The sequence below is a fragment of the Dendrobates tinctorius genome, unplaced genomic scaffold (assembly GCF_039654945.1).
Source record: "Dendrobates tinctorius isolate UK_male_01 unplaced genomic scaffold, ASM3965494v1 ptg000138l, whole genome shotgun sequence".
NCBI classification, from domain to species: domain Eukaryota; kingdom Metazoa; phylum Chordata; class Amphibia; order Anura; family Dendrobatidae; genus Dendrobates; species Dendrobates tinctorius.
In genome coordinates, this window is record NW_027361806.1 from 13,855,790 (window position 1) to 13,999,968 (window position 144,179).

General features: G+C 47.1%; 3 protein-coding genes across 19 annotated transcripts; 2 read left to right on the forward strand and 1 right to left on the reverse strand.

Annotated features, from left to right (window-relative positions):
* Positions 1-1,572: 1,572 nt before the first annotated feature.
* DOCK7 (dedicator of cytokinesis 7) lies at positions 1,573-110,867 on the reverse strand. 14 transcript variants are annotated; one of them, XM_073544652.1, is made up of 51 exons: positions 110,546-110,866; positions 97,361-97,457; positions 97,085-97,260; positions 96,932-97,000; positions 96,652-96,781; positions 95,259-95,471; positions 94,707-94,792; positions 91,788-91,854; positions 91,420-91,569; positions 90,596-90,676; positions 89,461-89,626; positions 87,688-87,830; positions 85,654-85,747; positions 83,840-84,002; positions 63,758-63,875; positions 56,253-56,323; positions 55,828-55,966; positions 55,638-55,739; positions 55,342-55,428; positions 53,832-54,063; positions 53,530-53,694; positions 52,463-52,632; positions 44,249-44,341; positions 41,926-42,012; positions 39,284-39,379; positions 36,192-36,332; positions 35,887-36,000; positions 35,632-35,802; positions 33,717-33,856; positions 32,718-32,887; positions 30,710-30,864; positions 30,460-30,642; positions 27,405-27,540; positions 25,993-26,089; positions 25,753-25,770; positions 23,763-23,859; positions 23,493-23,627; positions 23,123-23,275; positions 22,350-22,508; positions 21,898-21,998; positions 21,332-21,524; positions 20,852-20,995; positions 19,337-19,468; positions 18,616-18,630; positions 13,062-13,187; positions 6,252-6,341; positions 5,871-6,107; positions 4,603-4,746; positions 4,239-4,345; positions 3,347-3,514; positions 1,573-3,183 (listed from the first exon to the last, which is right to left on the reverse strand). In XM_073544652.1, the coding sequence occupies exons 1-51, from the start codon at positions 110,581-110,583 to the stop codon at positions 3,141-3,143; spliced, it is 6,402 nt and encodes a 2,133-aa protein (XP_073400753.1). In that variant the 5' UTR covers positions 110,584-110,866; the 3' UTR covers positions 1,573-3,140. The 14 variants fall into 14 exon arrangements, with proteins under 14 accessions (XP_073400753.1, XP_073400743.1, XP_073400742.1 ...); XM_073544642.1 differs by lacking the exon at positions 41,926-42,012 and having other exon boundaries at positions 27,414-27,540; positions 110,546-110,867; XM_073544641.1 differs by lacking the exon at positions 44,249-44,341 and having other exon boundaries at positions 110,546-110,865.
* On the forward strand, positions 67,254-79,847 carry ANGPTL3 (angiopoietin like 3). The gene is made up of 8 exons (XM_073544654.1): positions 67,254-67,314; positions 69,608-70,289; positions 71,511-71,621; positions 71,962-72,079; positions 72,848-72,967; positions 74,653-74,748; positions 76,900-77,166; positions 78,267-79,847. The coding sequence occupies exons 2-8, from the start codon at positions 69,798-69,800 to the stop codon at positions 78,443-78,445; spliced, it is 1,383 nt and encodes a 460-aa protein (XP_073400755.1). The 5' UTR covers positions 67,254-67,314; positions 69,608-69,797; the 3' UTR covers positions 78,446-79,847.
* A 4,438-nt stretch (positions 110,868-115,305) lies between the features above and the next one.
* On the forward strand, positions 115,306-132,388 carry ATG4C (autophagy related 4C cysteine peptidase). Of its 4 annotated transcripts, none has more exons than XM_073544655.1 (11): positions 115,306-115,463; positions 119,069-119,191; positions 119,797-119,880; positions 120,132-120,365; positions 121,303-121,618; positions 121,940-122,010; positions 122,212-122,333; positions 123,327-123,405; positions 124,934-125,010; positions 127,728-127,847; positions 131,947-132,388. In XM_073544655.1, the coding sequence occupies exons 2-11, from the start codon at positions 119,122-119,124 to the stop codon at positions 132,115-132,117; spliced, it is 1,344 nt and encodes a 447-aa protein (XP_073400756.1). In that variant the 5' UTR covers positions 115,306-115,463; positions 119,069-119,121; the 3' UTR covers positions 132,118-132,388. The 4 variants fall into 4 exon arrangements, with proteins under 4 accessions (XP_073400756.1, XP_073400759.1, XP_073400757.1 ...); XM_073544656.1 differs by lacking the exon at positions 115,306-115,463 and adding an exon at positions 115,580-115,704; XM_073544657.1 differs by lacking the exon at positions 115,306-115,463 and adding an exon at positions 115,738-115,851.
* Positions 132,389-144,179: the final 11,791 nt, after the last annotated feature.

The following is a 144,179-nucleotide window of genomic DNA, read 5'->3' on the forward strand; positions in this document are numbered from 1 at the left end:
GGACACAGGGCCCTCTATAGAGCAGATTGGTCTCTGTCTAGCAGTAGAGGTTCCCCTTTATCAATGGGTAGAGGTGACCACTAGTGGATCTAGGGTATACCAGGGCCCCTAGGGACAGCCTTCGTTGAGCGGGGGCGCCACAACGTTCCCCCCTAGGGTGCCAACCTCCGCAGACAGGCAGACCTCAGCTCAGGGTTATATCAGGGACTCTTAGGTGTCACCTTAGAGTGGTTTCATGTTTGAACACTTTTCCGTTTTTTTCTATTTTTGTCACTTTGTTGGTGTTTACCACATTTGTGGTTTTTAATGAATAAAGTATCTTTTTTAAGGGATATATATACATGAGATAACGTTAACATCAGCCAGAAGAGTCCATGATATTCAGACTCTATTGCTCCACCATTTATCCAAATTCTATATGACAGGGTAATCCAAAGACATACTGATAGGGAATATAGATTGTGAGCCCCATCGGGGACAGTGACGAAAATGTGTGCAAACTGTAAAGTGCTGCGGAATATGTTAGCGCTATATAAAAATAAAGATTATTATTATTATTAATCTTTAAGCCAGATCCAGCCTACCTTCCTAAAGTAGCGTCTTGATCCATAGATTACAAGAAGTCGCCCTTCCCTCCTGTGCTAATCCAAAAAAAACAAAAGGAGGAAAAACTTCATACTCTGGATGTTATAAGATGCATAATCAGATACCTGTACGCGACAGAAAGCTGGAGAAAGGATAGATCATTGTTCGTGTCCTTCCAGGATTCTTGAAAAGGGTTTAAAGCCTCAAAACCCACAATTGCTAAGTGGATTAGGGAGGCCATTTCTTTAGCCTACTCATCAAGTGGCAAGGGTGTCTCGGAAGATTTAAAGGCTCATTCCACTCTGGCCACGGCATCCTTCTGGGTGAAGAGATCAGATTTCTCGATAGAAGAAATTTGTAAGGCAGTAACCAGGTCTTCTCCCATTTTCTATAGGCATTATAGATTGGATGTGGGTGCATCTTCCTCACCTTTGGGAGAAGGATGCTCCAGGCTGTGATCCCTCCCTGAATTCTTCTTTCCATGTAATTCTCTCCGTGGTACTATCATGGGTGATCGATAAAGTCTTGGTTACTTTCCGGTAACGGGATTTTTCAGAACCCATGACAGCACCCTTATAGTCCCTCCTGTCACATGTGGGCAAGTACTTCTTTCGCTACGGTTGTGATTCCACACCTTAAAGTTTGTTATGTGCTGTTGGTTGTCCTTTGTGAGGGAGAGGTGCTGCCCTTTTTAGCCTCTAGTTTTCCTGTCCTTGGTGGGCAGATCCCTTCTCTTGTGGTGCTGTCATGGATTCCGAAAGATACTGATACCGGTAAGTAACCAAGACTCACATACAGAACTTAAAAGCTCACCCAAGCCTGGAATTTTCCACATACGGGAGAAGACATGTTATACACCCCTCCAGCCCCATCCTTAGTGATGGGCATTTTATTGTTCGTGTGTGGGAGGGGAATTGGAGCTTAGTACCATTAGTATTGTTATTTACTCATCTGTTATGCAATATAAATGACTCAAGATTTCACAAGTAAAAATATTTCATAGTTTAATGAGTCCAAATAATACAATACAAAATATACACGGAATATAATCTGAGCACAAAGGCTGAAGAGCAATAAATAGCCACAATTTAGTAACCCATCAGCAACTCGGAAATGTTTACCTGCCAACTGAATGCTTGTAATATTACTAAGTGTGGGTGGCTGGAAAGTAACTTGTGCTGTGTAAAGAACACCTACCTACGAGGAATTAGAGTTGAGCAAAAAGTTGCAGAACCTGGCAGGACCAGAGTTCTGAGAACCTCCCAATACCGGTCGGAATCCCGGCGCTTATTCTGATATTCCGAATGTGATGCCATGCCGGAATGATGAGGTCACCCCGGAACTGATAATCTGAGGAAGTGCCAGTTCGCAATACGAAAGCTCTCATCGGGTGGCCACGGACTACAATCCTGCAACTGTTTCCTGAACTCTAGATCCGGACCTCGAAATCTACCTACATCGCCCCAAGTTGTGTGGAGATGTTCTGCATCTTCTCCATGCTAATAGGAACAGAGAAGCGGTCCTGGACCCCCCTCCAAACTGGCAGCAAACACTACAACTCCCAGTGTGAGCCAACAGACGTAGAGGACGGACACAAAATGCTGAATAAGAAAATAGAAATGGCTTCTTCCAGAGTGGAAAAGAAATGCGGAACATTTCTTCAAGGTGCTTCTACTCTAATCTCACGAGACGTGTATACAACAGTGGAAGATCGTAGCGTTTGGCAATTGTATGTAGTGACGTTAATTTTAACGCTATATTATACCTTAAAAGCGTTCTGGATCTTAAAGGATAAGTACCGTCATTAGAGACTGCAATAAATAAAGTAATAACCTCCTTCCCATGTTTGGTGTAGATGGCCCTGAGTAATCGACCAATGCAAGATAATAACGGGAAAAAAATGGCTGAGATGATGCCACCACCAATAATGGGAATGTTTTCATGCCGAGAGTTGCATCTCCATGGTGGAGGTTATAATTGGCCGCCATTAAAAAAAAAAAAAAAAGAAAATTAAGATAAAAGAAAGTTGTTTCTCTTGTCGGAGCATTCAGATCTGAATCTAGAAACTGTGTAAGGAAAGAAAAAGGCCTAAAAAAAAAAATTGGAGCGCTCAGTACCGGGGGACTCTGTCTCCTCCTATATACCATTCACAATTTTATGACTGTGGTTCAATTTGCGATAAAAAAAAAAAAAAAATTCATTGGTAATGAAGACAAAGGATGAAAGTACCTTAAAATAATATTAAAATGACAAAGTGGAATATAAATTAATAGAAATGTAATACAAGTAAATGCAAATTGCATAAATAGTGATAAAAAATGGATCGTTGTACCACAGGAAATGAATAATAGTGAAATGATGGAATCCAAAGTAACGCCGAGCGTTGCCATAGCGGACCTTCCTTTAACAGTCTGACGGTGAATTTCCCCACTCTGAGGGTCACGGTGCAGGACGAGGGTCTGTTCTCAGTGTAACGGGCGCCTGCGTCCTGTGCCCCCATTGCTTTCCGCCAGGTATCGGTTCCATAGGGAGGAGCGATCCCAACTTTCTTCACATCACAAGTCGATTTTTCTTAGACTCATTCTACTGAACGAATCCCTACAGAGCACAGAAAGCAGTGATGTAAAGAACGCGGGGGGTCAGACCACAATCGTGGACGAGGGATGTGAAAACTACTGGAAAAATACAGAAAGTGACACCCCCCCAACTAGAATGAAGGCCTAGGACAGCAGTTGACCTCCACATGGTGGCTGCAGATTACCTGTGACAGGTGATGGGGACCACATTCTTGTACAGCTGTGGGATCTTCCTGTTGATGAGCGGCTGCAGCGCCTCCTTCAGGCGGTGATAGTTACGCTCCAGCTCCCGCTGATATTCCTTCTGGTCCGGACCGATGAGACTCTTATTCTTTCGCAGAGCGTCCTCGCACCTATTAAAGAATAGACAGGTGAAACGGCTACGACATTCACCTCCGCAATGTCTCCTGAGCACGGGAAGGAACTACTCCCATCATCCATCCACAATCACCATCAGATCTTCAGTCTGCGTAGAACGTGGTGCTTACAGGACATTGCAGAAGACGTAGTGCAGAAAATGTCTAATCTGGCATCAATGGGACCTGATCAGTGCTGGATATTCTGGATTATCAGACGGATGTGGCCATAGCACGTAAAAGCAGAGAATTCCCAAATAAAATGTATTGCGTCTCCTCTCCATTAAAGTGAACGAGGCCGAGCTGCAATACCTGAAGATAGGTTGTTTGTGAATGAAAAGGCGCTATGGATGCTTTCGGGGTTATTTATGTATTTGGGGCTAAAAAATAATTTTAAAAAAATTGCAGTTAGGCTTTTTGTCTCCCTGTATATTGCTGGCTGTTGAATGATTTAACTGAGAATCTATCGGTGAGCTTGATTTAAGAGAGTTTGTAACTTTTCTGAGCTCTTAAGTTTTGACTTGACTTATGACCACAGATCACATCAGAGGAGCTGAGAAAAAGAGAAGTGATACAAACTGTGCCAAAACGAGCTCACTGATGGATTCTTGGTTAACTCCTGCGGAAAGGAATGTATTGACATCAATGGATATAAAAGCATTGCATTCATGACCCATAATTTACCCTATGGAGAGTGGTTATCCTTAAAAGGGAAACACACCTTTTTGTGAAATCTTTAAAACAGAGTCTCAGTTTGTTATGATGGCGGAATAATTTGGGATCGTTTGGAATCTCCGACAAAAACACCTGAGCGACCTCCAGCGGACCCTGCAAAAGAAACGACCATGAAACGTTAATGTATCCCCCCAATATGTGCCACCACTCTGAACGCCACTAAGGAACAAAGTATCTGTCAGCCATTATTAGGGTAGAAGCCAATACCCGAATACCCAGGGGCAGTTTGACATCACTACCAGAAAAAGTCTGTGGCCTCTGCTTCATAAAAATGGATGAATAGTCATCGCCATCTCTATGTGATGTCACCGCTGTGCTACAGACAGCAGCAGCCGGAGATCAGTGCTCACCTGATTCACAGTTGTCCCCACGGAGCCCTGTAAGACCATCTGCAGCATCTTTGGATCGGCCGGATCCTGGTGGGTGGCAAAGGCCAACTCCTGGGTCTTCTTCTGCATGTCCTCGATGGCGACTTCAATAGGAGTCAAAATGATCTGCAACGTACACAGGAATGATTACTGACGAGCCCGTAACAGTCACCCCAAGATTCTCTCACTTATAAAGGGGTGTTCTCATATTTCTTTAATTAGTTAGCATGAAAATAAGCAAGTTTGCAATTGACTTGCTTGTTCTATCTGCTGTCACTCTGAGAACTTTCACAGTGTACAGCTCGTTTCCATGGAGCTTGACTTTTAGAGGCAAAGTTTGCAGTAGTTACATTGCAGGAAAGGAGTTAACTCTTAACATCTCAGTCACATCTCTCCAGTTTCTTGATTTATATACAAGAGTAAGCCTCCTGCTTTCCCCTCAGCTTCTAAAGAGATGCTTTTATAAATCTTGTAAAATCACCAGACCGAGCATTGGCATCTTTCAGATCTACTAAATCAGGGCTCTCACTGTCCTGAGGGGTGTGCTTGTTCAAATGCCTGAAGATCTTACAGCAGAACATGTGCTGAGTTCAACATGAGTGGACCCGTGAAAGTTTGGGTTTTGGTAGCCTACCCGAACTTTATTCCAAAGTTTAGTTTGGGTACCAGAACTTTACCCAAACTTGAACCAGAACCCCATTGAAAATAATGAGGACCCAAACTTTGGAGCTAGAAAATTCTCTCTCCGAGACTGCAGAGTTCTAAGCTGCTCAAGAGACAACTTGGCAATACCCATTTAAGTTAGGAAAAAAACACAAAAACCTTCTGCTTCTGGAAAGTTGTTTCCTAATTTCCCCAGACACTGAATTAGCATCTGAGAGCAAAATAAAATACAGGAATTACTACTTCCAATGTAAATTTCTGGAAACCGGGGGGAACAATGGAGACTATACAGATCGCCGTAACGGATTGTGCCAAATCTTCAGAACTCGGGAGCTTTTATGGAAACTGAAGTTTCAAAAAAGAAAGTTCTGCAACTTTTGAAAATACAATAATGCGAGTGCAAAGCACAAAGTAAGATCTCTGCTCGCTTAAAGTAATGTCAGAGCGTCTTTGGCCGCGAGACTAGTTGTGCAACCAGAGATCGCTGTATGTTACTGCTACATCGCAGGACAGTGCAAGCGAAAAGGGTCACGTGGAGACCTGCAAAGTAGCACGACAAGCAAAACCTGATGCTGTGCGCCCCTCACCTCCTCCTTGTGAATGACGTTTATCCGGGTTTTGATGTAAGGGAACGCGTGCGATGTGGTCAGGATCGTCTTCCTCTTGAACTGCTCGTGCAATTCCCCGTGTGCCCTTCCATCCAAGGTGAAGGGCGTGCAGTACATGAAGCGCCGCAGGTTGTAGTTCTTGTCGAAGTAGGTGATCCGATCCTTCATTTCATAGGTGTCGAAGTACGGCTCCACGTAGGTGATCTGGATGAACGCCTGCGGACGGACGACACAACGGATATGCTCAGGTCTACACCTCCAAAGGCTCCACATAGAGGAGATCGATCCCACTGATGCAGCTGCTATAGATCAGTACCAGACAAGAAAAAAAAAACAAAAAACTGGAATCCTCTCCGTTACCTTATTAGAATCTAATTTACATTTGTCAACCGGGTTGGAATCCTTAATGACCTCAACAACGTCCTCCCCGAACCGCTCACCGTAGAACCCCTACAGAAAGAGAAGGGTGCGGATTACACAGAGTCCTGCATTCACCGGTCGATAAAGACACAAAAAACAGGATTTTTGGGTTGCTTACCGTAAAATCTGTTTCTCGGAGCCTTCATTGGGGGACACAGAGACCATGGGTGTATGCTGCTGCCACTAGGAGGCTGACACTATGCACAAAAAAAGGTTAGCTCCTCCTCTGCAGTGTACACCCCACCGACTGGCAGGGAATTCCTCAGTTAGTGAGAAAGCAGTAGGAGAAGTAACAGAATAGATTGAAAACAGAACAAACAACTCAACTGTAACCAATCAACCAAAGTAAGAACAGGAGTTGTAGAACATGGGAGGGTGCTGTGTCCCCCAATGAAGGCTCCGAGAAACAGATTTTACGGTAAGCAACCCAAAAATCCTGTTTTCTCGTTCACCTTATTGGGGGACACAGAGACCATGGGACGTCCCAAAGCAGTCCCTGGGGTGGGAAACAAACTTCCATCAGGCCAGTGGACTCACCACCGCTGCCTGCAGGATCCTTCTACCTAGGCTGGCGTCCGCCGAAGCGTAGGCGTGGACCTTGTAGAATTTCACAAACATGTGAACCGAAGACCAGGTTGCAGCATTGCAAAGCTGCAGCGCGGAGGCTCTGTGGCGTACCGCCCAGGAGGCACCCACTGCCCGGGTAGTGCGCGCTCTGATCCCCGGAGGGGCCACTCGATGCTTAACCCGGTAGGCCTCCAAAATTGCTGATCTGATCCAGCGAGCAATAGTAGCTTTGGAAGCCGGGTGACCTTTCCGCGCCCCATCTGGAATGACGAAAAGAGAGTCTGTCTTTCGCAAGGAAGTCGTCCTAGACAGACAGACTCTCATTGCCCTGACCAGATCCAGCTTGTTCAGGGACCGCTCCCGAGGGTGAGTTGGACTCGGACAGAAGGACGGCAGAACAATATCCTCATTGAGGTGAAAGGAGGACACCACCTTTGGAAGAAAAGAGGGCGGAGGCCGCAGAACTACCTTGTCCTGGTGAAGTACCAAGAAAGGAGAGAACGGGAAACATCCCTGAGAGGTTCAAAAGGAGAACCTTGCAGAACCTCAAGAACCAGATTAAGATCCCATGGATCCACGGGCGCTCGATACGGAGGAGCCGTGTGAGCCATGCCCTGAAGAAAGGTTTGACCTGAGGGCGGGAGGCCAACGTCTTCTGAAACAAAATGGACAGCGCCGAAACTTGACCCTTCAAGGAACTGAGAGCAAGCCCCGCATCCAGCCCTGCCTGAAGAAACGCCAGAACGGAAGGGAGCGAAAAGCACATGTTATTGGCCTCACACCAAGTGAAATAGGCCTTCCAAGTACGGTAGTAAATTTTGGAAGATGATGGCTTCCTGGCTCGGATCATGGTATGAATTACTCGACCGGAGAATCCTGCTCGTTTCAAAACCTCGGTCTCAACAGCCACGCCGTTAAATTGAGCGGCCGAGAATTGGGGTGGCAAATCGGGCCTTGAGACAGCAGATCTGCCCTGTCTGGAAGCTTCCAGGGGGCGTCCGCGAGAAGATTGACAATGTCCGCGAACCAAGACCTTCTGGGCCAATTCGGGGAGATAAGAATGACTGGAATTCCTTCAGCTTTGATCTTCTTCAACAGCTTGGGAAGAAGAGGCAGGGGAGGAAACAGGTAGGGGAGCTCGAACTGCGACCAAGGAATGGCCTGGGCGTCGGCGCCCACTGCGAGAGGATCTCGAGCCCTGGATACAAACTGTGGGACTTTCCTGTTGAGGCGAGAAGCTAGCAGATCTACGTCCGGGGCTCCCCAACAACGGCAGAGCTGAAGAAATACCTCCGGATGTAGGGACCACTCTCCTGCCGCGAGACCCTGGCGGCTGAGAAAATCGGCGGCCCAGTTGTCTACGCTGGGAATGTGTACCGCGGAGATTGTCGGTATCGAAATCTCTGCCTACTGAAGGATCTTTGACACTTCTGTCAGGGCTGAGACACTCCGTGTCCCTCCTTGACGGTTGACATATGCCACCGCTGTGGCATTGTCTGTCCGAATCCGGACAGGCAGGCCCCTGAGGAGCCTCTCCCAGTGGACGAGAGCCATATGGATCGCTCGTATCTCTAGGACGTTGATCGGCAGAGCAGATTCTTGAGTCGACCAATGATCCTGAACAGTGTGATTGCGGAACACTGCACCCCAGCTGAGGAGGCTGGCATCCGTTGTTACAATCTACCAGTGAACAGGAAAAGACCGCTCCAAGAGGATAAGAGGTGACGTCAACCACCAGTTGAGTGACCGCTTGATCCGGCATGAAAGGCGAACAGGGCGATCCAGGGACAGAGCCGACCTGTTCCACCTCGACAGAATGGCCCGTTGGAGAGGCCTGGCGTGAAATTGGGCAAAGGAAACTGCCTCTATCGCCGCCACCATCTTTCCCAGGACCCGCATAGCTGTACGGAGGGACGGAAATCGTGTGGTCTGCAGCGATCGTACATGCTGCTGCAGGGAGAGAATCTTCTCTTGTGGGAGAAAGACCCTTGACCGACGAGTGTCGAACAGTAGGCCCAGAAACACAAGACGTTGAGTAGGGACCAGACAGGACTTTTTCCTGTTGACGATCCACCCGAAATTGGAAAGAGTGTCTAGGACGATCGCCAAACTGAGACGTGCCTGTTGGAAAGCGGGAGCTTTGATCAGAATATCGTCGAGGTATGGAAAAAGAACGAGACCTCTGATCCTCAACAAGGCCATCAACGCAGCCACGATCTTCATGAAGACTCTGGGAGCGGTGGCGAGACCAAAGGGCAGCGCGACGAACTGGTAATGTTCCTGGCGAACCGCAAAACGCAGGAACTTCTGATGTCCGGAGAATATGGGAACATGTAGATAGGCATCTTGGATGTCTATCGAACACATGAATTCCTGCTCCTCCATGGAAGCGATTACCGAACAAACCGACTCCATCCGGAAGTGGCGAAGGCCGCCCCGTCTTTTTTCGGCACGACAAACAGGTTTGAATAAAACCCTGTAAACCGCTCCGATTCGGGAACGGGCACAAACACCCCGGAACTGAGGAGAGAGTCGATGGCCGTAAAGAACACCGGGATCAAAGCTGGATCTTTTGGAGGACGGGATTCGAAGAAACGATCCCGTGGAAGAGAGACGAACTCCATCTTGTATCCTGACGATACAACCTCCCTGACCCAAGCGTCCTCTACTGAGGCCAGCCAGACGTCCTTGAAGAACAGGAGTCGACCTCCCAATTGGAAGGGACCCTCGGGAGTCCGAGGATAGTCATGCTGATGGGGACCGTCCAGATCCGGATCTGGATGGTCTGCCCTGCGAAGAGTGGGAGCGCCAGGAGGGAGTGGGTCTGAAGGAAACTTTCTTCCTATCTTGGCGTGCCTGCGGTCTTTGTTGGTTGGAGGTCTCCGCCGTATTGAAACGGCGGTAAGCCCGAAAGGGTCGAAACTGATGCCTTATTGGGGGTCTGCGAGGCTTGGACTGAGGCAGGAGAGAACTCGTGCCTCCGGTGGCGTCCTTAATAATCTGGTCCAATTGGGATCCAAAGAGGCGCCCTCCCTGAAAAGGGAGATTAGTAAGAGACTTTTTAGAAGACAGGTCCGCATGCCAGGCCTTGAGCCAAATTGTACGTCGGATTGCCACAACGTTACTTGACGCCTGAACTGCGCAGGATGCGGCATCCAAAGAAGCAGAAAGCAGATAATCCCCCGCATGGGAAATCTGATTGGCGAGATCGGCCAATCGATCTGGTTGTGCTTTCTCTATGATGCCCTGACGAAGATCCTCTGCCCAAGTGGCTATGGCCTTTGCTGCCCAAGATGAGGCAAAAATTGGGCATACCGCCGTCGAAGCCGCTTCGAAGGCAGACTTCGCCAGGGATTCTATAATCCTATCATTAGAATCCTTCAGAGACGCCACGCCTGACAGCGGGAGAACCGTGTTATTAGAAAGCCTGGACACGGGCGGATCGATTGAGGGGGAAGCAGACCAGTTGTCCGTGAGCTCTTTAGCAAACGGGTACAGAACGCCGAGACGCTTTCCTCGTTGAAAGCGTCTGGTCGGATCTCCTCTTTCCCTGGTAAAAATCTTTCCAAACTCGGAATGTAAAGGGAATACCCTGGAGGGTGTTTCCTCCCGTCTGAACGAAACCTCCTGATCTGAGGATTTCGCAGGGGGTCAGCAATGTCGAAGGTCTGATGGATCGCTGCAATGAGGTTCTGCACAGTAACCCTCATGTTCGCATCCTGGTCCGAATCCAGCTCTAAGGTCCCCTCAGATGACCTGTCCGAGAGCGCTTCACCTGACCCGGGTGAGGAGGCCCGGGAGGGAGGCTGCCGAGGACTATGTGGAGACATGGGGCGAGGAGAGGATTCCGGCTGGAGATCCTGCCTGGGTCTTTTGCGACTAACGCTGGCCGACTCAGATGGAACCTCTTGAGGCCTGCTGGACCCTGTAGAGATGTCATGGGGCAACTTATCCAGGACGGCTACTAGGGACTGAGACACCCTGGTGAGGTCTGCCACTGACTGTGATAGAGACGAGGCCCAGCCGGGCATAGGGGGTTCACTCTCGCCTGGGGCCCTAGATGGCTCCTGGGCGGCGTCAGGTTGAATAGGATTGCTACAATCCAGGCAGAGGGAAGTGGACTGACCTGAGGGAAGTTTGCGATTGCAGGAAGAGCATGCAAAGAACTTGACTAGAGTGCAGGGGGGAGCCGCAGGGCGGTTACGGTCAGATTTGGAGTTAGACATAATGAAAATCTGAGGGAGAGCCGGAAGGTTGGGGGACAGGGTGCAGAGAAGGGTGTCTGCAGATGCAGAGCTACTCACGGTCCGGTGACCCCAGAGACGAAGGTATCCACCACTCTGCAGATGCAGGTCAGAGGAATGTCTGGCTGACAGGGGCGTCCGGCTGTGCGGCTGCAAAGATGGCGACCGCCTGAAGGAATCATGGAAAACGCACTCCCAGGGGAAGGAGGGCGGAGCTAACCGCCTGCTGAATCAGGAACCGCCCCTGGCCAGGAACAGGCTAAGAAGGGCGGTGGGAGGGCCTGGAACGGGCGGGAGAGAAGCCCGCTTAGTAGAAAGGGGCGGGGGGCGTGGCCGCGATACCGGAGTAGGCCCGAACTGAAGCCGGGGCCTAAATTACTAGCGGCGGCTGCCTGTCAGCACGGGGTCGGCGCGGAGGTGCCGCAATGCGAGCGCCGCCGCGAGAGGACCCTGGGATACCCGATCGAAGTGTCGGGGGAGAAGAAGAGGACGGTGAAGGGGCTGGCTGTAGGAGCAAGATGGGCGCAGGAGATCGCAGCGCCACCGCATCCCTGCTCCAGGGAAGATGCTGTGAACGCGCCCTCGGGGAGGAATGCTGCTGGCCAAAGGGTCCCCATACTTACCCGTCCCGGGAGAGTACCTGAAGAGTCTGCGTCTCAACCAACCGACAGGCTCTGGTAGGCGAGTGGGTGGGAGACTGGCGACGAGGACCCTCTGGATCGCTGACACATCTTCGTGTTGGCGTCCGCCTGGAAGGCTGGTGGTCCTGCTACGGAGAACTGTGAGGATACGGGGTGGCAGTACACGCCGTACTCACAGACTCCTTGTGGGAGTAAAGATGTGACCATACACACTGTATCCCTCCGGGAAAACCTGAAAAGAAACGACGCACATCGAGGTAGATATGGGTCTAATTAAAGACCCGTGTCCACCTCCTACTGACACTAAGCTAAACTGAGGAATTCCCTGCCGGTCGGTGGGGTGTACACTGCGGAGGAGGAGCTATCCTTTTTTTGTGCATAGTGTCAGCCTCCCAGTGGCAGCAGCATACACCCATGGTCTCTGTGTCCCCCAATAAGGCGAACGAGAAATACCCAATAATATTAATTGATCTAGGCACAGATAGTGCTGCATATCTGCCCCCATGTCTCTATACAAATGATGCATGCAGTGATAATACTATATTCCTGTTTCTATATATAAATTATGTAGGTACAGATAGTACAACCTCACTGTCTAAATAAATGATATAGGTGCTGATTGTACTGCCTTCTTGCCTCTCTATATAAAAATACAGGTAGGCCCAGATATTACGGCCTCGCTCTCTAAAAATTATGTAGGAGCAGCTAGTACTGCCTCATTTTTTCTTTACTATTTAGGCACAGACAGTACTGCTTTCTTGTCTCTATATAACGTAAGCACAGATAGTACTGCCTTCTTGTCTCCTATATAAATAACTTGGGCACATATAGTACTGCCTTCCTGACTCCCTATCTAATTGACTCCGGCACAGATAGCACTGCCTTCCGGACTCCCTATCTAATTGACTCCGGCACAGATAGCACTGCCTTCCGGACTCCCTATCTAATTGACTCCGGCACAGATAGTACTGCCTTCCGGACTCCCTATCTAATTGACTCCGGCACAGATCGTACTGCCTTCCGGACTCCCTATATAAATAACTTGGGCACAGGTAGTACTGCCTTCCTGACTCACCAAATAAATAACTTGGGCACAGATAGTACTGCCTTCCTGACTCCCTATATAAATAACATAGGCACAGATAGTACTGCCTTCCTGACTCCCTATATAAATGACATAGGCACAGATCGTACTGCACTCCTGTCTCTATAAAGATAAGATGGTCATTAAAGGGAAATACTATCTGTGCTCATACTCCAGACACGGTCTCTACAGACATCGGACGGTGGTGTTTTACCTCCAGCCGGTGGGAGATTTCCGCCAGTTTGGTTATTGCTGGTTCTTTGTAAACAAACTCTTGTTCATCTAAGTCTCCAAATCTGGTTCCATAAAAACCCACACGGAAATACGTCCCAAACATTCTCTTCCCGTCCTGAGGACAAGAGGAGGCTAAATTATCACAAGGGTAATGACAGGAGGAAAGAATCACATCGAATACTCTGGACATCGATACAAAACATGAAGACTCTGCTGTCCTCATCTTGCACAGATCTTCAGGTATAGCTTCTCCTAAGCTTCAAAGCTGCACTCAGAATTCTCCTGCCGCATAATTTCAGTCAGGCAGACAAACCCTGATAGTATTGTGATGTATTGTGAGAGCTGCAGTGGTTTCAGCATCAGACTGCAGTACAGCAGAGCACGATCGGTGCAGACACTGAAGCAGCAGGAGGCGGACAGGATGTGAAGGCAGCTCTAAATGTGGAAAGTAATATGAAATTACTCAAGGTCGATGCGAGGTGAGTAAAGCCCGGCATCAATAAGACCACTGATTACATTAGGAAATGTAGGCGGCGATCACTGGTTGAGGTCAGACCACCGGATTTTTATGCAAAATTCAAGCAAAATTATGCAGTTTTGCCACAATTTAGCAAGAAATATTTCGCTCTGCTGCACTCTGGCAGCAAAAATGGAGCCATGATTCAAGTGACCTCACTAACTATAAATGCTGCGTCCCCTGCACTCAAATCAGCTGAACCAATGCTAACTTTTATTTAAAGGGTATGAATACTTTAGCAAACTTTTTTTTTTTAACAGATCCAATGGACCGAAGATACTCTATACATATCATATATGCAAAAAAAAAAAAAAAAAAGAAAATTCACTTTGCAAATATCCTGAAATCTTACCGTTTTGTGTACACAGCCTTTATATGTCTCCATGGTTACAGACTACAAAGCAGCTCTGTGCCGTCTGATCCTAGAATCACTACCTCTGAGACAGACTGCAAGATCAGGCTACACGCGGGGTTTGTTTGTAGCTTGCAACCATGGAGACACATAGGTTTGCATAGAAGCTGTGTACACGGAACGGTAATATATATATATTTTTTTCTAAAGCATTAAAATGCTGGTTGCAAAAGTTTTCACATCCTTTAGTACATATAATTGCTCATCATCCATGTTAGACTAGGCGGCTGCAGAAAGGGTCAAGTAATGATGACAGCCTCCATTCTGCAAAGTCAACTAGAAGTGTTGAAGAACTACAACTCTCAGCATGCTCTGACAGACTGGAGCCTGATGTGAAGGCCTTGACCCGGGAATGACGAATATCTCTACAGCATGTGTGTGTGGCAATGTGATGACTATAGGGGACCACTGTGGACGACGGGCGCGCACAGCAGCACAGAGGATTACAGGAAACTAAAGCGCTGATTAACCTATTATTTTCCAAAGGGAAAAAAAAAATAATAGGGCAGCATGAGAGAGGAGATTACACCGCAGAGCCGTTAACAGAGCCGAGAGGTAGCGCACAGCCACCATATGGTTTTATAACGCACGGTGAACCCCTCTCGTCTGCTGCGGGGGGCTGGAGGGGAAAGGGGGTCATCCACATCATCACAAAGGGAGAGGCAGCGCCGGCGGCCGGGTCATTCCTTACACCCAACATAGAAAACTGTAAGTGGGAAAAGTTACAGTTCACTAAAGTGGGATTTTTTTTTTAAATATATATTTTTTTTTTTTAAGTTACATCCAAATTCAAAATCTCCCACAAACCTTCCGGCAAATTAAGGGTCAATCGTTAATTATCGTTTTTTTTTTTCCTCTTGGCTGAAGTTAAATGAGACATAAAACTAAATTATCCAGGAGATAGAACTTACCACAACAGACAAGAGTAAAAAGTGGGGACAGAAGGGTCAGCAACCGGGGGGGAAGACAGTGGGTGAAGGGCGGGAAAAAAAACAAAAACAGAAATTATTTTAATTAGGGTTCGTCCAAAAACTAAAATGGAGAAAAACAAAATATTCAACTGGAAAACGTACAAGTGCAATGATGGGGATGCGGTGCCGGGAGGGGAAGGCGATGCAGAGGCCACAGGGGTTAGGATGGAGAGGAAAGTGTTAAGTACAAGCGACATGCATGAAAAGCGAAGGTAAACGATCGGTGGCTGACCAGAGGCTGTCGAACTGCAAGTGCCAGCAAGTACTTGGTGCCCACAACTGCTAAGCAGGCCACAGATCCCGTACCTCTCAGATAAAGCAACGTAAGATGATGATGGATGTTGGCATGCAGGAGGAACTAAACATGGGAGGACATAAAGTTCAGGGGTCGATTTAGCTAAACTTAGGTCATGCCTAAATAATCTGCCTGAAACAAATTAATAGACCAAAGCTTAAAAAAAGTTACAAATTGTGTGGAAACAGTCTGTAAATGCCAATATCTGATATCATTCACTAAACTTTCTTCTCAGACTGTAAAGACTTTACTTATCCTGTATTATACTCCAGAGCTGCACTCACTATTCTGCTGGTGCAGTCACTGTGTACATACATTACATTACTGATCCTGAGTTACATCCTGTATTATACCCCAGAGCTGCACTCACTATTCTGCTGGTGCAGTCACTGTGTACATACATTATATTACTGATCCTGAGTAACATCCTGTATTATACCCCAGAGCTGCACTCACTATTCTGCTGGTGCAGTCACTGTGTACATAAATTACATTACTGATCCGGAGTTACATCCTGTATTATACTCCAGAGCTGCACTCACTATTCTGCTGGTGCAGTCACTGTGTACATACATTATATTACTGATCCTGAGTAACATCCTGTATTATACATGTATACATACATGTATACATATGTATACATGTATACATATTATATATGTAATATATTATATATATTTAAGTTTATGCTTAGAACATACAACACTGCCCTTCACCTCTCCAAACAAACCTATTTCAACACCCTCATCACCTCACTGTCCAACAACCCGAAACGTCTCTTTGACACTTTTCATTCTCTACTCAATCCAAGAGTACAGGCCCCAACCACGGAGCTCCGAGCTGACGATCTGGCCAATTACTTCAAAGAAAAAATTGACCAGATCCGACAGGAAATTATCTCCAAATCCCCTCATACCATGCACTGTCCTCCCTCCCCCACTGCATCTAACTCACTCTCTGATTTTGAACCAGTCACAGAAGAAGAAGTAAGCAGGCTCCTTGCATCTTCTCGCCCAACTACTTGCACCAGTGACCCATTTCCGTCACATCTCCTCCAGTCCCTTTCCCCTGCTGTCACCCCTCACCTAACTAAAATATTTAACCTCTCTCTCTCTTCTGGTATTTTTCCCTCCTCATTTAAGCATGCCATCATACATCCACTACTTAAAAAACCATCCCTCGACCAAAACTGTGCCGCTAACTATAGACCTGTCTCTAATCTTCCCTTCATCTCTAAACTCCTGGAACGCCTGGTCCACTCCCGTCTTATCTGCTATCTCTCAGAAAACTCTGTTCTCGACCCTCTCCAATCCGGTTTCCGCTCTTTACACTCCACCGAAACTGCCCTCACTAAAGTCTCTAATGATCTACTAACAGCTAAATCAAATGGTCATTACTCCATGCTAATTCTCTTGGATCTCTCTGCAGCATTCGACACTGTGGATCATCAGCTCCTCCTCACTATGCTCCATTCCATTGGCCTCAAGGACACCGTTCTCTCCTGGTTCTCCTCCTATCTCTCCGACCGCTCCTTTACTGTATCTTTTGCCGGTTCCTCCTCCTCTCACCTTCCCCTTACTGTTGGGGTTCCTCAAGGATCGGTTCTAGGCCCCCTCCACTTCTCCTTGTACACTGCCCCTATTGGTCAAACAATCAGTAGATTTGGTTTCCAGTACCATCTCTATGCTGATGACACCCAATTATACGCTTCTTCTCCTGACATCACGCCAGCCTTTCTAGAAAACACTGGCGATTGTCTAAACGCTGTGTCTAATATCATGTCCTCACTATATCTGAAACTGAACCAGTCAAAGACTGAACTCCTGGTGTTTCCTCCCGCTACTAATGTACCTATACCCGACATTGCTATTTCTGTGTGTGGTTCCACAATTACTCCCCAGCAACATGCCCGCTGTCTTGGGGTCATACTTGATTCCGAGCTTTCCTTTGCCCCCCACATTCGATCACTGGCTCGCTCTTGTCATCTGCACCTCAAAAACATTTCTAGAATTCGACCTTTTCTTACTTTTGACTCTGCAGAAACTCTGACTGTTTCTCTTATTCATTCTCGTCTCGACTATTGTAACTCTCTTCTAATCGGTCTCCCTCTTACCAAACTCTCCCCTCTCCAATCTGTCTTGAATGCTGCAGCCAGGATCATATTCCTCACCAATCGTTACACCGATGCCTCTACCTTGTGCCAGTCATTACACTGGCTACCCATCCACTCCAGAATTCAGTATAAACTTATTACCCTCACCCACAAAGCCCTCCATGGCTCAGCACCACCCTACATCTCCTCCCTTGTTTCAGTATACCACCCTACCCGCGCCCTCCGTTCTGCTGATGACCTGAGGTTAGCATCCTCAATAGTCAGAACCTCCCACTCCCGTCTCCAAGACTTTACACGTGCCGCGCCAATTCTTTGGAATGCACTTCCCAGGTCAATACGATTAGTCCCCAATCCCCACAATTTTAAGCGTGTCCTGAAAACGCATTTATTCAGACTGGCCTATCGCCTCAACACATTAACCTAATCTATCCCTGGGTGGCACAGCCAAAAGTTTTACCATAACCAGGTTCCCAGCATCATGTTCCCACATGCTTTATGCATCCATTAGCCCTCTGTGTCTGTACTGTTACACACTTAACATCATGGCTGGTCCATACAATCAGGGTAACTGTTACCACCCACCTTTCGTGTCTCCCTCTTTCCTCATAGACTGTAAGCTTGCGAGCAGGGCCCTCACTCCTCTTGTTATTTGTTATAATCTACTGTATGTGATTATTGTTATGCTGTAATGTCTATTGTCTGTACAAATCCCCTCTGAAATGTAAAGTGCTGCGGAATATGTCGGCGCTATAAAAATAAAATTTATTATTATTATTATTATTATTATACCCCAGAGCTGCACTCACTATTCTGCTGGTGCAGTCACTGTGTACATACATTACATTACTGATCCTGAGTTACATCCTGTATTATACCCCAGAGCTGCACTCACTATTCTGCTGGTGCAGTCACTAGATAGAAAATAAAAAAAGGGCTGAATCGACCCCTTGATTTTGGAGGTGCAGGGGGGAGGGGTTGAGACAGGTGTTGATGGAGAGAGCGCTACTTTTGGAGGAGGATGATGAGAGTGACATGATGGTCACTTATTAGTGTCACGGTGTGAACGTCATGCACTAGGTCTAGCTGGACTTTACCATGACCAGAGGGTGCAATGTGTCTGGTTAATGGATCAGGTCACGGCACACAGCCCACCGCTAGCACATGTGGGTCAAGCATTGCAGGGGGCTCAGACTATTAGTGGTCTTTACTGACTGCACGTTACCTACCTCCCAGCCAGTACTCTGTGTAACAAGGAGATAAAAAACAGCGTCAACAGTGCAAACTCAGAGGCGGAGGCACCCGCGGCAGGACTACAACTCCCAGCATACAGCGTCTGATCCTCTAAATACAGCCAAAGTGAAAAAGGCTCAGGCAATGCATTCTGGGAATTGTAGTGCACTGGATGCCTCCTTTTACCCTGCGCCAAAAGCAAGAAAAACATTACATGACAGGTCAGTGCAAAAAGGAAATGTTTTCTTTATAGAAAGTCTGTCCCACATGCGGTGTTGCAGAGTGTCAAGCGGTGGGGCAGACTATCTGGACTTTTCTCGGATCATTCATCTATTACAGTACATGAGGCTCCGCTTATGTAAGAGCTGGGAGATGATGGTGAGCGGCTCCGCGGGGGGCATTGCTTCTTCTGCTGGAGAAGGTCAGCACTGCAGGGAGGCAGTAACCACGCGCTCCTCATCTAAGACCTGCGCTGTCTTACTGTAAATGTCAGTGTGGATGTACGAGACGCCTTCATTTTCGGCAGATTATATATATATATATATATATATATATATATAGGAAATCAGAATAAATATGTGCCCTGCAATACATGTAGCATGCACTAGGGGGCGCTATGTGGCAATTACAAATGTCTTATTAGTATTGAGGTCACATGATTACTGGGGGGGGCATTATCGGGTGCACAGCCACTGAATCGGACAGTTCTCTTGTTACCTGGTGGACGATCTTGCTGAACGCTTCCTGCAGTTTACCGTGAATTGCACACAGCTTCTTGGCGTCCCTGTTGGCTTCATGGATGGGGATTAGGACTTTGTAGACGTCGTTCACGGCCTCATACATTCCAGCCTGAAAGAAAGTCATTAACCAGCGAGAATGAGAGAGGGGGAAGAGCAGTGGTGTATGGTCACGACTGCTGTGATGTCATCTCTGGGCTGTGTGCTCTGAGCCAATCAAATGAGCTCCCTCCTTCTCTGTGAGGGGATGAGCAGATGTCTTCCTAATAAGCTCCTCCTCTCAGCTCCTCCAGCTGAAGTTCCTCCTCTCAGCTCCTCCAGCTGAAGCTCCTCCTCTCAGCTCCTCCAGCTGAAGCTCCTCCTCTCAGCTCCTCCAGCTGAAGCTCCTCCTCTCAGCTCCTCCAGCTGAAGCTCCTCCTCTCAGCTCCGCCAGCTGAAGCTCCTCCTCTCAGCTCCGCCAGCTGAAGCTCCTCCTCTCAGCTCCGCCAGCTGAAGCTCCTCCTCTCAGCTCCGCCAGCTGAAGCTCCTCCTCTCAGCTCCGCCAGCTGAAGCTCCTCCTCTCAGCTCCGCCAGCTGAAGCTCCTCCTCTCAGCTCCGCCAGCTGAAGCTCCTCCTCTCAGCTCCTCCAGCTGAAGCTCCTCCTCTCAGCTCCTCCAGCTGAAGCTCCTCCTCTCAGCTTCTCCAGCTGAAGCTCCTCCTCTCAGCTTCTCCAGCTGAAACTCCTCTCAGCTCCTACAGCTGAAGCTCCTCCTCTCAGCTCCTACAGCTGAAGCTCCTCCTCTCAGCTCCTACAGCTGCAGGTTCCCTCTTTCTCTGTGAGAGAGATAAAGGAGCAGCAGCATGTGAAGACATCTGCTCCGACTCATCCCGTTTCACAGAAAAGAGGGAAACTGCAGCTGTAAGAACAAATAAGGAGGAGCTCAGGAAGACATCTGGTCTCTGTTCTCTACTCTCACAGTTGTAGATTCCCTCTTTCCCTGTGAGATAACTTGCTCTGCGAGGGGATAAGCGGATGTCTCCACCCTGTTGATCCTCCACCGCTTTCACAGCCAGTCATCTCAAAGGAAAAGAAGGAAGCTGCAGCTCCATCCCCCCTCCTTCTAGTCCTGATTTACAGTTTTGCACTACATTTTTTTTGTGATTGAGGTTTCTTCCATTTGCTGTAACACTCAACTATGAACTCTGCATTTATCTGATATCTACAAATGTAATTTCTCCTTTAAGAAGAGTGGATACATTATGTGCACAGGACAGCGCCGGGTAATTTACGAGGCAGTCACTTTCCTCCCTGCTGTGATCAGATAAGAGCAGCGCCTCTTTTCCTGCATTTAGAGTGAATTAACATTTCCCAGGAAGCAGAGGCCGGAGAGACGTATCTGATACTACGACGCGCGCTTCTCCTACTCAGCACGTTTTGTGATAATGTTACTTGCGGTGTGGAAGACGCGTGAAAAACTCGTTGGCAATTAACTATCATTAAATGAAACTTCGTTACCATTGAGAATGATGCCGCCGCCTGTTCCAGGAGTCCGACTAGTCCGGCCTCTGTGAAGTATTTCCCAGAGCAAATCCCTTCTTCGTCTGGAGACACCACATCATCCGACACTGCTGACTCTTCCAAGACGTTGGAGGAAATATTCTGCGGAGGACGATCACATCTTTACAACTCGTCATCAAAAACAAAAGGTAGAGGGGTCTGTTTGGTTTTTATTAAAACTTAAAGGGGTTGTCCCCCATAAAGTACACAAATCACTGACCCACAGGAAAGGAGATAAATGTATGATCACCGGGGGTCTGACACCCACTAATCACAAGAACAGGGTGCTAAAGTCCTCTGCATGACTGGAGCGATAGTGAGCATGTGCGACCACTGTTCCATTCCCATCTATAGGACAGGTGGTCGCACATGCTCACTACTGCTTCACTCCCCAACAGGGGGGGTTTCTGGTCTGCCCTTGTTTTCGTCTGTATTCACCTGGAACGTGACGCAGCCAACAGGGAGATACTTGCGGTCTTCTAGCATGCTGAGATACTCGGCGACCAGCGCAGCGGAGTGCACCAGGCACTGTGCCGATTCGGCGTGGTTACTTCGTTCTGAGTGTTTTCCTGCCATGTTTTGCAGCCATGTTAACCGCAGATCCGGGGACGTCTGATAACCTTTGGCAATTCTAAAACAATGATAGTAAGAAAATAATAAATAAATAAATATATATATATATATATATCTCCAACAATGTGCTGCAAAAAATGTAACAAATGTAACAGATTCCTTTGTGTCTCCATGGTTACAGACTACAAACAAACCGTGTGTAGTCAGATTCTGCAGTCCTGCGTTACTCGCTTCCCCTGTCTTTGGGCAAGAAAAAAGGAACAGAGAGCGAATGCTGTGTGCAAGTTCGGACTACACAAACGGATTGTATGTAACCGTCCGGAGGCATTAGCATCCTTAGGGGTTGCGGACACATAACAGAGGGTTTCCAATTTGCTCAATTAGTATTTCTCAACAAATGCAAATGACAGCGGTGGTAAATCCTTTCCCACCTATACATGAGGTCAATCAGCATCTCGGGGTCCTCCTGATGTTCCTTCATCTTTACCGTGTCTGAGAGTATCATATGGAGATTAAATACCAGATCCTGAACCTGAACACAAAAACTTCACATTAGTTAAATAAAACTTTACAATAAAAAAAAAAAAAACTAAAATAAAAATGCCAGAAATAACTTCTCCACTCAGAAGTCTCTATATCTGGAGGCCGTGGTGCTGCGCAACGAGAAAAACAAGAGCCACAATGTGCAAAGTGTGGACATGCCCCCCCCAAAAAAATCAATTCTCAGCTGAGACATTTATATCAAATCAGAAATGCAGGTCCGATAAATGTCACAGAACGGCAGAGCCGACTGCAGCTGCCGGCAATGGAGAGATAATGCCACATTCACTTCTATGGGAAGTTAGGTTTGCATCACTGTTCACTTCCACGGCTGTGAACGCACCTGATCCGGGAACGTTGTCTCGCGTAGCTCCAGATCCTCCTCGGCGTAAGTCAATATGGTCTTCAAGGAGCGTCTTAAAAACTCCTCGTTGAAATTCTGTGATGTTCCCACCAGGGATGATAGAGACATGGTCACCTGCATCTTCACCCGAGCAAAATTCTGCAAAATTCAAGAACAATTAATCATAAACGATGACGTGAAAACAAGTAGCAAATCCTGGATACATTAAAGATCCAAGATACGACATTCATGCTTCATTCTTGCACTTCAGGCTGGTCCTATATGAACACAGCTGAGCTGTTTGTTACAATGTATCGGACAAAGTAAATATTTAAGCAGCAAAAGAACATATGTGTACACTGCTCCAGGATCTTATCTGCACTGATACATTGTAACAAACTACAGCTGTGTGAGCAGGACTTGGTCAGGATGGGTTTCCAGCCTCTTAGAAACAATGAAAAATAGGATAGGATGTATAAATCTAGTTTTTTTTTTTTTTTTTTAGTAAAGTGGGTGTCGTCTTCAAGAAGACACACCCATTTGGCTAACAAGGCTAGATTTATAAACCGGGAAAAGAGGGTTGTATCTCAGAATGGAGAGGCCCAGGATCAAAATAAAAACATGGCCAGATTGAGGAGAATGGCGCCATTTACACCAGGTGATAACATTACACATTTATGGCACATGACTGGTGATCTTATACAGAGGCTCCGAAAGAAAAACTACCATAGAGCCTGCTCCAGATAAAATCAGGACAAGATGGCCAAACTTACATTGCCGATTTCAAAGTTCTGCCTCATGAGAAGGTAAAGCGAAGCGCTGGCGTGTGACCGGATGGTACCGATGCTGCTGCTGCAGTGTCTGAGCAGCCGGAGGCACAGGTCGGCGCACTGCTCCGTCTCCTCCTCAAACAGCAGCTCCGGAAACTGGACGGTGAAAAAGCACAAAAATCAAAAAGGAGAGAAGGGATCAGGATATTTCAGAAAACAGAATCTGACGCTGCAGAAGAGAGCCCAGCCTGAAAGACATCAAAGCCTGGTACACTGAGGTCAGTCTGTGGCACGTAAAGCCGGACAAAGATGTAATGGCCTCTCCCCTTACAAATGGAAAACAAGAAAAGTCTATTCTGGATATATTCCTTACCTTAGAAACCAATGCCCTCTGTGTGGCAAAGCAGTGCTGCAGATAGAGGGCGCTCTGGTTGCAGGCCATACTATGCAGGAGAGTCTTCAATACCCCTCCCAGGATACTCTCCTTGGACTCTGTTAAAGACACAGTCTAGGGACGTGGAGGGGACACAAAAAAAACAAACAAAAAAAACACACAAGAAAAAAAAGTTACGCGAGTAATTTACTAACTTTCCAACAAGGACCAAACACTTTTCCAATCCACCCTCCATAGAGGTCATCTCACCTGGACGACAATCTCCAGAGTGTCCAGGATGATCAGGTTGGCCTCGGTGGCCAGGTTGCCATCTATGAGGGCCTCGTGCTCCAGTTCTGCTCTGGACCTAAATGTGGGAGACAAGAGATTTTTTTTTTATACAAAAGGAAGAAACAGTAAGTTCCGTCTGTGTGTGTGTGGAAGCAAGGGCTGATCTAATTTACTACGATATGTAGTTCAGCCTGCAGTGTAAAGAATGGTGGACTTCATGGAAGTAGAAACTGCAACATGTATAGTAATTGTATTTCTTTTATTAGATATTTTTGTGGGTGGTGGGTGGGAGTAGGGGGGAGATATTTATCTCAGTGATATGGAGAAGGGTGACATTGGAAGAAAAACCAGGAACCAAAAGCTGCAAATCCAAGAACGTTTGCAAAGTGTCCTCACCCCACGACTTCTGCTATGTGTGAACACGCGGCAACAGCAACGCAACCTTGTGAGTGTCACCAGAAGCCGCTGAAAAGCTTGTACTTTAGGTTTAATATTCCACAATGTAACTTCTTTATGTCAGAAAAGCCAAGAAGCAAATGGGAAATGTCACACTCCATGTAATGTCCGACATGCAAGCAGGGTTAGTACAGCCAGCCCACGGCACAGGTTATTCATCAGCACACCACATCGCCATAATGACAAAATAGCGCTGTACATGATGGGAACGGTAAAGTTATTTGTCCATAGATTGCCTGTCCTCCATCAGTCCTACTATACTCCAGAGCTGCACTCACTATTCTGCTGGTGCAGTCACTGTGTACATACATTACATTACTGATCCTGAGTTACATCCTGTATTATACTCCAGAGCTGCACTCACTATTCTGCTGGTGCAGTCACTGTGTACATACATTACATTACTGATCCTGAGTTACATCCTGTATTATACTCCAGGGCTGCACTCGACATATTCTGTACTGATTCTGATTATCTCCAGCAGCAGAATAGTGAGCACAGCTCTGGAGTATAATACAGGATGTAACTCAGGATCAGTACAGGATCAATAATGTATGTACACAGTGACTCCGAGTTACATCCTGTATTGTACTCCAGAGCTGCACTCACTATTCTGCTGCTGGAGATAATCAGAATCAGTACAGAATATGTCGAGTGCAGCCCTGGAGTAGAATACAGGATGTAACTCAGGATCAGTAATGTAATGTATGTACACAGTGACTACACCAGCAGAATAGTGAGTGCAGCTCTGGGGTATAATACAGGATGTAACTCAGGATCAGTAATGTAATGTATGTACACAGTGACTGCACCAGCAGAATAGTGAGTGCAGCTCTGGAGTATAATACAGGATGTAACTCAGGAACAGTAATGTAATGTATGTGCACAGTGACTGCACCAGCAGAATAGTGAGTGCAGCTCTGGGGTATAATACAGGATGTAACTCAGGATCAGTAATGTAATGTATGTACACAGTGACTTCACCAGCAGAATAGTGAGTGCAGCTCTGCAGTATAATACAGGATGTAACTCAGGATCAGTAATGTAATGTATGTACACAGTGACTGCACCAGCAGAATAGTGAGTGCAGCTCTGGGGTATAATACAGGATGTAACTCAGGATCAGTAATGTAATGTATGTACACAGTGACTCCACCAGCATAATAGTGAGTGCAGCTCTGGAGTATAATACAGGATGTAACTCAGGAACAGTAATGTAATGTATGTGCACAGTGACTCCACCAGCAGAATATTGAGTGCAGCTCTGGAGTATAATACAGGGTAAGTAATGTAATCTTTGTACACTGTGATGTTTTATGTAATTTACAAATAAATGCAGAATTATCCGGAGAAGATAAGTTGGACATAAGACGAACAACATAATTCATGTTATATAGAACATACTGAATAAAAGATGATTAACGTCAGATCTCAGGCCACAGGTTACCACAACATGAGGACCCATAAAACGCAGATTGTTACGGAGCGCGGACACACACTACAGACACTGTACCTGCAGGGTCTGTGGCTTCTAAATACACCGCGCATGTGGAGAGACAACCAAAAGCAATCATTAGGATGGGGGAGAGGCGGTGCCATAACGGGTCTGGACTGGGGGAATATTCTCAGTGCTGCCTCATTCACATATAGGATCATAAAAGACCCTTCCGAATCAGTGGGGTCTCGGGAGACCCCTTCAGTAATCAGTAATGGTGCAATGACAACACATGAGATCAATGAGCGGGGTCCGTACTTGTCCATCTTGTCGGTGTTTTGCCTCCAGTGCGTCATCTCCTTCCTCCACCGCAGGTTTTCCTGGCTGCCAAAAGCGCTTCCAGACGGGCTCCGCTCTGCCAAGAAAAGTTCAGCTTACTCAGCGCTTTTAAAGCACAGGGCACAACATGACACGCCATAAATCTGCAGGGCGCCAACAGCCGGTGATTTACTTCTGCGCTGTACACTAAATCAAAGCCACGGCAGAGGAGAAAAAGCTCCCGCCATCAGCTAGACGAGGGAAAAATAGTCTCCTACTTATTGATCGAGGAAGGACATTACATGAGTTATGGGGGGGCGACACTGAGCGCCTCAAAAAAAGTAAATATGAGGAGCTGTACCCCAGGGGCATGACGGGAGTGATCCGAGAATTAGAAAACACTTTGCAAAAAAGTTTGGTTGAATTGTCATTAGCATTACTAGCTGCTATGATGTCTCCCAGACACAGCACACATACATGAGGGATTCCTGCTCTCCTGTCTCTAAGTAGTATTTAATCAAAAGCAGCAGCAGAAAGGACATTATTCAGCAGTACTAAGCTGTGTAACTGTGCGTCCAGCACTAGGGTGGGAGACAACACTGGAAAGCAGCAGGATGGAGAACATTATTCAGTAGTACTGAGCAATGTTATATGAATGCAATACCAGGGTGAGATAAAATACCAGAAAGCAGCAGTATGGAGAATATTATTAAAGTAGTACTGAGTGATGTTATAGTGAATCCAGCACTAGGGTGAGATAAAATACTAGAAAGCAGCAGCATGAACATTGTTCAATAGCTCTGAGCAATCTAATAGTGAATCCAGCACTAGGGTAAAACACTGAAAAGCAGGAGCAAGAAGAAAATTGTTCAGTAGTACTGAGCAGTGTAATTGTGAATCCATCACGGGGTGAGATAAAATACAAGAAAGCATCAGTATGGAGGACATTATACAGCAGTAATGAGCAGTGTGGCTGTGTATTCTGCTCTTGGGCAAGATCAAAAACTTACAAGAAACCGCAGAATGGAATGGTTTCATGCACTTTGCTGCTCCCTCCTCCTCTATAGACTGCACTAGGTAGATGTGATCCCTCAGTGAGCTGGCAGTCTCTCTTCCTTTATTCAAAACAGATTTTTTCGTATGTAAAAATGTAGTTTTTTAGTACCATCTTTTCTTATTTTGTTTACAGTTTTCTCCTATTTTTCTTTTTTTTGTTTCTCTGAGCAATATAGAAAAATATTATAGGTACCTGGAAATCATCAACAAGCAGCATGGGCCAGAGCTATTTAGGATTTCCACTTTATTCTAAAATATGTTTGGTGACACATTACTTAAAAAAGTCAAAACTTTGGAGTGCACCCCTCTGTTCCGAGCCCCCACACACCCCGCAGTTTTGGCCTGGACAGACCTACCAAGCTGACCTCGGCTTCTCCTGACCATCTCCTGCCTGGCCCCGATGCTCCCGAGGATCGCTTCCTCCAGCTTAGCTCTCATGTCTTTCGATTTCTTGAAGGTCAAACTATTCATTCGTTCAAAAGCCTTCTTGCCCTGAAATAGAAGAAATCAGCGTTTACAGGGGACGCGTGATTGTAAAGTTAATTGTACCCCACAAGGACAATTGTTCGTTTTTGCGCTTTAATTTTTTTTCTTCCAAGAGCCCAAATTTTTTTTTTCTTCTTCAGACAACACATCCACACAATGGCTTGTTGTTTTCAATTACATCATTCACTTTACCAAAGAATGCACAAAAAAAGTGAAAAAAAAAATGCAATTCAAGTATCCCCCCCCCCCCCCCCCCAAACGCTCATTGTGCAATAAAAAAATTAAAATGATCTGACAGCAGGATTCTCCATGACAGTGCGATTATGGTGATACCAAACATGACATAGTGGGAGAGCGAGCAAGAGAGAAAGAGCAAGCGAGAGAGAAAAAGCAAGCGACAGAGTGCGAGAGAAAGAGAAAGCGAGCAAGAGAAAGAGTGAGCGAGCAAGAGAGAAAGAAAAAGCGAACGAGAGAGAGCGAGAGAAAGAGAAAGCGAGGGAGAAAAAGCGAGCGAGAGAGAAAGAAAGAGCAAGCAAGAGAGAAAGAGTGAGCGAGAAAGAAAGAGCAAGCAAGAGAGAAAGAGTGAGCGAGCAAGCAAGAGAAAGAAAATGCGAGCGAGAGAAAGAGAAAGCGAGGGAGAAAGAGAGCGAGCGAGAAAGAGCGAGCAATAGAAAGCGAGCAAGAGAGAGAGCGAGCAAGAGATAAAAAGCGAGCGAGCGAGAAAGAGCAAGCAAGAAAGAGCGAGAAGAGCGAGCAAGAGAGAAAGAGCGAGTGAGTAAGAAACAGCGAGTGAGTGACAGAGCGCGCGAGAGAGAAAGAATGAAAGAGAAAAAGAAAAAAGAAAAAAAAAAAAAAGAGAGAAAGCGAAAAACAGTAAAAGATAGAGAAATAAAAGAGAAAGAGTGAAAAAAAGAGAAAAAGCGAGAGAGAGTTGCTTTGGTAACACTAATTTGTATTTTTTTCCTGCCAATAAAGCCAATTTGAATTTGAGAGAACGTGAGAGAGCAAGAAAGAGCTAAAAAGAGACAGAGAGAAAGAGAGGACGATACATAGAGAAAGAGATAAATAGGAAAATAGGGGGGGAAAGCCAGCACTGCTTAAGGTTAGAACGCATAAATTAGAGTGCATATGCACATAATGTCTAGCTGTATTCAAAAATGAGATATTTAGCAAAAAAATTGATCAATTCAATTGAGCCACCCCGCCGCGCCAAGGCAATCTCATATGGGGGGTCCTACTCTATATATTTTTAATAAATGCTGTGCCATTATGGCCTCCTAAATACACTTAGAGCATGACCACATCAAGTGCAATCTGTACCTGAACATTTACTGGATCGCTCCCATGAAGCCAAATGAAGCAAGTGCAGATGAAGGCCAACCAGGTCTGAACACAGACATATCAGGAATGGCCTCCACACATTGCCTGACCAGCAAACATAGATGAAGGGCGATGTTGGTCCAGACACAGGTGCACAATTAAATAAAGCTTGGGGCAGGGTGGGGCTGCCGTGTGTGTGCACAGCAGCCTAATCCATCACAATGAACACAGAAAATTATGGCGGACATAACCAAGCGTGCACGGCAACAGTGGTGGTCAGCCACAAACCAACAACAAGAAAATAGGGGGGGAAGCCAGCACTGCTTAAGGTTAGGATGCATAAATTAGAGTGCATATGCACATAATGTCTAGCTGTATTCAAAAATGAGATATTTAGCAAAAAAATTGATCAATTCAATTGATTGCACTTGATGTGGTCATGCTCTAAGTGTATTTAGGAGGCCGTAATGGCACAGCATTTATTAAAAATATATAGAGTAGGACCCCCCATATGAGATTGCCTTGGCGCGGCGGGGTGGCTCAATTGAATTGATCAATTTTTTTGCTAAATATCTCATTTTTGAATACAGCTAGACATTATGTGCATATGCACTCTAATTTATGCGTCCTAACCTTAAGCAGTGCTGGCTTCCCCCCCTATTTTCAAAGAGATAAATAGACTGACAGAGAAAGACATACAAAGAAAGTGAGAAACAGAAAGATAGAGACAGAAATAAAAAGAGAAAGAAAGCGAGATAGAGAGATGGAGAGAAACAGCAAGACAGAGAAAGAAAAAGAAAAGGATAGGAGACAGAAAGAGAGATAAGAGACAGAAATAGAAACAGAGAGATGGAGATGTTTTTCTTGTTTTCCTTATCACCATTTATAGATATTTTTTGCTGATATTTTGCCATTTTCTTCCTGAGCCTTGTAACAGTTTGACACTGTCTGTTCTGTAGAGGTCACTTTTCAGCAGTCTCATTATCATCACAGGCACAGACAGGTAACACAAACAAATACAGGATAGGATCCATAATTCACAACAGCACACCTCCCCCCCTTTTCTGCACAATGACCTCTGCCCACAACACCACCTTAGAGGCCAGTGAACTGCAGTCTATCACTTCCTACATTACTTGACTGTTGTAAAGCAAATTTCTGAATCCTGTTAAAGGGGTCGTCCACGTTTGGTGCATATTTCCCTAACTTGAATGTATTTGAGCCTAAAAATCATTTTTGCAGTGGAATTTCATTAAGCATTTTGCACTGTTTGGCCTCTACAACCTCTGTTTCCTGCACATTTATGTTTCATGTGGTCTGTGGCCATAAATCAGCTGAAAGTAGTTCAGAAAAAGACAGATAAAAGAGTTATAAACTCCCATCGGACCCTCGTAACGGTCTCACTGATGGATTCTCAGTTAACTCCTTTCTGTAACCAGCAAAAGACAACAGCACAGAGGTTGTGAAAGGCAAAACTGTGCAAAATTTGAGACCCAATTGAAAAAAATATATATTTTTAGCCCAAAATACATGCATTAAATATAAAAAAGGGCGGACAATCCCTCTGACGGCATCTCAGGCAACATGGAGCATTTATCGACTCACCTTGTACTCAAAGCATGAGACGCAGAGATAGAGCAGATCGAGCAGGCGGTTCAGCTGCAGGATGGACAGGTCGGTGAACCATTTCTGCAGCACAATCTCATCCGCGTTCTTTAGGACCCAGAGGAGGCAAATTAAGAGGCTGCGGCTGGATTCTGCAGAGAACGACGAGTGCTGCCGAGAGGGCTGAGAACAACAAAAGGGGTTAAAAAAAAAATAATAAAAATAAAATGAAATAATAATAAGCGCTTACCTGTGAGGTCAGTAAAAAGCTGCTGGGTCTGGTCAACTGCGGGACGGAGGTCCCAGCGATGGCCATGGCCACCGTCTGACTGATCATGCTCCCGCCGTCGCCCTCGTGCTCCTCGCCGGCACCGCAGTTGGGTCTTCCTCGCTGGTTGTGAGATTCTGTCATCATAGAAGTTCATATTAAATTCACCTCTAGTGAAGCCCCCTAATCCTCAGCGGGGGTCACGCTATGATCGCTGCCAAGCTCTGCAGTTATTCCTGAAGCTGTAATACGTCGTATATCTATGTGACCGCTGCAGGCAATCCCTGGCTCCAGTGAGGAAGCTGGTGCAATACCATCTGAGGTCAATGACTGGCTGCAGCAGTCACATGGATTTACGGCACACACTTTCTCTCAAACAGATTTATACAGCCACCACAAGGGGGAGCCCACTGCATACAGATTTATACAGCCACCACTAGGGGGAGCTCACTGCATACAGATTTATACAGCCACCACTAGGGGGAGCTCACTGCAAACAGATTTATACAGCCACCACAAGGGGGAGCTCACTGCATACAGATTTATACAGCCACCACAAGGGGGAGGTCACTGCATACAGATTTATACAGCCACCACTAGGGGGAGATCACTGCATACAGATTTATACAGCCACCATGAGGGGGAGCTCACTGCATACAGATTTATACAGCCACCACAAGGGGGAGCTCACTGCATACAGATTTATACAGTCACCACTAGGGGGAGCTCACTACATACAGATTTATACAGCCACCACTAATGAAAGCTTACTACATACAGATTTATACAGTCACCACTAGGAGGAGCTCACTACAAACAGATTTATACAGCCACCACTAGGGGGAGCTCACTGCATACAGATTTATACAGCCACCACAAGGGGGAGCTCACTGCATACAGATTTATACAGTCACCACTATGGGGAGCTCACTGCATACAGATTTATACAGCCACCACTAGGGGGAGCTCACTACATACAGATTTATACAGCCACCACTAGGGGGAGCTTACTGCATACAGATTTATACAGCCACCACTAGGGGCAGCTCACAGCATACAGATTTATACAGCCACCACTATGGAGAGCTCAGTACATACAGATTTATACAGTCACCACTAGGGGGAGCTCACTACACACAGATTTATACAGCCACAACTAGGGGGAGCTCACTGCATACAGATTTATACAGCCACCACTAGGGGGAGCTCACTGCATACAGATTTATACAGCCACCACAAGGGGGAGCTCACTGCATACAGATTTATACAGTCACCACTAGGGGGAGCTCACTACATACAGATTTATACAGCCACCACTAATGAAAGCTTACTACATACAGATTTATACAGTCACCACTAGGAGGAGCTCACTACAAACAGATTTATACAGCCACCACTAGGGGGAGCTCACTGCATACAGATTTATACAGCCACCACAAGGGGGAGCTCACTGCATACAGATTTATACAGTCACCACTATGGGGAGCTCACTGCATACAGATTTATACAGCCACCACTAGGGGGAGCTCACTACATACAGATTTATACAGCCACCACTAGGGGGAGCTTACTGCATACAGATTTATACAGCCACCACTAGGGGCAGCTCACAGCATACAGATTTATACAGCCACCACTATGGAGAGCTCAGTACATACAGATTTATACAGTCACCACTAGGGGGAGCTCACTACACACAGATTTATACAGCCACAACTAGGGGGAGCTCACTGCATACAGATTTATACAGCCACCAATAGAAGGAATTCACTAGATACAGATTTATACAGCCGCCACTAGAGGGAGCTCGCTACATACAAATGAGTGCAGTCCTCACTAATGCCAATGATAATGATGTATGCAGCTAGCTCCCTCTAGTGGTGGCTATTTCTAATGCAGACTGTATCAGAAAAGCTAAGCTCTGACCATGAATAGGAAGCAACACAATGAGGAATCTTTATAACAAGAGTCAACGAGTGGCGTACGGTACCTGTAAAATCGTACAGCTGAGGGACAGTCTCCATTACGATGCCAATCAGAGGAAGGTAAAGCATGGCCACTCGGGCTTTTACCTCGGGATCAGCATAGCGAGGATCAGAGTCGTGGGTAGATAGCAGATTGTGTACCATATTGATCACCTTCTTATGCAATCCAAATAACCTGAGCGAGAAGTGTTGTAACTGCAGTTAGTGATCAGCGCAGAGCAAACATCACAGTCTACAGAGGATTTATGCAACGCCATGTTCTCAGGTAACCCGACGACGTGGCCCCGGGCCGGCCCGTCCGGACACCCGCAGCCGTTCCCTTATACTTACTGTATTCATGCAAAAACCAGCAATTTAATTATGGCATTATGCATCAAGCACACCGTAACACACCATGGCTCCCGGACAGACCCCTTTAAGACGGATTTAACCCTATAGGGACGCGGCCAATTTTAGGGTTTTATTTTTTTCCTCCCCTTCTAGCAAGAGCCATGACCAATACAGCCATACGAGGGCTTGTTATTTTTGGGGACAAGATGGTTTTTCAGGTGACACCGTTCACTTTAATGAATAATATACAGGAAACGAGAAAAAAACCCTCAAATGGCTGTGAAATGGTAAAAAAAACGAAGCAACTCTGCGATAATTCTTCAGGCTTTGTTTGTACGGTCATTTATTGTACAGTAAAAGTAATCCGGTAACGCGGTCAAGGTTACATCGGCCACAACAAAATACTTTGGGGTTTTTTGTTACTATTTTAAAAGCTTATAAAAAAATTCTCACCTTTGCAAAAAAAAAGTTGGTCTGCGTCACCATTTACTGAGAGCAGATAATTTTATTATTTTGGCTTTGCAGCTTTCAATGTGTGTTTTTTTTTTTTAGTAATCTAGCAGCATAGCCAAACGTCAGGGGCAAAACGGTAGCCGACCCTGCGCGGCGCTCCTGAGCGGCAGCCGCTGCCATGTGCACCCACATCAGTGTCTCTCTTCCCCCTCGCTGCTCACCCCTCCGCATCAGGATCCACGATCACTGCAAGTTCAGTCAGCACAAGTCCTGCCAAGTAATGCTGCTGGCGGAACGGCACGGACAGCTCAAACATATTCGCAATCTTTTGGTCTTGGATGTTGGTTGAAAACCCAGAGCTCTAAAGAGACAGATCATAAAATAAACATCAAAATGGGATCACACCCAGGATAATGATGCACACCATAATCATCTGAGACGGCAAACAAGAGCGTCACCAGACAAGTCCCCGACATAATAACCAACCCGAATAGAGGAAGTCACATCCTGTATTATACTCCAGAGCTGCACTCACTATTCTGCTGGTGCAGTCACTGTGTACATACATTACATTACTGATCCTGAGTTACATCCTGTATTATACTCCAGAGCTGCACTCACTATTCTGCTGGTGCGGTCACTGTGTACATACATTACATTACTGATCCTGAGTTACATCCTGTATTATACTCCAGAGCTGCACTCACTATTCTGCTGGTGCAGTCACTGTGTACATACATTACTGATCCTGAGTTACATCCTGTATTATACTCCAGAGCTGCACTCACTATTCTGCTGGTACAGTCACTGTGTACATACATTACATTACTGATCCTGAGTTACATCCTGTATTATACTCCAGAGCTGCACTCACCATTCTGCTGGTGCAGTCACTGTGTACATACATTACTGATCCTGAGTTACATCCTGTATTATACTCCAGAGCTGCACTCACTATTCTGCTGGTGCAGTCACTGTGTACATACATTACATTACTGATCCTGAGTTACATCCTGTATTATACTCCAGAGCTGCACTCACTATTCTGCTGGTGCAGTCACTGTGTACATACATTACTGATCCTGAGTTACATCCTGTATTATACTCCAGAGCTGCACTCACTATTCTGCTGGTGCAGTCACTGTGTACATACATTACATTACTGATCATGAGTTACATTCTGTATTATACCCCAGAGCTGCACTCGCTATTCTGCTGGTGCAGTCACTGTGTACATACATTACTGATCCTGTACTGTTCCTGAGTTACATCCTGTATTATACCCCAGAGCTGCACTCACTGTTCTGCTGATGCAGTCACTGTGTACATACATTACTGATCCTGAGTTACATCCTGTATTATACTCCAGAGCTGCACTCACTATTCTGCTGGTGCAGTCACTGTGTACATACATTACTGATCCTGAGTTACATCCTGTATTATACTCCAGAGCTGCACTCACTATTCTGCTGGTGCAGTCACTGTGTACATACATTACTGATCCTGAGTTACATCCTGTATTATACTCCAGAGCTGCACTCACTATTCTGCTGGTGCAGTCACTGTGTACATACATTACATTACTGATCCTGAGTTACATTCTGTATTATACCCCAGAGCTGCACTCGCTATTCTGCTGGTGCAGTCACTGTGTACATACATTACTGATCCTGTACTGTTCCTGAGTTACATCCTGTATTATACCCCAGAGCTGCACTCACTATTCTGCTGATGCAGTCACTGTGTACATACAGTGGGAGGCTTTCTGGGATATAGTAACTTTCCTTCATATTATCGCCCCTATAACCATTTACAGTCTGTTGTGTCCTCCTTCCCACTATGTGGCCTACAGGGACCCCAGGAACTTTTCTTCGTGTTATCACCCTCCTGTATTACTACTTTTAATCACTGACTATAGTTGTAAAATGAGTCTCAAATTCTGAAAAATTTTCATCTGTGGATTTTGCTGTAGATTTACCCCAATAGCAATAAAGGAAAAATAATTCCGCAGATTTTACAATGTGTAATTCCACCTGCAGCGTTGATAAGACGTGCAGGCTTCTATGATGAGTCACTTTTACGCCTTATTACTGGATGGCTCCTTAGATCGCACATCATGGCGTCTGAATCACTGACCTGGGAGGTCGCGGAGGACACGGAGGGTGACGGAGACGATGGCGGCGTCAGCAGGCTGCAGGGCAGGTTCAGCGTGACGTAGTGCTCGTGGCTGCACACGATGCGCAGGAAGTCCAGCCGCAGCGACACCAGGACGCTCGGGTTGGGCAGAATATGAAGCTTTGATGACACCTGATGGAAATGTGATCATCACTTGATGTCGCCTTATTTTGTCTTCCCTCTACATGAAGACTAAAGTCACAACTATGGATTTACCTGCTTGAAATAAGCTTTCACCAGACTGAAGACGAACCCTCGGTCCATGATGGACAGCAGGTCATTGAGGAAGAAAGCCAGGCTCACGTTCAGCCTTTCCACCATTTCTGTATCCTGAAAACCAGAAGAGAAAAAAGAAATGAGATGTATAAAAATGCAACAATGTAACTACAGTGATAAAGCCGGGCACAGCACGTTGTTACAGAGCGGGGTTCCCCAAAATTCGGATCTTTAGCTGATGCAGAAGCAACAAGCCCCATTATGGTTCCTACTGACACGCAGACGTGCGGCACTGCCGACCTCACCTTCTGGAACCGAGTGACGATATCATTAGCCATGGTGCTAACAAGAGCCGAGATGTCGTCCATGAATCGCTCAGGAAATCGATGCTTCCGAGGGGAATCCAGCTTGTCTGCAAAGAATAGATGATGCACCATGCTCTTCACCTGTAACACACGCCAAACACAGGAGACCTCTCCATAACACCATCAGGTAGGAGGCAGACATTACTGAGCAAAGCAGAGCCTTTACTAAGGGGAAAGGAATGTATACTGCATATACAGTCATATGTAAAAGTTTGGGCACCCCTATTAATGTTAACCTTTTTTCTTTATAACAATTTTGGTTTTTGCAACAGCTATTTCAGTTTCATATATCTAATAACTGATGGACTCAGTTATATTTCTGGATTCAAATGAGGTTTATTGTACTAACAGAAAATGTGCAATCTGCATTTTAACAAAATTTGACCGGTGCAAAAGTATGGGCACCTCAACATAAAAGTGACATTAATATTTCGTAGATCCTCCTTTTGCAAAAATAACAGCCTCTAGTCGCTTCCTGTAGCTATTAATGAGTTCCTGGATCCTGGATGAAGGTATTTGTGACCATTCCTGTTTACAAAACAATTCCAGTTCAGTTAAGTTTGATGGCCGCCGAGCATGGACAGCCCGCTTCAAATCATCCCACAGATGTTCAATGATATTCAGGTCTGGGGACTGGGATGGCCATTCCAGAACATTGTAATTGTTCCTCTGCATGAATGCCTGAGTAGATTTGGAGCGGTGTTTTGGATCATTGTCTTGCTGAAATATCCATCCCCTGTGTAACTTCAACTTCGTCACTGATTCTTGCACATTATTGTCAAGAATCTGCTGATACTGAGTTGAATCCATGCGACCCTCAACTTTAACAAGATTCCTGGTGCCGGCATTGGCCACACAGCCCCAAAGCATGATGGAACCTCCACCAAATTTTACTGTGGGTAGCAAGTGTTTTTCTTGGAATGCTGTGTTTTTTAGCCTCCATGCATAACGCCTTTTTGCATGACCAAACAACTCAATCTTTGTTTCATCAGTCCACAGGACCTTCTTCCAAAATGTAACTGGCTTGTCCCAATGTGCTTTTGCAGACCTCAGGCGACTCTGTTTGTGGTGTGCTTGCAGAAACGGCTTCTTTGGCATCACTCTCCCATACAGCTTCTCCTTGTGCAAAGTGCGCTGTATTGTTGACCGATGCACAGTGACACCATCTGCAGCAAGATGATGCTGCAGGTCTTTGGAGGTGGTCTGTGGATTGTCCTTGACTGTTCTCACCATTCTTCTTCTCTGCCTTTCTGATATTTTTCTTGGCCTGCCACTTCTGGGCTTAACAAGAACTGTACCTGTGTTCTTCCATTTCCTTACTATGTTCCTCACAGTGGAAACTGACAGGTTAAATCTCTGAGACAACTTTTTGTATCCTTCCCCTGAAAAGCTATGTTGAATAATCTTTGTTTTCAGATCATTTGAGAGTTGTTTTGAGGAGCCCATGATGCCACTCTTCATAGGAGAATCAAATAGGAGAACTACTTGCAAGTGGCCACCTTAAATACCTTTTCTCATGATTTGATACACCTGGCTATGAAGTTCAAAGCTCAATGAGGTTACAAAACCAATTTAGTGCTTCAGGAAGTCAGTAAAAAGTAGTTAGGAGTGTTCAAATCAAGAAAATGATAAGGGTGCCCATACTTTTGCACGGTCAAATTTTGTTAAAATGCAGATTGCACATTTTCTATTAGTACAATAAACCTCATTTGAATCCAGAAATATAACTGAGTCCATCAGTTATTAGATATATGAAACTGAAATAGCTGTTGCAAAAACCAAAATTATTATAAAGAAAAAAGGTTAACATTAATAGGGGTGCCCAAACTTTTACATATGACTGTAGTTATAATCTGCAGTCAACGTGTACATACATTACTGATCCTGAGTTACATCCTGTATATGCCCCAGAGCTGCACTCACTATTCTGCTGGTGCAGTCACTGTGTACCTACATTACTGATCCTAAGTTACATCCTTTATCATACTCCAGAGCTGCGCTCACTATTCTGCTGGTGCAGTCACTGTGTACATACAATACATTACTGATCCTGAGTTACATCCTGTATTATACTCCAGAGCTGCGCTCACTATTCTGCTGGTGCAGTCACTGTATGCATACATTACATTACTGATCCCGAGTTACATCCTGCATCATACTCCAGAGCTGCACTCACTATTCTGCTGGTGCAGTCACTGTGTACATACATTACATTACTGATCCTGAGTTACATCCTGTATTATACCCCAGAGCTGCACTCACTATTCTGCTGGTGCAGTCTCTGTGTACATACATTACTAATCCTGAGTTACCTCCTGTATTATACCCCAGAGCTGCACTCACTATTCTGCTGGTGCAGTCACTGTGTACATACATTACATTACTGATCCTGAGTTCCATCCTGTATTATACTCCAGAGCTGCGCTCACTATTCTGCTGGTGCAGTCTCTGTGTACATACATTACTAATCCTGAGTTACCTCCTGTATTATACCCCAGAGCTGCACTCACTATTCTGCTGGTGCAGTCTCTGTGTACATACATTACTAATCCTGAGTTACCTCCTGTATTATACCCCAGAGCTGCACTCACTATTCTGCTGGTACAGTCACTGTGTACACACATTACATTACTGATCCTGAGTTACATCCTGTATTATACCCCAGAGCTGCACTCACTATTCTGCTGGTGCAGTCTCTGTGTACATACATTACTAATCCTGAGTTACCTCCTGTATTATACCCCAGAGCTGCACTCACTATTCTGCTGGTGCAGTCACTTTGTACATATAAACACTGAACAGGTAAGAATGGGAAATTTTTTAGTCTACAGAACAGTGATTTCAGCACTGGAGTATAATACAGGACATAACTCAGGATCAGTAAGGTAATGTATGTACACAGTGACTGCACCAGCAGAATAGTGAGTGCAGCTCAGGGTTATAATACAGGATGTAACTCAGGATCAGTAACTGAGTGAATACATTTACTAAGTTACTAGAAATTGATGACTGAAGTAGTTTTTTTTACTCACCATCAGCTGAAAGAAGAACCAGGCTTGCTGTAACGTGGCCTCCCGCACGGCTCCGCTGCAGACCACCCACTGTAATGCCAGCTCCTCATGGAAAAGCTAATCAAAATAAGAAAGTGAATGTCACAACAGAGTTGCAATGTAGCAAAGATAAAAAAAAAAAAAAGGGATAAAACAAGACAGAAAAAAAAAAATGACAAGACTGAATGTTGGATGCAAAACTCATCACAGCACAACACAAGACAATGAGCGCTCGATGTCAGCACCACGACAGGCACAAAACGCACAACGTCTACCGGCACGTCAGCTGCCAAATAACCGCACTCTCTTATCTCCACCATAACATACAGTCATGGACAGAAGTGTTGGCACCCTTGAAATTGTTCCATTATTTGAATTGTTTCTCCCAGAAAATTATTACAAATACACGTTTTGCTTTACACATGTTAATTTCTTTTGTGAATATTGGAGGAACACAAAAAAAGGCAAATTTCAAGCATGTGATGCTCGTTCAAACTCACCTGTGGAAAGTAACAGGTGTGGCAATATGAAAATCACACCTGAAACCAGATAGAAAGAGAAGTTGACTCAATCTTTGCATTGTGTGTGTGCCACACTAAGTGTGGAGGACAGAAAGAGGAGAAGAGAACTGTCTGAGGACTTGAGAACCAACATTGTTGAAAAATATCAACAATCTCCAGGTTACAAGTCCATCTCCAGAGATCTTGATGTTCCTTTGTCCGCGATATGCAACATGATCAAGACATTTACAACGCATGGCACTGTAGTTAATCTTCCTGGACATGGACAGCAGTGAGAAGTTAATGAAAGGTTGTAACACAAGATAGTTCGGATGGCGGATGACCCCTAATCGAGGTCCAAAGAAATTCAAGCTTTCCTGCAGGCTCAGGAGGCATCAGTGTGAGTGCAAACTATTTGTCGATATTTTAATTAAATGTAGTGCTAAGGCAGGAAACCAGTAGGACTCCACTGCTGACACAGACATAAAAAAGCTAGACTGCAGTTTGTCAAAATGTACGTATGTACGTGAGTAAGCCAAAATCCTGCTGGGATAACGTCTTGTGGACAGATGAGATTAAGATACAGCTTTTTGGTAAAGCACATCATTCTGTTTACTGAAAACAGAATAAGACCTACAAAGAAAAAAAAAAACACAGTATCTACAGTCAAACATGGTGGAGGTTCAAAGATATTTGGGGTTGTTTTGCTGCCTCTGGCACTGGTGCCCTGACTGCGTGCAAGGCATCATTAAAATTGAAGGATTTAAGGTCACAATGTAGTGTCCAGTGTCACTAAGTTGGGTTTGCGTCCTAGGTCATGGATCTTCCAGCCAAGACAATGACCCCAAATATACTTCATGAAGCCCCTGGAAATGGATGGAAACAAAGTGCAGGATAGTCTGAAGTGGCAGCAATGAATCCGAACCCAAATCCCATTGATCACCTGTGGGAGAGATCTTACAATTGCTGTTGGGAGAAGGCGCCTTCACATATGAGAGACCTGGAGCAGTCTACAAAAGAAGAAGAGTGCTCCAGAATTCCAGCTGAGAGGTGTGAGAAGCTTGTGGATGGTTATAGGAAGCTATTGATTACAGCTATCTATTCCAGAGGGTGTGCGACCAAATATTAAGATGAGGGGGACAACAATTTTGTCCGGCCCATTTTTGGGGTTTTGTGTGAAATTTTGTCCCATTTGCCTTTTTTCTTTTGTTGTTCCAAAGGAAATAAACATGTGTATAACAAAACATGTGTAAGTGCAATCATTTTTTGAGAGAAATGCATCATTTTCCAGAATAATTTTAAGAGTGCCAATACTTTAGGTCATGACTGTATCTCTCATTTGAAGGGGCAGCCCACCTCTTCCACTGGGTCTTTGGACCGGCACCATGCTGTAAGGGCTGGTGGTCCTACTGCTGGGAGAACACTATGATGAGCAGCTGCCACTTGTCACAGTCGGGGCCTCTCCGTCCTCTAATACCCAAGTAAGGGGCACGACATTTGTGCTTCAAGGAATAATTGTATTCTCCATGGAAAACCAAGTATAGCACACATTTTGTAATTCTGCAGTGTGCAGGTTCCTCAGTTACACCTCTTGAAAATCATCTCACGTTTCCTGGCTACTGTCAGACTGAAGGAACACACTAATAACCGGAGCCATTACAGAATACCATAACCACAGCGGCCACTTATTAAACTCCGGGCAACCAAAAGTGCGCATGTCACCATCTGAGCCCATGCATTCCGCCCCAACACCCACCCTCATCTGGTGCCAATCAGTGCCCAGTTATTACGTTTTCAATACAATTCCAGGCAGAACAACAGAGGGACAGCACAACACATAATTCTAAGGAAAGAATTTTCCTGACTTGTTACTAAACCATAGAAAAAGTTTTGCAACTTTGGAAAACTTTGCGTCAGTTTTTTTTTTTTTTTAAATTCATCCACTTGATTCACTCTGACGGCCACTGTCTGCAATGCAAAACGATGGCGCTCAAAAGCTACGGAGCCGCGAATTCCTGACCGCTCCGAGACATAAAACGTCATCACTGCTCAGAAACCGTAGTCTGATCTCCGCTGATTCAGCTTCTGATCTCGGCCTGGAAGAAGTCGCTCTGGGAAATCTACCTTTTTGGTTGGTAACCGTCCGGTTATAGTTTGTAAGAAACTTGACGTCTCGGTGTGCGAGGACATGCGGTTACAGCGCTCCGCGGCCTGGTGGAGATGAATGAAGCGGGACAATGCGTTACACTCCGGCTCATGAATCCTGGCTCTGGCGGATGTGGTCAGGTCTGTAAATTAGTACCAAGCACCCCCCAACTTTATAAAATACATCGCCCCCCCCCAGGAGAGAACGCCGACAAGAAGAAAGGGGGACTGATTATTGTCCAGCACGGTTAGTCCAAGCGATGTAATCACAGCGTCAGTCAGGCACATGCAGAGTAACGTGCAGCCGGTAATCATCAGGGATATAATGGGGGTGCACACAGAGGGTCCACAAGTGACTACAGCCAGGACTAAAAAGTTAGGGGGTCCGACCATTAGCATAAATCGTAACCATGGACTGTAAATGTGTCAAAGTTTGTATTATTGTGAATGGAAGCTAAAGGAGCTCTCCGGATTCTCTCACTTCTACATTCGGCGGCGCTGACGCGCGTCAGGATGGAGGCATTGACGCGCGCCGGGCTGGCAGCCATTACCACCAGTCCTATTAGAATAGGAAACATACAAGTGTTCTGGCACGAGTCGGTAGATTCCCAGTGGTCGGACCAATCTGTAAGGATTCTCCGATGCAGCTCGCTTCCACAAGGAAAAGGACCGATGACTCAGCATCGATAGGTGCGGGATATGTACACAGTCATACACGTGTCCTGGCATCCATCGACACAAAGTCATCAGCGCCTTTTGATGTGGAAGCGAGCTGCGCCGGAGAATCTGTACACGGCATTCAAGTTAACTTGTGGATTGGTAGTAGTAGCCGGACTCCTGGGAACCCCATTGATGCCAAGAAAGGGGCTTTTTACTGACCGCACATGCGCTGAGCCGCTCCGTCCATCCTCTATGGCACTTTTGGAGGTGGTGAATTACAGCGCTCGGCTTTTCCCTATGGAGGATGAATGAGCACATGCGAGGCCATCGCTTCATCCCATTCATTCCCAGAAGTCAGACACTCGGAGATATGCCCCATCGGAGTTGAGCAGTGCCAGCGCATGCGCACCTCCGCTACATCCATCCAGCAGGAAAGGGGGCTGTACAAGGCCATTTGTAGAAATAGCGCCATCCGTATCTGAGTGGTCGTGTCTGGTACTGCAGCTCAGTCCAAATTATATTAACGTATTTTCTTAATAATTTTGCACAAGCACCTGTGAGCCCTGGAGAAATGACCCCAACGTGTGACTAGTAATGGATCTCGTCCTCCGGTAGCCATGACAGAGCGTGCACACAAAAATCACATGCATGACAGGACACGGACAGTGTGGACGGACAGAGGAGGAGCGACCCCCAGAATGAGGAAGGTGATGTTCACATACAGAGGCAGAAGTCAACATTTCCAGATTCATTTAAAGCAACAGTTCCACAATGAGCCATTTAAAGTCCCAGCTGCCGCTCGACACTACCGGATCCCTCCATGTATTACATGGCTTGAGAGACACAGCAGTGGCGATCAGACCGCCCGACAGCTAGGAGATAACCCCTTTAACAGAATAAATGGCTCTCCAGCTTGCTGTCAGTGAATGGAAACATTCTTATCAATTTTGCACTTGGGTTTGATTAAAAATGTTGCACCTTTTGCCATTTACAGGATCTTTGTTTCCTGCACATTGCTGGTTCTTTAACGAGTTAACTAAGAATCTGCCAGAGAGTTCGTCCTTATGGAGATTTTATAACTTCTGGTTTTTTTTCTGAGCTCCTCTCAGCTGACTTATAACCCACAGACCACATATCACAGTTGGGGCTGAACTTTGATGTGGTTACAAACCAACTGAGAGGACCAGAGAAGACAACAGGTTAATTGCAAAGAAAAAAAAAAAGCGCTCACTGATGTATTCTCAGTTAACTCAGGATGCAGTCAGCAATGTAAGCACAATATCAGGTCAGGTGAGCGCATTCTCACAACCTACCTGTTGTCTTTTAAGTTCCTCTTAATGGATTTATGACCATATGGAAGTTCAGCTCAGCACTGATGTGGTCCGCGGTCATAAATCAGCTGAGAGGAGCTGGATGAAGAAGGAGGAACTCGCTGACAGCAAGCAGAGTTTTTATAGAACGAGATAAAAATAACAGCTTTGGAGAAAAAAAACAAAACTGTTGCTTCCCAGAATCCTTCAGGATGACGATACCGCCATTGAGATTGGACACCGGAAGACCCCCCCCCCCCCCCCCAACCACCCACCACCACGAACATAACCACAAGGAAGAAGAGAAAGTTGTCGCTCCATAGAAACTCCACCTGCACCGAGTCAGCACCGGGGCTGCGGTCAGTCCCCCACTGGGCAGCCTTGGGACCCCCCGTGTTGACCCAGGAGTTGGATCGATCCAAGCCCTGATCACATGGCCGCGGCGGCAAGCGGAAAAGGAAAGATGGCGTTACCGGGTACAAAGGATCAAATTAAAGGCAGGAAGGTTCCAGCAAGCGCCGAGGTCATTAGTTTTGTTAACAATTAATAAAAACACAAAATCATTAACATTAATAAACCGCTCCCATCGCTGGAAAGTCACAAATACAAGATTTTATGGATAGAAAAAGCAATAAAAACACAAAAAACGTGCAGCGAACAATTAAAGGGGTTGTCCACTACTAAACTAAACAACCCTTTAATAACCGTTCCATTGTGCGCTAAATTTATCGCTCGGATCGGCGCCTTGTCGCCTCGATCACTCCCACTGTGTCCCCTTTCTGAAAGGGTCATGTGGGTGTGCTTTATGTCATGTGACCGCTGCAGCCAATCTGCGGGCTGCTGACCAACCTTCATGGTTTCGTCAGAGCAGAAGTCTCGGCAGGGAGCGAAACATTGCTTGGATCATGCGACCACCCTGGACACAGTGTTGTGATCGAAGAATCAGGGTCGAAGTGGGAGATAAGTGATGGACTGCAGCGGTCACGTAACACAGCGAGACACAGTGTTGCAAATGGATGAGATTAATTTTTTTTAACTTTATGATGCACTGTGAAGCCATTAATAAAGTTTTGTCCAGTAGTTGACATCCCCTTTAACAACACATATTATATCACAAATATTTATAGATTTTGCACTTTTTTTTTTCAGAATTTAAAAATTTTAAAATTTGAACTTCAAAGTTTTTGTTGTGCTGGACCAATACGGACACCACAATGGCTCCTACAAAGAGCTGTCACCCGGTCCCACTGGAGTCCTGCAAGGTACATTTTTGCAAGTGCCATGTGCTGTAGAGGGGTGAATTACAACATAATTAAAAGGGATATCCCCCCCCACCCAAATCCAGTTATTCCGTATCCTTTTGATAGGGGATGATTGCCTGATCACTGGGGGTCCAACTGCTGGGACATCCAATGATCCCACGATCGGGGCTGTGGAACCAAGAGAAGGAGTCAGGAATGGGGCAGAGGTGCACATGCTCAGCAGCACACACGCCATTCATTGTCTATAGGACTGCTGAGTACAGCGCTCCGCTATTTCCGGCAGAGACGGAGCAATTGCACCTCCGCCCAATTCCTGACTCCTTCCCTTGGTTGCAGAGCCCCGATCTTAGGATCATTGGAAATCCTATAAGACAATTTGGTGACCGAAAAAAAGGAGATTTTTGTGTACTCACCGTAAAATCTTTTTTTCTTAGCCTCTAATTGGGGGACACAGAACCATGGGTGTTATGCTGCTGTCCACTAGGAGGCGACACTATGCATAATCTGAAAAAGATTAACTATGGCTCCTCCTCTGCAATATACACCCCTGGACGGCGTCAGCCTTCTCCAGTTTTGTGCAAAAGCATTAGGAGGAACATAACAAAAACAACATAACCATGCCTGTAAGAAGGCCACTATGTACGAGCTCAAAGAACAATATGAAAACTCAACCGTAACAACAGCCCGTTAAGGGCAACAGGGTGGGAGCTGTGTCCCCCAATTAGAGGCTAAGAGAAAGATTTTACGGTGAGTACACAAAAATCTCCTTTACTATTTCGCCTCATTGGGGGACACAGAACCATGGGACGTCCCAAAGCAGTCCCTGGGTGGGAAGCAATGGACGAATATTGTGCTAGCAGGTCCCTAAACTTGGGGCACTGCCGCCTGCAGAACCCGTCTACCCAGGCTCGCATCCACTGAGGAATGGGTATGAACACTGTAGTGTTTCGTAAGCGTGTGTAGGCTAGTCCAAGTGGCCGCCTTACACACTTGTTGTGCCGAATGGTCCAGGAGGCCCCTACTGCCCGCGTAGAGTGTGCCGTGATACCATCTGGAAGAGGAGAATTGTTAAGGCGGTAAGCCTCTTGTATGGTGGACTTGATCCACCTGGCAAGGGTAGCTTTGGAAGCCGGCAGACCCTTGTGAACGCCTTCCGGAAGAAGGAAAAGGGAATCAGACTTCCGGAAGGGTGCAATCCTAGACACGTATATACGCAATGCCCTGACGAGGTCAAGCGTATGCAGAGCCTTCTCCACTCTATGAAACGGAACCGGGCAAAGGGATGGCAGTGAAATTTCCTCATTGAGGTGGAAGTTGGACACAACCTTCGGAAGGAAGGATGGTACTGTATGGAGAACCACCTTGTCCTGGTGAAAGGCTAGGAAGGGCCGTCTGCAGGAGAGTGCTGACAATTCAGACACACTGCATAGCGAGGTGATTGCCACCAGAAAAACCACCTTCTGTGACAGAATGCGGAGTGGGACTTCCTTAAGGGGTTCGAAAGGCGGTGCCTGCAATGCTGTCAGGACCAGGTTGAGGTCCCACGTTTCCAGTGAACGTCTGTAGGGTGGAACCAATCGGGAAACTCCCTGGAGAAAAGTACTTACTTGCGGCTTGTTAGCAATACGCCTTTGGAAAAGCACTGAAAGCGCTGACACCTGGCTCTTAAGCGAGCCTAGGGATAGCCTGGCATCCAGGCCCGATTGAATAAACAAAGTACCTTTGGGAGGGAATAAGGGAGTGGGACCTGTCTGCGAGATTCGCACCAGGTAAAGAAAGCTCTCCAAGTACGGTAATAGATCTTGGCGGTGGCTGGCTTCCTTGCCCTGATCATGGTCGTAATGACATCCGGTGAGAACCCAGGTCTCAAGGGCCACGCCGTCAAATTGAGAGCCCCTGAGTTCTGATGGTAGAACGGACCTTGTGACAGAAGGTCGTGACGGTCGGGGAGACGCCAGGGGGCGTCTGCTGTAAGTTGTACGATGTCGGCGTTCTATGTACGTCTGGGCCAGTCCGGCGCGATCAGGATGGTTGGAACTCCCTCTTGTTTGATCTTCCTCACGACTCTGGAGATCAGGGGGAGGGGTGGAAAAATGTACAGAAGCTGGAACTTGGTCCAGTCCTGAACCAGGGCATCCGCTCCGAGCGACCGCGGGTCGCGTGTCCTGGCCATGAAATTGGAGACCTTGGCATTGAGATGGGATGCCATTAAGTCCACATCCGGGGTCCCCCAGCGATGGCAGATCTGGTGAAAAATTTCAGGATGGAGAGACCACTCCCCCGAGTCCATTCCTTGTCTGCTGAGGAAGTCAGCTTCCCAGTTGTCTACACCCGGAATGTGGACTACAGAGAGTACCGACCTAGTGTCTTTCGCCCAGTGGAGGATATGTGCCACTTCTCTCATCGCCTGGGTACTGTGGGTCCCGCCTTGGTGATTCACATATGCAACTGCCGTGGCATTGTCCGACTGTATCCTGACATGAGAGGCTGCCAGCAAGTGATGAAAGGCTCTCAATGCCAGGAAGATGGCCCGAATTTCCAGGATGTTGATGGCCAAAGTCGCTTCCACTGGTGACCACTTGCCTTGTGCCCTGTGATGTAGGTGCACCGCACCGCAACCTGTCAGGCTTGCATCGGTGGTCAGGACCTTCCATTGACCTGAGAGAAAGAATTTTCCCCTTGCAAGCGAAGTTGGCTTTGAGCCACCAGTGTAGGGACCTCCGGGTTGACGATGTTAGCCGGAACTCCCTGTTGAGGGAGAAAGGATTCCTGTCCCAGGACTTGAGGATGGCTAGTTGAAGAGGCCTGAGGTGAAACTGGGCAAATGGCACCGCCTCCATTGCTGCTGCCATCCTGCCGAGGACTCTCATGGCAAACCGGAGAGATCGGGGGGGGGAATTGCGGAGGAGTATGCGAACTCCCAGACGGAGAGCCAGTGCCTTGTCCCTGGGAAGGAGCACCAGCCCCCTGGAGGTGTCGAATAGCATCCCCAGGAAGGTCAGGGACTGACTAGGGGTAGTCGATGACTTTTGCAAGTTGACTAAGCAGCCCAGGTGACTCAGTGTCGATTGTGATTGAGACGCTGACCTCGCAGTCCTTGAAGGTGAAAGCCTTGATGAGAAGGTCGTCCAGGTATGGAACGACTACAATGCCTCTGGAGTGTAGAACGTCCATGGTGGCTGCCATGATCTTGGTAAACGTTCTGGGAGCCGTGGCAAGTCCGAACGGGAGAGCCACGAACTGGTAGTGGTCCTGGTTGATCGCGAAACTGAGAAATCTTTGATGGGTGGGAGCAATTGATATATGAAGGTATGCGTCTTGTATGTCTATGGAGGCGAGATATTCTCCCTGCTCCATGGACGCAATGATGGACCGAAGGGACTCCATGGGAAAATGACGAACCCGTACATATTTGTTGAGTTGTTTTAGGTCTAGTATGGGCCGGACGCTGCCTCCTTTCTTGGGGACGAAAAGATTGGAGTAGAACCCTCGGAAGCGTTCGGTCGCGGGAACCGGTACTACATCTCCTGCTTGAAGGAGAGAGGAGACTGCTTGGTGGAAGGCACAAGCCTTGTCTGGCGGTTTTGGTGGAGCAGAGAGGAATAACCGGTTCGGTGGACTGGAGCTGAACTCTATCTTGTATCCGGAAGACACTATTTCCCTGACCTACCTGTCTTCTGTAATAGGCAGCCAGACTTGCTGAAAGAGTAGAAGTTGTCCGCCTACTGGTGGGGTGTCTTCCGGAGTTCGTGAGTCATGATGAGGCGGAATTCTGAGGTTTTCCTCCTTTGGGCTTCGCCTGGCCTGCTTTCGACTGCCATGTCCTGTCTGGCCTCTGCGCCGCCCTTGGGTTGTCCCTGCGTGGAGAGCGGTTACGATTTTCTGCTGGGCGCGAGACGGACCAGCCCGAAGAATTCCGAAAGTATAGGAATAGAGTTTGGTTACGCCGTTTAAACGTGCGTTTAGGTTTTAGTTGAGGGAGAGAGGTACTCTTACCCCCAGTGGCGTTGGATATCATTGTGTCCAACTTTTCACCGAAAAGCCATCCACTGAGGTACGGGAGATGCGTGAGGGACTTCTTTGAGGCCGCAAACGCTTTCCATTCCCGCAGCCAGAGGATACGCCGAATTGTGATGGCGTTCGCTGCTATCCCCGTTACACCTCTTGCGGAGTCCAGGGCTGCATGAAGCACGTAATCTGCTACCACTGGTATTTGAATCGCTTGGTCCGACAGCTCAGGATTTGAAGCTTGGAGGCCAGCTTGCAATTTTTTGGCCCAAGCCAGAAAGGCCTTGGCCGCCCAAACTGAAGCGAACGCGGGGGCCAGGGAGGCCCCTGCCGCTTCGAAAACTGAACGAGCCATGCGTTCTACCTGCCGGTCTGCTGCGTCCCTGAGGGTTGAGCTATCTGGCAGTGAGAGGAGGGTCTGTGCTGCTAGCCCAGAGACTGGGGTGTCCACTGCGGGTGGATCTGTCCACTGCTTGGTCTCCTTTTGTGGGAAGGGGTACCTAGCCTCCAAATATTTGCGATTGGTGAATTTCTTCTCAGGCTGCGAAAACTGCTTAGTAAGGATCGCCTGAAATTCCGGGTGGTTAGAGAAGACCTTAGGTGGTTTCAGAACACCTTCAAAGCAATCTTGTGTTCTGGGGCTTCCGGGGTTGGATCGGAAATGTCCAGCATGCGATGGATGGAAGAGATTATGTCCTCAACCAGCGCTGTATTGCTAGGGGGACAAGGGACCAGAGACCTCTCCGTTTCGTTGTCTGAGTCACAGATGCCTTCCGAATCCTGCGTATTGCTGAGGCGTTCCCTGGTGGGTGAGCTAGGGCGGAGGTCTCCTGTAGTCGGGGGTCGCTGTGGAGATCTGCGTTGTCTGTCTCTGGTAGGGGACGGTCTAGGTGACATGGAACTACGGTGTCTCTCCCTAGAGGGGGATGACCGTGTGCTATGGGATGACGCAGAGGAACGTGACGTGTGGGTCCGCTTACGTCTGGGAGAGCCAGAAACGGCCTGTCCCTGAGTGGAGATGTCCCTTTGCTGGGTAACGCTCATAGCCGAGACATGACCCTGTAGAGCCTGGAGTAATGTGGATGTTAGGTTATCTATGGACTGCGTCATAGACTGCGACATCTGGGTAGCCCATTCCGGCATGGTAGCATCCGCTGAAGCATTGGTAGGAGCCTCTTGGGGTTCTGACCCAGTATTCTGGATACAGTCCCGACAGTGGGGGTACGTGCTGCCACTGGGGAGAGTGGTTTTGCAGGCTGTGCAGAATGCATAAAAGCAGTCCTGCCTGGATCTCTTGTACCTTGAGCCTGGCATAGTGCACAGAGCGCGGAAGGACAGGCTATGGGAGAGCCCTACAGGGGTGGATATGCAGGGGAAACCTATAGGAGAGCCTTACAGTGAATCCAGATTCACAGCCGAGCAAAAAAACCCGAGCTGTGATCTTACCCCACCAGTGTGGCCCTAGGTCCAGCGCCGAAGAGCCACAGTCCTGTGCCCCCTGGAGACTGGCTGGCGTGGTGCTGCTGATGCCTGCGTCAGAAATGGCCACCGAGAGGATGAGGAGGGAGAAGGGGGCGGAGAGCTGAGAAAGAGCGCGCAGAGATGTGTAAAAACGAGCCCTTTCTGCCTCGATCCGCCCCTTCTATGACACTGTAGAGTGTGTCATATTTATCATCCGGGGGGCGGAGAGGAGGAGGCAACCTCAGCTAGGCCGAAGCCACGGCCTAAATTAGATATCGATGCCCAGGAAGGGCTCCAGACCGGACCCCACCGGATTGAAAGGCAGGCTAGCGGTGGGGCCACAATCGGAAGCGGGGGCCCTGTGATGGGTCCCCCTGAGGCGCTATGTAGCTGGTGCTGCCACAGAGACAGGGGCGCAGGGAGCCCTGTCTCTGTATGTGCCATGCCTGCCCGCACTCCCCCCGGCCCCGACAGGAGTCCGCAGCTGGGCTGGGGTCCCTGGATACAGTGAGCTGCAGATTACCGAGGTACAGACCCTGCCTGAGGCGTCTCAACCTAATACCCCCAGAGGGGGATTAGGGAGGGTGCTGCTGTCACCATCAGGGGGTTTCTTCCTCTCTTCGACCTCAACCTAAGACCAAAAGGAATTGGGGAAGGAGGGGGGGTCTCAACTTCGAGCCAGCACCCGCAGCACTGGGGAAGGAGCGACATGGGGAACAGCCATCTCAACTTCAACTGGGCACCCCATAATAGGGGGCCGAGGAAGGAGCCATGCCGGGAATCTCACAGGAGACCCGCTTTTCTTCATCTGTCATCCGGGAAAAAACGGAGTGAAAAAAAAACAAAAAAAAACTTAAATCTTTAGGTGTGCCTCCTTGCGACACTAAGCAAAAACTGGAGAAGGCTGACGCCGTCCAGGGGTGTATACTGCAGAGGAGGAGCCATAGTTAATCTTTTTCAGATTATGCATAGTGTCGCCTCCTAGTGGACAGCAGCATAACACCCATGGTTCTGTGTCCCCCAATGAGGCGACAGAGTAAAAAGTAATTTAAAATTTATAAATAAATTATAATTTTATAAATTTTGTTACATTTCTATAGATCAGACTTATACAGACTCACGAGTATCGATTTTTTTTTTTTTTTTGGAACGGGAAAAGCAAAGTTAATAAAGATCTGTATAAGTATAAAAAGTGTGCCGGAGGCGTCCGTTCTGCCCTTGCTACATACGGTTTGGTATTTATTAACCCTTTAAAACTGATGGAAAAAAAAATTTGTATTATGCAAACATGAAAGTGGAAAGAAGAGAAATCCGGATCATACTGCAACCTCCAGGCTAAATTTCATCTATGGCTTCAGCCCTTTCACTGAGGTCAAGGGTATTTGACCTCCGCGATTGTGAAACCTGCAGGTTTGCTCAGACTTTTCAACTATTGCTTACATGTGAAATACAGGAGAGCGTTACATAAGGGGCTGATGTCTGTCAACTCGTCCCATACAAATGAATACTTATGTGAATACTTATGAATATTTTGAATTCTTATGTGAATTTTCCTTTTTAGATACATTTTTTAAATTTAATTAAATTCAGAATTTTGCCCTAAATTTCTATTTTAGCCCTGTCCAGAATGAAATTATAACATTATTCTGGCTACCTGCCGCCATCACAAGGGGGCGCTCCCTGCACACGGTTTATACACTGCACTCGGTAAACCGCGAATGTCCCTAGATCATAGTTGTCTCATTATTTGCTGATTTTTCGGTCAGCCCTCATCTGAGACATATAAAGAAGTATCAGACTGTGGACTTATATTACCTTGCTACCGATTATAGACCTGACTTCGTCATCCGGTGACGTGGGGGTCCCGGAGATGTCAGGGTTGCTGTTGCTTAGGCTTCGGGAGCGGTTCAAGTTAAGGCTTGCCGGTCTGTTGGCTGTCCGCGCCATTGTGGCATAGTGCATTGATCCACCGAGACCTCCGGGACCTGGAGGAAAAATTAACCTCAATTAAATTTTCCATGGTGCATATAAAATCCCCTCCACAGAAACTAGGAGAGGCACTGCATAAGTATCTGATCTCACAACAGCACTCCTACAGGAGAAAAGAAGGGCTGCAGCTCATGGCTACATTCAGTGGATAAACATCTCTGAGACACAGTTCCCTGTATGCACCGAAAAAGGTTCTGATTGAAGGAGGTCCAATGGTTGAAACCCCCAATAATCGTGAGTATGGGAGTCCCAGATATCCCTGTGTGATTGGAGCAGTAGTGCACATGAATGACTTTCACTGCTTTCGCACAGGTGATGCTGGGACCCCGATTCTTGTGAATGCCAGCAGTCGCGGCCCCTCTAATTACAGATGGGTGGATCAGGTTTATCGGCCAGGTCAGGAGGGGAAGATGGCCAATCTCTTACCTCTCCGGCGCAGCTATCAATTTGTGCCGCAGTGGAGATTTGACAACAGCCCAGCCTAATCAAAAATTGTACCGGGGGGTCCCAGAATGTAAGAGATTCGCCAGCCTCCCATCCAGAAACTACTGTCCGCCTGGCATAAAAACCTGACACCTCCAATCAAAATCTCTGCCTTTTGGGGCAACCCCTTTAATAATGGTAGAATGCAGCTCAACTCCTTTAAAGCAAATTCCAGGAGCAGAAAAGAAATTGATGTATTTGTTGAAAAAAAATTGCAATTTTGCAAATTACTGCAAATTTGCAAAATTCTACCTCTGTGCTTACAAGGTTACAGATCACAACCCCTGCGCGCCCCAAACCTGCAGTCATTCCTCTCTTACAGAAAAGTTAGCTGTATCTAGAGGGACAGACAGGACTGCGTAGGAGCTGTATACACAAAACAGTGGGGAAAAAAAAACGGATACCGTTACCTGGAGACGGTGAGTTGGGATCGGCATTCGGAAGTCTGAAGACATAATGGATGTAAGAGGCCAGGAGATTGTTCCTTCCATGTTGGTCCTGGTTTCCTTCCAGGTTTTTATGAAGTCTGTTCGTGATGGACGCCATCGCTTCAAATGACGCTTGACCTAAATTAACTAAGAAGAACGGGGGTTTTTATGGCTCCTTTGATTGATAGGAGAGAAAATCTCCGTCTAAAGTCTCATAAAACGTTACGGACAGGCTCGGCCACAAATCTTGTCTTAAGCAGCAAACCACAAAAGTATTCACTTACCGATCTGACCGGCAATGACCGGCGGCCGCACGACCAGTAGGATGAGTTTGTCGAGGAGGAGGTGGAGGAAATGCACCACAGGTTCCAGCTGAGCCGAGTTCAGGGCCAGGATGCTGCTCTTCAGCTCACTCTCCAGGTTATTCTCCATGATCCTCATATCCCCAATACGGATGGGGAACATGTGCTCGTCCAGGGCGTGAACCAGCGCAAAAAACTTGTCAAGGGATGAATCCTGCGGAGCACAAAAAAAGGACATATCATACACTGCAGAAAACCGCACCAGAAAACAGTCAAAATTATTAGTGCACTATGAAAAGTCTACAAAGTGAAGACATCAAATGCGCCAAACTTATTGGTCCCTTTAAGACCGGGTGATTTTTTTTTCTCCTCTCCTTCCAAGCACCAGAACTTTTTTACTTTTTTAGCTCCTAAGCCCACTTCATACACCTGCTCACTAGGTGAGACGTACATCTACGTCACATGTCAGGAGGGGGCTAATGGCATGTTCTAGAGCAAAACATTGGTGCCAAATGTTACTGTGTACTCCAATGCAATTGTTTTCTTTTCCAGAGACTCATGGAAGCCCAGAATGAAATAGTCAATGGATGGTTCTCCTTTCAGATCAATTTTACAACTCCCCTATTTCTGCATACAGCTCCTATGAAGATCTATGCGTCTCCATGGTAACAGAACACAAACAAAAACATGTGTAGTCTGGTCCTGCAGTCTCACTCCCATATTATACAGACACGTGTGTTTGTAAAAGGGAGGAAAACGGTGAGACTGGAGGAGCAGACTTCGTGGGGCTGTGTGCAGTCTGTAAGGGCTTATTCAAAATTTAGCTTTTTAAGGCTTTTTTTGTGCGCTGCGCTTTACAGTAAACGCAAAATCTTCAAAAATCTCATTCACATGTTGCAATTTTTCCCTTGTGTATTTGACCTTTAGTGCAATTTAAAAAAAAACAAAAAAAAAAAACAGCACGACAATCATTTTAGTAATTTAATGCAGTTTCTCCTTTGAGATCAAATTGTGTTGGCACCAAAAATTGCATTAAAAAAATGCATTAAAACTGCAAACAATTTCCGCAATGCAGAAAAATAAATGCAGCAAGTCAAAAAAAAAAAAAAAAAAAAAAAAAATCTGGTGTGACCATGTCCTTAGTGTATGTCCACATGGTATGGAAGGAAGCTGGATCTGGAGCTTGTTGCAAATCTGCATTGCACGGTGTTAAATCTGCGATGGAGAATACACGAAGGACTGACAATCCTGTACGAATCTGCCTGGAAAATTCACATCTTTTCTGCTAGGTGTGGATGCCACCGCACACAAACTAAAGAGGAAAATAGTGATACGTGGGATCCTGCTCCACAGAACGTTGCACAACTTTTTATCACCCGACCTTTTATTTATTGTCCCAGAATTAAACTGTAAAAATTTTTTTAAAAAATGCAAATTAAATGAGAAAGTCATAGCGCAAAAAAACAAACAAAAAACAAACGATTAAACTCACCTGCATGTGAACGGAAGAGACCGAGACGACCTCCACGTTGAACACTCCTTTATGATTGTCCACCCATTTCATTCCGGGCAGCGGGACCTGCGGAAAGAGAGAAATGACGCAACTGTGAACACGCCAGTATTAAGATCACATCTGACGCGGAGCTGGAGGAGCCTCGGGGGGACGCGTGGTCTCCTCGCTCACCGACAGTCCGTGCTGCAATTTAGAAGCAGAATCTGTTCGGCAAAGTATTTGGGAACAATGATTATATTTACATACCCCAATAGTCAGAGATGCGTTATACTGACCTCGGGGGAAAGCACCGAATAAGCCTGTGGCGGTTTCTCCAAGGAAACGGGAAGACAGAACTGTCCTGTTTTCAAGCGGCCGTTTTGCAGCATCGGAATCCACTGGGGGGAAAAAGATAAAACGTCGGCTGTTACAATGTATCCACGTGACAACACGTCTCGATGCAACGTAACATAAAGGGGCCCATACTGTGTAGCCCACTGGCGTCTCCAGGGGGGTGTTCTGCTTCTGCTGGCAGCTGACGTGATAGAAAGTGAACAACAAGTGATGGTGATCTGTCAGCGTGGCCGGCAAACGAACCTTGATTTCTTCATGGAAGTCTGGGGACCTGAATGCAGTGTAATTCAGAGAAAAAAAAAAGAAAGATGAAAATTATTTTTTTTTTAAATATAAAAGTAGAAAAACACAAATAATAATAATATGGGTGTAAATGTGCAAGAATAGAAGTCGGGATTGTCTCCCTGCAGTGGTGAATGGAATAGATGTGGCATTGTGTTTGGGAAGGGGGAAAAGACCCTTTCTCCAAACTCAAATAACTATTAAAGAGAAAAAAAAAACAAAAAAACAAACAAAACAAAAAAACACCCATCCCTTGGACGTGTTTTTGGCTTCACCTGTTGTGGTAGACCACGGCTGTGTAAGCTTCTTTAGAAAACTCCGGACAACTGGATTTTCCAAAGATAACCTGAAAGTGCAAAAGGATTTGTAATGTCCAATAAGTCATAAGAAATAAAAAAAGAAAATTAAAGCTCTTGGTCTGTGTTTAGACGCTGCATTTCACCATCTGTATACCGAGCTTGTTACCCGGTCCCCTGAGAATCTCCATTTTTAATGGGAGCATCTTATGGTGCGGAGATTGCATTAAATATCCTTTATCATTTTGCTTTACTTGGAATGGAAGAAAAATTTAAAAAGAAAAAAAAAAAAAAAAGGAGATTTGTGTGTACTCACCGTAAAATCTCTTTCTCTTAGCCTTTAATTGGGGGACACAGAACCGTGGGTGTTATGCTGCTGTCCACTAGGAGGCGACACTATGCATAATCTGAAAACGATTAACTTTGGCCCCTCCTCTGCAGTATACACCCCTGGACGGCGTCAGCCTTCTCCAGTTTTGTGCAAAAGCATTAGGAGGAATATACCAGAAACATAACCATGCCTGTAAGAAGGCTACTATAAACGAGCTCAAACAACAATATGAGAACCCAACCGTAACAACGGCCCGCAAGGGCAACAGGGTGGGAGCTGTGTCCCCCAATTAAAGGCTAAGAGAAAGAGATTTTACGAGAGTACACAAAAATCTCCTTTACTCTGTCGCCTCATTGGGGGACACAGAACGGTGGGACGTCCCAAAGCAGTCCCTGGGTGGGAACCAGTGGACGAATATTGTGCTGACAGTCCCCTAGATTTGGGGTACTGCCGCCTGCAGGACCCGTCTACCCAGGCTCGCATCCGCTGAGGACTGGGTATGCACTCTGTAGTGTTTTGTAAATGTGTGGAGGCTAGTCCAAGTGGCTGCCTTACACACTTGTTGTGCCGAGGTTTGATGCCGAATGGCCCAAGAGGCCCCTACCGCCCGCGTAGAGTGTGCCGTGATACCAGCCGGAAGAGGAGAATTGTTAAGGCGGTAAGCCTCTTGAATGGTGGACTTGGATCCACCTAGCAAGGGTGGCTTTGGAAGCCGGTAGGCCCTTGCGAACGCCTTCTGGAAGAAGGAAAAGTGAATCAGACTTCCGGAAGGGAGCAGTCCTAGATACGTAAATACGCAATGCCCTGACAAGGTCAAGCGTATGCAGAGCCTTCTCCACTCTATGTACGGGAACCGGGCAAAGAGATGGTAGTGAGATTTCCTCATTGAGGTGGAAGCTGGACACAACCTTCGGAAGGAAGGATGGGACTGTACGGAGAACTACTTTGTCCTGATGGAAAACCAGGAAGGGTTGTCTGCAGGAAAGTGCTGAAAGTTCGGACACCCTGCGTAGCGAGGTGATTGCTACCAGAAAAACCACCTTCTGTGATAGAAGGCGGAGTGAGACCTCCTTAAGGGGTCCGAAAGGAGATGTCTGCAATGCTGTCAGGACCATGCTGAGGTCCCACGTCTCCAATGGATGTTTGTAGGGGGGAACCAATCGGGAAACCCCTTGGAGAAAAGTTCTCACTTGCGGCTTGTTAGCAATACGCCTCTCAAAGAGCACTGAGCGCTCACAACTGGCTCTTAAGCGAGCCCAGGGATAGCCTGGCGTCCAAGCATGACTGAAGGAAACCGAGGACCTTTGGAAGAGAGTAGGGGAGTGGGATTTGTCTGCGAGATTCGCACCATGTAAAGAAAACCTTCCAGGTACGATAGTAAATCCTGGCTGAAGCTGGCTTTCGAGCCCTGATCATGGTTTTAACGAAGTCCGGTGAAAAACCTGCTTGGGTCAAAACCCAGGTCTCAATGGCCACGCCGTCAATTGAGAGCCCCTGAGTTCTGGTGGAAGAACGGGCCTTGTGACAGAAGGTTGGGACGTGTGGGCAGACGCCAGGGGGCGTCTGCTGTGAGTTGCACAACGTCGGCGTACCATGTACGCCTGGGCCAGTCTGGCGCAATCAGGATGGTGGGAACTCCCTCCTGTTTGATCTTCCTCAGGACTCTGGAGATCAGGGGGAGGGGTGGAAAAATGTACAGAAGCTGGAACTGGGTCCAGTCCTGAACCAGGGCATCTACTCCGAGCGACCGCGGATCGCGCGTCCTGGCCATGAAATTGGGAACCTTGGCATTGAGATGGGATGCCATTAGATCCATGTCCGGGGTCCCCCAGCGATGGCAGATCCGCCGAAAAATTTTGGGATGGAGAGACCACTCCCCCGAGTACATTCCTTGTCTGCTGAGATAGTCGGCTTCCCAGTTGTCCACACCCGGAATGTGGACCGCAGAGAGTACCGACCTCGCATCCTCTGCCCAGTGTAGGATACGTGTTACTTTGCTCATCGCCTGGATGCTGCGGGTCCCGCCTTGATGGTTCACATACGCCACCGCCGTGGCATTGTCCGACTGTACTCTGATATGAGAGTCTGCTAGCAAGTGATGAAAGGCTTTCAATTCCAGGAAGATGGCCCGAATTTCCAGGATGTTGATGGGCATGTTCGCTTCCATTGGTGACCACTTGCCTTGCGCTCTGTGATGTAGGTGCACCGCGCCCCAACCTGTCAGGCTTGCGTCGGTGGTCAAAACCTTCCATTGACCGGAGAGAAAGGATTTTCCCCTTGCAAGCGAGGTTGGCTTGAGCAGGGACCTTCTGGTCCCTGTCGAGGGAGAACGGATTCCTGTCCCAGGACTTGAGGATGGCCAGTTGAAGGGGTCTGAGGTGAAACTGGGCAAATGGTACCGCCTCCATTGCTGCTGCCATCCTGCCGAGTACTCTCATGGCATACCGGAGAGATCGGGGGGACTTGCGGAGGAGAGTGCGAACTCCCAAACGGAGGGCTAGTGCCTTGTCCCTGGGGAGGATCACCAGACCCCTGGAGGTGTCGAACAGCATCCCTAGGAAGGCCAGAGACTGACTCGGGGTAGTCGATGACTTCTGTAAATTGACTAACCCTCCCAGGCGACTCAGAGTGTCGATTGTGATTGAGACGTTGACCTCGCAGTCCTTGAAGGTGGGGGCCTTGATGAGAAGGTCGTCCAGGTATGGAACGACTACTATGCCTCTGGAGTGTAGAACGTCCATGGTAGCTGCCATGACCTTTGTAAATGTTATGGGAGCCGTGGCGAGTCCGAACGGGAGGGCCACAAACTGGTAATGGTCTTGGTTGATTGCGAATCTGAGAAATCTCTGATGGGCGGGAGCAATTGGTATATGCAGGTATGCGTCTTGTATGTCTATGGAGGCGAGATATTCTCCTTTCTCCATGGACGCAACGATTGACCGAAGGGACTCCATGCAAAAGTGACAAACTCGAACATACTTGTTGAGTTGCTTGAGGTCTAGTATGGGTCGGACGCTGCCTCCTTTCTTGGGCACCACAAACAGAATGGAGTAGAACCCTCGGAAGCGCTCGTCTGCTGAAACTGGTACTATAACTCCTGCTTGAAGGAGGGAAGAAACCGATTGATGGAAGGCTCGAGCCTTGAGTGGAGGTTTTGGAGGAACGGAGAGAAAGAACCTGTTCGGTGGGCTGGCAGTAAACTCGATCTTGTATCCTGAAGACACTATTTCCTTGACCCACCTGTCTTCTGTAATAGGCAGCCAGACCTGCTGAAAGAATAGCAGTCGTCCACCTACAAGTGGGGTGTCTTCCGGAGGCCATGAGTCATGATGAGGGGAAAGTCTGAGCTTTTCCTCCCTTGGATTTCGCCTGGCTTGCTTTTGACTGCCAGTTCCTGTCCTGCCTCTGTGCCGCCCCGTGTGTTGTCTCTGCGGGGGGAGCAGTTACGATTTTGTGCTGGGCGCGAGACGGACCAGCCTGAAGAATTCCGAAAGGATCGGAAACAAGATTGATTACGTCTTTTAAACGTGCGTTTTGGTTTTAGTTGAGGGAGAGAAGTACTTTTACCCCCTGTAGCATTGGATATCATTGTATCCAGCTTTTCACCGAAAAGACGCCCACTGAAGTACGGGAGATTTGTTAGAGACTTTTTTGAAGCCGCATCCGCCTTCCAATCTCTCAGCCAGAGAATACGCCGGATCGAGATGGCGTTTGATGATATTCCCGCTACCCCTCTTGCAGAATCCAATGCTGCCTGGACCATGTAATCTGCCACTACTGCAATTTGTACCGCCTGGTCCGCCAGCTGAGGATTTGAAGCTTGGAGGCCCTGTTGCAATAGTTTAGCACAGGCCATAATGGCCTTGGCTGCCCAAACTTAAGCAAACGCGGAAGCCAAAGAGGCACCTGCCACTTCGAAGATTGTCTGCTGCGTCCTTGAGGGTTGAGCTGTCCGGCAGTGAGAGAAGCGTTTGTGCTGCTAGCCTAGAGACTGGGGGGTCCACTTCAGGTGGATCTGTCCATTCCTTAGTGTCCTTCTGTGGGACTTTGCTTCTAAGTATTTGCGATTGGCGAATTTTTTCTCAGGCTGCGAAAAATGCTTAGAAAGTATTTTTTGAAATTCCGGGTGATTAGGGAAGACCTTAGATGGTTTCTGAACACTCTCGAAGGAAATCTTGTGTTCTGGTGCTTCCGGGGTTGGATCAGAAATGTCCAGCACCCGAAGGATGGAGGAGATTATATCCTCAACTAGCGCCGTATTGCTAGGGGGCCAAGGGAGCAGAGCGTTCTCTGTTTCGTTATCTGAGTTAGAGTCACATATGCCCTCCGAGTCTTGCGCATCGCTAAGGAGCTCCCTAGCGGGCGAACTAGGGCGGAAGTGTTCTGTGGTCTGGGATCGTTGTGGAGATCCACATTGTCTCTATCAGGGGACGGTCTAGGTGACCTGGAGCCACTGTGTCTCTCCCTGGAGGGGGACGACCTGGTGCTATGTGAAGACGCAGATGAACGCGACCTGTGGGTCCGCTTACGTCTCAAACTGTCGGAAGCAGCATGTCCCTGAGACCAGATGTCCCTTTGCTGGGTAACGTTCAGAGCCGAGACATGACCCTGCAGAGCCTGCAGTAGTGTGGAGGTCAGGTTATCTATAGACTGTGTCATAGACTGCGACATCTGAGTAGCCCATTCCGGCGTAGTAGCGGCCGCAGAAGCGTTGGTAGGGACTTCTTGGGGTTCTGATCCAGTGTTTTGGGCAGGGCTGTGGAGTCGGTAAGCCAAACCTGCGACTCCGACTCCTCAATTTCCCTTACACCGACTCCGACTCCACGACTCCCACACATATTGCTTATATTTAAGTGAAAAATGTATTGTAGTACAATGTGAACCTCAGACATTTAATCATTTTTATGATCCAATAATCAAGATATTTAGATAGAACAGAATATATATTGGTGTACTACCCGGTTTTCATTCTTTTTGGTACAGATACGATATGGATAGACAGATATGGATAAATGGATAGATAGAGCAGATTTCTAATCTGCTTTTGCTATTGAAAACATTATCTATGAGCTCAAAAACCTTTCAGGTGATGCAGTTTTTTAAAAAGATGATCAGCTTTTGCAGCTGAAAAACGTATCCTCAAAAAACACAGGAAAAACGCTGTGTGTGAATGTAGCCTTAGATCAGGAATAGAACAGCCATTTATAGGACATTTCATAACTTTCCCAAACTCCTATGAAAAAATATTCAGCACATCCTGCATTGAATTACTGTACCCAATTTATTATATATTTTAGGAGTCGGAGTCGGTCCATTTTATACTGACTCCAACTCCGACTCCACCAAAATGAGCACCGACTCCGACTCCACAGCCCTGGTTTTGGGTACAGTCCCGGCAGTGCGGGTATGTGCTGCCGCTGGGGAGAGTAACCTTGCAGGCTGTGCAGCCTGCATAAAAGCAGTCTTGTCTGGTCCTCTTTTTTGAGACCGACATAGTGCCCAGAGGCTGATAAGCAGAGGCCCTACAGGGGTATCTACGCAGAGAAAAGGAATAGGGGAGCGTTATAGGTTATATGAACTCACAGAGAACCCAGCTGTGATCTTACCCCACCGGTGCTCCCCCTAGGTCCAGCGCCGATAAATCCCAGTCCTGTGCCCCCCATAGACCGCTGTGCTGCCTTCAGCTATGTCTTCTGGTGCAGCAAGATGCCCACCGGAATTCTGAGGTGGAGGGGGAAGGGGCGGAGAGCTGAAAAGGGCGCGCAGAGCTATGTAAAAGCGCGCCCTTCCTGTCTCGATCCGCCCCTTCTATGACACTGCAGAGTGTCATTTTCGTCATCCGGGGGGCGAGCATAGGGGGGGCGGCTTCGGCTAGGCCGAAGCCTAAATTTGAGATCTCATGCCCAGCAGGGCTCCAGGACGGCGCGGTTGTCCGGGGAGTTGGATTTAACCCAGAGCCCCCCCCCTGGAATGAAAAGGAAGGCTAGCGGTGGGGTCTGAACGCGCACTGGGCCCTGTGGAGGGTCCCTTTGAGGCGCTGTGCAGCTGGTGCTGCTGTAGAGAAAGGACGCAGGGAGTCCGGTCTCTGACAAGTGCTATGCCTTGCTGCATCTCCCCTGGTCCCAACAGGAGCCCGCAGCTGGACTGGGGTCCCTGGGCTTGTAAGCGTCCGAATGGTGCCTGGTACAGGCCCTACCTGCGGTGTCTCAACCTAATACACCCAGAGGGGGATTAAGGAGGGTGCTGCCGTCACCGTCAGGGGGCTTCGTCGTCGGCTCAACCTCAACCCAGAGCTAAAAGGAACTGAGGAGGGGGGGGGGTCTCAATAGCCACCTCGACCTCAACCGGGTACCCCTAATAGGGGACAGAGGAGGGAGCCATGCCGGGAGTCTCGCTGGAGAGCCGCTTTTCTTCATCTGTAGTCCGCTGGAAAAAAATCCAGGAAGTAAAAAAAAAAAAAAAAAAAAGGATGGAGTAAAAACTCCTAGGTGTGCCTCCTTGCGACACTAAGCAAAAACTGGAGAAGGCTGACGCCGTCCAGGGGTGTATACTGCAGAGGAGGGGCCAAATTTAATCTTTTTCAGATTATGCATAGTGTCGCCTCCTAGTGGACAGCAGCATAACACCCACGGTTCTGTGTCCCCCAATTAGGCGACAGAGTAAGGGCAATTTTTCTGTTCCAGATTTTCTATTTTAATGATATTCTCAGTCGTTACAATGTCAATACTGAATTTATCAGTTTTTTTTTTATTTTTGCTATAGAAAAAAAAACTTTTGGGAGGTTTTTATAAACTTTTTTTTACTTTTATCTCTGCATTTGGAACATCCGTTTTTCTAATATATTACAAAACTTCTTGATTGCAGCGCTTTATAGCAGCCGATCGCCGGCATCGATATGACATCGGGGCCACTTGATGCCGTGGTAAACCCGTAATTACAGGACAGGGGTACCGATGGGCTTAGCGTGGGAGACCCCCCCCTTAGCTTTCCTCTGTAAAACCACTTTCATGGTTTACACAGCCTCTCTCTGTTTTGATACACACAGAGGGGTCCTAAGTGGGGGACAACATCTGCATGACAATCCCTTTAATTTTTTTTTTTTTAATAATGCAATCTTTTATTATGAAGTCACGGACGCAGGTCGGCCACTTACTGGCATGGCATTACTAGGATCTTCTCCGTTCATGAACTGAACTTTCACCGTAATGTTCCTCGCTGACCCTTGTCGATTTGCAAAATTAAGGCTTTGTGGATACACGTACAGAATATTCCTGCGGAATAAAAAAAAAAAAAAAAATGTGGAAGATTTAAAAACAATGCTTGTTCGTGGGTATAAAAGCAGTGACACTGACGTTAAAGCGATGTGCCTGCGGGTGGCGCCGTGCCACCAGAATCCATGTTAAAAAAAATTATTTTTGGTCCTATCTGTGTCAGTGAGAAGTGATACAGCGACATTACGGCTTCCAACAGGAGTCACCGCCTATTTTATTGCTCATTCAAGAACTTTAGAGGGAATCTGATGGCGGCTTTTTGATCTCCAAACCTCCACCACCAGCGGACAGCGCCCCCCGTGGCCATTCTAAATGTTTCCTTTTTAGGGAAAGGTTTTTTTAGCTGGTGGAGACGCTGGGGAGAGAAGCAAAGGTTGGCTGAGCCTTATCTGTATCCAGAGACCCTCCACTGATTTCAACAATGATTGTGTAATACATCTTTTCTCCTGTGGAGGCACTGTAGGGAAAGTGAACATTTACAGCCAGTTACCTCCCAGATCACAACTGATCACATCTCAGAAGCTAACATTATCTTGATGCCAAGCCCGGATTCCCAGGAGATCGGCAGCGCTATTTGCATTTAGTTAATACGGCTGCAGAGATACCGTATGTGAAATATAAGATCCACGTGATCTGCAGACGGTGATGTCGCCTCATTTACACACGCTTCCTGATTCCCGTAAGGCGCTCTCATCTGAACTTTGCATGGCTTTGTTCTGTCTGCTCAGCAGAAATGATCACAGAAAACCCTCAAAAAAAAAAAGAATCTTTAGTGATGGAGCAATCCAGCCACCCCCAAGAGTCGTGTGTCCTAACACCAGCGACAACTTGACTCAAAAGTCCTTCCTTCCTTTGTGAGAATTTGCAAAAGAAAGTGCAGAAAACGTAGTATTATTGACCTGCGCAGCAATACATTGTAGAGGAGGAGGAGACCTGCGCAGCCATACATTGTAGAGGAGGAGGAGACCTGCGCAGTCATACATTGTAGAGGAGGAGACCTGAGCAGCCATACATTGTAGAGGAGGAGGAGAACTGCGCAGCCATACATTGTAGAGGAGGAGGAGAGCTGCGCAGCCATACATTGTAGAGGAGGAGGCGACCTGCGCAGCCATACATTGTAGAGGAGGAGGAGACCTGCGCAGTCATACATTGTAGAGGAGGAGACCTGAGCAGCCATACATTGTAGGAGGAGGAGGAGAACTGCGCAGCCATACATTGTAGAGGAGGAGGAGAGCTGCGCAGCCATACATTGTAGAGGAGGAGGCGACCTGCGCAGCCATACATTGTAGAGGAGGAGGCGACCTGCGCAGCCATACATTGTAGAGGAGGCGACCTGCGCAGCCATACATTGTAGAGGAGGAGGCGACCTGCGCAGCCATACATTGTAGCGGAGGAGGCGACCTGCGCAGCCATACATTGTAGAGGAGGAGGCGACCTGCGCAGCCATACATTGTAGAGGAGGAGGCGACCTGCGCAGCTATACATTGTAGAGGAGGAGGCGACCTGCGCAGCCATACATTGTAGAGGAGGAGGCGACCTGCGCAGCCATACATTGTAGAGGAGGAGGCGACCTGCGCAGCCATACATTGTAGAGGAGGAGGCGACCTGCGCAGCCATACATTGTAGAGGAGGAGGAGACCTGCGCAGCCATACATTGTAGAGGAGGAGGAGACCTGCGCAGCCATACATTGTAGAGGAGGAGGAGACCTGCCCAGCCATACATTGTAGAGAAGGAGACCTGCGCAGCCATACATTGTAGAGAAGGAGACCTGCGCAGCCATACATTGTAGAGGAGGAGACCTGCGCAGCCATACATTGTAGAGGAGGAGACCTGCGCAGCCATACATTGTAGAGGAGGAGGAGATCTGCCCAGCCATACATTGTAGAGGAGGAGGAGATCTGCCCAGCCATACATTGTAGAGGAGGAGGAGATCTGCCCAGCCATACATTGTAGAGGAGGAGACCTGCGCAGCCATACATTGTAGAGGAGGAGACCTGCGCAGCCATACATTGTAGAGGAGGAGACCTGCGCAGCCATACATTGTAGAGGAGGAGACCTGCGCAGCCATACATTGTAGAGGAGGAGACCTGCGCAGGCATACATTGTAGAGGAGGAGACCTGCACAGGCATACATTGTAGAGGAGGAGACCTGAGCAGGCATACATTGTAGAGGAGGAGACCTGAGCAGGCATACATTGTAGAGGAGGAGACCTGAGCAGGCTCTTTGCAGGCTGGGCAAGCAGGACTCGCAGGCTCTTTGCGGGCTGGGCAAGCAGGACTCGCAGGCTCTTTGCGGGCTGGGCAAGCAGGACTCGCAGGCTCTTTGCGGGCTGGGCAAGCAGGACTCGCAGGCTCTTTGCGGGCTGGGCAAGCAGGACTCGTAGGGCTCTTTGCGGGCTGGGCAAGCAGGATTCGCAGGCTCTTTGCGGGCTGGGCAAGCAGGACTCGCAGGCTCTTTGCGGGCTGGGCAAGCAGGACTCGCAGGCTCTTTGCGGGCTGGGCAAGCAGGACTCGCAGGCTCTTTGCGGGCTGGGCAAGCAGGACTCGCAGGCTCTTTGCAGGCTGGGCAAGCAGGACTCGCAGGCTCTTTGCGGGCTGGGCAAGCAGGACTCGCAGGCTCTTTGCGGGCTGGGCAAGCAGGACTCGCAGGCTCTTTGCGGGCTGGGCAAGCAGGACTCGCAGGCTCTTTGCGGGCTGGGCAAGCAGGACTCGCAATCTTATGTTGAGAGGCTCCACATTTCCACGCTGCCTTTATACACAAATCTTAACAACACACTTTAAAAACAAGTAGTTTCCATCTAGATGTAATCTGTGCTCAGAGGTCAGAGCTTCCAAGAGATCAAAATAAGCGATTTCATAAAAGAAATGCTACCAGGGTTCATTACAGACAGAAGACCGGTAAGGTCGAGTCTTGTGAAAGGGGCACTTGTCCTGAGAACAGCGGAGTCATAATTTCCTGGTCTTGTGATTGGAGACACGTTTGTATGTCATAGTGCTGGGACAGGGGTGTAAGAAATTAGGTGAAAAGTCAACGAAGGCGTAAAAAAAGAAAAAAAACTGCATCCAGCCGGTAATGGAGACCAGATGTGACGGAAATCGCATTGGACAAGCTAAACAAACAGAAAAGAGGAAACCAGGTTTACATTGTATTGTGCATCCAGATTAAAAAAAAAATATGTATTTAAAAAATAAATTGTAAGAATTTTTATTTTTTGTTTTTATTTCATGATATGTCTGTAATATTTATTTTTCGTAACGTTCTATGACTCAAACAAAAGAAAAAAAAAAGGGGGAAAAAAATGCAGATTGTTCCCCTTCTGTGTAATTGTGAAATCTGCGGATGAGTCATTTTACACTATATACGTGACGGGCTGCGGAGGTTATGGCACAGATCTGCACCGACGAGGACGGAGAGAAGGGACAGCACTGAACAGAAGGGTGAGTAACTCTGTCCTCCACCAGGACAATCCCCGGACACACCAGGAAATGAGGAATCAGATCATTAATAAACAGGGGCAATGATACTAAACATGGCTACAATATTACTATAGGAGAAGGCAATAATACCAGAAGCACTACATCATTAGACTTTATTCACTTTTTCTTTGCTGTCTGCAAAATGTTGTATTTGTAAAAATCAAGGGGAAAAAGATGGCAGCAACGGGTTCTGATAAATGCCGTATCAGCAGATATTTTCACTTATCAGATGGCACTTTTCAATAAACGTGAAAAAGAAAGACGATCTCACTGGGCATTTCCACAGCAGAAACGCTACCTTAGTGGGAAAGCCCATTTGATTAAGCAAAGAGGGGACAACGGACCACCGGACCCAGCGAGGGCAGGGGGACAGCCAGGGGACCCAGCGAGGGCAGGGGGACAGCCAGGTGACCCAGCGAGGGCAGGGGGACAGCCGGGGACCCAGCGAGGGCAGGGGGACAGCCAGAGGACCCAGCGAGGGCAGGGGGACAGCCAGAGGACCCAGCGAGGGCAGGGGGACAGCCAGAGGACCCAGCGAGGGCAGGGGGACAGCCAGCGGACCCAGCGAGGGCAGGGGGACAGCCAGAGGACCCAGCGAGGGCAGGGGGACAGCCAGAGGACCCAGCGAGGGCAGGGGGACAGCCAGAGGACCCAGCGAGGGCAGGGGGACAGCCAGGGGACCCAGCGAGGGCAGGGGGACAGCCGGGGACCCAGCGAGGGCAGGGGGACAGCCAGCGGACCCAGCGAGGGCAGGGGGACAGCCAGCGGACCCAGCGAGGGCAGGGGGACAGCCAGCGGACCCAGCGAGGGCAGGGGGACAGCCAGCGGACCCAGCGAGGGCAGGGGGACAGCCAGCGGACCCAGCGAGGGCAGGGGGACAGCCAGCGGACCCAGCGAGGGCAGGGGGACAGCCAGCGGACCCAGCGAGGGCAGGGGGACAGCCAGCGGACCCAGCGAGGGCAGGGGGACAGCCAGCGGACCCAGCGAGGGCAGGGGGACAGCCAGCGGACCCAGCGAGGGCAGGGGGACAGCCAGCGGACCCAGCGAGGGCAGGGGGACAGCCAGCGGACCCAGCGAGGGCAGGAGGACAGCCAGCGGACCCAGCGAGGGCAGGAGGACAGCCAGCGGACCCAGCGAGGGCAGGAGGACAGCCAGCGGACCCAGCGAGGGCAGGAGGACAGCCAGCGGACCCAGCGAGGGCAGGGGGACAGCCAACGGACCCAGCGAGGGCAGGCAGAGAGCTAGAAGATGCAGCAAGAGCAGGCAGAGAGCCATTGGACCCATCAAGGGCAGGTGGAGTGCCAGCAGACCCAGCAAAGGCAGGCAGAGAGGCAGCATACTGAGAGAGGGCAGGCGAAGAGCTAACAGACCCAACAAACTCAGGCAGAGAGATAGCGGACCAAACAAGTGAAGTTGGTCAGGTTGAGAGCCAGCGGATCAAGCGAGGGTAGGCAGACAGCCAGTGGACTCAGCAAAGGCACGCAGAGAGCCAGTATACCAAGAGAAAGCAGAGGGCAGGTGGAAGGATAGTGGACCCAGTGAGGGCAGGCAGAAAGCCAGTATACCCAGAGAGGGTAGGCGGAGAGCCAGCAGACCCAGCGAGGGCAGGCAGAAAGCCAGTATACCCAGAGAGGGTAGGCGGAGAGCCAGCAGACCCAGCGAGGGCAGGCAGAAAGCCAATGGACCCAGCGACAGCAGGGGGAGAGCCAGCGGACCTGGTGAGGGCAGGCAGAGAGCCAGCGGACCCAGTGATGTTGGGGACTACCTGACACGGAATGGGGGGGGAACCAATCTCAGGAGGGACAGGGCCACCAGTGGTAGTGAAATCTTTTTTTTTAATAGTCTCTGGCTGATGGTAAGAGCACATAATGCGCTAACAGTTTATAGAAGAGACACAATCTCGTCAGAGTCCGCGATGTTCACATCCATAGCTACAGATCATTCAGTGCAATATTTATCACATCCACACAAAGTAACAAACAATCCTGGATGTAAACTCGGTGCAATCACGTAGCACAAACTGTATCACTACCCAACATAACAATACCAAGAAAACAGCAAATTCCTTCAGAATATCCTTGGGAAAAAATAAAATAAGGGGGAGGGTAACATTGTAGAATAGCAGATTATTTTGTGTGCAGGGAGTTTACGCCACATAAAGGTCAGACCGTCCCTGCGGATAACGTGAAAATGATGATGATGGTGATTGTTTGTGCATGCGGGTTCTTATATGAATGATTTTTTTTCCCTCCAGGCTGTTGTGTCAGCTCCACGTTGCGGAAAGCAAAAAAAAAAAAAAAAGTTGGGCAGAGGTTACATTAGTTCAAGCGTCTCGTTTAATTATCAACCAGTGCACTGTCTGTGCCTAATCTCCACAGCGATATATATAGCCTAATAGTGAGGCAGGAAGGAGACACTCAGCAGCAGGATCCTCGGCAGCCAAGATGAAGGTCCTTCTCCTGCTCCTCCTGCCTCTGGTCTTCTCCGCATCCATCGAGAAACACGAGGACGGCCAGTTCGACTCTTTACCCACAGAACCCAAATCTCGCTTCGCCATGCTGGACGACGTGAGGATCTTGGCTAACGGCCTCCTGCAGCTCGGCCACGGCCTGAAGGATTTCGTCCACAAGACCAAGGGGCAGATCAACGAGATTTTTCAGAAGCTCAACCTTTTCGACAAATCCTTTTACGACCTCTCGGAACAGACTAATGAGATCCGGGAGAAGGAAGAGGAGCTGAAGGAGAAGACGTCCAGGTTGCAAGAAAACAACGAGGAGTTGAAAAACCTGTCGAGTAAAATCTACTCCCAGATTGAGCATCTCCTGCAGGACAAGGTCCAACTTCAAGCCAAGATCGGCCGCCTGGAGGAGAAGCTCAACCAGATCACCGAGGGCCACCAAGAGTTCCAGGACCATAAAGAACTGGCCACGCTGAAGGTAAGACATGATTGTACTAGGAACTTGCTTAAAGAGCAATTCCTTAGGATGCCAAACAACGCACCGCAGGAAATGCTAGGAAGTGTAGATCACAAACAGTGAAACTTGGAAATCGAGGCTCATGGGTACCACAAAGGTAGCAGAGATCTTTAATTCCTCCATATTTTCCACTCCTGCAGCCAAGGGGCCACATCGCATCATGACTATATCTCCGTAAACGACAACTTGGATGCACAAACTATGCAAAACTTGAGTATTGTTTAATTGTTCATGTGCACTTACATTGAAGGAATTGCCTTTTAAGCAATTCCCTACTAAATGCAGGTTCTAAATAAAACAGGGAAAGGTATAAATGTAGCATTACTTATCTAGGTAGATTTGCCATTCAGGAGCCTGGAAAAGCTTGGGGATGAGCTGCTCAGTGGGACTGTAATGGTGGATGTTCCATATTAGGGGGTCCGGGACCATCCATTTTCATTTGGCGCAAACCTGGTCAGAGCTGTGCCCAGACTTGTAGCCTGTACAGATGGTAAGAAGCCATCAATATATGTATAGGAAATTCCGTGTGCGCCCAAATTATACCCTGCGAAACCGAATTATTCACTGCCCTGTGCCCGGCCTCAGGCTACATAGAAAAACATGTTAAATGAACAGCAGGGCAAGCTAGTGCTCTCAGTTATCTGCCACATATATAGCCATCACCCAAGAGCTGAACTCAGCAGCAGGCGCTACAATGTATCAGTGCAGGTTACACCAGGGTAATACAAATGTATCAGGAGGATCGTCTATAGACTGGATACAACTGGGACAAACCCCCAGCTGTGAAAAGGAGTTTTATTCTCACCTTGTGAATGTTTTCATTTGAGGAAAGAAAGCACAGAATTGGAATATGGCGATAAAAAAAAAAAAAAAGTTCAGTGAAAAATTGCAAAACTCTCTATTCCGCAACGAATTAACGTTTTGGCATTGATTTGTCGTCCGCCGTTGCTCCCCCTTATATGGTGGCTCCTCGGTATCCTGCAGGGAATGGGATTTTCTCAGGAGTGTCGGCCTCTTTCATCCCAGGGATAGATGGCGCTTGCTCCTTACTGGCAGCGGTTATTTAGGCAGGACGGGCAGCGATCTGCTGCTACGGAGCAACTGACGGATGAGAATGCGCTATTTTACCCAAAAATTGCTAAAAATAATAATAATAAAAAAAAAAAAAAAAATGTATTTCAGCAATACGTGGAGCAGCAAGACTCGAACATAAGCCGCCTCCTGAAGGTGGTCGCCGACCAGAATGTGCAACTCGATTACCAGAACAGCCAAATTAAGGATCTTGAAGACAAGGTGAGAAATATCATTGAAAAACCAGGTTACAAGAGCTTTCCCCTGCAAGCAATGGCGCAGACTTGAAAAAGTTAGAACAGCGCCCCCCTACAGATTCAGGTTGTGTGTGTTATTGCATCCCAGCTTCAATCACGACAATGGAGCTGAGCTGCAATAACAGATACAACCTGTAAGACTACGGTGGCGCTGTTTTAGGAAGAAAACAGCAATAGTGTACTAATCTTATTCAGTCCTGGTAAGGTTTTCAATTCTGCAAGCAGGATTCAGTATGAGAAGAGAGGCCACTTTCTGCTGTGGTTGGATGGCGGCTGCAGATATTCACCATCATCCTCTCTTCCAGATCGGCAATGCCAGCGTCGGGAACAGTAAGAAGAGTTCACCCAGAAGCAACAAACTCGATGACCCCCGCGCCTTCAATCCAAGCTCAAACTTAACAGAACAGATGCTGGATCCCAACGGTAAAGACATTGCAAGAGCTGCACATGACCACTAGGGGGGGCTCCTGTACACATAACTAGCACTGAGTGCAGGAAGGATCGGGGGGCTCTGATCTTCCCAATACAGTCATTTCTGGTGACATCTTAAAGGTTACCGTCTATTCTGCAAGGGTAGGAAAGTTCTTGCTGCCATAGGATAAGTTTTATAAAGTTTCAAAGAAAAAAACTTCCATTTTTTTTGCAGCCTGCAGTGTAAGAGACATAGCTTCCAAGATGAAAACATCCAATCTTTACACTGCAGGCTGCAAACAAATAAAGCAAAATGGAAGCATTTTCGCTTTAAAACTTTATAAAACTTTTCCTACGGCAGCAGCAAGAACTCTGTAGCGTAATTTTCATATAATATATATATTATACACACATATATGTTCAGGATATAAAATATTGTTTTTGTATTGAAAAAAACTTGCATGTACAGTATATACACATCATTAGGCATAAATTTACGCCTCCATACTTTACACTGCAACCTACATTCACAGAGTGAAAAACAAAAACAAACATGACTGTATATATTGGAAAAGTTGCCACATTGTTTTTCCCAAGCTTCATAATTTTTTTAAGTTTTGCACCCCGCTAATAGTTCTGCTCCCCCCTCCCCCTCCAATGTTCACTCCTTGGCAGTAATTGATAATTTAGTAACAATTTCCAGTATTAAACTAATAATCTGACGGTAACAGAGTAATCTGACTCATTCCTGCTGATAACCTCAAGATTTCTCTCTCACAGTTTCAGATCTGCCGCGGGACTGCAATGACATTTCCAACGATGGCGGGCGGCGGAGCGGCGTCTACATCATAAGACCCAATAACAGCGCAGAGTTCGGCGTCTACTGTGAATTCACCGCAGGTAACAATGGGGCGCACAGGGATCATTATAAGCGCGAGGTCTCCCTCCGCTCATCTCGGACTCCCATCACTGGTGCTGGACGGAACGGGGAGATCGTTACATATACACTATGGGCTCGATTCATCATTTGTGGGGGTTTTTTTTTACTTTTTAAGTCCCTTTTTTTGCTTGTGGTTTTGATTGATTTTTTTTTAAGCCAATTTTTTTTTTTTAAATGTGCACGCGGTCAGTGCATGAATTTTTGGGCAGATTTTAAGAAAAAAAAACTATTTTTGCTACTTTTTTGTGACTTTTAGAGAGTGTTCGGCTAAAACGCTGCAAAAATTTGAGCAAAAACTTCAGGCACGCATAAAGTTACTCTACAAAGGGGAATCGGAGTAGATTTGAGCAAAAAAAAAAAAGTTGAAAATTAAAAAAAAAAATTGACGAATCAAAAAAAAAAAAAAAAAAAGAGGCGAACAAATTAAAGTTTTCTAAAAAAGGCACAAAATGAATGAATAAGGCACAAAAAGAAAAACAGGACAAAACACAATCATGATAAAAAAAAAGGAGCAAATAATGAATTGGGCCCTATATGTGGTTTATTTTGTTCTCTTCACCAATCAAATGCCAGGAGGGATCATGTAGATGCATTTTATTGAACTACTTAAAGGGGTTGTCAAGCGGCGTAACTTGAACCTTGTGAGTCCCAATGGAAAGTTTACAACAGGGCCCTCAACTATCATAGGTCTTAAAAAGTAATTGTCTTCTTATATGGGCCAAAGGAACCTTTGTGGCCCCTAAACTTTAGGGCGACTGCAACCCCAGCACCCACAATAGTTGCACCCATGGGGTTGTCCAATTTATAGACCACTTTCTATGTATCCCAGGATTCTGGGACCCTCATCTATTGGGCAGAGTGGAGAGCACACAAAGTGTCTCTCTCAGGAGGATCCATCCTGTATTACACAGACAACACACTGATATGTAAGGACACCATGCAATACTTCATATCGCCTTCGGAGGAGCTGCAGGGAAACTGAACCCTTAGTGCCCAATCAGTGATTGCATTTCCACCAGACAATTACGGTATTTGGCTCTGTGCAAACTTCATTATTTGCGTGGAAAAAATATAAGCGAAAACCACAAGTCAAAAAGGGAAAAGTGACTTCAAAAAAATAAATTTAAAAAAAAAAACCACACAAATGACAAATTGGGTTTTTAGGCTGCAGGCAGACACTGCTGTGACAGCGCGGCTGAAGCTCTGCATGATCGGGAAATAAAATTGAGTGGATTGGCCATCACAGTGGAAGAACTTGTAATCGGCAGCACCGTATGAACCTAGACTTACTGCCAGGTTTCCTCACAGCTGATTGCTGGGGATAAAGTCTAGAATCCCCTTTAACAAGGGGTGGACAACATTTACTATCGAATGGGGGCAGGAGTCATCTTACTCTCTCTATTCATCCTGGTGTAGTAGTAGTGTATGTAGAAATGCAGGAGGGGAGGAGGGGGATGCAGCTGCAGTTCCCTGCTTTATTTCTGGGGTGCGTCGCATAGCAGCAAAAATGATCCCCAGGATAAGCACTAGAACAGAGATTAAAAAAGACCCAAATTTGCATATTGCACGAAACTTCTGGCTGCACAGCCCCCCCGCAGGAGTCCTGCCTCCGACAATAGTCCCAAGTCACCCTCATGTCTTTCAGACACGGTATGGACAGTCATCCAGAGGAGGACAGATGGATCCGTGGACTTTAATCAGACCTGGGAAGATTACACCAGAGGCTTCGGTGACCTCAGGGGTGAGTTTGTCTTGAAATGTCGCATCCCTCGAAAACCCTTAAAAAAAGGCTTAAAAGATAAATCCGGCAGAAAGGGGCAGTGAGAACACATTACACATTCTGGGGAAAGCTGGGCGACATCCAATAAGCGTTAGCACCCGGCTCTCCCAGACTTTTGAGCGGCGTAGCTGCCGGTGCCGCGGCTGACAGGTGTAGAATCAGCACGTCCCGAAACCTCCAGCACACGAACTGCCATCATGGCTCATTCACTGCCTGCCACCCAGATTTCCCTGGCACACATCACTATGAAGGGCTAATACATGTCTATGTGACTGCCCACTTATCCACAGGGCAGATGATAAATGTGGAACCACTGAGGGTCCAACCGCTAGGACCCCGACTAATGACAACGCTGGGATCAAAGTGTCTGTGCATGGAACAGTACTGAGCATGTGTGACCACTGCAGCACTCTCTGGTCGCACATGCTCATTATCACCCCATGCATTCACACAGGGGACTAAGGCGCCCTCGCTCTCGGGTCAGGTGGGGGGAGTCTAAGCAACAATCATTAATTTACAATCTATTACGTGGCTATTCGAAAACTGCTATTTTTGGAAAGACCCCTTGACAAGGATAGTAGGGGACTGACCCCACATGCAGACGGCACTGTGACACTCATTTTTGGCACAAGCCAGAGGACTGAGGCAACCTCACCCCGTTGCTGTGAGGCCCGCCGTCCCCATTGCATCACGCAGACCTCATTACTGTATGGCCCGCCATCCTCATTACATCACGCCAACCCCATTACTGTATGTCCTGCCGTCCCCATCACATCACGCTGACCCCATTATTGTATGTTCCACCGTCCTCATTACATCATGTACTGCCGTCCCCATTGCATCGCGCTGACCCCATTGCTGTATGTCCCGCCGTCCCTATTGCATCATGCCGACCCCATTACTGTATGTCCCACCATCCCATCACATCATGCTGACCCCATTATTGTATGTCCCACCTTCCTCATTACATCATGTACCGCCGTCACCATTGCATCGCGTGACCCCATTGCTGTATGTCCCGCCGTCCCTATTGCATCACCCCGACCCCATTACTGTATGTCCCACCGTCCCCATCACATCACGCTGACCCCATTATTGTATGTCCCACCGTCCTCATTACATCATGTCCCGCCGTCCCCATTGCATCGCGCTGACCCCATTGCATCACGCTGACCCCATTACTGTATGTCCCGCCGTCCCCATTGCATCACCCTGACCCCATTACTGTATGTCCCGCCATCCCCATTGCATCACGCTGACCCCATTACTGTATGTCCCGCCATCCCCATTGCATCACGCTGACCCCATTAATGTATGTCCCGCCGTCCCCATTGCATCACGCCGTCACCATGCAGACATCATTCGGTAGAGATCTCATTTATCTAAAAGAGGCAAACAAGCTGAGAAGCCCATCGTCCAACCCCGCAGGGCCAATCATCGGGGGCCACTGCCGGATCACACGACACCGCCTTTGTTTACACTGGTTAATAAATCACCGCGCACGGACCAAAAACTAACAGAGCTGCACTCGCTGGCACAACGCTGGGTCAAAACACGCACCAGGGGGGCGACTACCGCCGCACGAGACCGCTATAAATACAGAAAGCGATGACCCAGTCTATAAATAATACGGTCACAGAAAGGGACACTTTGTGCAATTTTTTAAAATACGTTAACCATTTATTACATGAAAAAAAGAACTGCTGGTTCGGCTATATCCCTTTAAGATCCTTAAAGGGGTTATCCATGGTAATGAAAAAGCTGCTCACAGCATAAAAATACTCAAAGTAATGAAACAAGTTATAGTCAACATTTTACATCTGACTGTTCCAGAGCTTTGGCTCCGATGCTCCCGACTCCAGGGGTCTGGTATATACAGACGAGACACAAATCTGGAGCGTCGGGGATGAGAATAAAGGGGCAAGTGTGAGCTATTTCTTCATTTTACCTGTATTGCTGATGCAGTGTTTATCTTTTTCATTACCGTGGACGACCCCTTTAAATCTTAAAGGGATATACTGGTATCGACAAATGTTATTTTTGTCTATGTGCAGCTTTTTCAACATCTCGGACAGCCCCTTTAAGACTTTGATGGTTTCCTCTCGCTTCCAGGTGAATTCTGGCTCGGCCTGCAGAAGATCCTCGCTCTGTCCCAGCAGGCGGACTACATCCTGCACATCGAGCTGCAGGACTGGAAGAATAACAATCGCTTTGTGGAGTATTTATTCTCGCTGGGGAATGAGGAAACGAGCTTCACCCTGCAACTGTCCCAGGTCCTGGGGAACGTGCCGGGCGCTCTGCCCGAATACACCCCGCTGCCCTTCTCTACCAGCGACCACAACACCCAACATCTCAAGTGTCCTGTAGAAACGTCATCAGGTAATGCACCGAGCAGAGCGATGGGTCGTGCCCCTCGGCCAGCTTTATAGGGGTCATCCAGCGCCTCTCACTTCTGCATTGAGAGGCATCAGCGTCCACCAGGAATCGTGCAGATCTCCTAAATTAATAGGCCTACCCATATCAGACAGTCAGCAAAGTGCCGCACCTCCCAATGAGAAAGCAAGAGGCGCTGGAAAACCCCTTTAAGAAATTTGGGAAAAATGCAGGAACAGGGGAGCAAATCCCTAATACTTGCACAAAGGTGCTTAATGCAGTACTTAAGTGTTAACCCGCGATTGTCAAGCAGATGCATGGCACTCCTGGAAAGAACAGAGTCATTTTTGACTACTATTTAGATACGTCTTCTCTTAAAGGGGTTGTTCAATACTTGGACAACCCCTTATCAAATTCCTGTTCTACCCTCCCCCCAAGTAAAATAATAGCACACAGTCAACTCCAGCGCCACCATTGGTCTAGCGGTGTCCCAAGAGAACCAGTGCCGACAACTCTGGAATGGCGCCGACACCGGAGGGAAGTATAGCTGCCATTATTTTACTTGGGGGAAACAGTGATTAAGAAATGGTTGTCCAAGTAGGGGACAACGCTTTTAAAGGGGTTGTCCAGAACTTTGATAAGATAGGTCATCAATATCAGTCGGCGGGATTTTGACCTCCCGGCACAAACATAGATCAGCTGTTTCCAAGCTGCATGGCATCAGGAGGTACACGGTCTAAGAGCTGGAACAGCACAGCTCAGGATACTGCATAGAGGCCACACCCAGGTACTGCAGTTCAGCTCGTATTGAAGTAAATGTGATCTGAGCTGCGGTCCCTGAGATCTGCCACTGCATGGTGTACGGTGCTGTGCTGTTCTGGCTGCATGCACTGTAAACTTTCCATGGTCATGACTCCAGCTATCAGCTGAGCGGTGGTGGTGACAAGTGTGGGACCAAATAGCTTTTCCAGGTTTGTAGGTCATTAATATCATCCGAATACATCTTGGAGTAAGAACTTACAAGGTTCACAACGAACTAAGATATCTGCAATGGAGAAAGTATTCACCTCCCAGGTTTAGGCTAAGTATCTCACCTTTTGTTGCAGGTGGCTGGTGGAAAGCGTCATGCGGAGGAACCAACCTGAACGCAAAGTACAGAACCAGGGTGAAAGGAGAGAGACGGCGAGGACAAGGCTTGTCTTGGAAACCAGAGAAGGGGAGAATGTACTCGCTCAAGTCCACCAAGATCATGCTCTACCGCACCGAGATGGAAAATTTCGAGTAGTGACAAAGGGGCTCCTCGACTGAGGAACAAGCCTCACATCAGTCACCAGATGCTTCATAGAGGACTTTCCGATACCGAGGGACTAACAAGACTCCTCCGGGGACTGCAGAGATCATTCAATTCCATGTGGGTGGAAGAAGAGACTCGTGGAAGAAGCCGTAAAACCCGCTCGTAAGAATCATGCACCGCGATGTAGCCAGGGGGTTCATAAAACCAAAAACAGGCCGCACGCACCATTAATAATGACTGATGTACAGCTGGGAGAAAGTTACTCTTAAAGGGATATTCCCATTATATAATGAAGATGGACCAAACCATAGTAACGGCTACCTGGAAATAAGTAATGTCTTTATATGTAAATGTTACTTGTCCTGGCTCTTATTGAAGAGACATAGCAGTGTATGGAGACTTATTCACAGGCAATGCTTTATGGGAAAAGGAATATGCTAATTACCCCAATCCTCTTGTCATATGGATGAGAACAAATTTGCATAGAATGAATATGAGGCAAAAGCTAGAATGTTACAATGTTTCTTATAAGCAAATGCGTCAAGAAGAAAAGTCAGCTTCGCTTTAAATTTTACGCAGAACTGTCACTTGCTAATATGTTTTTTTTTTCTACCTGGTGTAAATGCCGCTGTTCTCCTGAATCCACCGATGTTTTTCTTTTCTTTCTGCGCCTCTCCAGTCCTGAGATATGGCCTCCTCTTCCCTGTATATACATCTAGTCTATTTGGCCATCTGGGTGTGGTCATTGACGCCCACAGAGAAGAGCGGACAGGCCCGCCCACTAGGAAAAGACGACTAGAAGAAAAGTCCAGATCTCAGGAACGGAGAGGAGCAAAAATAAAAGAAACACATTGCCAGATTCAGGAAAACAGTAGCATTTTCACCAGGTGAAAAAAAAAACAACTACAGATTTATGGCAAGTGACAGATCTTCTAAAGGCCATATTCAAGATGGCAGTGGGTTAGAAAAATTTATAGATTGACTGACAACCAAAATTTGGAGGATTCCTGACTTTTAAATTATTAAGAATGGGAGGCATATTGCTAATCTTAAGTCTGAACTGCAAAAAAATATCCAAGATGTGTAAATACTGGTACCCAAAACTGTAAGAGAGACCTCTGTTTCCACTGTATTTATCTAGAGCCTCATTTGAATCAGTAGCTTGACTGCCCCTTTAAGCAGTCGTGGGCTTAACTATCACTAGGTCATATTGACTTCTGTACTGTAAGCTTATTATATTAATAGCCGCTACGTCTGTAGGTGTAGACACTGGATACCCTGCTCATTTGCCTTCTTTACAGTTTTTTTATATGTATTATGGACGTTTAGAGACGTGACATTATATTGCCGGAATTTTTTAATATGTTTTGTAATAATAAAAATGAAGACTGCAGACGTCCTACAGTTTTGTTATTCCTCCTCGGGGATATTTATAGCATATTTACAGGAAATCCCAATAAACATCTGATCGATGCAGGTCTTGCAGATGGGACTTCAGTCCAGAAAGCGCGAAAAAGTAAAATAGGAGGTGGCCACACATGCGAAGGTTCTACCTATTAATTTCTATGGGAGCTTGTGCTGAAAAACTAGCCCAGCACAAATGTTCTTGGCAGGGATATGCCTCCAACAATCTCACAGTCCAACATTTCCTCCTCTCGCTCGTTCTCCCTTGCCGCCTCTTCCTCGCTCTCCTGCCTTCCTTTCCACCTTTGCCTCACGATCCCGCCTTCCTTTCTTCCTCCCTCTCTCCCGTCTTCCTTTCCGCCTCTGCCTTGCTCTCCTGTCTTTCTTTTCGTCTCTGCCTCGCTCTCCCGCCCTTCCTTTCCACCTCTGCCTCGCTCTCCTGTCTTTCTTTTCGTCTCTGCCTCGCTCTCCCGCCCTTCCTTTCCACCTCTGCCTCGCTCTCCCGCCTTCCTTTCCGCCTTTGCCTCACTAGCCAGCCTTCCTTTCCGCCTCGCTCTCCCGACCTCCCTTTCTGCCTTTGCCTCGCTATCCCGCCTTCCTTTCCGCCTCGCTATCCCGCCTTCCTTTCCACCTCGGCCTCGCTATCCAGCCTTCCTTTCCGCCTCGGCCTTGCTCTTCTGCATCAAGCTCTCCCGCCTTCCTTTCCGTCTCTGCCTCGCTCTCCCGCCTTCCAAGACATAGAACTGAGAGACCAAAAAAGACCCAAAATCCTCTGTACTTACTCCCATAAGCAAAAGATGTAAAACATCAGAGTGTATTTTCTGCCTCCGTTTTTTACATATGCAGTCAAGTGCACAACACTGGTGGAGAACGGCATGGAGGAACATAAGCCACGGATTTGCAACTTAAGCACAAAGAGACACGAACCAGATGAAGGTGAACAAATCCTATAGAAGCTGAACTGCAGTACCAGAGAACGGCCACTACACAAAGTATGCCGCTGTGCACCAGGCCCTGCCCACCTGCTAACAGCTGATCGATGGTGGTGCCGATCACAGGACCCCTACAAGTGATATTCATGCCTTACCCTGGACAGCCCCTTTAAATGCTGGCAATGCCCCAGGTATTTATGCGGAAGTCTTGCTCTTCCCATACTTATGATGTATTTGCTTTGGTTAATATCATGCGCCGCCTGTTTTTCCACTTTATGGAAAGTGAGCCGTGATCTTTATTTAGCGCTCGCTCAGGATAAGCAGCTTGTTACTTATAATGAAAAGAAACTCCTTTAAAAGTCTTTGTTTCCAGAAGGAATCGCAGCTCTGGAGCACAGAACGGCACCAGTAAATACCTTCCCATCCCCATTACTCACGTCTCGCAGCGATCATCAGCCGGGCCGGTGGCCCTCGGGGACGACTACATTACAGGCGACAGTGATTATCACGTCATATTGATTACACTCTCCGAGTTCTCTTAACCTTCAAAGAAAATGTCAACTGGTCTCCTGGGCCGACGCCGGGGGTCTATGGAGGTCCGGGAGACTAGAGGTTGCTCAGAGGAGAGCTGACTGCAGCTACCTCTGCAACTGGCAAGGAGGCGCGGAGGATGTAAAGGGACCGGGATCATCAATGGAGGAGTCATAAAAGCTGCAGATCGCTGCTATAGACGGATACGAGAGCGACGAACCCGAACACTGGGACCAAGGAGGAGATTACACTGAGCGCAGGAACAATGAGAGACGAAAGATGAGCAACTACAGGAAATTCTGTATATAAAATAACGACTTTACTTACAGTGATCCGACTGTTTCTTTTGTTTATTCCTCTTTGTACGACAGTTTATACATAAAATAATGTATAGTACATATAGTCCCATTACATTACTGATCCTGAGTAATGTATTGCATTATACTCCAGAGCTGCATTCACTATTCTGCTGGTGCAGTCACTGTGTACATACATTACATTACTGATCCTGAACTAGTCCTGAGTTACATCCTGTATTATACTCCAGAGCTGCACTCACTATTCTGCTGGTGCAGTTACTGTATACATACATTACTGATCCTGTGTTACATCCAATATTATACTCCAGAGCTGCACTCACTATTCTGCTGGTGCAGTTACTGTATACATACATTACATTACTGATCCTGAGATACATCCTGTATTATACTCCAGAGCTGCACTCACTATTCTGCTGGTGCAGTCACTGTGTACATACATTACTGATCCTGACCTGATCCTGAGTTATTGTTATTATTATTATTTATTTATATAGCACCATTGATTCCATGGTGCTGTACATGAGAAGGAGTTACATACAAATTACAGATATCACTTACAGTAAACAAACTAACAATGACAGACTGATACAGAGGAGAGAGGAACCTCCTGTATTATACTCCAGAGCTGCACTCACTATTCTGCTGGTGCAGTCACTGTGTACATACATTACATTACTGATCCTGAGTTACCTCCTGTATTATACTCAAGAGCTGCACTCACTATTCTGCTGGTGCAGTCACTGTGTACATACATTACATTACTGATCCTGAGTTACCTCCTGTATTATACTCCAGAGCTGCACTCACTATTCTGCTGGTGCAGTCACTGTGTACATACATTACTGATCCTGAGTTACATCCTGCATTATAGTCCAGAGCTGCACTCATTATTCTGCTGGTGCAGTCACTGTGTACATACATTACATTACTGATCCTGAGTTACCTCCTGTATTATACTCCAGAGCTGCACTCACTATTCTGCTGGTGCAGTCACTGTGTACATACATTACATTACTGATCCTGAGTTACATCCTGCATTATAGTCCAGAGCTGCACTCATTATTCTGCTGGTGCAGTCACTGTGTACATACAATACATTACTGATCCTGAGTTACATCCTGTATTATACCCCAGAGCTGCACTCACTATTCTGCTGGTGCAGTCACTGTGTACATACATTACATTACTGATCCTGAGTTACATCCTGTATTATACCCCAGAGCTGCACTCACTATTCTGCTGGTGCAGTCACTGTGTACATACATTACATTACTGATCCTGATTTACCTCCTGTATTATACTCCAGAGCTGCACTCACTATTGTGCTGGTGCAGTCACTGTGTACATACATTACATTACTGATCCTGAGTTACATCCTGCATTATAGTCCAGAGCTGCACTCATTATTCTGCTGGTGCAGTCACTGTGTACATACATTACATTACTGATCCTGAGTTACCTCCTGTATTATACTCCAGAGCTGCACTCACTATTCTGCTGGTGCAGTCACTGTGTACATACATTACATTACTGATCCTGAGTTACATCCTGCATTATAGTCCAGAGCTGCACTCATTATTCTGCTGGTGCAGTCACTGTGTACATACAATACATTACTGATCCTGAGTTACATCCTGTATTATACCCCAGAGCTGCACTCACTATTCTGCTGGTGCAGTCACTGTGTACATACATTACATTACTGATCCTGAGTTACATCCTGTATTATACCCCAGAGCTGCACTCACTATTCTGCTGGTGCAGTCACTGTGTACATACATTACATTACTGATCCTGAGTTACATCCTGTATTATATACTCCAGAGCTGCACTCATTATTCTGCTGGTGCAGTCACTGTGTAGATGCATTATTTACATGAGCTTTATATAACCCGACCACCCACCATTGATTGGTTCATTGCTGCCTATGCACACAGTAGGCAGAAAGATGTCAATCAATGATGTGGATAAAGCTTATCAATGAGAAGACTAGCAGAGCTGCAGCAGATAACACAGGGATAGCATGAAAACTGCAGCAAGCAGACGAGTAAGTGACATAGCTGGAATCAGGCACCCTGACCCTATTCTATGCTGCCCTCGGACTGAGAAGCATAAATCTAAAGAGGTGACAACAACCCCACCAGGTTTCTTTTCTTTGCAGCTATATCAAATAAGATGAGAACCGTCTTGTACATCACCTGTAAGTAGTGTTGGGGACATAGACGTCTCGGGCGGGGAACTCCAGGATCTCTCTGGTCGGCCGCACTCTGCTGTCCGGATACGGCTTCACTTGTAACAGTTCGGGTGTCAGGCAATAATTGGGGTTGTCAGGTGCCGGCGAGATGTCGATCTTCAGCTGAGCTGGAAAATAGAACAATCTGGGATTCAGAGTCTTCTATCCTTTTATAAAAGATACCAAACATTATCTACAGTGTTCTATAATGCTGTAGATAAGCCCCCGATCCGACCTGCAAGATAAGAAAAATAACTTTTATTATACTCACCTGCAGGGCGGTCCGGTCCGATGGGTGTCACAGGTCCAGGTCCGGCACCTCCCATCTTCTTATGATCGCCGTCCTCCTGCTTGCATCGTCGCTAACCAGCATTGCGCTCCTGCGCAGGCGCACTTCTATGCCCTGGTGAGGGCAGAGCAAAGTACTGCTGTGCGCAGGTGCCGGGAAAGGTCAGAGAGGTCCAGCGCCTGCGCACTGCAGGAATTTGCTCTGCCCTCACCAGGGCATAGAAGTGCGCCTGCGCAGGAGCGCAATGCTGGGAAGCCATGAAGCTAGCAGGAGGACGGCATCGCAAGAAGAAGGGAGGCGCCGGACCCGGATCTGCGACACCCATCGGACCGGACCACCCGACAGGTGAGTGTAATAACACTTATTTTTCTTCTCTTGCAAGTCGGATCGGGGGCTTATCTACAGCATTATAGAATGCTGCGTATAAGCCCTGAAAGGCGGTGGCAGCATCTTATAGCAGCCAAAACAGGTGACAGGTTCCCTTGAAAGGGAATGTATCACATAGATATTGTTTACTGATTAAATCCAGAGTGATACAGTTTTGTTTCTTGTTATTGGTTTCTATGTTCTGATTGTGGATTATTTTTGTTCTACTTTTTTTACAGCGTTATGGGAGCGCCCATCTCATCTGAGCGACTGATATGAGAATTTATAGCAGCCAGTCTGTGCAGAGAGGTGGTGGAGGGGAGCTGTGACATCAGCAATTGTGAATGCTAGATTCTGTGTTAACACCTCTATATACAGCTGATATCAGTGATTGTACAGAAGGAGGAAGAGGTGAGCTGTGACATCTATTGTGAATGGTGGATCCTGCATTATCTCCTGTGTACAGGAGGAGGAGGTGAGTAGTGACTTCACCTATTGTGTATGTTGGATCCTGTGTTATTTCCTGTATATAGAGGTGTTATCAGTTACTGTACAAGAGGAAGAGGAGGCGAGCTGTGATATCTATTGTGAATGGTGGATCCTGTGTTATCTACTGTATATAGTGGTGTTATCAGTCATTGTACAGGAGGAGGTGGTGAGCTGTGACATCTATTGTAAATGGTGGAGCCTGCATTATCTCCTGTGTATAAAGGTGTTATCAGTCATTGTTCAGGAGGAGGTGGTGAGCTGTGATATCTATTGTGAATGATGGATTCTGTGTCATCTCCTGTGTATAGAGATGTCACCGGTCAGTGTAATGAGATATATATTTTCTTTTAATATAGATACTGATATTTGATAAATAACAAAAAATCTTAAATATAAGATAAACATAAAACCTTGCTGTCGTAACAAAGCTCCCAGTGTACAAAAGACAACGCCAGAGCAGAGCGCACCTCGTGTCCAGGATGGGACACGAGGACACCGGATGGAGGAGATTACGGTTGCCGGCAGCTCCGCTCCTTGTCCCTGACTCATCATGTAAGAAGTTGGTGACTAACGAACACATCACTGCAGGATCCCCGCCCGTCGCTGGCTCATGTGTAACGGAGGACATCAATTACCAGTAATGGGGCGCAGCCTTCTTAAAACAGAAGACGGTCTCCTCATATCGGCCAGGAATTTATACAGATCTTCATCACTTAGTCGATCGCCTTCCTGAAAAAACAACAATAAATGAAGAAGTAATCCACAGAATGCGGGGAACAGATCCATCTACAGGTTCACGTCGTGGTGGCCTAAAAAAGGTAAAATTGGTGAAATCAAGGGGTTAAAAAAAAAATATCCCCAACACGAAACTTTTTGCAACTAGTTTATGGGGTGTTTTTTTTTAACCCCTTAATGGATTACACCAATTTTTTTTTTTTCTTTTTTCCAAAGAGCCATAACTTTTTTTTTTCTGAGGTATGAGAGTTGTTTTATGTTTGGTTGTTATTTTACAGTAACAGAAAAAAAACCCACAACACTATGATTCTTCACATTGGTACGATTACGGCGATATCAAATGGATGTTTAATTTTTTTTTGTAACTTTTTTCTGAATTACTTGTGTTGCCAGTTTCTGAGATTCATAACTTTTATTTAGGTGGAGTTTAATAATGTTTTTTTATTACGTCGGACTTTGATGAATGTGGCGGTAAAGAATAAGCTTATTATTTTTTTAAATTTTACTTTTTTTGAGCCTGCTTTAGAGGCGGGATCCGGCGCCTATCCTGCTTTAGAGGCGGGATCCGGCGCCTATCCTGCTTTAGAGGCGGGTTCCGGCGCCTATCCTGCTTTAGACGCGGGTTCCGGCGCCTATCCTGCTTTAGACGCGGGTTCCGGCGCCTATCCTGCTTTAGACGCGGGTTCCGGCGCCTATCCTGCTTTAGACGCGGGTTCCGGCGCCTATCCTGCTTTAGACGCGGGTTCCGGCGCCTATCCTGCTTTAGACGCGGGTTCCGGCGCCTATCCTGCTTTAGACGCGGGTTCCGGCGCCTATCCTGCTTTAGACGCGGGTTCCGGCGCCTATCCTGCTTTAGACGCGGGTTCCGGCGCCTATCCTGCTTTAGAGGCGGGTCCCGGCGCCTATCCTGCTTTAGAGGCGGGTCCCGGCGCCTATCCTGCTTTAGAGGCGGGTCCCGGCGCCTATCCTGCTTTAGAGGCGGGTTACGGAGCCTATCCTGCTTTAGAGGCGGGTTACGGCGCCTATCCTGCTTTAGAGGAGGGTTACGAAGCCTATCCTGCTTTAGAGGAGGGTTCCGGCGCCTATCCTGCTTTAGAGGCGGGTTCCGGCGCCTATCCTGCTTTAGAGGCGGGTTCCGGAGCCTATCCTGCTTTAGAGGTGGGTTACGGAGCCTATCCTGCTTTAGAGGCGGGTTCCGGCGCCTATCCTGCTTTAGACGCGGGTTCCGGCGCCTATCCTGCTTTAGAGGCGGGTTCCGGCGCCTATCCTGCTTTAGAGGCGGGTCCCGGCGCCTATCCTGCTTTAGAGGCGGGTCCCGGCGCCTATCCTGCTTTAGAGGCGGGTTACGGAGCCTATCCTGCTTTAGAGGCGGGTTACGGCGCCTATCCTGCTTTAGAGGAGGGTTACGAAGCCTATCCTGCTTTAGAGGAGGGTTCCGGCGCCTATCCTGCTTTAGAGGCGGGTTCCGGCGCCTATCCTGCTTTAGAGGCGGGTTCCGGAGCCTATCCTGCTTTAGAGGTGGGTTACGGAGCCTATCCTGCTTTAGAGGCGGGTTCCGGCGCCTATCCTGCTTTAGAGGCAGGTTACGGCGCCTATCCTGCTTTAGAGGCGGGTTACGGCGCCTATCCTGCTTTAGAGGCGGGTTTCGGTGCCTATCCTGCTTTAGAGGTGGGTTCTGCCACTTCCGATGTGCAGAATGAACCAAGGTGATAAACAGCTTTCAACATGGAAAAAAAAATGTAAAATTACAGAAAACAAGAACAACCCCCCACCCACCTTTTTACATTCAAATTAGTAAGTCTGGTAGTTATGTAGTTATATAGTTACCCTGAAACAGAGAAGGGTATGGTGGAGGGGGTGGAAGTGTAATGGGAGCGGTGTAATTCCTCATGTTTGTCCCACTGTCAATAACTGTCTGGGATCGGTCTTCCCACCTGTTTAAAGAAGTTGGTGACGGTCAGTGTTGCAGGCCGGAAGCTTGTCAGGTTGCAGGACTCGTCTCCGCTAGTGGTGCGCTCCAAGGACCTCCTGCCAACAATGCTGGAATTGCGACGTTCTGACCAGGAACCTTTCCGTTCTGAAGAAACGAGAGATAGATTAGAATATTATCTGCAAATAATATTAAGCCTCCGTATTTAGATTAAAAAAAAAAACAAACAACAACAGTAATTACAGGTGGATTTAAGTAATTTTATGCCAGAGCCTTAATATGCACCTTTGTCATAGAACTGCAGAATTGAAACACCAGTGGGCATTATCTCAAGGCATGTACAGCTGCAGCTTCAGAGCTCAGTGGGCATTACCACCCTAAATGCATAACTGTACGTGCAGACCGGCAGAATTCAGAGCTCAATAAGCATTCTCCCACGGAACGAAGTGCTTCAGATCCAGACCTCAGTTGGCATTACCTCCCAGCATGTAGTGCTTCATATCCAGATCTCAGTGGGCATTACCTCCCTGCATGTAGTGCTTCAGATCCAGACCTCAGTGGGCATTACCTCCCTGCATGTAGTGCTTCAGATCCAGACCTCAGTGGGTATTACCTCCCAGCATGTAGTGCTTCATATCCAGATCTCAGTGGGCATTATCTCCCTGCATGTAGTGCTTCAGATCCAGACCACCTCAGTTGGCATTACCTCCCAGCATGTAGTGCTTCATATCCAGATCTCAGTGGGCATTATCTCCCTGCAAGTAGTGCTTCAGATCCAGACCACCTCAGTGGGCATTACCTCCCTGCATGTAGTGCTTCATATCCAGATCTCAGTGGGCATTATCTCCCTGCAAGTAGTGCTTCAGATCCAGACCTCAGTGGGCATTACCTCCCTACATGTAGTGCTTCAGATCCAGACCACCTCAGTGGGCATTACCTCCCTACATGTAGTGCTTCATATCCAGATCTCAGTGGGCATTATCTCCCTGCAAGTAGTGCTTCAGATCCAGACCTCAGTGGGCATTACCTCCCTGCATGTAGTGCTTCAGGTCCAGACCTCAGTGGGCATTACCTCCCTGCATGTAGTGCTTCAGATCCAGACCTCAGTGGGCATTACCTCCCTGCATGTAGTGCTTCAGATCCAGACCTCAGTGGGCATTACCTCCCTGCATGTAGTGCTTCAGATCCAGACCTCAGTGGGCATTACCTCCCTGCATGTAGTGCTTCAGGTCCAGACCTCAGTGGGCATTACCTCCCTTCACATTGAGCTACAGAGCCCAATTGTCATTACCTGTAAGCTTATTTGATCTTATTCACTGCTGTGCCCTTTGTTCACCCCATAACTCCCTCACACTGACATGACATTGTCAGCTGGGATTTCACAAAAATGCAGCTCATCAGTCTCATACGGGATATACCCTGCAGTGCATGAAATGCAAGAGTAACGCACGGGTGCAGCCTACAAACAAACCATGCATTTACTGAGAGGCATAGGTCTGCACAGGAGCTGTATACCCAAAACGGTAAAATGTTTTATTACATAAGACTATGTTTAGATAAGATACAGATTGCCCTTGTGATTTTGTTGTAGACCCGTTCATCTAATATAAGTTACTAGTTGAGCTTTTTTATAACAGACATGGCGAACTCTGAACAATAAAGCAATTAAAGTTCAGCAAGTTGGTGTTCCTGGTTTTCTTAATAATCGATGGTCTTTAAACAATTCCCACCTCCGACAACCTTTCTACAGACGAGTATAAAAATGCCAGCGTAATACCTCCAGGTCCTATTTCTAACTCTGTGGAGTCGCGCTCCAGGCTCCCGGCGCTGCTCACTATGTTCATTAGATGAATTGCTGTCCATGCAAAGGGCATGCGATACCTCCCCAGCCGCTGGCAGAACAGCTCGCCCTGACTCCGCAGCTTCTCCAGCTTCTCTTTATTCTGTAAAGTCATTTACAAGGAGGAATCAGGACAGGACAAACAGAAGCAGAGAACACAGGCGTCACTTACAGCATAAGGACCAAGTCCATGACACATTGATCATATGTGCTGCCAGAAACCTGCAGCCGGATCCTCCGACTTTGCCTGCAACTTGCGTGAAGGGGCACCGCATCGTGGAGAGGCACTGCAGCGTGGAAGGGGAACGGAAAGATGAAGGGCACTGCAGCGTGGAACGGCACTGCAACGTGGAACGGAACCGCAGCATGGATACTATGGATGGTGCGTAAGACATTACACCCTTTGAGCAGCTGGAATTATTCAGCCTCAGAAGGGTTCTACAAAAACTAATCAAAGCTGGCCGCCATCACCTATTTCAGGATGCAATCGGTCCTTGGCAGTCTTTAGGATAGGTGGCATCAGGACAGTTTACAGCATAGCGCAGTGTCCCGTTGTAGACCTGTCAGGCTGAGTAAAAGATAAGTTGCGCTCATTCACTATGCTGCTTATCGGCTTGACAGGAACTTGCTTAGAGACATCTGCATCGAGCAGCATGAAATAAGTGACGGCGGCTGTCATGGTTACTTTTCAGACACCCCCTTTAAGGTCCAGCCATTTGTTTCCCATCAGGATCATTTAGGATATGCCAATAGGATTACGTCACAAGTGTCCAATAGATGACGTTCATAACTGCTGGGACCCGCTTCTATCTCTAAAACGTGTCCCCATCGTGTGCCTTCAGAAATGGTAAAGTTACAAGCATTATAGAAAAGGAAAGAACTGAGCAAAGACTCATTTATTACTGCTTCTGTACAAAAAGAGGATAAGCAGCAGCTGCGGTTATTATAATGAATGTTACACCTACTATAATTATCTTTGGAAATATTGGAAGCAAATATTTCTGGGCCGGTGACAGGACTGATGTGTGATAATCTCAGAGATGATGGGATACTGTGTGTCACCACCGCTCACCTTGGCGGTATCTGCCTCCTTGTAGATCATATACGGCTCGGCACACTCCCCAATGTCGCCCTGCTGCAAAACCTTTTCCAGCTGGAATGAAAGGTACCAGAAGTATTAATGTCAGGACCACAACCAGAATAAATCACAACAAACTGTCCAAAGATACAGAAAGTCAACCGATGAACATTCAGTGCAAAGCTCGGCACGCAGCATAGGGGGAGCACAGCAACGCTCCACACTCAACACAGAGGAATGGGCGCACATCATCATTCTAACACCCAGCAAAGCAGGAGGGGGACAGCAACACTCCACAATCGGCACAAGGGGCGCACAGCAACGCACTGAACCGCACCCAGTACAGTGAGGGCGCACAGCAACGCTCCACACCCAGCACAGAGGAAAGGACTCACAACAATACTTCACTCCTAGCACAGTGGAAGGGGCACAGCAATACTCCACTGCCAGCCTAGAGGAAGGGGCGCACAGCAAAGCTCCACACCCAGCACAGAGGAGCACACAGCACCGCTCCGCAGTCGGCTCAGCGGGGCACACGAACGCTCCGCAGCCGGCTCAGCAGGGCCCACAAAGCTTTCATTTGTCACGATGTATCAGTGCAGATGTGTCAGCCTGGATTTAGGGCACACAGCATTTTCTGGACAGAACACCATTGAACCAAACCCACAACTGTCACAAGTCCTATGTGCACAGCGTTTCCAGCCTGGGGATATTGGTAGGAGGACTATTCATCGACAACAAGCAGAATGCTAGAAAATGTTGTGGAATTGAAACACACCAAAGACGAAGCATCGGCAGATAATGAAGACAACACTCACTTTAATAACCAGAAAGACGTCTTGGGATGGGTAAGTGATTGAAAAAATGGCGGAGCGAGCCAAGCTACTGATGGCTGCCGGGGTGACGTACGGGCGCAGCATGCCTTTTATTTGTTCTGAATTGAGATCAAAGTAGAAGGTTTCTGAAATCTGGAAAAATAAAAATGTAAAAATCATTATGGAACTCTAAGATTGGGACATTAGGATTCCTATCAAGCTGTCAGGATCCCCGACTACAGGGTGATGGTGGGAGGGGGAACACAGAAAAGAGGGGTCTGGACCATGACTGACATCAGAAACAAACTACAGGCCCACATGATAGAGGCACATGGTGGAGGCCCATCCCGGGGGCTACGGACGCCACTCACCTTCTTCTTCTCCTTGGCATCGTACAAAGCCAAACTGGCAAAGATCGGCTCGATCTCGATCTCAAATCTAAAATGCAGAAAAGAAAAAAGGAATTTTACGCATCAGAAAAAAGATAAGAATTGAGAGACGATCGGCGACAGTGACGACCCTGTGATGAGACCCCACAATGTGCCATCTCTGCACTATGCACACTGGTGGGAACGGGGGCTGCCCTGTATACAATGTCCAGGAGATTCCGAGAAGAGAGGGAAGATTCCCAGACCCCTGAAAGACTCGGCTATGTCATATTACCTGTACATACATTAGCGTTTCAGTGGTGGCAGGAGGGGCCGGTATTTATGCCCTGTATCTTCATAGTTAGTACACCTATCACTTATGCCCCAACAGTCTCAGCGCCTCCAAAACCTGGCATTCGGAGACACCCCAACAAGCCATGCCCTCCAGCCTTGGGGGGGGACCTCCACTGCTCCCTCTGGTCTCACAGGGGAACTGCAGCTGCTCCCCCATCCTTTGTGGCCTTGGGGGGGGGGGGGGGGGGGGGGGGCGGGCACTGCCAACATTCACCATCCCCTCCTGCCTTAGGGCAGCACTGCAGACGCTCCCCCATCCTCTCCGGTTTTGGGTGGGGCACTGCTGAAGCTCCCCATCCCCTCTGGTTTTAGGGCAGCACTGCAGACGCTCCTCCATCCCCTCTGGCTTTAGGGGTGGCACTGCCGAAGCGCTCCCCCCCATCCCCTCCTGCTTTATGGGGTAACTGCCGAAGCTCCCCCCATCCCGTCCGGCCTTATGGGGCACTGCCGAACTTCCCCCATCCCATCCAGACTTATGGGGGTACTGCCGAAGCTCCTCCATCCCGTTCGGCCTTAGGGGGCACTGCCGAAGCTCCCCCCATCTCGTCCGGCCTTATGGGGGCACTGCCGAAGCTCCCCTATCCCTTCCGGCCTGGGGGGGGGGGGGGGTCACTGCTAATGCTCCGCCATCCCCTTGGGCCTTAGGCTGGAGTCACACATAGCGACTCACCAGTGATCCAGACAACGATATCAACGTGTCAGGATCGCTGGTAAGTCGCTATGTGATCGCTGGTGAGCTGTCACACAGGCAACTTCACCAGCGGCGTCGCTGTGTTCGTTAGTTACCAGAGCACTGATGCAGGGAGCTGGTAACTAAGGTACACATCGGGTATCCAAGGGACGTACGTCACTTGGATACCCGATGTGTACCTTAGTAACCAGCTGATCGCTGGTCTCCCGCCTGTCACACGCAGCGATGCGTGCTGGCCAGCGGGAGACCAGCGACAAAAGAAATGTCCAGTGGTTTCCTACAGCGATCAGCGATACAGGCAAGGGGGCCGGTCGCTGATCGCTGTCACACACAGCGATCTCGCTGGTGAGATCGCTGTTGCGTCACTAAACTTGTGACTCAGCAGCGATCTCGCTAGCGAGATCGCTATGTGTGACGGGGCCCTTAGGGGGGGGCACTGCTGACACTCCCCCATCCTCTCCAGCCTTAGGGGGGCACCAGAGAGGGAAAATGGCTAATTAGGCACAATTTGGCCATTTTCAGTTGGGGGTGTACTCACTTTTGTTGCCAGCAGTTTACACATTGATGGCTGTGTGTTGAGTTATTAGAGGACACCAAATCTACACTGTTATACAAGCGGCACACTGGCAACTGTACATTGAATCACAGTGTCAGATCCTCAGTGTTGTCCCATGAAAAGATATAAAATATTTACAAAAATGTCAGGGGTGTACTCACTTCTCTGATGTATGTATACTACAACCAACCCCTGTATAATCCAGGATACTAGTCTGGCTCCCTCTAGTGGCCACTTACATGCACTGCATGGTTCGGTGGAGTGATCGCCCCTCATATTACGGTATATAACCAAAGCTTCACGTCTCTGCGCTCTCCTGGAGCGGTGCACGCGTCCTACCATCCTCACCTGAGGATATTAATAGGTAGAATTCCCCTTTAAAATCTACATATTCTGCTTTATAAAGCCGGGATCTCATAAATCGGAAAATTCATTTGCCCCTACAATGTGGTTGATAGATGAGAAAGCGAGGTGGTCCCCCGCAGCCGCGCGTCGCCTCCTGTACACCTATAATGCGGCCGTCGGAGGAACGACCCCGCAGCCACTGATGCAGATTAGGACTAATAAAATGGGAAGACATCATTATTATTAATGAGGGAAGGAAATTTCTATCAGAAATCGTGTCTCCGGGCAAGAACGCCGCTGAGGCCGACATCCCCGGTGCCTCGTAAAATGAGAGCGAGACGAGACTTGGGCCGGGCGCCATCGTAATGTTATGCATATAAGGGGGGGGAGATAAGGAAAGACCCCAACACGTTAGCATGGAAAGATTTACAATAAATAGCAGGAAATCTTATAAAGTCACGGCCTCCGCTGCATCATGTCCCAAGACTCTCTACCTAGCCACTGGTGATAACTGGGAGCGCCTGTTCTCCTTCAGTCCTAAGACTTCTGCCAGGAGGAGTTGTATGGGGTGTCAGGAGGGACATTGGCGCCCAATTCAACTCCTCTAGGCCAGTCTTTTGGACTCATTATCTCATTGATGACTGTTCAGAGTCAGACCCGACCATTGCTGGAATCAGAAGGCATGCCCTCCCTCTGCTCTCCCACGGTCATAAAATATTGAGACTGCAAATATGTGTGCGGCTCCTATGCAGAGCTGTGTCTCTCCATGGTAACAGACTGCAAATAAACCCTGCGTAGTCAGGTCTTGCAGTAACACTCCTTGGTCACCTGCTTCGTTAATTTTTTCCAGGTAAGCAAGAAGCAGCGGGGCGCGGCACTGATTCCGGATATTTAATACAAAACTCAATAATTCAGACATGTGCAGCCTCACCCCAAATCTCTGCGATCTAACCTGCACGTCGGACGCCCGTCTTACTTGAGGGTCAAGCATTTCACTAGCAGCCGCTGCCCAAAATGTTCTTTGGGTACTTCGGGCACGATGAGGCGCTCGATGGGTTCATCCTGCGGATAAGGCAAAATATGGAAGACGTGAAAACGACAGAAGGTCCAGCTCCGCGTCTCCACTGCTGCTTCCAATCGGAGGCGTCTTCCGTTAACTGGTGCAAAACTCACTGATTTAGCTGCAGCGCTGTCAATGCGACATCCGGAAAATAATCCGGAACCAAAAAAAATGTAAATCCCAGAAAGGGGAAATGTTATCTTTTTTTGTGGGGAAACATGAAAGAAGCATCATTGTAACATTTTTCCTTTTGTTACAATATTATTAAAAGAGTAAACAAATATTTTATTACTGGGGCACTGGGCACAGAGTCGGCATGGACAGCCGCAGAGGCTTTGGGTGCTGCCATACGGGCCGATGCCGGATGTCTGGAGGGAATCCTGTCGACACCTCCTTACATATAGCATGGCAAGTCATAGGGCCGCCCGGTCAGCGCAGTTTCCCCATGTCTATTATCTGTGGCCGCACCTCGTCCTGAGCCGGGTGGAGTGCGAAGACCTCTTTGTGCCGGCTGGATTTCCTTTGGTGTTCATTCTGGTGGTCTATTTCCTCGTTTGGGGTCCGGTCCAGGAGGTTAGAAAGCAGTGCGTCCGGCAGGGAGTTCTTCAGGTCAAAAATGCTGCAAGCCCAACTCCCCCGAGGCGTGTCGTCAATGGACATGGAGCGTCTCTTCAGATCATCCTGTGGGGGGGAAACAGAAGGAACAAAAGCTCATCTCTGCAGACACCGAACATGAAGGATCAGACTCTGCACTAATCACCTCCCTGGGGAACAAAATGTTCACGAGACTAGATCTTTCCTTCCAGAAGAAAAATGTTAACGAGACCTAGAAATGGAAAGCAATACCTACCCACATTCACAGCAGGACATTCCTTAAAGGCGTTGTCCTTAAAGGGGATGTTTTCTTCAGGGGACAATATTATTTAACTGCATGTGTTTGGAGCTAAAAAGTAATTTTGTGATTTTTTTTTTTCATTAAAAAATGTTACACCGTTTCACTCTTACAGGCTCTCTATTTCCCTGCACATTCAATGCTTCATGTTATGGAGGGGTGATGGGCGTCAGAGACTGACAGCAGCATGTAAGTGGTTAACAGCAGCAATCAGCGCTAACTCCATTCCCTGCTGTTAGGGCCAGATGTGGCCGTATCCTGCAACCGGCACCTTCCCTGACAGACGCTGGGTAATAACAAACGGGTACATTACGCATTGGAGCTTTCATGAAGCAGAATTATTACATTCATTTTACCAATTTTCATTTTTATTAAACTTTTTTTCTCCCATGTAGAGGACATCTAGAATTAGGTTTTTTACGTGACTTTTACCTGGTAATATTTGGTTGTTCCAAATTCCTCAAAAGAGGTTAATGAATTTTGCCCAAAATGAAAAGCGTTTTCTTTTGCCTCTCTTCTCTCGAAGTTTTGCAATACTTTTTAAATTCTTTTTATTTATTTTTAGAATGTCTCTTTTCCTGAATCTGTATTGAATATCGAGATAAGCAAAAGTTAAAATGAAAAACTTAAAAAAAAAAAAAAAAAAAAAATTGAGAAAGTGTTGCAAAACTTTGAGAGAATAAGAGGCAAATGCAAAAGTCTCAAATAAAGAGCAAGTTAATTCGTCATTGTTGTTTCTACACTTTTCTGGACTAAGGGCCAATTTTCTAAGGAAAAAAAACAAATAAAAATAAAAGTTAAATAAAAAATAAAGTAGTCGTTATATAAATTGAGGTTCAATATTTCGGCAGCGTGACTCCCACCTATTTTTTTTATCCTCTTCTACACAGTTTATAAAGTTTTCTAAAGTTTAGTGAAGTACGTGGATGTAAAAAAGACAAAGACGAAAGAAACCTGACAACTCCGCACCTGTTCATCCTGGTAACTGCTGCTCTCCGGGGCGTCATCTGACTCGAAGACCTGCTTAGGAAGCCCCCTCTGTCTCTCCTTCTGCTTGTCTAAGGTGTTGGGGTTGAAGCCTGTGCCCAGCTTGTGGTATCTGTCGCAAACAAAGACATCAGAAGCTTAATTTCCTACAGTATCTCTCCCCCAAGCTTTACACTGTAGCGCTGCTCCATATTGTTTTTTTATAAAGCATAAACCAAGAGCTGGGTTGTACTGTGCCATGGGGAGGATCATCATCACTCACTTCCTATTGACGAGGGCCCAGTCCTCGGTGTAGCTCCGTATACAATCCTTCACGTGCGAGTCCATGTCACTTTAAGAAAAAAAAAAAAAAATTCACTTATGACCAATTGATCAATCAATTGATCAGTGATCAATCGGTAAAAACAAGAATTACCTCTCCTCCGGCACGGACGACGCCACCGTCCGGCATTCCCTCGGCATGTAGACGACCTCCACGTCATCGGTAGGGAACTCGTACAGATCTCTTAAAGGGCCGGAGTCCGCCACCATAGGATGACTGGTCAGATATTCTTCAAAATCCACAGGGTCGACCACTTCGGTAAGAGGGATCTGAATGGTAAGAGAACCCCCCCAAAAAAAACGACAGTAAAGTTATACCTCGCAGTGACCAGAGAGCGTCGTGACACCAGAGAGCAAATGCTGAACTCACCGAGGCATGGTGCGATCCCCCGACGCTCAGGTTCTTGTGGAGCTGCGGGGAGCCGTACTGACCTGAGATTTGTTTGCGGACCTCTGCGGCCACCGTCCTGGAAAAAAAAAAATTATATTAAAGGCTGCAAACATCGGGGAAGTTATTTTTAATGAAATAAATGTATTTTCGGATAAAAATAAATTTTTGCTATAATTTTCCTATAAATTTAAGATGGTTTTGGTTTCTACAGCCTCTATGTACAATGGTGCATAGCAGATAACATTGGGACCCTCATCTCTCTCCTCCTGATGCATCTTCTCGTTCTATTATGATGTGGTTATAAATCAGCTTAGAAGAACATTCAAAAGAAAAGAGAAAAAAGCTCGCAGATCTCAGACGAGCTCGCTGATGGATTCACAGTCCACTCATTCTGCATCGCAAAGGGTGTAGAAGACAAAAAGTGCAACATGTTTAATTAAAACCTATTTTAACAATGTTTTTAAGTAAAAAAATACAGATATTTAAAAAAAAAAAAAAAAAATGCCAGAAGAGCTGACTTTTTTTGCAGCTTTGATTGACAGTTTAAAAATGTTGGACATTGGTAAAAGTTGGACACAAATATTGGGAGAATTCAATGATTTTAAGGGGACAACCGTCTAATGTGTAATGTGTATACTCTCCCTGTTGGAGAAAAAGAAAAAAAAAAAAAAAGGATCAGGCAGCTAGATATCAATATGCCCAATCCTTCTGCTCTCAGATGTGTCAGACTTCCCTAGATAGCATCCATGGATGCTCGGCTGAGTTGAGCGTGCACGTGTATGCAGAGGTCAGTAGGAAGAGATATCATGGAGGATTTTTACTAAATGTATCCGTAAGAAATGGAAACCACGACAAAAGGTGGGAACGGAGCCGGACACAGGGAGCGTACTGGCCCTTTAAGCCTCTTTACTCTTACACCAAGCAATTACCTCCAATCTAAATCTCGGTGTCGGATATTTATACATTAACAGATTAATATTAATAGCGACTTTCTGAAATTCATAAAAACCGTAGGCAGAGAAGGGCAGAACATGCCCACCGGCCATCCGGGCTCCGCGTTCAAAATATCTCGGCAGCCGCTGCAAAAAAAAAAAAGAAAAAGCCAATAGATCACTGTGCGGCGGTGACTGATGGCTCCGACGGACGACCTGGGGTTACAGATTTACAAAAAAAAATATTAACATATAAAAAGAAAAACGACGTCTGATAGAAATAAGAAGGCGATAACACAAAATGATGAGGTCAGAAGGGATCCACTTAAAGAGGCAGTACAGCAATAAATGAGAGGATCTCTAGTTAGAAGAGGCCATACCGGATCATGGGACCTAGAAGACTAACCCTGCAAAAGGTGTCTACGACAGATCCTACAAAAGTGATAGGAAGTGCAGCTCTGGAGAACAAGGCAGATAACTGATCGTAGGCACCTGGTCCCACACAGGAGGTCCGAATACTAGACTTGTACCTAATCTGTGGGCATTGTACTGTCTGGCCCTCATCTTATGTCAGTTAAGGCTATGGATACTTCTGCTGTTGTAGAGTCTGTGCAGCATCTTCACCCAGCTGGCTGTCCGGCTGCTTCTGACACGGATATGACCGCTCGCTGCTCCTGACTACTGGATTTCCCCCCTTTTTTTCTCTTGGTGTTAGAGATAGCAGCAGTGAGGGAGGAGAGGTTGTATACAGACAGGTTGGACAACTATCTACAATTACCGAACAATCCATTAAAAAAAAAATGATGCACAGTAAATGCAACGACTACCAATGTCTTCATATCAGAAACCTAAGCTTTACACATAAATCACCTATATTTCTATGATTTTCCAATGCTTCTGTAAAAAAAAAAAAAAATGATGGCTTGTTGGATAAATTGCCCGGAATAAAAAAGAAAGAAAAAAAAAAAAAAAAAAGATGGCAATCCCATACAGAGATCAAAGTGTGGAGAGGGGAGAAAGCGCCTGAGCTTTTAGAAAGGGCAGCTCATTAGGCTGCTGATAGAGACGAAAGTGCCCAAAACAGATCTGAAAGGCGAGGTGGCGGCGACCACACAGCTTTTGTATGTGTGTAAAGAGAATGCAGAACATCGATGGCAGACTGGTGTGGGGGATCCTTTAAGACAGGGGTGGGGAAACCTCAGGCCCCAGGGCCATTTACGGCCCTCGATGACCTTTTATCAGGCCCCCGAGCAGATTCTCAGGGACTGCATTCTTGGGCTGGGAGCTGTATTGTTTGCCACAAGCTCATTAGTTTCTTCTTGCTCTGTTAGCGCACACACGCAGCGTTCACTACTGAACATTGAAGGGCATGCAATGAAAGATGAAGTCATGGGACCAGAGTCAGGATGTGCTTTGTGGGCGGAGTTTTTACAGCCCCCGAAGGATGGTATAAATATCCAAATGGCCCTTGGCCGAAAAAAAAAAAAGATTCCCCACCCCTGCTTTAAGAGATGTAGAAGAGGAAATCAATCCAGGAATGAAGCTGTGCTGATACATGAGCGCTAGTGAAGGCAGCAAAATCCAGGACCTTAATTACATCACATGTAACAAGTGTGAAACCAGGAGCAAGATGCAAACTGCACATCAGGGACCACAAAAGTTGTCGTTTTGGGGATATTCCTGGACTGTTTGGACGTTCTCCCATGGGTGAGGCTTAAATATCAAAATGATCCAAATGATGCAGCTGCATGAAAAATGACAAATATTGTAGAGGTCTGATAACACTATTTCTGGCCGTTATAGCAGGGTTCCCCAACTCCAGTCCTCAAGGCCCACGCACCAACGGGTCATGCTTTCAGGATTTCCCTTTCTATTGTACAGGTGATGCAATTATCACCTGAGCAATACTAAGGAAATCCTGAAAACATGACCCGTTGGTGCGTGGGCCTTGAGGACTGGAGTTGGGGAACCCTGCTTTATAGGATTGGATCCTTAATTTACCCCTTTGCTGGCTCTCCCCCTGTAATCCTCAGTTGTCTTGAAGCTAGTAGGTGGAGACGAGCGGCTAGGATGTCTCCCATACACAGCACACAGAGACATGAGGGATTCCTGCTCTTCTGACTATGTAGCCTATGTACAGAAGCAGCAGAGAGGACATTAAACAGTACTGAGCAATGAATCCAGCTCCAGGGTGAGATAAACACTTACTAGAAAGCAGCAGATCTGTCACTCTCCCTCTCTGCTCCTCACCCTTCAATAAGCAGCTTTAATCTGATCTCTCAGTGAGCTGGCATTATTTTTTTTAGATTTTAGCCGTTTCCCCAGAGTGCATGGTGATTTCAATAAGCAGAAGAATAAGAAGTGGCACATAAGTGAAGAAAAAAAGCGGAATTCTCTGATAAGATACATTACATAGTTTCTTACATTTGCCTGCTACGACTGATTTATGCACAGTTTGTAGAAGTGGTGACCAACCAGTTCAGACCGCTGCAGCACATGTAAAAGGAGTCTATGACGGAAGATTACATGCAGCCCTAAGCGCACAGGCTGCTCGGCTTTGCGGCCTGGGCACATATAAATTGTGGATAAACAGGGATCGGCCACAGTAAACAGGATGTGTAAAATATATAATATATAAATATACTGTATATTTGGAATTAAAAAAAAACCTCCACATATTCTGACTCGCCGCTCACAAAGTGAAAGAAGAAGTGCAAAGCTTAAAGGGGGTTTCCAAAATCAGAAAAAATATTTTATGCAATTTCTCGCAGTACATAAATGGTACATGTCAGGTGCGGGCAGGTAAGGCGGCCTCAAGAACTGAGCCTGCACCTTACAAGGCTGCTCTGTTTTTTTCTTCTTTAACAAAGAATGGTGGTAGAAGAGGAAGCAAGAAGTCCGACCGCTCACTTCCTCTCTCAGTAGAAATCATCACGGATTGTCTGCAGCGCCTACCGATTGTCTGCAGAAATGACATTCTATGCATTCAATGACAGCTAGGAGCATGGATGGAACGTCATTGGCAAATGGCTGCATTAGTCACGGGAAGTCTCCGCCGGAAGAGAGAAGACAAATGGGGGATATGGGAAGTAATAATAATAATCTTTATTTTTATATAGCGCTAACATATTCCGCAGCGCTTTACAGTTTGCACACATTATCATCACTGTCCCCATTGGGGCTCACTATCTAAATTCCCTGTCAGTATGTCTTTGGAATGTGGGAGGAAACCGGAGAACCCGGAGGAAACTCACGCAAACACGGGGAGAACATACAAACTCCTTGCAGTTGTTGTCCTTGGTGGGATTCGAACCCAAGACCCCACAGCGCTGCTAACCACTGAGCCACCGTGCAAATGCAAAAGAATGGTTGGGGTTCGGCCGGAGGGGTTGTTTACATTTTTAACATAAAGAATGACAGACCCTGTAAGATTTATAGAAGGGTCTGTTTATCTTTCAGGACAATAGAAATAAAAACTGGAAATCATTAAAAATAAAATTCATTTTAAACGCTAAGTGAAAAGAATTTTCCCCAAAAAGAAAAAAAATTATATTATATATATTCATTTAAAGTGATTTTTTTATTACTTCTCCTATATTGGGAAGGACTGGAGGACTGGTTCTCCTTACCGAGACCATGGGAGACAGGTAAGTGAATGGACTCTCACAGAACAAAGGAGGCAAAATTCAAGGAGGAGCGTCAGACCCCTAAGTCCGTGTCAGACCCTGTATTCAGCCTTCTGGTGCAGATTCCTGGTAAAATGAAGGGGAAACTTCTCTTAAACGGGACTGGAAGCTTTTTTTGCAGAATTTCTACCCCAAAAGTCTCCCCAGAAATCCCAGTGTGAGCACGGCCTCGGGCATCGGAGCAGAGAAGCAGAACCCTTAAAATAACTGTATGATACATTGTAACAAAGAGCACCTTGGAAAAAGTATCAGAAAAAGATTCTATAAAAGTATCTAGAAAAATATCAGCAACGGAGAACAGGAAGAGAAAATCCTGAATCCTGCAAAGCCAAATAATATTAATATCAAAACACAAAATAATGTGGGGCACAAACGAGACGCCGTCACGCCCGACTGACCGATCGCGTCCGCCCCATCAGCGCTTAATAGAAAATTACTACAAGAACAATGGAGGTGGCGGCTTTACAAGTGTCGTCATTCTCCCTCACATCGCAAGATCCAGAGGTGCGGGGGGCCGCCGGACACAGGGAGCCCCCAATACACGGCATCTGCTCAGAGAGATCTGGTGCCGCACATTCCCTAATACCGGGGTCTGACCGTTACCCCAAAATATAATCAGAGAACGGAGGAAACAACTAACAGAGGAAAGAACTAACAGAGGGGCGGACAGCACAGAAATCACTAAAACTGTGCGAGAGGCCACAGATATTCCCCCATCCCACCAGCCGCTCTGAGTAATGAGCTAGGAATGAAGGAAGAAACACATCACCTGATAATAGTCAGCGCAGGAGGAAATGTGCAATCATCTGTCATACAGGAGCGACAGCACCGAGGCCGTAATCTGCAAATAGTGAGCTACATCCTGTACTATACCCCAGAGCTGCACTCACTATTCTGCTGGTGCAGTCACTGTGTACATACATTATATTACTGATCCTGAGTTACATCCTGTATTATACCCCAGAGCTGCACTCACTATTCTGGTGCAGTCACTGTGTACATACATTACTGATCCTGAGTTACAACCTGTATTATACCCCAGAGCTGCACTCACTATTCTGCTGGTGCAGTCACTGTCTACATACATTACATTACTGATCCGGAGTTACAACCTGTATTATACCCCAGAGCTGCGCTCACTATTCTGCTGGTGCAGTCACTGTGTACATACATTACTGATCCTGAGTTACATCCTGTATTACACCCCAGAGCAGCACTCACTATTCTGCTGGTGCAGTCACTGTGTACATACATTATATTACTGATCCTGAGTTACATCCTGTATTATACCCCAGAGCTGCACTCACTATTCTGGTGCAGTCACTGTGTACATACATTACATTACTGATCCTGAGTTACAACCTGTATAATACCCCAGAGCTGCACTCTCTATTCTGCTGGTGCAGTCACTGAGTACAAACATTACATTACTAATCCTGAGTTACATCCTGTATTATACCCCAGAGCTGCTCTCACTATTCTGCTGGTGCAGTCGCTGTGTACATACATTACATTACTGATCCTGAGTTACATCCTGTATTATACCCCAGAGCTGCACTCACTATTCTGCTGGTGCAGTCACTGTGTACATACATTACAGATAGATGGGTGGGATGAGGGGTATATATCAGAGAACAATAGAGTGCTGTGGTTGGAGTCTTTCACCCTCTGATTATTAGATTTGTTCCCACGGTCAGGAAACGCTGTGGGGTCGATGCTTTACACTTCTGTAGCGTCCAGCCCGCAGTGGCCAGATGTTACAGCACAGTGAAATCCCATCTCCACCATGTGTGCTTCGACGCCTGCTGCTTCCCTCGTATACGCACATGCGGCGCCTCTTTCTATACCGCAGCATGTCTATGTACAGTGCCTACAAGTAGTATTTAACCCCCTGCAGATTTAGCAGGTTTGATAAGATGCAAATAAGTTAGAGCCTTCAAACTTCACACAAGAGCAGGATTTATTAACAGATGCATAAATCTTACAAACCAAAAAGTTATGTTGCTCAGTTAAATTTTAATAAATTTTAAACATAAAAGTGTGGGTCAATTATTATTCAACCCCTAGGTTTAATATTTTGTGGAATAACCCTTGTTTGCAATTGCAGCTAATAATCGTCTTTTATAAGACCTGATCAGGCCGGCACAGGTCTCTGGAGTTATCTTGGCCCACTCCTCCATGCAGATCTTCTCCAAGTTATCTAGGTTCTTTGGGTGTCTCATGTGGACTTTAATCTTGAGCTCCTTCCACAAGTTTTCAATTGGGTTAAGGTCAGGAGACTGACTAGGCCACTCCAACACCTTGATTTTTTGCCTCTTGAACCAGGCCTTTTTTTTCTTGGCTGTGTGCTTTGGGTCGTTGTCTTGTTGGAAGATGAAATGACGACCCATCTTAAGATCCTTGATGGAGGAGCGGAGGTTCTTGGCCAAAATCTCCAGGTAGGCCGTGCTATCCATCTTCCCATGGATGCGGACCAGATGGCCAGGCCCCTTGGCTGAGAAACAGCCCCACAGCATGATGCTGCCACCACCATGCTTGACTGTAGGGATGGTATTCTTGGGGTCGTATGCAGTGCCATCCAGTCTCCAAACGTCACGTGTGTGGTTGGCACCAAAGATCTCGATCTTGGTCTCATCAGACCAGAGAACCTTGAACCAGTCTGTCTCAGAGTCCTCCAAGTGATCATGAGCAAATTGTAGACGAGCCTTGACATGACGCTTTGAAAGTAAAGGTACCTTACGGGCTCGTCTGGAACGGAGACCATTGCGGTGGAGTACGTTACTTATGGTATTGACTGAAACCAATGTCCCCACTGCCATGAGATCTTCCCGGAGCTCCTTCCTTGTTGTCCTTGGGTTAGCCTTGACTCTTCGGACAAGCCTGGCCTCGGCACGGGAGGAAACTTTCAAAGGCTGTCCAGGCTGTGGAAGGCTAATAGTAGTTCCATAAGCCTTCCACTTCCGGATGATGCTCCCAACAGTGGAGACAGGTAGGCCCAACTCCTTGGAAAGGGTTTTGTACCCCTTGCCAGCCTTGTGACCCTCCACGATCTTGTCTCTGATGGCCTTGGAATGCTCCTTTGTCTTTCCCATGTTGACCATGTATGAGTGCTGTTCACAAGTTTGGGGAGGGTCTTAAATAGACAGAAAAGTCTGGAAAAAGAGATAATTAATCCAAACATGTGAAGCTCATTGTTCTTTGTGCCTGAAATACTTCTTAATACTTTAGGGGAACCAAACAGAATTCTGGTGGTTTGAGGGGTTCAATAATAAATGACCCTCTGAATAAACTTTTCACAATTTCAAAAAAAAATTAAACAAAGAAATAACATTCTTTTTTGCTGCAGTGCATTTCACACTTCCAGGCTGATCTACAGTCCAAATGTCACAATGCCAAGTTAATTCCGAATGTGTAAACCTGCTAAATCTGCAGGGGGTTGAATACTACTTGTAGACACTGTATCTTGCGGAGACGCACAATATATAGGACGCGGTGACTCTGTCCAGTTCAGTGATCACATGCGGAATCTCCAGCGTTCCACAGACGGCAGCGCTGCCTTACACTGACCGTCCGCACAGACCTGGATATTTGTTAACAGAAAGCGCCCCGCACCGTCTCCCCCAATAATCAGCCGTGCAGAGAACACTCGGGGGATTTGGGGGTCTGGGCTGATTATTGGGGTGCGGTACTCTTTAGGACGGAGACGCCTGATGTTATGGGGTGATGGATTTTTAGAGCAGGGGTACCAGAGGTGACCATGAGCGGGGAGTGACCGCAGGGTCCAAGGCTGATGATTAGGATGGAATGCGGTGGTATATCAAAGTGAGGTGTAATTCGGGGTGAGGTATGATCTGGGGTGGTATATCGGGGCGAGTTATAATTCGGGGTGATATGATCTGTGGTGGTATAACGGGGTGAGGAGTAATTCGGGGTGGTATATCGGGGTGAGGTATGATCTGGGGTGGTATATCGGGGTGAGCCTGAGGTATAATTCGGGGTGAGGTATATCGGGGTGAGGTGTAATTCGGGTGGTATATCGGGGTGAGGTGTAATTTGGGGTGATATATCGGGGTGAGGTGTAATTTGGGGTGGTATATCGGGGTGAGATGTAATTTGGGGTGGTATATCGGGGTGAGGTATGATTCGGGGTGGTATATCGGGGTGAGGTATGATTCGGGGTGGTATATCGGGGTGAGGTATGATTCGGGGAGGTATATCGGGGTGAGGTATAATTCGGGGTGGTATATCGGGGTGAGGTATAATTCGGGGCGGTATATCGGGGTGAGGTATAATTCGGGGTGGTATATCGGGGTGAGGTGTAATTCGGGGTGGTATATCGGGGTGAGGTGTAATTCGGGATGTTATATCGGGGTGAGGTGTAATTCGGGATGTTATATCGGGGTGAGGTGTAATTCGGGGTGATATATCGGGGTGAGGTGTAATTCGGGGTGGTATATCGGGGTGAGGTGTAATTCGGGGTGAGGTGTAATTCGGGGTGGTATATGGGGGTGAGGTGTAATTCGGGGTGGTATATGGGGGTGAGGTATGATTTGGGGTGGTATATCAGGGTGAGGTGTAATTCGGGGTGGTATATCGGGGTGAGGTATGATTTGGGGTGTTATATCAGGGTGAGGTGTAATTCGGGGTGAGGTATGATTTGGGGTGGTATATCGGGGTGAGGTGTAATTCAGGGTGGTATATCGGGGTGAGGAGTAATTCGGGGTGAGGAGTAATTCGGGGTGAGGAGTAATTCGGGGTGGTATATCGGGGTGAGGTGTGATTCGGGGTAGTATATCGGGGTGAGGTGTAATTCGTGGTGGTATATCGGGGTGAGGTATGATTCGGGGTGGTATATCGGGGTGAGGAGTAATTCGGGGTGAGGAGTAATTCGGGGTGAGGAGTAATTCGGGGTGAGGAGTAATTCGGGGTGAGGAGTAATTCGGGGTGGTATATCGGGGTGAGGAGTAATTCGGGGTGAGGAGTAATTCGGGGTGGTATATCGGGGTGAGGAGTAATTCGGGGTGGTATATCGGGGTGAGGTGTAATTCAGGGTGGTATATCGGGGTGAGGTGTAATTCGGGGTGGTATATCGGGGTGAGGAGTAATTCGGGGTGGTATATCGGGGTGAGGAGTAATTCAGGGTGGTATATCGGGGTGAGGTGTAATTCAGGGTGGTATATCGGGGTGAGGTGTAATTCAGGGTGGTATATAGGGGTGAGGTGTAATTCGCGGTGGTATATCGGGGTGAGGTGTAATTCGGGGTGGTATATCGGGGTGAGGTGTAATTCGGGGTGGTATATCGGGGTGAGGTGTAATTCGGGGTGGTATATCGGGGTGAGGTGTAATTCGGGGTGAGGAGTAATTTGGGGTGGTATATCAGGGTGAGGTATGATTTGGGGTGGTATATCGGGGTGAGGCGTAATTCGGGGTGAGGAGTAATTCGGGGTGAGGAGTAATTCGGGGTGAGGAGTAATTCGGGGTGAGGAGTAATTCGGGGTGAGGAGTAATTCGGGGTGGTATATCGGGGTGAGGTGTAATTCGCGGTGGTATATCGGGGTGAGGTGTGATTCGGGGTGGTATATCGGGGTGAGGTGTGATTCGGAGTGGTATATCGGGGTGAGGTATGATTCGGGGTGGTATATCGCTGTGAGGTGTAATTCGGGGTGGTATATCGGGGTGAGGTATGATTCGGGGTGGTATATCGGGGTGAGGTATGATTCGGGGTGGTATATCGGGGTGAGGTATGATTCGGGGTGGTATATCGGGGTGAGGTATGATTCGGGGTGGTATATCGGGGTGAGGTATGATTCGGGGTGGTATATCGGGGTGAGGTATGATTCGGGGTGGTATATCGGGGTGAGGTGTAATTCGGGGTGGTATATCGGGGTGAGGTGTAATTCGGGGTGGTATATCGGGGTGAGGTGTGATATATCGGGGTGAGGAGTGATTCGGGGTGGTATATCGGGGTGAGGTGTGATTCGGGGTGGTATATCGGGGTGAGGTGTGATTCGGGGTGGTATATCGGGGTGAGGTGTGATTCGGGGTGGTATATCGGGGTGAGGTGTGATTCGGGGTGGTATATCGGGGTGAGGTGTGATTCGGGGTGGTATATCGGGGTGAGGTGTGATTCGGGGTGGTATATCGGGGTGAGGTGTGATTCGGGGTGGTACATCGCGGTGAGGTGTAATTCGGGGTGGTATATCGGGGTGAGGTGTAATTCGGGGTGGTATATCGGGGTGAGGTGTGATATATCGGGGTGAGGAGTGATTCGGGGTGGTATATCGGGGTGAGGTGTGATTCGGGGTGGTATATCGGGGTGAGGTGTGATTCGGGGTGGTATATCGGGGTGAGGTGTGATTCGGGGTGGTATATCGGGGTGAGGTGTGATTCGGGGTGGTATATCGGGGTGAGGTGTGATTCGGGGTGGTATATCGGGGTGAGGTGTGATTCGGGGTGGTATATCGGGGTGAGGTGTGATTCGGGGTGGTATATCGGGGTGAGGTGTGATTCGGGGTGGTATATCGGGGTGAGGTGTGATTCGGGGTGGTATATCGGGGTGAGGTGTAATTCGGGGTGGTATATCGGGGTGAGGTATGATTCGGGGTGGTATATCGGGGTGAGGTGTGATTCGGGGTGGTATATCGGGGTGAGGTATGATTCGGGGTGGTATATCGGGGTGAGGTGTAATTCGGGGTGGTATATCGGGGTGAGGTATGATTCGGGGTGGTATATCGGGGTGAGGTATGATACGGGGTGGTATATCGGGGTGAGGTATGATTCGGGGTGGTATATCGGGGTGAGGTATGATTCGGGGTGGTATATCGGGGTGAGGTGTGATTCGGGGTGGTATATCGGGGTGAGGTGTGATTCGGGGTGGTATATCGGGGTGAGGTATGATTCGGGGTGGTATATCGGGGTGAGGTATGATTCGGGGTGGTATATCGGGGTGAGGTATGATTCGGGGTGGTATATCGGGGTGAGGTATGATTCGGGGTGGTATATCGGGGTGAGGTATGATTCGGGGTGGTATATCGGGGTGAGGTATGATTCGGGGTGGTATATCGGGGTGAGGTGTGATTCGGGGTGGTATATCGGGGTGAGGTGTAATTCGGGGTGGTATATCGGGGTGAGGTATGATTCGGGGTGGTATATCGGGGTGAGGTGTGATTCGGGGTGGTATATCGGGGTGAGGTGTAATTCGGGGTGGTATATCGGGGTGAGGTATGATTCGGGGTGGTATATCGGGGTGAGGTATGATTCGGGGTGGTATATCGGGGTGAGGTATGATTCGGGGTGGTATATCGGGGTGAGGTGTAATTCGGGGTGGTATATCGGGGTGAGGTGTAATTCGGGGTGGTATATCGGGGTGAGGAGTAATTCGGGGTGGTATATCAGGGTGAGGTGTAATTCGGGGTGGTATATCGGGGTGAGGTGTAATTCGGGGTGGTATATCGGGGTGAGGTATGATTCGGGGTGGTATATCGGGGTGAGGTATGATTCGGGGTGGTATATCGGGGTGAGGTATGATTCGGGGTGGTATATCGGGGTGAGGTATGATTCGGGGTGGTATATCGGGGTGAGGTATGATTCGGGGTGGTATATCGGGGTGAGGTGTAATTCGGGGTGGTATATCGGGGTGAGGTGTGATTCGGGGTGGTATATCGGGGTGAGGTGTAATTCGGGGTGGTATATCGGGGTGAGGTATGATTCGGGGTGGTATATCGGGGTGAGGTGTGATTCGGGGTGGTATATCGGGGTGAGGTATGATTCGGGGTGGTATATCGGGGTGAGGTATGATTCGGGGTGGTATATCGGGGTGAGGTATGATTCGGGGTGGTATATCGGGGTGAGGTATGATTCGGGGTGGTATATCGGGGTGAGGTATGATTCGGGGTGGTATATCGGGGTGAGGTATGATTCGGGGTGGTATATCGGGGTGAGGTATGATTCGGGGTGGTATATCGGGGTGAGGTGTGATTCGGGGTGGTATATCGGGGTGAGGTGTAATTCGGGGTGGTATATCGGGGTGAGGTATGATTCGGGGTGGTATATCGGGGTGAGGTGTGATTCGGGGTGGTATATCGGGGTGAGGTATGATTCGGGGTGGTATATCGGGGTGAGGTATGATTCGGGGTGGTATATCGGGGTGAGGTATGATTCGGGGTGGTATATCGGGGTGAGGTGTGATTCGGGGTGGTATATCGGGGTGAGGTATGATTCGGGGTGGTATATCGGGGTGAGGTATGATTCGGGGTGGTATATCGGGGTGAGGTATGATTCGGGGTGGTATATCGGGGTGAGGTGTAATTCGGGGTGGTATATCGGGGTGAGGTATGATTCGGGGTGGTATATCGGGGTGACACTTTGCGGGGAGGGTCTCTCCTGTCACTGGCGGACATTTCCGCCCCCTCCTCCCCGCACACAATGCCCCGGCTGTCAGGAGAGCAGGGCTCGGTCGGGCCTGTCAGCCCCGGGGTCGTCCTGTGCCGGGGGTCACGGGCAGGGAATCCCCGGTCTCCCAGGTCAGGCCGGGACGGCGTCGGTACCTGCTGATCTTCTGGGCGAACGCTCTGCGCTCCGCCATTTCCGCCGCAGCCGAAGACTCCACTCCCGGCAGAGAGAAGATCGGGAGCGCTGGGAAGCGGAGTGCGCGCTGCTGCGGAGGAATACGGCGGCGGCTACCGCCTACCGTAATAACCAGAAGGGAAGCGCACTCCACATAGCGGACAGAGGGGCACAAGCTGTACCATCCTAGTCAGAAGAGAGGGGGAGTCGTCTCAGTGCAGAGTGTACCATCCTGGTCAGGGGAGAGGGGGGAGTCTGAGTGCAGAGTGTACCATCCTGGTCAGGAGAGAGGGGGAGCCAGAGTGCAGCGTGTACCATCCTGGTCAGAGGAGAGGGGGATCCTGAGTGCAGAATGTACCATCCTGGTTAGGGGAGAGGGGGAGTCTGAGTGCAGAGTGTACCATCCTGGTCAGGGGAGAGGGGGAGTCTGAGTGCAGAGTGTACCATCCTTGTCAGAAGAGAGGGGGAGCCAGAGTGCAGCGTGTACCATCCTGGTCAGAGGAGAGGGGGAGTCTGAGTGAAGAATGTACCATCCTGGTCAGGAGAGAGGGGGAGTCTGAGTGCAGAGTGTACCATCCTGGTCAGGGGAGAGGGGGAGTCTGAGTGCAGAATGTACCATCCTGGTCAGGGGAGAGGGGGAGTCTGAGTGCAGAGTGTACCATCCTGGTCAGGGGAGAGGGGGAGTCTGAGTGCAGAGTGTACCATCCTGGTCAGGGGAGAGGGGGAGTCTGAGTGCAGAGTGTACCATGAGGAGAGGGGGATCCTGAGTGCAGAGTGTACCATCCTGGTCAGGAGAGAGGGGGAGTCTGAGTGCAGAGTGTACCATCCTGGTCAGGGGAGAGGGTGAGTCTGAGTGCAGAGTGTACCATGAGGAGAGGGGGATCCTGAGTGCAGAGTGTACCATCCTGGTCAGGGGAGAGGGGGAGTCTGAGTGCAGAGTGTACCATCCTGGTCATGGGAGAGGGGGAGTCTGAGTGCAGAGTGTACCATCCTGGTCAGGGGAGAGGGGGAGTCTGAGTGCAGAGTGTACCATCCTGGTCATGGGAGAGGGGGAGTCTGAGTGCAGAGTGTACCATCCTGGTCAGGGGAGAGGGGGAGTCTGAGTGCAGAGTGTACCATGAGGAGAGGGGGATCGTGAGTGCAGAGTGTACCATCCTGGTCAGGGGAGAGGGGGAGTCTGAGTGCAGAGTGTACCATCCTGGTCAGGGGAGAGGGGGAGTCTGAGTGCAGAGTGTACCATGAGGAGAGGGGGATCCTGAGTGCAGAGTGTACCATCCTGGTCAGGAGAGAGGGGGAGTCTGAGTGCAGAGTGTACCATCCTGGTCAGGGGAGAGGGGGAGTCTGAGTGCAGAGTGTACCATGAGGAGAGGGGGATCCTGAGTGCAGAGTGTACCATCCTGGTCAGAGGAGAGGGGGAGTCTGAGTGCAGAGTGTACCATCCTGATCAGGAGAGAGGGGGATCCTGAGTGCAGAATGTACCATGAGGAGAGGGGGAGTCTGAGTGCAGACTGAACCATCCTGGTCAGGGGAGAGGGGGAGTCTAAGTGCAGACTGTACCATCCTGGTCAGGGGAGAGGGGGACACTGAGTGCAGACTGTACCATGAGGAGAGGGGGATCCTGAGTGCAGACTGTACCATCCTGGTCAGGGGAGGGGGGGAGTCTGAGTGCAGACTGTTCCATCCTGGTCAGGGGAGAGGGGGAGCCAAAGTGCAGACTGTACCATCCTAATCAGGAGAGAGGGGGATCCTGAGTGCAGACTGTACCATCCTGATCAGGAGAGAGGGGGATCCTGAGTGCAGACTGTACCATCCTGATCAGGAGAGAGGGGGATCCTGAGTGCAGACTGTACCATCCTGATCAGGAGAGAGGGGGATCCTGAGTGCAGACTGTACCATCCTGATCAGGAGAGAGGGGGATCCTAAGTGCAGACTGTACCATCCTGATCAGGGGGTTGACAGCAGCTATAACATTACAGTGAATATTCACTATTATATGTAATTAGAGGCAGATCCATTTGGGTAAGGTGCACATTGCTGGTATATTGTTTTTGTAGCGCTGTATGTATATTGGTATAATAGCAATGTTGAATCCCTAGGAAACAACGATATCAAGAAAGAGAAAAAAATGACTTGAAGTGTAGGATATTCAGAGAACCCATTGTTCATAGTTTTTTTAAAACTATATTCCGGCCCTCCAATGATCTGAGGGACCGTGATCTGCCCCGTTTAAAAGGTTTGAGGCCCCCGCACTAAGGTTATGGGCGGAATGGCGCCATCATACTGCTGTAATACAAGCCTCGCGTGGAATTAGTATTGAAGCCTCATCTAGGACTTGGTCGCTATTCTGCGGTGACTTTCCTAATGTCTTTGCTGCTGCTGCCACCACCAGGGGGCGCTGTATGGAGGTGAAGTGTCAGGGCGTTAGAATGCCACCATGGGGCATCGCTGCGATGCTCTGTGGCTCCTGACACTGATGTAGCACCTGCATATTCCATGGTGTAAATGGTGATAAGAAAGGAAAATAAAGACACAGGGAGGAAATATTTGTCATTTATAATTGGGATAAATTATGAGTAAGATTCAATGATGCCATTTTTCAACAAAAATAAAAAATTAAGAATCAACATTATAATATAAATTATTTATAACAGATTTTGCTATTATATCACTACCATTTCATTGTAAGTTCTATAGCGCCCCCTGCTGGTGTATAAACATGCCACAGCGCCCCCTCCTAATAATACTTTGCAGCATCCCCTCCTATTGTAGAAATACTCCGCAGCGCCCCCTCCTGGGGTATAAATACACTGCAGCACACTCTCCTGGGATATAAATACTCCGCAGCACCCCCTCCTGGGGTATAAATACACTGCAGCGCCCTCTCCTGGGGTCTAAATACTCCACAGCGCCCTCTCCTGGGGTATAATTACTCCGCAGCGCCCCCTCCTGGGGTATAATTACTCCGCAGCGCCCTCTCCTGGGGTATAAATACTCCGCAGCGCCCCCTCCTGGGGTATAATTACTCCGCAGCGCCCCCTCCTGGGGTATAATTACTCCGCAGCGCCCCCTCCTGGGGTATAATTACTCCGCAGCGCCCCCTCCTGGGGTATAATTACTCCGCAGCGCCCCCTCCTGGGGTATAATTACTCCGCAGCGCCCCCTCCTGGGGTATAATTACTCCGCAGCGCCCCCTCCTGGGGTATAATTACTCCGCAGCGCCCTCTCCTGGGGTATAATTACTCCGCAGCGCCCTCTCCTGGGGTATAAATACTCCGCAGCGCCCCCTCCTGGGGTATAATTACTCCGCAGCGCCCTCTCCTGGGGTATAAATACTCCGCAGCGCCCCCTCCTGGGGTATAATTACTCCGCAGCGCCCCCTCCTGGGGTATAAATACCCCGCAGCGCCCCCTCCTGGGGTATAAATACCCCGCAGCGCCCCCTCCTGGGGTATAATTACTCCGCAGCGCCCCCTCCTGGGGTATAATTACTCCGCAGCGCCCCCTCCTGGGGTATAATTACTCCGCAGCGCCCCCTCCTGGGGTATAATTACTCCGCAGCGCCCCCTCCTGGGGTATAATTACTCCGCAGCGCCCCCTCCTGGGGTATAATTACTCCGCAGCGCCCCCTCCTGGGGTATAATTACTCCGCAGCGCCCTCTCCTGGGGTATAAATACTCCGCAGCGCCCCCTCCTGGGGTATAATTACTCCGCAGCGCCCCCTCCTGGGGTATAATTACTCCGCAGCGCCCCCTCCTGGGGTATAATTACTCCGCAGCGCCCCCTCCTGGGGTATAATTACTCCGCAGCGCCCTCTCCTGGGGTATAATTACTCCGCAGCGCCCTCTCCTGGGGTATAATTACTCCGCAGCGCCCTCTCCTGGGGTATAATTACTCCGCAGCGCCCCCTCCTGGGGTATAATTACTCCGCAGCGCCCTCTCCTGGGGTAATACTCCGCAGCGCCCCCTCCTGGGGTATAAATACTCCGCAGCGCCCCCTCCTGGGGTATAATTACTCCGCAGCGCCCCCTCCTGGGGTATAAATACCCCGCAGCGCCCCCTCCTGGGGTATAAATACCCCGCAGCGCCCCCTCCTGGGGTATAAATACCCCGCAGCGCCCCCTCCTGGGGTATAAATACCCCGCAGCGCCCCCTCCTGGGGTATAAATACCCCGCAGCGCCCCCTCCTGGGGTATAATTACTCCGCAGCGCCCCCTCCTGGGGTATAATTACTCCGCAGCGCCCTCTCCTGGGGTATAATTACTCCGCAGCGCCCCCTCCTGGGGTATAAATACTCCGCAGCGCCCCCTCCTGGGGTATAAATACCCCGCAGCGCCCCCTCCTGGGGTATAACTACTCCGCAGTGACCTCTCCTGGGGAATAAATACTCCGCAGCGCCCCCTCCTGGGGTATAACTGCTCCGCAGTGACCTCTCCTGGGGTATTAATGCGACTCAGCGCCCCCTCCTGGGGTATAATTACTCCGCAGCGCCCCCTCCTGGGGTATAACGGCTCCGCAGCGCCCCCTCCTGGGGTATAACGGCTCCGCAGCGCCCTCTCCTGGGGTATTAATGCGCCGCAGCGCCCTCTCCTGGGGTATTAATGCGACGCAGCGCCCCCTCCTGGGGTATAACGGCGCCGCAGCGCCCTCTCCTGGGGTATTAATGCGACGCAGCGCCCTCTCCTGGGGTATTAATGCGACGCAGCGCCCCCTCCTGGGGTATAAATACTCCACAGCGCCCCCTCCTGGGGTATAACGGCTCCGCAGCGACCTCTCCTGGGGTATTAATGCGCCGCAGTGCCGCTCCCCCTCCCCTCGGAAGTCTGCGGTGAGCGTGGCCTGACAACATCCGCCGGGTGAGGTGAGAGGCCGCCGTTGTGGCTCACCCCGCGGACCCTGCACGGTAAGCAGAGCGGGCGCCGTCTCCCTTGTCCCGGGGTCTCTCGGCCGTTACTTCTCAGTCACCCGCCGCTCTGTGGACTGTGACTGACCGCCCGTTTGTCAGCTGACTCCCGTCTCTCCCCCTTCCCTTACACTACATTTCCCGTCATGCCCTCCCGTAGAGCCGCCTGTGCGAGCATTAAGGGAAATGTAGTTTATAGGGAACAATCGGTGCAATCAGCTGCTGGGAGAAGTTGTGCTCGGTGAGTGCAGTCGGTGCTCGGTTTGTGTTGTCACCTGGCGGCTGTGGCGCCTGATCATACAGTGCGATAGTCGTGCAGGTTGTGTGCGGGCTCGCTGGTTGCCCTGTGCCCCCCGGATCAGAGGCAGGCAGCCCCTACAGATCCCAGGTGACTGTTGTGTCCATACAATGATTGATGCCGCAGTGGTTTCCTGCTGTTGGGGTGGGTAATGCAGAAAATGACACCTGCTGCTTGTTTTTTGGTAATTTGACATTTAAGCCAATGTAATACAGTAATAAGATAATACCGCCATATCACAGCTCCCAAAATACCGCTGCATAGTACAGAGATAATACCGCCATATCACAGATCCTATAATACCGCTGCACAGTACAAAGATAATACCGCCATATCACAGCTCCCATAATACCGCTGCATAGTACAGAGATAATACCGCCATATCACAGCTCCTATAATACCGCTGCATAGTACAAAGATAATACCGCCATATCACAGATCCTATAATACCGCTGCATAGTACAAAGATAATACTGCCATATCACAGATCCTATAATACCGCTGCATAGTACAGAGATAATACCGCCATATCACAGATCCGATAATACCGCCATATCACAGATCCTATAATACCGCTGCATAGTACAAAGATAATACTGCCATATCACAGATCCTATAATACCGCTGCATAGTACAGAGATAATACCGCCATATCACAACTCCTATAATACCGCTGCATAGTACAAAGATAATACCGCCATATCACAGCTCCCATAATACCGCTGCATAGTACAGAGATAATACTGCCATATCACAGCTCCCAAAATACCGCTGCATAGTACAGAGATAATACCGCCATATCACAGCTCCTATAATACCGCTGCATAGTACAAAGATAATACCGCCATATCACAGATCCTATAATACCGCTGCATAGTACAAAGATAATACTGCCATATCACAGATCCTATAATACCGCTGCATAGTACAGAGATAATACCGCCATATCACAGATCCGATAATACCGCTGCATAGTACAAAGATAATACTGCCATATCACAGATCCTATAATACCGCTGCATAGTACAGAGATAATACCGCCATATCACAGATCCGATAATACTGCCATATCACAGATCCTATAATACCGCTACATAGTACAGAGATAATACCGCCATATCACAGATCCGATAATACCACCATATTACAGCTCCCATAATACCGCTGCATAGTACAAAGATATTACCGCCATATCACAGATCCTATAATACCGCTGCATAGTACAGAGATAATACCGCCATATCACAGATCCTATAATACCGCTGCATAGTACCAAGATAATACCGCCATATCACAGCTCCCATAATACCGCTGCATAGTACAGAGATAATACCACCATATTACAGCTCCCATAATACCGCTTCATAGTACAAAGATAATACCGCCATATCACAGATCCTATAATACCGCTGCATAGTACAGAGATAATACCGCCATATCACAGATCCTATAATACCGCTGCATAGTACAAAGATAATACCGCCATATCACAGATCCTATAATACCGCTGCATAGTACAAAGATAATACTGCCATATCACAGATCCTATAATACCGCTGCATAGTACAAAGATAATACCGCCATATCACAGCTCCCATAATACCGCTGCATAGTACAGAGATAATACCGCCATATCACAACTCCTATAATACCGCTGCATAGTACAAAGATAATACCGCCATATCACAGCTCCCAGAATACCGCTGCATAGTACAGAGATAATACCGCCATATCACAGCTCCCATAATACCGCTGCATAGTACAGAGATAATACCGCCATATCACAACTCCTATAATACCGCTGCATAGTACAAAGATAATACCGCCATATCACAGCTCCCATAATACCGCTGCATAGTACAGAGATAATACCGCCATGTCACAGCTCCCATAATACCGCTGCATAGTACAAAGATAATACTGCCATATCACAACTCCTATAATACCGCTGCATAGTACAGAGATAATACCGCCATATCACAACTCCCATAATCCCGCCATATCACAGATCCTATAATACCGCTGCATAGTACAAAGATAATACCGCCATGTCACAGCTCCCATAATACCGCTGCATAGTACAAAGATAATACCGCCATATCACAGCTACATGGTGTCTAGAGAATATCGCTTTATCACAGCTCCCATAATACTGCTACATGGTACTTAGAGACTACCGCCATATCACAGCCTAAATAAAACTGTCCTCACAATATTGCACGATAGTGCCACGAGGATCCTGCCATACAACAGCATAAATTAAGCCACCATATAATGCTGCGGTAATCTTGCCATGCAATTCTCTCCCAAATAACACTGCAATATAGTGCGAAAATACTACTTCTATATCACCTGCCGTATTGTGTCAAGATAATGTTGCCATGGTTCAACCCTCATACTGCCATATCACAGCCCGTGTACAGTCGGTATACACTGCTGAGATTACACTGCCGTATCAGAGCTCGCATAATGCAAACAATCTATATGGCCGAGATAATGCGACAATATCACAGCGCGCATAATGGCGCCAAATAGTCCCTGAATGATCTGGAATAACTCCGCCACGTACAGCTCCTATAACACTGCAGTGGCGTTCACCAGTAATGCCGCCATACTCTGCAGTATAATAATGGGCCACTTAGTGCTGCACCTTATGTACTTGGTTCAACCCCTTTAACTAGAGACGGATACTTTTTCTGCTCTAATACATTGTAACAAACCATCAGGAGACTTGTGATTCCAGCTCAGAGGACTGTCTTCATCTGATGCAACTGTTGCAAATCTTCAGCTGCTTAGGGTAGGTGCACACGCTGCGGAATGGGGTGCGGATTGCTCTGCGGTTTTGCCCTGCGGTTTTTCATCTGCACAATGGAGGAGAAGGCAAACCACAGCGGAATCCGCAGAAAGAATTGACATGTCAATTCTTTCTGCGGATTGGAAACTGCAGGAAAACCGCGCGGAAAAATCCGCACCGTCTGCACTGTGGTTTTTAACATCCATAGGATATTATGGTACTGTACAGGATCTGCAGCGTGTGCACACAAGGGCTCCTACTCACTTGCGAGAGACTCGCACGAAAACCCGGCACTGGGTCCGGAGCGTGCGGATACATGTATTTCTATGCAGCCGTGCCCTCCGATCCCAGTGCCGGGTTTTCGTGCGAGTATGAGCCCTAAAAGTCATTATCTGTGTGTTCAACTTCTCGAGACAAGACTCACTGCTAGGAAGCGAAGATCTTGGCCAGAAATAACGTTTGCGACCTTTTTCTCATGGCTCCCCTACCTGCTGCGTCCCCTTTCTCTTCCAGGTCTGTGACTGCCCGGCCTCGGCGCGGTATGGGTTCTTTCTCACGGGGTGAATATGGAAGCCAACGGCACCGATGAAAAAGTGAAGTCAATGTTTTTATCTGCGTGGCATAATGTAAAATACAGTAAGTGCCTTTTGTAATCCCCCATCCCCAGGGCTCTTGGGGCCCCCCCCCCATCCCCAGGGCTCTTGCCCCCCCCATCCCCAGGGCTCTTGGGGGCCCCCCCCCATCCCCAGGGCTCTTGGGCCCCCCCCCCCCCCCCATCTCTGAGCTGGTGGCTTTGTGAGCAGGGAACACTCGCCGAGCTCTGATCCTGCAGCTCTTCGTAATGGGGCTCATTCCCTTCACGGTATAAATCCCATAGATCAGGATGTCATGGCTGTCGGTAATCTGTTATGCATAGCAGGGGGGTCATATTTTGGTGACTTGTCCTTAGGGTGATAGACTAGGGCATCAGATCATTGGGGTCCAATACCTGGCACCACCACCGATCCGTTGTTGTGACACCTGCCATCACGGAGCCAACGCGTCACACATGGCCATTGTGGAGTTCTATAATTCAGCTCCTGTTGAAGTGAACAGGAACTAAAGTGCAGCAGGCGATAACCCCCACTACACAGATGTGTGGGGTCCTGGGTGTCGGACCCCCGCTGATCTGACACTGATGACCTATCCTAATGCTCAGTGGACATCCCCTTTAACTGTTCCATGTTTTTTTTTTATTTTAGGTTGGGTACTTAGGACGAGAACCTATTTTAGACGAAACTCCCCTGTGCTTTTGCTTGGCAAGTGCTACCATTTTAAATATGAAGGTGAGTCCCTGTAGGGTCGGGCCGGTGGTCCGCCAAGATTGATTACAGCCGGTGATGTCCGAAATGCCAACCTCCGTCCCTGGATCTATTGCATGTGGCTTGTTTCTGGTTTGTTCTGATCCGATTTGGCACCGTAAGGGTTAATGTATGGAAAAAAATTTTTGGGGGCGACGTCTCATGCGATGCCCCGACAGTAAAGGTTTGTTCTAGAGACATCTATTGCCTTTTTTTTTTCCTTTGTTTTCTATCAGAGTCCGAATCTTCTCCCGACTGCTCCGATTCCGGGTCGGTGACGAATGAAGATGCTTTTGGCAACGTGGAGGATTTCCGGAAGGATTTTATTTCCCGGGTATGGCTGACGTACAGGGAAGAGTTCCCCCAGCTGGAGGGGTCGACGTGGAGCACGGACTGCGGCTGGGGCTGCACCCTGAGGACCGGGCAGATGTTACTGGCGCAGGGGCTCCTGGTTCACTTTATAGGGCGAGGTTGGTGCTGGATTTCCAGGTTATGTGACCAATTTTTTTTACCCCAAATCTTCTAAAGGATAAAACAAAACCTTTGCGGGCACATGGCTAAGTCTTTGCCGTTTTGGGTATACAGCTCCTATGCAGACATGCGTCTCCGTGCCTTTGCATTCTCTTGGTAGCAGTTTATGATCGCCGTATGAACCTGTTTGCATCGGAGCTGCGGAAATTCAGCTTGTATTTGGGTAAATCCTTGGAGGGGACGGACGATCAGTTTTTAGATTGCATGTTAACCCCATCCCTGCTGCAGCCTATTTTTGTGTTTGCAGGCTTTTTTTTTTGTTCCTCACTGTCTTCCAAGAGCCATAACGTTTTATTTTTCCATCCCCCTGGCCGTACGAGAGCTTGTTCTATTGTGGGGCGAGTTGTAGTGTTGGATGATTCCGCTCATTTTGCTATAAATGAATAAACAAAATTGCAAATGTGGAGACATGGGAAAAGCGCCACACTCTATAATCTATAGGTTTTTTTTTTGTTTTTTTATATTCGTGCCGTCTCTGTATAATTATTAACTTTCCAATTTTTGGGGGTAACCACATGAAAAATTGAAATATTTCCAACTAGCTGACAAGTGCTTTGCCTAGGGCGCCAAAAAGGGATGACCCACTGGTGTTGCGCCACTCAGATGCCGCTGTCCTAGACTGACAAAGGTATTAAAGTGGTTACACGGCAGCGATGAGAGACAGACTCTGGTCGTGGCTGCCACCTGCCCTCTATATAGTGGGCTTCCAACGCCATAACACCCGCACCACATGTTCATCCCATTTTCCAGGAAGGGGTTAAAGGAAAATGCTGATAGATGACCTTTAAAACCTATTTGCGGCAGATGCCCTAAGTGTCCAATAGGCTGCTCATCCTGTACCTTCTGATGCCTCTCAACGTCTCCCATCTCTTACAGACTGGTTGTGGCCAAACGCGTTGGACCTTTACCGGCCGGAGGCAGAGTTCTGGTTACAGAACAGCGCCAGAAAGCTCACCCCCATCGAGGCGTCGTACAATGCCCCAACCTACGGTACAACGTCCAGCGGTCCCGGAGCGACCACAGAAAACGAAGACGGAAATCAAAGCGCATTTTATCACCGGAAAATCATCTCCTGGTTCTCGGATCACCCCGCAGCCGATTTCGGGATTCATCGGCTGATCAGGATCGGGAGGAAGTCTGGGAAAGTGGCTGGAGACTGGTACGGTCCTGCCATTGTCTCCCACCTGTTGAGGTACGCTCGCGATACAGTCGGCCGGTTTTTATTCATGGTGCGGGGGGGCACAATGCGGCAGATCTATTAGGAGGACCCATCTGTGATTGCATTTGTGCCAGAAAATGAACTGATTTCTATTTAAATCTGCGCAATAATGTGCATTAATGATGGTGGATCCGTCCTGTCCGCTGAATGGGCGAAAGGTGTGGAAAGTTACAGCGACGTCCTGCTTTACTCCGCACACACGGCGTCGCCGTGCACTGGAGAGACAGAGTATTTGTTATAACTCTGCTGGAAAAGAAGTTGTATATAATGAAACCTGTCTACAATATTCTCCAGGAAAGCAAAGAAGGAGTCCGCTGCCCCCGAGCTGCAGAGCTTCTCCATATACGTCGCTCAGGACTGTACAAGTAAGTTGTGGTTTTTTTTTTTTGTTTTTTTTTTTAAATAGCTTTTGAGAAATTGTTAAATGAATGTTATTTTGTCAAAAGTTCTGAAACTTTTCCCACGTCCTCCAGATCTGCTTGCTGTCATTCAGTAGGAACCTTCTATGTAGAATCAGAGAGATACAAATATCCTTCCTGATCGCCTGTTCCTTGTCCTTTCCGCAGTTTACCGTGACGATGTGTATGACCCGCAGGATAAAACATCCGCTGATAAATCCGTTCTCATTCTGGTTCCTGTCCGACTCGGCGGAGAAAGGACCAATACTGAATATTTTGAATTTGTGAAGGTAGGTGCGGAGCTTACCAGGGGGGTCTGTGAATATCCCGCTTCATGAAAGGAATATCTGTATCTTGCTGGAATTTAACAATTTTTTTATTTTTTTTTTATTTATTTTTTTTTATTTTCTTTTTATGTCTTTAAGTGGCAAAATAAAACCCTGTTATTCCTATAAATGAGGCCTATGTCGCATTCACAATACAACTTTTGAAGGGGTTCTCTGTATAAGTTTGCTTTTACCATGAATATGGTTCATAAAGAGGAGAAAGAAACTTGGAATATGGAACATGGAGCAGAAAGCTCAGATGGCCCTATGTGTGAGGTCAACTAAAGGGGGAGGTGTAGAAAAAGTTAAAATGGGAGGTGGGGTTGCCAAATATTTCTACAGGAACACATGCTGGCTGTTTAAAGTTTAATTAATCTGAGTGTTCATTAAGGGAACCGGTCAGTGTGTTCGTACATGTGGAGGTAGTGGCATGGCTGTGTAGCCCCTTGTCCCCCGATAAGAATGACCTCTTTCTTGTAGAAGTCAGATGTGTCAGTCATGAGAAATCTAGAGTACATGTCTTAAGCAAATCAGGCAGGAAGTGCACTGGGGGTGTGTCAGTGATCTGAGTGCTTCTTACAAGTGCACTGACACACCCCACATGCACTTCCTGCCTGATACAATTTCTACTGTAAATATCTCAGGACTGGCACATCCTGTCACTACAAGAAAGGTGTCATTCTTATCGGGTGACAAGCACCTATACAGCCGTACCACTACTGCCATAAGTAAAAACTGTTCACCATACGTTTTCTTGCATCTCCAGTCACTGAGAAAAGCAGCCTCAGAGGCTTGTTACTCCCTCATAGGAATGACCATGCTCGCTTCCGGCTGGCAATTAGAACTAACCGCCCTAGTAACACCCCATGTGTACGGTCTAATCAGGAACCTCTTATAAAATTGTCTGCATCTTATCACCTTATGGTCATGCGTAATTTCTGGTGTTCTCATTCTTAGGGGATGCTTAGCCTGGAATATTGTGTTGGGATCATCGGTGGCAGACCGAAACAGTCCTATTACTTTGTAGGATTTCAAGGTAGGTACAAGCATAAAAATACTGGCATGCATGACCATTGCTCCAATCCACTGCCACCATGGGGTTCACCGATTCCGTCACCCATGCACAACGTGAAACCACACCATCTGCAGCTGGTATCGGCAAGCTTTTACAGCTGATGCTTAACTGGCCGGGATGAGAGATCTCTATCCAAGGGTTTGAACACCCTTTAGATGCCATAATCTATGGTTACCATTGCAGCTAAGCGGTTAAATAGTGGGGGGGTGTCTCGAACACCCCAATAAGCCCTTCCATAATGCCATCATATGATGCAAATGTGGTAAAGGTTGCCAGCGTCTGCCATCTCCTTTATATATAATGCCCTGAAATACAGAAGTATTGCTGTGTATTGGATGACCAATCAAGTCGCCGAGGTAAAGGAAATATAAACTTTATTAAAAAAAATTAAAATCCTGATAAAAATTGGTTAATATACAAGAAACAAGTATAGATATTTCATCTGGTCTCGTCTAGTGTTGCAGAAAAACAAAAATTGAAGACCTGGTGATGCGGTGACGTTGGTCGTCCGTGGGCATTGCTCCAGAGCCCTGCAAACTAGCTCTTGCCGTCAGCCTCTGCACCTCTTCTGACTGGCAGACCCCTTGTGTTGTCATGCGTGTGTCACACCGTAATGATCTCACCAGGCCTGATTATCAGAAGAGGCGCCGGGGATGGAGGCAATTAGGAGCAAGTTTACAGGGCTCCGGTGCAACGCTCGCAGACGGCCAACGTCGCTGCTGAATAAGGATCCTGTGAATCTTTTTGGTTAACGATACTGCCAGCTGCAGGAAAAATGCGCTGACCTATCCTGCATCATGCCACGACCTGCTGCAATTATTGGAGCCTTGGACTTATTAAAAAAAAAAAAAAAACCTTCGATTTTTATAAATGACCATTCTCCGACTGAATAATTAAGGCAGCACCGAGGCCGCTATTAATTCATCAGATCCCACCAAAGTCCACTCATTTGTCACTTAGCCGCCATTGTAATTGGTTTCTGCAAACTGCATCTTTAATTTCCCGCGCTGCATAAACAAGGCATATTTTACCTTCCATCTAATGAAAGTTTAAGCGCCTTCGCTCTCCTCGTTTGGCAGATTTTATTTACATATTTAGATTCGAGCAGTTTAAACGCCGCGAGTTGACGTTAGGATGACAAGTAATACGTCCTGGGTGTCGACCGCGCTTTCCCGGCGCATTTTTCATCGACAAACTCCGGAATATAATTGTGTGTTTGTGAAAGTAATTTCATCACCAAAAATTAAATGACAGACTCATCACTTTTTATATAAAAAGAAAAAAATTATTCTGCTTACACCAGCATCTTTTGATTCCAGAAGTTAATCTGTCCCGTTAAAGGAGCGCGCATCCGTCAAGGAGCCGCGTCGTGGCAGGGGCCTTTTGTCTGCGATTTTTCTCGGCTGTTCTTCTGCATAGAAATTGGATTGTAAGCGGCGCGGTAATAAAGTGTTTCTGGAATTACTTATCTTCTGTTTTGTCCTTGCAGATGACAGCTTGATATACATGGATCCTCATTACTGCCAATCTTTTGTAGATGTCAGCACAAAGGATTTCCCTCTCGAGGTAATGTCACCGAGGTTCTGGCACCGTTATCGCCCTCTAATTTATGCACTAATTATGAATCGAGATTATACAGCGATCCGCCTCACCTACCGCATTTCCCGACATTTAAAGGGGTTGTTCCGAAAGATGCGTGAGAAGCGTCTGGTCTGTGATCATGAGATTGGACTCTCGAGGCCACTGTTTGTAGGGGTGTGCGCTGCTGTGCTCAAGTATGTCAGTCCCTTGGATTGACACTGAGCATGCTCAGCGGATGCTCTACTCAAGTGGGTGACTCTGACCCATCCTCAAGAATGGCGGGGTGCCATTGATCAGTCTTTTTCCACTTTATAAGTTATTACCTCCATTTAAAAAAAAAAAAAAACAAAAAAAAAAAAACTCTGGATGCATCATGGGGCGTCTATACTCGTACATTGGCACGACCCTACAGCGATCAGCCATAATGCTAAAACCACTGCAGGTGAAGGTTTACGGCAGGTCTTGTGGGGTAGTAAGGTGTCAGAGTCAGCGCCTCGTTGTGCTTTAGGTACAGGGGTGCAGAGACATTTGGTCGGTGCATCTGGTGGTCCACGGCTCGCAGCCAGCTTCAAAATGCCAGTCTCAAGTCCTCAACCAAAAAAAAGCTTTAGGCTATGTGCACACGGTGCGGATCCTCCCGCGGATTTTTCCTTGCGGATTTTACTAAATCCGCAGGTCAAATGACCGGCATTTTCCTGCGGATTTCATCCTTTTCTCTTGCGGTTTTCCACCTGCGGATTTGTAGAATGGAGCAGGTGGAAAACTGCAGCAAAACCGCACAAAAGAAGTGACATGCTGCTTTTTTTTTATAACATAGGCTATAATGGTACTGTACAGCACCTGCAGTTCTGCTGCGGATCCGCAGCGGCAAATCCGCAGTAGAAACTGCACCATGTGCACAGACCCTTAAAGAGTGCAGCCGCAATTCTGAGCTACATGTTACCTGCGCCGATACATTGTAACAAACAGAAGTGTCTGAACCTCAAGAATGTAACTTGCCACAGCCGATGGTTTGTCCCCTCCCTGTGGCTCTCAGTCTGCGTTTATCTCCATGCTTGAGACCTCTGCTTACTGTCGGGGAATGGAAGTTTTATTCCTTGTGTTCAGTGTCACAAAGCTGCAAGTTTTTCTAATTTAAGTTAAATTTGCATTAAGCTAAAAAAATAAAAAAAATTCCTGCAAAAATCAAGGAAAGTTGTTCTGCTGCACATATCGTGATCATTCGATAAACTGAATGTGGAGTTATCTACAAAAGACCCCATTATGACCCCCCCCTCCCCACCCAATCAAAGATCCTTTTATCCCGCCACCCTGCAGTCCCGATGATGCCGCCTCAATGTGAGCGCAGCACCAGGGAAGAAGTTTATTCTTTTATTTTCCCCTTTATTTCTTCCAAAATCTTGGCACGCTGACTGTACGAGCCCGGCGTCCGGATGTCCTGACAATGACAGATGGACCCCAGCGGAGTAATGTACATTTCACTACAGCTCAGACTCCGCACAGAAAGATTTGCAAATCTAATTAGGTAGAATCACATGCACATTACCGCGTTCAAACATTGCTTCCCGTCAATGTGGAGGGAGAGGAAATCCTAGTCAAGGTAAAAGAAAGATGGAGGCACCGAGCAGAGGACGAGCAGACCCTGCCGCTATGATGGACTCCTCCTAGATGCCATTAGGATTCATCCAGTAAATCTAATACTTAATAATTGGTCTTATTAATTCTTGTACTTAAGCCACTAGATTGATGCTCACCCAAAAACTGATCTCTAAACCTCGGTCCGAGCTCGGATACAAAGCTCCAAATCTCTGCAGATATAAATAGACATTAACATTTTGCCTTCCTGCTGCCACCACTAGGGGGTGCTCACTGCACATGGCTTCTCCACCACGTAATAAATCACTTGTACTAAGTGCCCCCTAGTGGTAACTGCAAGCAGGAGAAAACTTTATCTGCTGGGGATTTGGAGCGCTGTATCAGGAAAAAATGTAGCTGAGATCAGGAGGCATTCATAAGAGGACCATCTCCTTATAATGGAGGTCTAGTTACCGGGGACCCCATAATGATAATGATGCGATCATTCTTTGACTTCGTTGGTTGCTATGAGCATGTGCATTAGCCCCATCAATCGCTGTAGTAGGACGGTCAGACATAAGGAGGGGGGTCTCCTCTCATACTTGTGTCTGATGGGAAGTGGGTTGTTGGGACCCCCGTTCTTTAAGTTGGCATATTGAAAAAAGAACTCCGTAGGCACCGGTTGATCGCTTGCTGCTCCTCCATCAATCTGGTCTTGATCAGCATGTGACCACTGCAGCTGATCACTGGCCACAGCAATTAGCGCCAGCCATGCCAGAAGAGACTGAGACTGGCAGGGGACAAGACCAGAGGACGGACGGGAGACCGTTGGGGTGGGGGGTTATGCTATTATTTTGGCACACTGGGGCCATATATTTAGTTAGAGGAGGAGATCCCTTTAACACAGTCCACCCCTGGCTCTAGCGATCACTTAGGATCCCCCCCCCGTAGGCGAGGACCAGCACCATCCCTGTAACCTATGGGGTGAGCTGCTACATTACCATACAGCAGATTCCACCCGCTCAGCTGCAGTTTGTTACAATGTATCAGTGCAGACAGGACGTAGTGGTGATTGCTCAGCTGACCCCCTTTATATTATGGCTTTTTACACCTTTCTTCCCCTGCAGTCATTCCACTGTCCTTCACCAAAGAAAATGCCCTTCAAGAAAATGGACCCGAGCTGCGCGCTGGGATTTTACTGCAGAAACTCCCGGGACTTTGAGAAGGTGGTAGAAGAACTCACAAAGGTGCGTATACGGCGGGATGGATCCCAGTAATCACCAGTGTGCGCCCCATCACGAACGTACACTGGGGGCACCAGGACGAACTCTACAGTCATGGCCAAAAGTTTTGAGAATGACACAAATACTATATTTTCACATGATCTGCTGGCCTCTGGTTTTTATGTGTGTTTGTCAGATGTTTTTATCACATACAGAAATATAATTGCAATCATATTATGAGTAACAAAAGGTTATATTGACAGTTAGAATGAGTTAATGCAGCAAGTCAATATTTGCAGTGTTGACCCTTCTTCTTCAGGACCTCTGCAATTCTGCCTGGCATGCTCTCAATCAACTTCTGGATCAAATCCTGACTGATAGCAGTCCATTCTTGCAAAATCAATGCTTTTATTTTGTCTGAATTTGAAGGTTTTTGTTTGTCCATCCGTCTCTTGATGATTGACCACAAGTTCTCAATGGGATTAAGATCTGGGGAGTTTCCAGGCCATGGTCCCAAAATCTCTGTTTTGTTCCCTGAGCCATTTAGTTATCACCTTTGCTTTATGGCAAGGTGCTCCATCATGTTGAAAAAGGCATTATTGATCGCCAAACTGCTCTTGGACGGTTGGGAGAAGTTGCTCTCGGAGGACATTCTGGTACCATTCTATATTCATGGCTGTGGTTTTAGGCAAGACTGAGAGAGAGCCCATTCCCTTGGCTGAGAAGCCACCCCACACATGAATGGTTTCAGGATGCTTGACAGTTGGCATGAGACAAGACTGGTGGTAGCGCTCACCTGGTCTTCTCCGAATAAGCAGTTTTCCAGATGTCCCAAACAATCGAAAAGGGGATTCATCAGAGAAAATGACTTTACCCCAGTCCTCAGCAGTCCACTCCCTGTACCTCTTGCAGAATATCAGTCTGTCCATGATGTTTTTCCTGGAGAGAAGTGGCTTCTTTGCTGCCCTCCTTGAGACCAGGCCTTGCTCCAAGAGTCTCCGCCTCACAGTGCGTGCAGATGCACTCACACCTGCCTGCTGCCATTCCTGAGCAAGCTCTGCACTGCTGGTAGCCCGATCCCGCAGCTGAAACACTTTTAAGAGACGGTCCTGGCGCTTGCTGGTCTTTCTTGGGCGCCCTGGAGCCTTTTTGGCAACAAGGGAACCTCTCTCCTTGAAGTTCTTGATGATGCGATAGATTGTTGACTGAGGTGCAATCTTTCTAGCTGCGATACTCTTCCCTGTTAGGCCATTTTTGTGCAGTGCAATGATGACTGCACGTGTTTCTTTAGAGATAACCATGGTTAACAGAAGAGAAACAATGATGCCAAGCACCAGCCTCCTTTTAAAGTGTCCAGTGGTGTCATTCTTACTTAATCATGACAGATTGATCTCCAGCCCTGTCCTCATCAACACCCACACCTGTGTTAATGGAGCAATCACTGAAACGATGTTAGCTGGTCCTTTTAAGGCAGGGCTGCAATGACGTTGAAATGTGTTTTGGGGGATAAAGTTCATTTTCTAGGCAAATATTGACTGTGCAAGTAATTGCTGTTAAGCTGATCACTCTTTATAACATTCTGGAGTATATGCAAATTGCCATTAGAAAAAACGATGCAGTAGACTTTGTAAAAATTAAGATTTGTGTCATTCTCAAAACTTTTGGCCATGACTGTACTAATACTCGGGGATGCAGAGCCGTGGGTCACACTGTAACAGTGTCCGATTAACCCCACCACTGGCAATTCTCCGCTTTTCGTTTTGTTTTTTTTCCCACCCTCCCTTTCTGAGGCAATAACAGAACGATATACTCTAGGTCAGAACGATACTGCGATATCAAACTTGTTCTTAGTGGATGAAAAATAACTGCCTCCTCCCATCCCCACTTTTTTTTTTATTTGAGACTCATGTTCTTAGTTTTCCTGTTGATGGCGCTGGGTCAGGGATCGTCTCTGCTGTAGTTCTTGTTCAGTTTTTGCGTGTACCGTACATGGTTTTGTCTGATCAGATTATTGATGAGCTGCAGCCAGTCAGCTACTGCACGTGATACAATGCTGCAGCACCTGCCAGGAACAGAGGCGCCGTCACAGCTGCAGCTGAGGGAGGCGAGTGTACAGATTTTTATTTTTTTAGGGGGCAACCCTGGAAAACCCCTTTAAGATCTCCTGAGTTACTTGAACCTGCGGATGACCTGTTCTGTATACCATGGTATCGCAGTGTGTAGGTAAAATCTATAATTGCTTCACAGGGGGGGGTGTTATAGGCGCAAATACTGTACATTCCACTGCCAATTCTAGGATGTATTAGCAGAAGCATACAGTCTAGATCACGTGAAGTCATTATTTCCCTCTACTCCTCTTTGGTCAGACCTCATCTGGAATATTGTGTCCAGTTTTGGGCACCACATTTTAAAAAAGACATCAACAAACTGGAGCAAGTTCAGAAAAGAGCGACCAGAATGGTGACCGGTCTGCAAACCCTGTCTTATGAGGAAAGGTTGCAGGATTTGGGAATGTTTAGCTTGCAGAAGAGAAGACTGAGAGGAGACTTAATAGCTGTCTACAAATATCTCAAGGGCTGTCACATTGTAGAAGGATCAACTTTATTCTCATTTGCACAAGGAAAGACTAGAAGCAATGGGATGAAACTGAATGGGAGGAGACACAGATTAGATATTAGAAAAAACTTTTTGACAGTTAGAGTGATCAATGAGTGGAACAAGCTGCCACGAGAAGTGGTGAGTTCTCCTTCAATGGAAGTCTTCAAACAGAGGCTGGACAGACATCTGTCTGGGATGATTTCGCGAATCCTGCTTTGAGCAGGGGGTTGGACCAGATGGCCCAGGAGGTCCCTTCCAACTCAACGATTCTAAGAGTAACAGTGGCATTTAAGTGGTTAAAAAAAACTGTCAGCACAGATTGACTGTTCAATCTAAGTCCTGTCACTCTGAGGGTCACATCGGGGCCATATATTTATATACACCTTCCCAACTGCTTGTGTTCCGTCAATCTACACCCCCTCTCCTCTGAGAGCATAGAGCCAAAGAGGGGTGGAGATAGATGACACTGGGAGAACATACTACTGCGTCCAGATGTTCTCATTGGTGGAATATGACAACAGGGTGCAAAACAATGCTGACCACTGAGCCACCGTACTGTCCATTATACTCCAGAGCTGCACTCACTATTCTGCTGGTGCAGTCACTGTGTACATACATTACATTACTGATCCCGAGTTATAGCCTGTATTATACCCCAGAGCTGCACTCACTATTCTGCTGGTGCAGTCACTGTGTACATACATTACTGATCCTGAGTTACATCCTGTATTATACCCCAGAGCTACACTCACTATTCTGCTGGTGCAGTCACAGTGTACATACATTACTGATCCTTAGTTACATCCTGTATTATACTCCAGAGCTGCACTCACTATTCTGCTGGTGCAGTCACTGTGTACATACATTACATTACTGATCCTGAGTTACATCCTGTATTATACTCCAGAGCTGCCCTCACTATTCTGCTGGTGCAGTCACTGTGTACATACATTACATTACTGATCCTGAGTTACCTCCTGTATTATACTCCAGAGCTGCACTCACTATTCTGCTGGTGCAGTCACTGTGTACATACATTACATTACTGATCCTGAGTTACATCCTGTATTATACCCCAGAGCTGCACTCACTATTCTGCTGGTGCAGTCACTGTGTACATACATTACATTACTGATCCTGAGTTACATTCTGTATTATACTCCAGAGCTGCACTCACTATTCTGCTGGTGCCGTCACTGTTTTTAATAGTGATTTTTGTACTTGGGGACAGACATGTCTATCACCAGTAACAATCTGACAATTATATTCATATTGCGTAAAACAAAGTTTTTATCGAAATGAATGTCCCTTTTAAAAGCCCAATCTCTTGCTTGCCAGAAGGTGGCGCTATTAAGACATCAGTTCCCTGATTCCATTCTGTGGACTTCTTCAGCGGTTGCTCTAACATATACATGTATATATTTTTTTCTCACATTTTTTTAAACCTCGCTATGTGTATTCTGTATGGGGTTTGCGCTCGATTTCTCAGGATTCCTCTGACCTGAGCCGTTATTCTATATTCCAGGTACTGATCTCCTCCAGCCGGCAGAATTATCCTTTATTTACCTTTGTGAACGGACATGCTCAGGACTTTGATTTTGTCTCCGCTCCGGTCTACGAGCAAAATGACCTTTTCACGAAGGAGGAAAAGAACAAATTAAAAAGCTTTAACACCGAGGAGTTTGTCTTGCTGTGACTTTTATATATTTTTTTTTTCTTCGTGTCCTCTATTAGGAAATTGTCCACTTTGGGTCCATTCTACAGAAACACTAGAACTTTAGTGATGTTTTTTTACATTTTTAATGACTTTTTTTTTTATTTTTCGAGGGTTTTTTTTTTTTTTTGATTAAAAAAAAGACTTTGAGGCACAATTGACCAGGTTTACATCATCACTGTGATTTATAAGATATTGACTCTCTGTTGATTGTACAGACACGGCCTCTACAAATAAAACTGATCTGATGTGACTGTGTCATTGGTCTTTGTCTGGATGATAAAATAAAACCGTACACCAGGCGCAAGCTATGGCCGGACCGGAGCGCTCACGGTGCAATCCCCTCCGCTTAGGGCTCATTCACACAAGGCTCTTTTGAAAGAATCTGACACCAAAAACTTTGTAGTGTAAATTTTCTCTGAAGACTTCTGCAAATCTAGGATTCCTGCTGAATATCCCAATTGTGGTTCTGTCACAAACTGTTAACACAGGACACAAGTTCCAGTAATAATTCATCTTAAAGTGTGTAAGAAAAATAAAACTTCACGTCTAAAAGTGCTGCGTCGTCCTTCTACATAAAGGCACTATTATGGTAGTTATATTCTTGTACACTTGTGCTTTTCACTACATTATAGATCATCAAAAAGTGAATTTATTTCAGTTCTTAAATTCAAAAAAGTGACTCTCCTATATTCTATGGAGTCATTACACACAGAGTGATCTATTTCACGTGTTTATTTCTGTTAATGTTGATGATTATGGCTTACAGCTAATGAAAACCCAAAAGTCATTATCTCAGTAAATTAGAATAATTAACAATAAACACCTTCAGAGTCTTCCTAAGGGTTTATAAAGGTCCCTTAGTCTGTTTCAGTAGCTCCACAATCATGGGGAAGACTGCTGACCTGACAGATGTCCAGAAGGCAGTCACTGACACACTCCACAAGGAGGGGAAGGAAAGATTGTGGTAGAAAAAGGTGCCCAAGCAACCAGGATAACCACAGCCTGGAAAGGATTGTTAAGAAAAGGCCATTCAAAAATTTTGGGGAGATTCACAAGGAGTGGACTGCTGCTGGAGTCATTGCTTCACACCACACACAGACGTATCCAGGACATGGGCTACAAGTGTCACATTCCTTGTGTCAGGCCACTCATGAGCAATAGACAACTCCAGAAGCGTCTTACCTGGGCCAAGGAGAAAAAGAACCGGACTGTTGTCAGTGGTCCAAGGTGTTTTCAGATTTAAGTAAATTTTGCATTTCATTTGGCAATCCAGGTCCCAGAGTATGGAGGAAGAGTGGAGAGGCCACAATCCAAGCTGCTGGAGGTCTAGTGTGAAGTCTCCACAATCAGTAATGGTTTGGGGAGCCATGTCATCTGCTGGTGTAGCTCCACTGTGTTTTATCAAGACCAAAGTCAGCGCAGCCGTCTACTGGGACATTTTAGAGCCCTTCATGCTTCCCTCTGCCGACAAGCTTTTTAGAGATTGAAATGTAATTTTCCAGCAGGACTTGGCCCCTGTCCACACTGCCAAAAGTACCAATACCTGGTGCAAAAACAACAGTATCACTGTGCTTGATTGGCAGCAAACTCGCCTGACCTTAACCCCATAGAGAATCTATGGAGTATTGTCAAGAGGAAGAAGAGAGACACCAGACCCAACAATGCAGACGAGCTGAAGGCTGCTATCAAAGCAACCTGGGCTTCCATAACCCCTCAGCAGTGCCACAGGCTGATCGCTTCCATGCCACGCCGCATTGATGCAGTAATTGATGTCAAAGGAGCCCAACCAAGTACTGAGTGCATTTACTGAACATACATTTCAGTAGGCCAACATTTCAGATTTTAAAATCATTTTTCAAGCTGGTGTTATAAAGTATTCTAATTTGCTGAGATAATGACTTCTGGGTTTTTATTGGCTGTAAGCCATAATCATCAACATTACCAGAAATAAACACGTGAAATAGATCACTCTGTGTGTAATAACTCTAGGATATAGGAGATTCACTTTTTGTATTGAAGAACTGAAAAAAACTAACTTTTTGCTGATATTATAATTTTGTGAGAAACACTTGGACAAAGGGGCAGTATTATAGCAGTTATATTCTTGTACATAGGAGCAGTATTATAGTAATATTCTTGTACATGGGGCAGTATTATAGCAGTTATATTCTTGTATATAGGAGCAGTATTATAGTAATATTCTTGTACATGGGGCAGTATTATAGCAGTTATATTCTTGTATATAGGGGGCAGTATTATAGCAGTTATATTCTTGTACATAGGAGCAGTATTATAGTAATATTCTTGTACATGGGGCAGTATTATAGCAGTTATATTCTTGTACATAGGAGCAGTATTATAGTAATATTCTTGTACATGGGGCAGTATTATAGCAGTTATATTCTTGTACATAGGAGCAGTATTATAGTAATATTCTTGTACATGGGGCAGTATTATAGCAGTTATATTCTTGTATATAGGGGGCAGTATTATAGCAGTTATATTCGTGTACAGAGGGGCAGTATTATAGTAGTTATATTCTTGTACATGGGGGCAGTATTATAGTAGTTATATTCTTGTACATGGGGGCAGTATTATAGTAGTTATATTCTTGTACATAGGGGCAGTATTATAGCAGTTATATTTTTGTATATAGGGGGCAGTATTATAGCAGTTATATTCTTGTACAGAGGGGCAGTATTATAGTAGTTATATTCTTGTACATAGGAGCAGTATTATAGTAATATTCTTGTACATAGGGGCAGTATTATAGCAGTTATATTCTTGTATATAGGGGCAGTATTATAACAGTTATATTCTTGTACAGAGGGGCAGTATTATAGCAGTTATATTATTGTACATGGGGGCAGTATTATAGTAGTTATATTCTTGTACATAGGAGAAGTAGTATAGTAGTTATATTCTTGTATATAGGGGCAGTATTATAGTAGTTATATTCCTGTACATAGGAGCAGTATTATAGTAGTTATATTCTTGTACATTGAGGCAGTATTATAGCAGTTATATTCTTGCATATAGAGGGCAGTATTATAGTAGTTCTATTCTTGTACATAGGAGCAGTATTATAGTAGTTATATTCTTGTACATTGGGGCAGTATTATAGCAGTTATATTCTTGCATATAGGGGGCAGTATTATAGTAGTTATATTCTTGTACAGAGGGGCAGTATTATAGCAGTTATATTCTTGTATATAGGGGGCAGTATTATAGTAGTTATATTCTTGTACAGAGGGGCAATATTATAGTAGTTATATTCTTGTATACGGGGGCAGTATTACAGTAGTTATATTCTTGTACATGGGGGCAGTATTATAGTAGTTATATTCTTGTACATGGGGGCAGTATTATAGTAGTTATATTCTTGTACATAGGAGCAGTATTGTAGCAGTTATATTCTTGTACATACAGTTGTGGCCAAAAGTTTTGACACCCCTGCAATTTTGTCAGATAATACTCAGTTTCTTCCTGAAAATGATTGCAAACACAAATTCTTTGGTATTATTATCTTCATTTAATTTGTCTTCAATGAAAAAACACAAAAGAGAATGAAGCAAAAAGCAAAACATTGATCATTTCACACAAAACTCCAAAAATGGGCCAGACAAAAGTATTGGCACCCTCAGCCTAATACTTGGTTGACCAACCGCTTCCGGTAACCATCAATGTGTTTCTTACAATGCTCTGCTGGAATTTTAGACCATTCTTCTTTGGCAAACTGCTCTAGGTCCCTGATATTTGAAGGGTGCCTTCTCCAAACTGCCATTTTTAGATCTCTCCACAGGTGTTCTATGGGATTCAGGTCTGGACTCATTGCTGGCCACCTTAGAAGTCTCCAGTGCTTTCTCTCAAACCATTTTCTAGTGCTTTTTGAAGTGTGTTTTTGGTCATTGTCCTGCTGGAAGACCCATGACCTCTGAGGGAGACCCAGCTTTCTCACACTGGGCCCTACATTATGCTGCAAAATTCGTTGGTAGTCTTCAGACTTCATAATGCCATGCACACGGCCAAGCAGTCCAGTGCCAGAGGCAGCAACGCAACCCCAAAACATCAGGGAACCTCCGCCATGTTTGACTGTAGGGACTGTGTTTTTTTCTTTGTATACCTCTTTTTTTCTCCTGTAAACTCTATGTTGATGCCTTTGCCCAAAAAGATCTACTTTTGTCTCATCTAACCAGAGAACATTCTTCCAAAACGTTTTAGGCTTTTTCAGGTAAGTTTTGGCAAACTCCAGCCTGGCTTTTTTATGTCTCGGGGTAAGAAGTGGGGTCTTCCTGGGTCTCCTACCATACAGTCCCTTTTCATTCAGATGCCGACGGATAGTACGGGTTGACACTGTTGTACCCTCGGACCTGCAGGGCAGCTTGAACTTGTTTGGATGTTAGTTGAGGTTCTTTATCCAACATCCGCACAATCTTGCATTGAAATCTCTTGTCAATTTTTCTTTTCTGTCCACATCTAGGGAGGTTAGCCACAGTGCCATGGGCTTTAAACTTCTTGATGACACTGCGCACGGTAGACACAGGAACATTCTGGTCTTTGGAGATGGACTTGTAGCCTTGAGATTGCTCATGCTTCCTCACAATTTGGTTTCTCAAGTCCTCAGACAGTTCTTTGGTCTTCTTTCTTTTCTCCATGCTCAATGTGGTACACACAAGGACACAGGACAGAGGTTGAGTCAACTTTAATCCATGTCAACTGGCTGCAAGTGTGATTTAGTTATTGCCAACACCTGTTAGGTGCCACAGGTAAGTTACAGGTGCTGTTAATTACACAAATTAGAGAAGCATCACATGATTTTTCGAACAATGCCAATACTTTTGTCCACCCTCTTTTTTATGTTTGATGTGGAATTATATCCAATTTGGCTTTAGGACAATTCTTTTTGTGTTTTTTCATTTAAAGACAAATTAAATGAAGATAATAATACCAAAGAATTTGTGTTTGCAATCATTTTCAGGAAGAAACTGAGTATTATCTGACAAAATTGCAGGCGTGTCAATACTTTGGGCCACAACTGTAGGGGGCAGTATTATAGTAGTTATATTCTTGTACAGAGGGGCAGTATTATAGTAGTTATATTCTTGTACATAGGGGGAAGTATTATAGTTGTTATATTCTTGTACAGAGGGGCAGTATTGTAGTAGTTATATTCTTGTACAGAGGGGCAGTATTGTAGTAGTTATATTCTTGTACAGAGGGGCAGTATTGCAGTAGTTATATTCTTGTACAGAGGGGCAGTATTGTAGTAGTTATATTCTTGTGCATAGGGGGCAGTATTATAGTAGTTATATTCTTGAAAATAGGGGGCAGTATTATAGTAGTTATATTCTTGTATATAGGGGGCAGTATTATAGTTGTTATATTCTTGTACAGAGGGGCAGTATTGTAGTAGTTATATTCTTGTACAGAGGGGCAGTATTGTAGTAGTTATATTCTTGTACAGAGGGGCAGTATTGTAGTAGTTATATTCTTGTACAGAGGGGCAGTATTGTAGTAGTTATATTCTTGTGCATAGGGGGCAGTATTATAGTAGTTATATTCTTGAAAATAGGGGGCAGTATTATAGTAGTTATATTCTTGTACATGGGGGCAGTGTTATAGTAGTTATAGTCTTGTACATGGGGGCAGTGTTATAGTAGTTATATTCTTGTACATAGGGAGCAGTATTATAGTAGTTATATTCTTGTACGTAGGGAGCAGTATTATAGTAGTTATATTGTACATGGGGGCACTATTATAGGAGTTGTATTCTTGCACATAGGGGCAGCATTATAGTAGTTATATTGTTGTACATAGTGGCAGTATTATAGCAGTTATATTCTTGGATATAGGGGGCAGTATTATAGTAGTTATATTCTTGTATATAGGGGGCAGTATTATAGCAGTTATATTCTTGTACATAGGGGGCAGTATTATAGTAGTTATACTCTTGTACATAGGGACAGTATTATAGTAGATATATTCTTGTATATAGGGCAGTATTATAGTAGTTATATTCTTGTACATAGGGACAGTATTATAGTAGTTATATTCTTGTGCATAAGGGGCAGTAATATAGTAGTTATATTCTTGTACATAGGGACAGTATTGTAGATATATTCTTGTATATAGGGCAGTATTATAGTAGTTATATTCTTGTACATAGGGACAGTATTATAGTAGATATATTCTTGTATATAGGGGGAAGTAATTTAGTAGTTATATTCTTGTACATGGGGGCAGTATTATAGTAGTTATATTCTTGTACATGGGGGCAGTATTATAGTAGTTATATTCTTGCACATAGGGGGCAGTAATTTAGTAGTTATATTCTTGTTCATAGGGGTCAGTATTATAGTTTTTATATTCTTGTTCATAGGAGCAGTATTATAGTAGTTATATTCTTGTACATAGGGGCAGTATTATGCCGGGGTCACACTAACCGGCGCAAAATACGGTCCGTAGTTTACAGGCGTAATACGGATGAATGACCCCTAAATAGTGCTCCATAGGTCATCCGTAAGCAAGGTGTGGTTGCGTATTTTGCGCATGTCTGCATCCGTATGGCGAGATTTTCTCGCCGCCTTGCAAAATGGACATATGGAGCCCTATGACAGGGTTTATAACAGAAACGAAATAATAGATATAGACACACAGAATGCATATATATATATATATATATATATATATATATATTTATATATATATATGTATGTCAGTGTCCAGCTACAGCAATGAGACTCATGGGTCTTTCCCACCTGGTGATCAAGTTCCTGCACGGACTGGATTAGGAGCAAATCCTTCAATAGGAGAACAAAGAGGAAATCCAGCAAGGACTCAGCAAACCAGGATTGGAGTAAAATAATACTTTTCTTTATTTCTTCAAAAAGGTTAAAAAGACGACCCACAAGAATCAGGAACCAGAGTGCATGGCAGAAATAAACGCAAAAGGGACTACGCGTTTCGGCGACCTAATCCGCCTTCTTCACGGTCCAAACCAATAGTAGTTATATTCTTGTACATAGGGGCAGTATTATAGTAGTTATATTCTTGTACATAGGGGCAGTATTATAGTAGTTATATTCTTGTACATAGGGGCAGTATTATAGTAGTTATATTCTTGTACATAGGAGCAGTATTATAGTAGTTATATTCTTGTACATAGGGGCAGTATTATAGTAGTTATATTCTTGTACATAGGGGGCAGTATTATAGTAGTTATATTCTTGTACATAGGAGCAGTATTATAGTAGTTATATTCTTGTACATAGGGGGCAGTATTATAGTAGTTATATTCTTGTACATAGGGGGCAGTATTATAGTAGTTATATTCTTGTACATAGGAGCAGTATTATAGTAGTTATATTCTTGTACATAGGGGCAGTATTATAGTAGTTATATTCTTGTACATAGGGGGCAGTATTATAGTAGTTATATTCTTGTACATAGGGGCAGTATTATAGTAGTTATATTCTTGTACATAGGGGCAGTATTATAGTAGTTATATTCTTGTACATAGAGGGCAGTATTATAGTAGTTATATTCTTGTACATAGCGGGCAGAGAAAGACAAAAGCCAGAATAACAGAACGTCTAGTTTGGCCGCTCCTGTGTATCGGGATGAGTGGTTACTGCTATTTGCCCGCAGGATATTGGTTGTTTGCTCTCAGTACTGCTGGAATGGTTAGCATGTCACTGAATGGCGGTGTTATAAGCCTTCTGTGTTCTGCTCCTTGTTTTAATGCTAATACAAATTCCCCTATTATCGGGTGCTTGGCCCTTTGGTTTCCATCTGTACACGCCGTGAAAAAAAAATTGCTTCTGTTCCTGACACTGGACAATGAACAGAAGAATTGATTCAGGGTCTTCAGTTGGAGATGAAGCAATGGAGGAATCATGTTAATTGTCGCCGTGTATTGCTGGGAGCCTTCGCCATGACTTGGCCTCTGTTATCTGAGGAGGTTTTGGGACAAGACAAAAAATAATTATCCAAAATGCTAAACATGATGATTTTTTTTGCAGCACATTGCCGGTGCGTGGTGAATGCTCTCTTGTGCTGGGCTGTGTCGCCCTCTGTTTAGAGAGTATTTACAGAGATGTATGAATATTTGATTAATGAGTCACGGTCTCGGGAGAAATGTGATTATTGAGCCTCTTCTGAAAAGCGCCTCGTTGACTGTTAACACAGCTGCCAATCGCGACACTGACACGACGGCCTCTTCTCTGGGTAATGTGTTCCTGCGAGAGCGTTCAGTGGATCAGAGAGACATTATTCAGTGATCCGGGCTTAAGCTCTTGCAAGATCAATTTACTAAGTTTGCTTTCTAAAGATTTTACATTTCCCCCCTGTGGAAACAAGTTGTGACACGTGGCCCAAGAAAGCTACCCTATAAAACAAGAAGCCTTGCCCGCCTCGGACACTGCTCTTCCTTTTGGAATTTGTCTCTTGATGTGGCGTTTTTGGGGATTGTTGGGGGATCTGGGTAGTTTTTCTATAGGGAGAATTTTGGTGAAGGACGTGTAGATGTAATGGAGGCAAACTTTGGTACCAGTGTTACATATCTTTGGACTTACCACAGTTCTAAGTAATGACCTGAACTCACGGCATCATAAAGATTAATGGCAGCTCTGTCCTACAGCTCGTCACCCTGACGCATTGAGCAAGGCTCAACATGTTCCTCCACCCTGACTTAAAGAGGAAATCCCAACATGTTCCTGGCTTATAAAGAAATCCCCAATGTATCTCTGCTCTTTATCTTATTGACAAGGTCCCAACATGTTCCTCCACGCTGGCTTATAGAGGGAGTCCCAGCATGTCCCTTTACTATGGCTTATAGAGAAAGTCCCAGTATGTTCTTCCACTATGATTTATAGCGGGAGTCCCAGCATGTACCTCCACTCTGACTTATAGAGGAAGTCACAGGATGTCCCTCCACTCTGACTTATAGAGGGAGTCCCAGCATGTACCTCCACTCTGACTTAAAGAGGAAGTCACAGCATGTCCCTCCACTCTGACTTATAGAGGGAGTCCCAGCAGGTTCCTCCACTCTGACTTATAGAGGGAGTCCCAGCATGTCCCTCCACTCTGACTTATAGAGGAAGTCCCAGCATGTCCCTCCACTCTGACATATAGAGGGAGACCCAGCATGTCCCTCCACTCTGACATATAGAGGGAGACCCAGCATGTCCCTCCACTCTGACATATAGAGGGAGTCCCAGCAGTTTCCTCCACTCTGACTTATAGAGGGAGTCCCAGCATGTCCCTCCACTCTGACTTATGGAGGGAGTCCTAGCATGTTCCTCCACTCTAACTTATGGAGGGAGTCATAGAATGTTCCTCCACTCTGACTTATGGAGGGAGTCCCAGCATGTCCCTCCACTCTGACTTATAGAGGGAGTCCCAGCATGTCCCTCCACTCTGGTTTATAGAGGAAGTCCCAGCATGTCCCTCCACTCTGACTTATAGAGGGAGTCCCAGCATGTTCCTCTACTCTGGTTTATACAAGGAGTCCCAGCATGTCCCTCCACTCTGGTTTATAGAGGAAGTCCCAGCATGTCCCTCCACTCTGACTTATAGAGGGAGTACCAGCATGTTCCTCCACTCTGGTTTATACAAGGAGTCCCAGCATGTTCCTCCACTCTGACTTATGGAGGGAGTCCTAGCATGTTCCTCTAATCTGGTTTATACAAGGAGTCCCAGTATGTCCCTCCACTCTGACTTATAGAGGGAGACCCAGCATGTCCCTCCACTCTGACTTATAGAGGGAGTCCCAGCATGTTCCTCCACTCTGACTTATGGAGGGAGTCCTAGCATGTTCCTCTAATCTGGTTTATACAAGGAGTCCCAGCATGTTCCTCCACTCTGACTTATAGAGGGAGTCCCAGCATGTTCCTCCACTCTGGTTTATACAAGGAGTCCCAGCATGTCCCTCCACTCTGACTTACAGAGGGTGTCCCAGCAAGTCCCTTCACTCTGGTTTATACAGGGAGTCCCAGCATGTCCCTCCATTCTGACTTGTAGAGGAAGTCCCAGCATGTCCTTCCACTCTGGTTTATAGAGGAAGTCCCAGCATGTCCCTCCACTCTGACTTATAGAGAGAGTCCTAGCATGTCCCTCCACTCTGACTTATAGAGGGAGTCCTAGCATGTTCCTCCACTCTGGTTTATACAAGAAGTCCCAGCATATCCCTCCACTCTTACTTACAGAGGGAGTCCCAGCATGTCCCTTCACTTTGACTTGAAGAGGAAGTCCCAGCAAGTCCCTTTACTCTGGTTTATACAGGGAGTCCCAGCATGTCCCTCCACTATGACTTATAGAGGAAGTCCCAGCATGTTCCTCCACTCTGGCTTATACAAGGAGTCCCAGCATGTCCCTCCACTCTGACTCATAGAGGAAATCCTAGCAAGTCCCTCCACTCTGGTTTATAGAGGAAGTCGCAGCATGTTCCTCCACTGTGACTTATAGAGGAAGTCCCAGCATGTTCCTCCACTCTGGCTTATACAAGGAGTCCCAGCATGTCCCTCCACTCTGACATAGTGGAAGTCCCAGCATGTCCCTCCACTCTGACATAGTGGAAGTCCCAGCAGGTTCCTCCACTCTGACTTATAGAGGGAGACCCAGTATGTCCCTCTCCACTCTGACTTACAGTTGGAGACCCAGTATGTCCCTCCACTCTGGCTTATAGGGAGTCCCAGCATGTCCCCCCATTCTGACATAGTGGAAGTCCCAGCATGTCCCTCCACTCTGACTTATAGAGGAAGTCCCAGCATGTCCCTCCACTCTGGCTTATAGAGAAAGTCCCAGCATGTCCCTCCACTCTGACTTATAGTGGGAGACCTAGCATGTTCCTCCACTCTGGCTTATAGAGGAAGTCCCAGCATGTTCCTCCACTCTGGCTTACAGAGGAAGTCCCAGCATGTCCCTACACTCTGGCTTATAGAGGAAGTCCCAGCATGTTCCTCCACTTTGGCTTATAGAGGGAGTCCCAGCATGTTCCTCCACTCTGGCTTATAGAGGGAGTCCCAGCATGTTCCTCCTCTCTGACTTATAGAGGAAGTCCCAGCATGTCCTTCTACTCTGGCTTATAGAGGAAGTCCCAGCATGTCCCTCCACTCTGACTTATAGAGGGAGTCCCAGCATGTTCCTCCACTCTGACTAATAGAGGAAGTCCCAGCATGTATCTCCACTCTGGTTTATAGAGGAAGTCCCAGCATGTTCCTCCACTCTGACTTATAGAGGAAGTCCCAGCATGTCCCTCCAATCTGGTTTATAGAGGAAGTCCCAACATGTCCCTCCACTCTGGTTTATAGAGGGAGTCCCAGCATGTCCCTCCTCTCTGGTTTATACAGGGAGTCCTAACATGTCCCTCCACTCTGACTTATAGAGGGAGTCCTAGCATGTTCCTCCACTCTGGTTTATACAAGAAGTCCCAGCATATCCCTCCACTCTTACTTACAGAGGGAGTCCCAGCAAGTCCCTTCACTTTGACTTGTAGAGGAAGTCCCAGCAAGTCCCTTTACTCTGGTTTATACAGGGAGTCCCAGCATGTCCCTCCACTATGACTTATAGAGGAAGTCCCAGCATGTTCCTCCACTCTGGCTTATACAAGGAGTCCCAGCATGTCCCTCCACTCTGACTTATAGAGGAAATCCTAGCAAGTCCCTCCACTCTGGTTTATAGAGGAAGTCCCAGCATGTTCCTCCACTGTGACTTATAGAGGAAGTCCCAGCATGTTCCTCCACTCTGGCTTATACAAGGAGTCCCAGCATGTCCCTCCACTCTGACATAGTGGAAGTCCCAGCATGTCCCTCCACTCTGACATAGTGGAAGTCCCAGCAGGTTCCTCCACTCTGACTTATAGAGGGAGACCCAGTATGTCCCTCCACTCTGACTTACAGTTGGAGACCCAGTATGTCCCTCCACTCTGGCTTATAGGGAGTCCCAGCATGTCCCCCCATTCTGACATAGTGGAAGTCCCAGCATGTCCCTCCACTCTGACTTATAGAGGAAGTCCCAGCATGTCCCTCCACTCTGGCTTATAG

Coding starts and splice junctions, on each gene's coding strand:
- ANGPTL3 (XM_073544654.1), top strand. CDS start 69,798: ATGAAGGTCCTTCTCCTGCTCCTCCTGCCTCTGGTCTTCTCCGCATCC. Junction 70,290..71,510: donor AAGAACTGGCCACGCTGAAG/GTAAGACATGAT, acceptor AATGTATTTCAG/CAATACGTGGAGCAGCAAGA. Junction 74,749..76,899: donor AGGCTTCGGTGACCTCAGGG/GTGAGTTTGTCT, acceptor TCTCGCTTCCAG/GTGAATTCTGGCTCGGCCTG.
- ATG4C (XM_073544655.1), top strand. CDS start 119,122: ATGGAAGCCAACGGCACCGATGAAAAAGTGAAGTCAATGTTTTTATCT. Junction 123,406..124,933: donor TTACTTTGTAGGATTTCAAG/GTAGGTACAAGC, acceptor TTGTCCTTGCAG/ATGACAGCTTGATATACATG. Junction 127,848..131,946: donor TGGTAGAAGAACTCACAAAG/GTGCGTATACGG, acceptor TCTATATTCCAG/GTACTGATCTCCTCCAGCCG.
- DOCK7 (XM_073544652.1), bottom strand. CDS start 110,583: ATGGCGGAGCGCAGAGCGTTCGCCCAGAAGATCAGCAG. Junction 84,003..85,653: donor AAGGCTGCGCCCCATTACTG/GTAATTGATGTC, acceptor TCTATTTTCCAG/CTCAGCTGAAGATCGACATC. Junction 35,803..35,886: donor TGAAAGCTTATTTCAAGCAG/GTAAATCCATAG, acceptor CATTTCCATCAG/GTGTCATCAAAGCTTCATAT.